The sequence below is a fragment of the Geotrypetes seraphini genome, chromosome 1 (assembly GCF_902459505.1).
Source record: "Geotrypetes seraphini chromosome 1, aGeoSer1.1, whole genome shotgun sequence".
Taxonomy (NCBI): domain Eukaryota; kingdom Metazoa; phylum Chordata; class Amphibia; order Gymnophiona; family Dermophiidae; genus Geotrypetes; species Geotrypetes seraphini.
Window position 1 is genome coordinate 194,832,544 of NC_047084.1, and position 132,410 is coordinate 194,964,953.

Here is a 132,410-nt window from a genome sequence, read left to right on the forward strand (position 1 = left end):
AGTGTAAAATACATACTCTGAGACTTATAGCCCACAGATAATTTAAAGGTATACCAGATCTTTGTATTTGTGAATAATATGTTATATATTGTTCACAGTTTATCATCTAATAGCAGAATATTACTAAAAACTGACATGTGGTATGTATAGATATTCATACTTGTCTATAGCAAACCATTTTTGTTTGTATTTCTTACCACAGCCCTCATTTCTAAAATAATTTTTTTTAAACTGTGCTTTACTTTGGTGTGTTTACTGGCTCATAGATCAGGTGCACTATTAGAATACTCATTTCAAGGACAGCTCCCCCACCCCCACCCTCACCCAGAAGTCTATTCATACAGGGGGGACATCCATTATTATAAAGCTCACTCCTGGTGGGGCTACACTGATAGAAAATCTCAGTCAATCAATAACACACATCAAAACCTCACAGTTTATAGAACTAGAGGACAAGAAATGAAGCTGCAAGGAGGGAAACTTAAAAGCAACATCAAGAAATATGTTTTTTTTCATGGAGAAGGGTGGTGGATGCCTGCCTGCAATGCTTTTCCACCAGAAGCAATGGTGAAAACAGTGAAAGAATTAAAAAGGCAGAGAATAAACATAGATATGCCCTATCTAGCAGGAAGAATGAATAAAAATATAGAACATTTCTATTCACAGTAAAACTTAAAATAACTTTCAGAACAATTAAATATAAGAACATAAGAATAGCCTTACTGGGTCAGACCAATGCTCTATCAAGCCCAGTAGCCCATTCTCATGGTGGCCAATCCAGGTCACTAGTACCTGACCAAAACCGAAGGAGTAGCAATATTCCATGCTACCGATCCAGGACAAGCAGTGGCTTTCCCTATGTCTTTCTCAATAACAGACTATGGACTTTTCCTCCAGGAACCTTTCTTAAAACCAGCTGTGCTATCTACTCTTACCATAACCTCTGGCAATGCATTTCAGAGCTTAACTATTCTCTGAGTGAAAAATAAATTTCCTCCTATTGGTTTTAAAAGTATTTCCCTGTAACTTCATCGAGTGTCCCCTAGTCTTTGTAATTTTTGCCGGAGTGAAAAATCGATCCAGTTGTACCCGTTCTACTCCGCTCAGGATTTTGTAGAATTCAATCATATCTCCCCTCAGCTGTCTCTTTTCCAAGCTGAAGAGCCCTAACCGTTTTAGTCTTTCCATCCCCTTTATCATCTTGATCGCTCTTCTTTGAACCTTTTCTAGCGCATGAAGGAAAGAGAGTAAATGGCAGGGGTATCAGAACCCTAAAGACAAAGGATGGGAGGGGAAATAATATGCACAGACTCCAGGTACAACCCTGGCCACTTTTCAGGGGAGATTGGATGGACCATGCTGGTCTTTATCTACCATCACTTACTTCATAATAATGTTACTATAAAATGTCCTCAGCAATTCATAAAAGTCCACAAAGCACACCACGTGGAGTTCAAATCTTTATTTCAAATTCCAAACTACATCAACGAACACTGGAGTCTAGCCTAGAGAGCTGCACGGGAACGGGGACGACGGGAATCCCGCGGGTTCCCCCTTTGGGTCACGGGGATCCTGTGGGGACGTCCCCTAGGGTCACGGAGATCCCATGGGGACGCCTCCGAGGGTCGCAGGGTTCCTGCGGGGTTGGATGGCACTCGAGCCACGAGGCTAGTCTCCTTCTCCTTACCTGCCCTGCCGCAGCACACAGCCGAACAGAATTCTTCCCGATGTCAGCACTGTTCTCTGTGCATGCTGGGAAGCAGCGATTGTGAAAGCTGGGAAACAGTGATTTTCAGGATGAAAGCTGGGAAGTGCCAAACTTTTTATCAGTACAGTACTTTACTCATGATATAATTTTTTTGGGGGAGGAGTCAGCCTGCGAAAAATCGTGAATAAGCGAAACCGTGAGTGCTGAAACCGCGAATACGGAGAGAGAAGTGTAGAAGCTAGATGCATGCAAATGTGTCCTATATATGTATATTAATTGTGGAAATCCTGATAACCAAATTGGCTATGTGTGTCAAGAACTACTGGTCTAAAGAGATCACGGAAACTGTCTCACAATCCAAATTACAATATACAGGACAGTGAGTTGCTTTCTTAACACTCATTCTTATGAGAACAGTAAAAGGCAAGACAGGATCTGTAGCCACATTAATTGTTTTTTATTACCGGTATATGTTTTATTTTTATTGTTAATTTGCTTTATTGTACTTATGAAAAGCCAGATTTAATTTCATTGGTTCCTTTGATGTCTACAAACTCAGGCTCCCATAAAGAATAAAAAAGTAAAGAAAAATAGTCCTTACCACCACAGAAACAATAGAATGTGTTCATCAGCTTACCCCCTCACTCCCCAGCGTCTTGTTACAAAGCTATCATTCAAATAAAAGAAAAAAAATGAACAAAAAAAAAATCAATTGATAGATCACACTGGCAACAAGATCTGTCATGCTAAGAATAAATATTGAACTAAAGCCAACATGCAGCTGCCCAGCTGGAGAGACATTGCCAGACTAGCCCTGCTTTTTAACATGCTCTCCACTCTGGACCAGGATCCGTTATTTGGCAGTGGCTCCACTCCTAAAACATGGCACATGATGTTGTAAACATCCACCGATCTGATTGGCGCTGATCTGTAGTTTGTTTTGAAGTCTGAAAGAGAAATTGAAGCATCAATTATTTTGGCTGGAGTTCTTATGTCCAAGAAAAAGATGACATATTTCAGATCAATGGCGGGGGGGAGGGGAGGAGAGGGGTGACCCCTAATCTTTTATGCAAATCCTGCATAAGACAAGATGGCAGGAAAGATTAATAAAGCGTATTTAAAGTCTAGGAGTCACATACATCTTTGTAGCACCTTTTAATTTTCCAATCATTCAATTCAGACATGTTGGTTAGTGTTTTTCTATCATAGTTGGTACTGACAATTAATTGGTTTTTAATCTCCGAGATCCTTCAGTGCATGTTGTAGCTAACAGGGTCAACAGTCAATGGCAGCTACGCGTAGCTTAATTTAAAAACCCCGGTGCGGGTGTTTAAACTAATATATATGTTCAACAGCAGTGAATATAGGTCTTGTGCAGTGAGTGGGCAGCTACTTTTTAGGTATCTGCTGAAATTCACCTCTGTCTGAACAATTTAGCATAACATAATATAAAATTTATTTATATACCCCTATACCTTGCAGATCAGTGTGGTTAACAAAATACCCCCCTTTTTTAAAAAAAACAAAAAAACGTGAATGCTCTGCGCCACTCCAACGCTCATAGGAACTTTATGACCGTTGGAGCAGCAGAGCGCATTCAGTGTACCAGCTAAAAACCTCTTATGCGGTTTTGTTAAAGGGAGGGGGGGGGGGGTAAAAGAGAACTGAGTAAATCACAGTGAAATATAAATCATCAATTTTTCAAAAATTGAACAAATAAGTTTTCAATAATTTCCTAAAATGCAAATAAGAATTTGAATTATAATTGGCGAAAGTCAGCATCCCAACTAGCTGCTTGAAATGAAAGCAAATGATGGAAATATTGTTTAAATAAGCAGCCTTTTTACAGAAAGAAATGCAAATAAAGTTGCAATGTGCAATGAAAGTCTAGATCTTGAAAAAGTAAAATGCTCCTTAGTTTTTGATCTGGTCACATGAGGTTCCGATAACTTTATTAACTTGGCTTGAGTCTTTCCCTATGTCTACTTTGAACATTTTTAGTCTAGTCAGTCACATTTACAATCTCCCCTTTTTTCTCTCTCTTGGGGGGTGTCATTTCTGCTGAGATCATTAGTTCTGCATTCCCAGTTTTCAAAAGCTTGCTCCTTCATCCAGAACCAGTCCCAATGGCACACAAATCCTGACGCACAAATTTTCACTTGCTGTGAAGATGTAAAATGTGTGTGGATTCTCTGGATCAGATCCAGTACATAGACTTAGGCGCTGTTACCATCTTTGCTAAGACACAGTCCTGTTCAGAATACTAATGCAAGGTTTTGCTTTCATAAAACTTTTCTTTGAACTGGGTGGCTCTTAAATTGATTGTTAACCATGTGCTTTCACCCGTGGTAATTTTCTGCCTTAGCCTTCAAGGGTGCTCGGCTTATTTATAAGTTGCCTATGAGGAACAGTGTTAAAGAAATTAATCAGATTCATCTGATAAGACTTATCTCTAGTAAGACTTGCTGCCTGAGATCCTGCAATCTACTGGATACCAGAAACTGCACTATCCTCGGTTTTGGCAGTGAGTCAATTAATTTACTCAACACAGAGATCGGACTAGATCAGTGGTCTCAAACTCGTGGCCCGACTGGTAATATTATGAGGTCCTTGGTATGTTTGTCATAATCACAAAAGTAAAATAAAACAGTTTCTTGACCATATGTCTCTTTTAACTATAAATTACAATATTATTATTAAGACTTAGCCAAAAGGAAAGATTTATAAACTATAAAGAGTTTCACCTCATGCAAAATTGTCATGTCTTTAATAAGACATTAACTATTTTTTCTGAGGCCCTCTAAGTACCTACAAATCCAAAATGTGGCCCTGCAAAGAGTTTGAGTTTGAGACCACTGGACTAGATGGACTATAGTTCCTAGGAACTTCCTACCCCACCACACACACTTCCTCTTTTGTGGAGTGGGACTACACTCTCCTTTTCCTGGTCCACTGGGACCACTCCCTACTCTAAAGAAGCATTGTAAAGGTCAGAGAGTAGAGCCACCAGAACTTCCCTAAGTTCCTTAAATACCCTTGAATTTATGCCTGAGCTGTTCTTGTACATATGGTTACCATATGACTACAGAAAAAAGAGGATGGATTAAGACATCCGGGTTTTACTTCTGCTGAAAGCAATGGAAGTAAGGAGGACACAGAGGCAGCAGGGCTTTACTTTCATTGAAAGCAATGGAAGTAAAACCCAGATATCTCAATCCGTCCTCCTTTTTCTGGAGCCATATGATAACCCTATTTGTACATAGCCCCGGAAATGCATGCCAGTTAAGTAAACGAAGCTTAGTTATCTTACTGGGTCCATATGCCATGAAGAATGCCCTCATGTCCATGAGCTCATTGTCATATCCATGCCATCCATGCTGCCAGGCCTCATTTACTTCGGTACCATTGTTCCAGAAAGGAAGTTTGTCTTTACGCTGTGTAGAAAAAGAAATATATTTCCATTGTAAGCTTTCAAGAGGGTCATTGGGAGTCTCTTCATGCTTACTTTTTCAGAAAGGGAAGAACAAGTTTCAAAGGGCTCTTCTCCGTGTGTAAACATCTGTTTAACTATAGAGAACACATCTATAAAATACCCTCTAAACTAGTGTTCTTCAACTGGCGAGATGGATTGGGGCCATCAGCATCTGGGCTGCAAAGGCGATGGGCGGCATCGGCATCGCCCCCTCCCCCCCTGCGACACATTTCAAGATCGGCAGCGGGCTTCCCCGGCACTCAAGATCAGCAACGGGCCTTCCCCCCCTCCCGCGACGGCACTCAAGTTCGGCAACGGGCCTCCTTCTCCCCCCCCGACATCAACAGAACTTCAGATTGATAATGTGGTGCTCAGCCCACAGCTTCCCCTCTGACGCGGCTTCCTATTCCCGCCCAGGCAGTTCGAGTCAGAAGGAAGCTGTGGACTGAGCACCGCGTTGCCGATCTGAAGTGCTGTTGATGCCGGGGGGAGAAGGAGGCCTGTTGCTGAACTTGAGTGTCATCGCGGGGGGGGGGGGGCCGTGTTGCCGATCTTGTTGCCAAAATTGGAAAGAAAGGTGAGAGGAAGGGAGAGAGATGGGCCTGTGGTGGATGGAGAGATTGAGAGAAGGGGACAGATGATGGAAGTGGGGAGAAGGGGGAGAGAGAAGAGGGCAGATGATGGAAGGGGGAGAAGGGGAGAGAGAAGAGGGCAGATGATGGAAGGGGCAGATGACAGAAGTGGGGAGAAGGGGGAGAGAGAAGAGGGCAGATGATAGAAGGGGGGAGAAGGGGCAGATGATGGAAGGGGCAGATGACAGAAGTGGGGAGAAGGGGCAGATGATGGAAGTGGGGAGAAGGGGGAGAGAGAAGAGGGCAGATGATGGAAGTGGGGAGAAGGGAAAGCAAATGCTGAATGGAAGTGGAGAAAGAGAACATATACTGGATGGAAGGAGGGATAAATAAAAAGGACATTTGCTGGATGGGGGAAGAAGATAGAGTTAGTAAGATAGTGGAGGGGTGAAGGAAAGGTGTGGCATGCTATGGGTAGACAAAGTGAAAAGAGGGAAACTGAGGACTGCATAGTAAGAAAGAATTTAATTTAGACGGAGACAGAAAATAAAGAAAAGACCAGAGAAGAAAAAGAAACGGAAGAGAGAGATGCCAGAGAACAGGGAAGGAGACAGAGATATCAGATCTGAGCGGAGGAAATGAGAAGAGAGAGATGCTAAAAACCACAGGGGGGAGGGAAAGAGAGATGAAAGGAGAAAGATGCCAGACCATGAGGGAATAGAGGGAAGATGATGGATGCCAGACCAAAGGGGGGGTGTCTAGAGGAGAGATGGCAGGGGGAGACAGACAGTTTCTGGAAGGGGCAGACAGTGGATGGAACTGGCAGATGCTGGATTGAAGAGACAGGGCAGACGCTGGATGGAAAAGAGTGAAAAGAAGATGAAAGCAGAAACCAGAGACAACAAAAGGTAGAATAAAATCATTTTATTTCTATTTTGTTATTAGAATATATCGGTTTGAAATATATATCCTGCTAGAGACATAACTGGGGACTGCAAAGCCCAGGCAGTGGTTCTTTAGCTTCCAGCTGGCTTAGAGCTCTCTCTGACCAGGGGGCACTCCCCTAACACTATTCCTGTCATATGTGACTGCAGTATTCTGTTAGCATGGTATTTCTGTGTAGCATCTACTATAATAAAACGCTAAGCGCGCATGCGCACTCCTACCTGCGTGTTCCGTGATCCGTAGGTCCGTGGCAGGCAGGAGAGCGCAAGCGCGCTTACAATGAGCCCACACTTGAGCGCTGTGGCTGACTCTTTTACACTGCACGCCCGAACTCAGGAGCCGCACCTGTTGAATTTATTAAGAGCGGCGGCAGCTCCTCTCAAGAGCCTCAACAGCACTCGAGCGCTGTAGCCGACTCACAGTGCATGCCCGAACTCACAGCCACACCTGTTGAATGAGCCCCATGCAGACGGGGATCGTGGGAGGAGGCGCCGTGCCAAGTGTTGCACAGGGACTGGAGGGGGAGGGACATACCGCTTCTCCTGCACATACAGGCACAAACCTCATTTTATAAATACAAATATACAGAGCAAGGGCCAACAAAACCTGTCTCCCTCCCCTTCACATATATCTCCTCTACTATCAAGAAAACTGAACAAGCCAAATTATTACAGAACTAATATTTTAGCCCGTTACATTAATGGGTGCTAGAATATATGTCTGTCTGTCTTTATTTCTGTCTCTCGCTCCCTCCCGCTGTCTTTCTTTCTGTCTGTCTGTCTCTCTCCCTGGCCCCCTTTGTTTGTCTGTCTTTCTGTGTCTCTCCCTGCCCCTGTGTGTCTTCTTTTCTTTCTGTCTCCCTTCCTCCTGCTGTCTGTCTTTCTATCTATCTGTTTCTCTCCCTACCTCCTATGCAGCAGCATTTCTCTCCCCCCACTTCCCTGTGCAGCAGCCACAGCAGCATTCCCTTCCCCTCCAATTCCCTGTGCTGCAGCATTTCCCTCCCACCCCACTTCCCTGTGCAGCATTTTCCTCTCCCCCCCAATACCTTCCTCCTTACCTCCATGCCCTACCATTCTCTCCCCCTCTGCTCCCTTTCCTCCTTCAACTTCATCGGGCAGCAGCAGCAGCATTCATAATTAATTGCTGTTGCCAGATTCAGGTCTTCCTCTCTGGCGGGTCCTGTCTTCATGAAAACATGAAGTAGGCAGGACCCGCCAGAGAGGAAGGCCTGAAGCCGGCAACAGCAGCAAATTTTAAACGCTGCTGCTGCCCGAAGAAGCCAGGCCTTAACCACAAAGCTGGGGGGGGGGTGGAGAGTTTTAAAAGGTACAGCGGCGGCAGTGCAGGGGGAGGTTGAAAAGCCATCGGCCATGAAGTATGCTGCCTACATACTTCATGGCTAAGGCTTTTCGGGACTTTAAAAACTTGCCTGTTTTATTTTTAAATGTCGTCCGGGCTCAGCCGCCGACAGCCACCGTGGCCTGCAACCACCGACAGCCGCCGCGGCCGACATCTGACACAACCAACACCCGCCTCGGGCTGCCGACAGCCGTGGCGGCCGACATCCGCCTCGGGGGGGGGGGAGAGAGAGAGAGCTTCGCATGCATGCACACTCCTACCTGCGGTGCCCTACAGCGCACGGAAAACGGAACACGCAGATGGGAGTGCGCATGTGTGGCTAGCGTTTTATTATATTAGATATATAGATATATATATTAGTACTTTTACTTTGTGGTCCTGTATTTGCATAGGGATTATCTGTGTTTTGTTAGGAATGAATGTTGAGAAGCATATGTACAGTGTGCTTTGTGTATTTTAATTTTGTGGTTAACCATTATGTATTGTTAATAAGATTATATTGTGCATATATATGAAAAATGAATGGAAAAAATGGTATTACAATTAGTACTATTATGGGAGCAGGGTCTGGGGTGGAACTTGTGGCCCCCCCCCCAAACAAAAAAGTGTTCCGCTGCCTATGAGTGGAGAGATATATGTTGCTGTTAATCAGATGATATGAGATGGGGGTGGGGGAGATAAGGGTTTTGTGGATGCAGATCATGTTTACATTTAACTCATAATAACTGCTATATTGTGTCAGACCAAATGTTAATGAAGGTCATATATGCGGTGTGTTACATATGCAAACATCTTCTGCCAAGTGTGTCCTGACTGAAAAAAGGTTAAGAACCACTGTTCCAGAAACTGTTGAAGATGCTGCTCCTTATCGATTCCCATTTAGCTTGTGATAGATTAGGAAGCATTAATCTTTTATCATTCAATAAGTGAAGGCAATGTGCTTGTGTGTAAGGAATAACAAGCTGGTCTTCCTCATGCCTTGTGGGTCATTGTCATTATTTTAAATTTTATTCTACATTCATTTGGAAGCTAGTGGAGCTGTTAGAATGTTACATGGTTTTTGCATTTCGCATGTATTCTGCAAGGTTTGGAAGCACTTCGAATTAGTTTCGGCGAAAGCTAGAAGAATGCTAAGGATAGGTATGGTCAGTAGGAAAAAGGAGGTATTGATGCCCCTGTATAAGACTTTGGTGAGAACTCATTTAGAATATTGTGTACAATTCTGGAAATTGCACCTGCAAAAAGATATAAAAAGGATGGAGTCGGTCCAGAGGAAGGCTACTAAAATGGTGCATGGTCTTTGTCATAAGGCGTATGGGGACAGATCTTCTGTATATGGGGGGGGATGGGGAGGGGTGGGTGGGGGGGGGGTAGGGTTGTCTTTGTTGGGGGGTGGGGGTATGGTGGGTCCGGGGAGGACATAAGAGTCCAGTCCTCCGCGGGTGTTTGATGAAAATGCATTCCATGGTTATTATTGCTGTTGTACTTACTGTTGCTTAATAAAATAGATTTAAACATAAAGATCTCAATCTGTATACTTTGGAGGAAAGGCAGGATAGGGGAAATATTTAATCACACAATTGCATGGAAACTTCAAAAAGAACAAACCCCCTAAGGCCAAAACCCAGGGCATAATTAAAAGAAACTGACTAGGCCACCTTTGTGTGGCCTTTGCAACATCCAAAAACACCTGTACTTTTAGTGAGCAAAATGTAACAGTATGATATCTACTAAACCTATTTTGGTGTCTACTCTTTCTTCAAGTTCAGTTTGAAATGGTCTTATAAATAAGAGAAACTGGATTTGATAAAAGAAAATTTTGGATTATCTGGGTTTCTCCTTAAATATCTGGTTTAAAGTCTCCTGCTAACTAGAATTTTCTTTCTCTTTTCCCTCCCCATTTCCATATTTTATTTACTTTCTTTATTTACTTATATTTTCGTGATGTATGGATTTCTCCCCCCCCCCTTCATTTAGGCCCTCTTTTACTAAGCCACGGTAGAGGTTTCTACCATGGCTTCGGGCGCTAAATTCTCTGACACTCATAGGAATTCTATAAGCGTCAGAGCATTTAGCGCTCCGGGCTGCAGTAGAAACCTCTACCGTGGCTTAGTAAAAGAGGGGTTAAATTGTTAAATAAGGAATGATTTCTGTATTAAGAGTTGTATTGATTATAATTGAAGAGTTATAATAAAAATAAAATTTAAAAAATGAATAGGAGGTGATGGGCCTTAGGCATCTGAGCCAATCAGGGCCTTAGGTCCCTCCCCCAGGGCCGCCATCAGGGCAGTACTACCAGTCCTGCATTCAGGGGCACGGAGATGACAGGGGGCCCGGGCTCCCCCAGGGTCCTAGGCCACAGTTCTTCAACCGCCGGTTCGCGGACCAGTGCCGGTCCCAGTGGCGTACCTAGGGGGGGGGGCGGTCCGCCCCAGGTGCACAGGAGAGAGCTGGACGGGGGACCCGCGGAGTTCAATACATCTCGAGCTGCGAGGCTCGTCTTCTGTTCCTACCTGCCCTGCCGCTCACAAACGGAACTCGAGCCGAGAGGCTTGTCTCCTGTTTCCTGCCTGCCCTGCCGCGCACAAATAGCTGATCGGAAGTGTTCCCCGATGTCAGCGCTGACGTCGGAGGGAGGGCTTAAGCAAAGCCTGCCCTCCGACGTCAGCGCTGACGTCGGAGAATACTTCCAATCAGCTATTTGTGCGTGGCAGGGCAGGCAGGAAACAGGAGACAAGCCTCTCGGCTCGAGTTCTGTTTTGCTGAGAAAGTTGCAAAGATGGGCTGGGAGGCAAACGCAGAACACAAAACGGGGGAGGGAGTGCGTTTTGGACACAAGGCATGAACTTGGGAGAGAGGAAGGAAGGGAAAGAGATGCCGAGGTGGGGGATGGAATAGGTTTTTGGACACAGAAGGCATGGACTTGGGAGAGAGGAAGGGAGGGAAAGAGATGCTGAGGTGGGGGAGGGAATGTGTTTTTGGACACAGAAGGCATGGACTTCGGAGAGAGGAAGGGAGAGAAAGATGCTGAGGTGGGGGAGGGAATGGATTTTTGGACACAGAAGGCATGGACTTGGGAGAGAGGAAGGGAGGGAAAGAGATGCTGAGGTGGGGGAGGGAAAGGGTTTTTGGACACAGAAGGCATGGACTTGGGAGAGAGGAAGGGAGGGAAAGAGATGCTGAGGTGGGAGAGGGAATGTGTTTTTGGACACAGAAGGCAAGGACTTGGGAGAGAGGAAGGGAGGGAAAGAGATGGTTATGTACACGGGGAATAGAAGAAAGGAGAATTTTTGGTCATAGGGAGGGAGTGAGGTACAGATAGTGGCATACCAAGGTGGGGGAGGGGGGGCAGTCCACCCCGCCCTGGGCTTATGTCCCAAGGGGGTGCACAGCTGGCCACCCTCCAGTGTTCTCCCTAGGCCGGCAAACTGCGGCTCTTTAGCCACTTGAGTGCCACCGCCGCCATCGGGAACAGGCCGGCGCCAAGTTCTCCCTGCTTTTCCCTGTGGGGCCGACCAACTCTCGCCACTCGCGTCAATTCTGACGTCAGAGAGGACGTTCTGGGCCAGCCAATCGCTGCCTAGCTGGCCTAGAACATCCTCTCCGACGCTAGAATTGACGGGTGGCGAGAGTTGGTCGGCCCCGCGGGGAAGAGAAGCAGGGCGAACTCGGCGCCGGCCTGTTCCCGATGGCGGTAGTGGCAGCCTATTCCCCAGTGGCAGTGGCAGCATTTTCCCAATGGTGGTGGCATAGGGGAGGGCAGGGAGAAAGAAAGAAAGGGGGGGACAGGAAGCCAGAAAGAAAGAAAGGAGGCAGGGTGAAACAAAGAAAAAGTTTGGGGAGGGAATGAGGTCTGGAGGAGAGGAAGCATACAGGAGGCTTAAAGAAGGGAAGAAATATTGGATGCACAGTCAGAAGAATAAAGTGCAACCAGAGACTGATGAAATTACCAAAGGTAGGAAAAATGATTTTATTTTCAATTTAGTGATCAAAATGTGTCTGCTTTGAGAATTTATATATGCTGTCTATATTTTGCACTATGGCCCCCTTTTACTAAACCGCAATAGCGTTTTTTAGCGCAGGGAGCCTATGAGCGTTGAGAGCAGCGTGGGGCATTCAGCGCAGCTCCCTGCGCTAAAAACCGCTATCGCGTTATAGTAAAAAGGGAGGGGGAATATTTGTCTATTTTTGTATAGTTGTTACTGAGATGACATTGCATAAAGTCATCTGCCTTGACCTCTTTGAAAACCCGCGGAATATAAATGATAATTAACATTTTCTCTGCGTACAGCATGCTTTGTGTTTTTAAAATTTTATTGTTGGTAGATCATTTTGACTTGGCCACCAAGGTAAGGGGGAGGGAGGGAGGGAGGGGAGCTGCTGAAAGACATCTAGTAATCTTTGCAGGCTTGACTGTGCAGGGAATTATTTTTGTAAAATCATGTTTTGTTATGTGACTGGCATTATTTAGACTTTAATTTCTATGAATGAATAGAATGAAAATGATATAAATTACTTGCTTGTTTTTATGTGCATGCGCTGAAGGAAAGTGGAGAGAGAATTGGCTGAGGATGCTGAAGGGAAATGGGGAAGAGAGAGTGGGGAGAAGACGCTGATTTATAAATTGACAATTGTACAGAATATTGTTTCTTTTTTATATTCATCCATAGTTGCATGTTAATGATGTGCTCATATGCACTTATTTATCATCATAACATATACATCATCATTAACATGCAGCTGTGGATGTGTAAGGACAGGCTGAGGAGGATGGATGGGAAGGAAGGAAGGTGCACATATCAACATATCGTACATTTTTAACATGCATGATGCAGCTATAGGCAAGCTGAGGAGGATGGGATCATACAGATGTGTATGTTCAGATATGCACTCAGATGTGTAGTTTTTTCAGATATATTTATTAAGCTTACAGTATTTATAAAAACACATTTAATACTTGTTACAAAAAATATTGTGCAATTGTGATCTACTTCTGGCCTACAAAGGTCAAAAGAAATCCTTAACTGAGATTTTACATTCAAAAGTGAATTATAGCTACTAGCACTATTATTTATTAGTTATTTATTATGCAGATGTTTGTTAGTTTGTTATTAGTTCAGTATTAGACATATGTTAGTTTAGAATAGATAGGTATAGATTAGTTTAGTTTAGGTTAGGTTAGGGCCCTGCTGAAAGAGTCTACCTTGAAGTGGTTGCAGGCTTACAAATCTTTTGGTCAAAGAGTGCGGCGACAGAGAAAAGTATGTGTGTATTCGGCCCATGGAAGAAGGGGGGTGGGGGGGGGAATGAGGTCTGGAGGAGAGGAAGCATACAGGAGGCTGAAAGAAGGGAAGAAATATTGGATGCACAGTCAGAAGAATAAAGTGCAACCAGAGACTGATGAAATTACCAAAGGTAGGAAAAATGATTTTATTTTCAATTTAGTGGTCATCTGATCAGTTTGGGTACCTTTGTGGCATTTGGATGCTTCAAAACCAGATCTAGCCCCGGACATCTAAAACGTGCCCTGGATGTCTTGGGAAATGTTTGATTATTACCGTAAGACGTCCAAGTCTAAGCCTGCCCAAAGCCCACCCATTACATGCCTCCAACACGTCCCCCTTGAACTTTGAACGCTCAGTGGGGAGAAAAGTCTAGCAAGACATCTAGAAAGCCAGTTTCAAAAATCGGCACTTGGATGTCCTGGCAAGAAAAACATCAAAATGATGATTTAGGCTGATTTTTTTTTTTTTTTTTACATCTTTGTGTTTTGAAAATGAGCAAATAATGTATTGTATCAGTAAATTAATATTCTTTTTTATATTACTTTACCTGTATTATGAACCATCCTTGATCAGCAACAAGAGTTAGGGGAGCCACATATTTTCCCTTTTTATAATGGAATCTATCTGGAATTTCTTCTTTTTTGAAAACATTCATATGCTCTACAGCTTTCAATTTGTCATATACCTGTGAAGAAAGGTAATAGAATCAGATGTGTAATATTGGCTAGGTTGTCCTATACAAAAAGCACCTATATTTAAGAGAAATTGTAACAGTGCTATCGACATGGTATGCCTTTCATAAGTGCTTTCTAAAAACACAAGGGGATATGTATGTGGAATATGGATACTTTCATGGGGATAGCTGTGCTCTAAGGCCTAAAAGGATCTTTCATTTGATGTCTCAGAAAAAATCTCCACATGCTGAATGTCATAAGAACATATGAACATAAGAATAGCCTTACTGGGTCAGACCAATGATCCATTAAACACAGTAGCCCGTTCTCACGGTGGCCAATCCAGGTCACTAATTCCTGGCCAAAACCCAAGGTGTAGCAATATTCCATGCTACCAATACAGGGCAAGCAGTGGCTTCCTTCCCCCATGTCTTTCTCAATAAGAGACTATGGACTTTTCCTTCAGGAACTTGTCCAAACATTTCTTAAAACCAGCTATGGTATCCGCACTTACTACATCCTCTGGCAACGCATTCCAGAGCTTAACTATTCTCTAAGAGCACTTCATGGTAACTTCATCGGGTGTCCCCCTAGTCTTTGTAATTTTTGACGGAGTGAAAAATCGATCCACTTGTACCTGTTCTACTCCACTCAGGATTTTGTAGACTTCAATCATATCTCTCCTCAGCTGTCTCTTTTCCAAGCTGAAGAGCCATAACCATTTTAGACTTTCCTCATACGAGAGGCATTCCACCCCCTTTATCATCTTAGAAGCTCTTCTTTGAACTTTTTCTAGGATCACTATATCTTTCTTGAGATAAGGAGACCAGAATTGAACGCTGTACTCTAAATGAGGTTGCACCATGGAGCAATACAGGGGCATTATGACATTCTTAATCTTGTCAACCATTCCTTTTTTAATAATTCCCAGCATCCTGTTTGCTTTTTTGACCGCCGCCACACATTGGGTGGAAGGTTTCATCGTATTGTCTACAATGATACCTAGACCCTTTTCTTGGGCGCTAACCCCCAAGCTGGACCCTAGCATCCGGTATCTGTGATTCAGGTTATTCTTCCCAATATGCATCACTTTGCATTTGACCACATTAAATTTCATCTGCCACTTGGATGCCCAATCTTCCAATTTCCTAAGCTCCACCTGCAATTTTTCACAATCCACATTCATTTTAACAACTTTGAACAGTTTAGTGTCATCTGCAAATTTAATCACCTCACTCATCATTCCAATTTCCAGATCATTTATAAATAAGTGAAATAGCACCGGTCCCAGTACAAACCCCTGCGACACTCCACTGTTTACTCTCCTCCATTGAGAAAAATGACCATTTAATCCTACCCTCTGTTTTCTATCTGATAACCAATTCCTAATCCACAACTGAACTTTGCTACCTATCCCATGACTCTTTAATTTTCTCAGGAGCCTCTCATAAGGAACTTTATCAAAAGCTGTCTGAAAATCTAGATACACTATATCAATCGGCTCACCTTTATCCACATGTTTATTCACACCTTCAAAGAAGTCAAGCAAATTTGTGAGGCAAGATCTCCCTCAGCTGAACCCATGCTGACTCCGTCTCATTAAATCATGTTTGTCTACATGTTCCACAATTTTATTTTTTATAATCGTTTCTACCATTTTGCCCGGCACCAAATTGAGGCTTATCAGTCTGTAATTTCCCGGATCTCCCATGGATCCCTTTTTAAAAATTGGCGTAGCATTGACCACCCTCCAATCTTCAGGTACTACAGATGATTTTAGTGATAAGTTACAGATCACTAACAGCAGGTCAGCAAATTCATGTTTGAGTTCTTTTAGTACCCTGAGATGTATACCATCTGGTCCTGGTGATTTATCACTTTTTAACTTGTCGATTTGGCTCAGTACATCTTCCAGATTCACTGAGATTTCTTTCAGTTCTTCTGCATCATCACCCTTGAAAACCATTTCTGGTTCAGGTGAATCTCTTACATCTTCCGTAAAGACCGAAGCAAAGAATTCATTCAGTCATTCCGCTATGGTCTTATCCTCCCTGAGCACTCTTTTCGCTGCTAGGTCATCCAACGGTCCCACAGATTCCCTCACAGGTTTTCTGCTTTTGATGTACCTAAAAAAATTGCTACAAGTTTTTGCTTCTTTTGCAGTTTCTTTTCATATTCTTTCTTAGCTGTCCAAATTAGAAAGTAACCTCCCCCCTCTTAATATTCAATCTGTGGTGGTCAGTGATTTTAAAGCCGCTGATTTCTGGGGGCTAAATTTAACCCAAATATTTAATGGCAGGCCATGTCTGGACATTAGCATTAAATATCTAGGTCAACCCTGTACTCGGAAGTTACTCATACAATTTACATGGTCGCTCACAAAAAATGTTGACCTGACATGACTTTCAAACAAACCAAACTATAAAACTAATTAAACTAAATCAATCACCATATGTGTATATAAAGAAATGCATTGCTAATACTGGGATCATAAATTGTGAGTTTTTAGAATTTGTGGCTCACATGAAAAAAAAAAAAATGTGCACAGATCCATCCCCTCCTTAGAGGGAGCATTGGTTCTGACTAATCACTAAGGGGTCATTGTACTACAGCACTCTAACCGATTTAATGTACGCTAGATTGTAAGGCGCCCATAGAATATAATTGGCACCTTAGCATTTAACGCATGCTAATCTTTAGTGAGTGCTAAATTGATTAATAAAAGGACCCGAGAGGGTCCAGAGAAGAGCAACAAAAATGATAAAGGGCATGGAAAACCTTTCATATACTGAGAGGCTGGAGAAGCTGGGGCTCTTTTCCCTGGAAAAGCGGAGACTTAGAGGGGATATGATAGAAACTTACAAGATCATGAAGGGTATAGAGAAGGTAGAGAGAGACAGATTCTTCAGACTGGTGGGGGCAAAAAAAACTAGAGGGCACTCAAACAAATTGAAGTGAGATAGGGTCAGAACTAATGCTAGGAAGTTCTTCTTCACTCAGAGGGTGGTGGACACCTGGAATGCGCTTCCAGAGGAGGTGGTAGAGCAGAGTACGATTTTGGGTTTCAAAATGGGATTGGACGAGTTCCTGAAGGAAAAGGGGATTGAGGGTTACTATATAGTAGAAAACGCTTTAGAGTAATAGATCAATTACAGGTCATTGACCTGCAGGGCCGCCGCGGGAGCGGACTGCTGGGCATGATGGACCTATGATCTGACTCGGCAGAGGCGATGCTTATGTTCTTATGACCCCTATGTAACAAAATTTTATTTATTGTTTTGTTCCTTGGTAATAAGTGTTCTTTCATAATTGCTTATACACAACAGTGTAGAAAATGGCCATTATTCCCCTCAAACTTTGCTTTTGTGACCAGGACATTTAAATGTTTTTGCAGACGGTAGGCTGCTGTGCTAATTTTGGCCATAGACCTTAGTAAAAGGGCCCCTTAGAGTAACTTCAAGAACTTTCTAGAACTTTCCATCAATATAAATAGTAGTGCAGTATGACTAATAGAGATCTTAAGCCCACCAGCTCAGTTCAGTTCCAGCAGCCTAAGTGGTAACAGATAGTATTTGCATTGTTTTAGATGGCATCCAGAGGCTGCAAACAACTGGCAGATGCATTTTGTTATGTATGTAGCCAATTTATTATGACAATTTATCTGCTAAGATATGTGATGCCTACTGAAATTGAAAGTGCCATTAAAAACCAGTTAAAAATGTTATTAGCAGGTAGGCGCCTAACTCGGTAGATGCCTACCACTTTGAGGTAGGTGTCTAAATTGAGGCACCTACCAGCAACTAGGCATAGTTGGAGGCAGATTCAGGGTAGAGTTTGGGCATGGTTTGGTTTATCTCTGAGAGCAGTTGAATCAGGATGTCATGATGGACAACTTCAAAGGCCGCAAATAAGTCAAATTGTAATAAGATGGCAAATTTATTATCCAAATGTAATTGCTGAACCTTTGAGAACAGAGAACTCAGGAGAGTTTCATTACTGAAATTTGGCCTAAACCTATGTTGGAATGGCAAAAGAACAGAGAATCTCTCTAAATAAGTAGAAAGTTGACTGGAAATTATGGACGCCATCATTTTAGCTAACAACGGAATATTTGCAATTAGCCGATGATTTAACAGCATAGTTGGATCTAAATCATCTTTTTTTAGCAGAGGAATAAGGACTATATGGCCCATGTCAGTAGAAAAACCCCCATCTTCTAAAGCAGAATTTATAAGTTCAGCTAGCCATACAATAGCTTGAGCTGGAATTCTCTCATATAAATATAAGGGAATGGGATCTAAAATACACTTGCATTTCCTCAGTTTATGACATACACTTCTCCCCCCCCGCCCTCCGTATTTGCGGTTTCAGCTATCGCGGTTTCAATTATTCACAGTTTTTAGTTTGCTGACTCCTCCCCCAAATTACATCAGCTTGCACAGAGGAATCGCTCATTCCAAGCATTTACAGAGAAAATCGCTGATTCCCAGCACTTTTTTCACCGTGTTTTGCCTCTCCTTCGGGAACAGGCCAGATCTCCCACCATGTGATTCACGATTTCACCATAGTCATGATGGTTTTTAATAGAAAACAGCGAATAACATATGAAAAAGTTATTTGCGGGTCTGTTAATCCCCTATCACAGTGAATACGGAGGGAAAAGTGTAGTTGTAATATCTGTGTCTCAGTTACAGACTCAAAAGTGACCTAAGTTCTATCAGCGGGAACTCCAGATGTATTAGTTTCAGAGACCAAAGGAAGGTTGTGAGAATTTAGTGCAGGAAACAGATAAGGGATATTTTTCATTGAAAAATTTCGCTAAGGCTTCCGCTTTGCCTGCCGAAACTTGGTTATGACCACTTATGCCAGGTTAATGGTTGGCATAAGTGCCACACCTAAGTGGGTCAATCAGCACATGTAACTAGCAATATTCTAGGGGGCTGATTCTATAAACGGCACCTAAACTGGCTAGCGCCTAGAAAAATGGCGTTAGCTGCATGTCAATTACACTTAGGTGCCATTTACAGAATCACGGCTAGTGGCGCCTATGTAAAACAGGCACTTAATATGTAGGCCACCTTAATATTTTAGGCACCTAAGTCACACTCCACCCATAGAAACGTTCACTTAGGTGTTAGATGCCACTAACTGCCATGCGATAGATGCCTATTGCCCAATTAATTATTATTATTATATTTATCAATTATTGAAGCTATTAAGGATATTTTGCCAATTAAATTAGGCACCCTTTATAGAATCAGCCCCCAAGTGTGCTCATTGCAGACTAAACTATTATGGTTATGCCCATTATATCCAGTGGGCATTACTGAGAATGATGGGACAGGAGTTGGAGGAGAGCAGAACTAATGAATGGCGCTTGGGTGGGACTGTGGGGTGAAAGGGAAGGGTAGGTGACAGGGAGGCATGCGAGTTTGAGGGGGGTGAGAAAAAATTGGCTGAGTGATACTGTGGGCACATGATTTTAGGGATCATTATAATAATTTAAAACTGTGGAATTCTTAGCCAGTTTAGTTCTTTCCAGATCAGAGTCTTCTGGAGGGACCATAATATTATTCAATATATTATTCAAATTCATTTCAAGGTGCGTGCTTGATATTTACTATTATAATGGTAGCTATTTCTGCTATTGAATAAATATATACTAAAAAAAACCCAAAAACTGCACACTTCACATGACATTATGCCCATGGCACACCTATGCTCCGCCCACAGGTACAACCCACTTTTGGTTATAAGATATGCAAGTTACATATCATTTTACAGAACAGCACCAAGCACTTATGTATGTATGAGCCAAGCAATGGTGCCAATCCCACATGTAAGTGTTGCAATTCTGTAAACTTTGGTGTGCACATGGCACTTAAAATTTAGGCATGCCTTATAGAATTGCCTATTTATCTTCTAAGTGAGTTTTTTAAAAAAGTGAAAGCGAAACACTAGCAAACAGGAACTGGAAAATAAGAGCATTCAGGTGCTTCGTACTTCGGAAAGCTTGCTTTCAGTAGGCCACAGGTTCATCACAGGACCCCTGTCCTTTATTTGGAGAACATCACTCATATTGATGTACTTCACAAGCTCAATAACTTTGTCCATCCAGTAAATATCTGTCATCCCGTGATCCGAGAAAAGGATAACATTGAGGTCATCATGCAGGCCAAGATCCTGTCACAAGTTAAGAGAAAAAAAAAATCACAGTTTAGCTCAGATAGCAAATTGCAGCAAAAATATAATCATATACCACACCTAAAAGAACATAAGCATATGAGGAATAATTTCTTTAATGGACACCAGAAAAAATGTCAACATAAACGCACAAACTTATAGAATGCCCTATTAGTCCCTATCATTCACTGATCTTTCTAGGCTGGCACACACATCCACACTGTCATTGTAGATATCAATCAATTGTAGCATTATTCCCTTGCCCAGAATTTATTGGCAGAAAAAATGTTTCTTCAAGTTTTGCTACTTCCCTTCTCATTTTATCTGCACCTTTCAGTGTGTCTACCCTATTAAAGAGACGAGCCTTACCTGACAACCCTTCCACAATATCGATCACAAAAATGTTAAAAAAGAATCAGACCAAGGATTAATCCATGCAGCATGTCAGTGATAAAACACTTGTTCTCAGAGTGATCCCCATTTATCACATTCCCATTTTTTTTTACCTCCCACTCACCCAATTTGTAACACAGTCCATCACTTTAGGACTAAAACTAGGGTGTTCAATTAATTTATAAGTCAAAGGTGTTGCTGAAATCTAGAGTTTTCCCTTTCTATAGTCGTGCAATTAAAGAAATTAATCAGATTTTTTGAGAAGACCTATTTCTACTAAAACCATGTTGCCTGGGATCCTATAATCCACTGGATTCCAGAAACTGTACTAGTCTCTCTTTTAGCAGCATTTCTATTGATTTACTCACCTCAGAGGTAAGAATGACCAGCAGTTCCTAACCTCTTCCTTGCTTCCACTTTTATGGAGGTGAAACATATTTGTCCCTTTCTGGTCCTCCAGGACCACTTTAGGCTTTAAAGAAGCATTGAAAAGGTTGAACAGTAGAGCTACTAGAACTTTCTTAAGGGGTCCTTTTATAAAACTGCCCTGGTCTTAACATGCATTTTGCGCATGTTGAGGGCCATTTTTACAGTGCCCATAAAACCCTGATTTTCTATTTATTTCATTAATGGCTGTGTGTTAAAGTCGCCATTAACGTGCAAACATTTTTACCGCCACCTATTTTGTAAATGATAAGAGCACCCACATTAGTCATGCAGTTAGTACATGGAAATGTAGATGTATTAACCAGTTAGTGCAGGTGCACCCACTCTCTGCCCCTAACATACTCCCTCAAAGAAAAAACTCCAAATAATTATTTACCATATAGTAAGTTAAAGAAAATGTAAAAATGAGTGTGTGACAGTTTAACATGTCCTTCATTAGGCCATTTGTTGCTGTATTAAGTGCAGTTTAGTACCTACCCCTGCTTTGTAAAAGTTCCTTCGGTACTTTTAGATGTATCCCATTCAGCCTCTAGAACACAGTCTTCTGAAAATTGCTCAAGGTGTATCTCACTTCTAGTCCTAATTGCATTTGTCTTCTGTAGCCCTATGCCTGTTCTTCCATTTGTGAACACAGAACAATGTATTAAGAAATTCTGCTTTATCCTCATCAGCTTCTACGTATTGCTCCCCTTCACCCCTGAGTCTCACAAAGCCACTTCTGCGCTTCATCCTAACACTAAAATATCTATAAAAAGCCTTGACTTCCCTTCCTCCTCCATTTTACCATACTGGCTTTTTTTTTTTTTCTTTCATGTGCAGTTTTGCTTTCCTGACTATTTTACCAGCTTCTCTTGGCTTTTCCAGATATTATTACCTATCTTCCTCTTTTTGTGAACTTTTGTATTTTACGAAGGCAAACTTCTTTTTTCTTATCTTTTCAATTACTTCTTTTGAGTACCATAATGGTCTCCCTTTTCCTCTTATTTATATTGACTTTCCTAATATTTTTAAAATATTTTTGCCTACTGATTTTCCGCTTCCCCCAGATGTTCATATCCAACCCTTGAGGTATTCTTCCATCTTGACAAAGTTAATTTTCTTGATGTACAGGATCTTCACTTTTGAATGTGATGAGGAACTCATATAGAAATAGGGCATTTAAAAAAAATTTTCACTGTATTTTTTTTATTTCAACAATTTACACTGAAATCAATAAAAGCTATCTTCCCCTTTACCCAACATAGCCCTAAGGTTCAGAGAAGTGGAATACTGATCACATAAACAACCTTGCTCACATGGAACCCATGGTTAAATGGGTAACTCCCTATCTCCTCAAGTAACTAGCTATCAAAAGGGTCCTCTTAAATTATATATGTATATACCTACCCAATAATAGACTGACCATTGGAACAATAGGGCAGTGCCTGAGGGCTCACAGCAGTAGGGGGCCCTCTCTTCCCTAGCTTCCATCTAATTTAACCACTTGATAGGTGATAGGTAATTAGTGGCCCATGACCCTTATTGCCTGAGGGCCCAGAGCACTGTTAATCTGCTCCTATATATTCCTCAAAACAAAAGCACACAACAGAATGGAGTTTTGTCAAACCTCAGCTCTCAAGTGCATAAATTTTCTCCCAACAAACTTCAAGATAAAATGAAACAGCAGGCTAGTCAACTAGCTTGAAATTCTCCCTGTAGGTGCTCTGCTGTGAAAAACAACATTATGCACCCTTAGGAGAATGCAGTTCTAATAGAAGGTTTTTGTTGAAATCTGAGCCTTCGTGCAGAACTGAAAACTATTAATTCACTCCCTGCTGCTAATGTATTTGTTTATGGAGTTCAGTGCTTTGGGTGTGCTGGTTAGAAAAGTCTTTACAAATTACAATTAATATTTCTCAAATGAAAAATATTCCCTTGCACTTAATTGTTATGCAGAAAGAACTTTTAATTGTTCTTTTACGTGAATATGAGGCTCTAAAACATTCACCCACCACCCCCACCCCTACCCCTCTTTCATGAAGCCGCATTAGGCTTCTTTATTAATGGCTGTGGTGGTATTAGCTCCGACGCTCATAGAAATTCTATGAGTACTAGCGCTAATACCACCGCGGCCAGGGATAAAAAAGCCTACTGTGGCTTCGTTAAAGGGGGTTCTAGCATATTTCTTCTGCTGAGTGTCTTCCTCCTGCTGCCCACAGATTCATCCCGAAACGACTACAGCTCTTCCTTTCTAAGACATGGCCCTGATACACCCAGCTAAGAGCTCGAGGGCAGTCACGAAAATGGCATACATTAGAATAGTTGTCAATAGGAAAAAAAAGATGTTTTATTAAAATATATTTACTTGTCCTCACAGTGCAATGTACAGTACTTATTACTTTCAAATAATTACCGGTAATGGCCTACAGACGTATGAACTTAAGTCTCATATCCAGTGGTATCTTGGAAACTAAGCAGGGAAGACTGAATGATATGAGAAGTAGTACTGGTGGGGCCACATTATCCTGCAAGGGAAAGGGGGAGGGAGAGAAGCCAACTTGAGGGCAGGGGTGTTGGGCTCCATAGATTCTTTACAGCCCCCCCTTGCCCCTGAGCTATTTTCTTCATAATTAATATTTTCTGTCAGAGAGTACCGGTAAAACTATTTCTAAGCTTGATTTTCTGGCTCAACATGGTTGTATAAAATAATTACAATTTATAAGTCAAGTGCAAATCTTCTGATTTAGAAAGCCCGGAAGAAGTTTTGCCTCCGACTCATAAATTTTAATTATTTTATACAACCTCATTGTTCTCCACATGGCTCTCCAATTGTGAGACATAGGATATCTTGGACCCTGAAGGAGTGTTTCTCTGAAACACGGATCGTGTTAGGTCCGCATTTCATGTATATGGGAGCCACACCTTTGGATTACAATTTTGTATAGACTTTTAATAAACATTACTGCACCTTGTACATTCCATTCTGCAGTCTTTTATGGGCTTTTGGTGTTCGCCTTTCACTGCAGACCTGTTGGGTTTCTTTTTGTTTTAACAGCATATAAATAAAATGTCCAAATATAAGCATGAATACAATCACCGAGGTAAACTTATTGAATCCTGATAATAGGAATAACATAATGTAATGTTAGAAATATATACATTAAAACAGCAAGGTAGATCAATCATATGTCAGCAGGGTATAAATGATACATCATAGCAGGCAGCATGAAGGAACACAGATATACTTACATGAAACACCTTAACAGGCAACATATTCAAATAACAGGTTAATGTAGCTGGTTTTAAAAAAAGGTTTGGACAGGTTTCTGGAGAAAAAGCCCATAAACTACTGTTGAGACAGACATGGGAGAAGCCACTGCTTTTCCTGGATCAGTGTCATGGAATGCTGCTACTATTGGGTTTTTGCCAGGTACTTGTGACTTATTTATTTAAAAAATTTATATTCCGCATATCCTACAATTCTATGCGGATTACAAGAGACATCCGAAATACAAAAGGACATACAAATAACAATTTACAACCTGACAAAATTCCAGACACAAATAAAATAAATAAAATCATAAAAACTATCCCTGCAACAATACAACTTTCTTGCCTTCTCTTAATTTAATGAGAGCGGACAGTTGGCATATCATCCACTACTTCAGATTTAGAAAGTGCGCGAAACTAATACATTTTTAAGCCCTTTCCTGAACTGTAGTACAGTAGAGGTTTGTCTAAGGTCAAATGGTAGCTTATTCTAGCAAACAGGGCCCTATACAGAAAACATTGTCTTATGATAGCACAGCCATCTCACTACACACAAAGAGGGCCTCTATGAAGATGGGATACTGGGCTAGATGTACCACTAGTCTGACCCAATAAGGCTATTCTTATCTGAATATTTTGGAGGAAAGGAGAGGAGAGTTATGAGAGAAATGTTTAAATACCTGCGTAATATAAATGTGCATGAGTCGAGTCTCTTTCATTTGAAAGGAAACTCTGCAATGAGAGAGCATAGGATGAAGTTAAGAGGTGATAGGCTCTAGAGTAGAAACATAGAAAGATGACGGCAGAAAAGGGCTATAGCCCATCAAGTCTGCCCACTCTACTGACCCACCCAATTTAGTCTGTGTGCTAATGACCCAACTCTTTAACTCGACCTTCGTAGTGATCCTACGTAGGTGTCCCATTTATTCTTAAAGTCAGCACGCTGGTGGCCTCGACCACCTGCACTGGTAGCTTGTTCCAACGATCTATCACTCTTTCCGTGAAGAAGTACTTCCTGGTGTCTCCATTAAATTTCCCTCCTCTGAGTTTGAGCGGATGTCCTCTTGTGGCCGAGGGTCCTTTGGGAAAGAAAATGTCATCTTCCACCTCGACACGTCCTGTGATGTATTTAAATGTTTCAATCATGTCTCCCCTTTCCCTACGTTCCTCAAGAGTGTAGAGCTGCAGTTTGGGTGGTAGATGCGGGGAACAGTCTCCCAGAAGAGGTAGTGGAAACAGAGACTGTGTCTGAATTCAAAAGGGCCTGAGATAGGCATGTGGAATCTCTCAGAGAGAGAAAGAGATAATGGTTACTGCGGATGGGCAGACTAGATGGGCCATTTGGCCTTTATCTTTCTATAATATCTGTATGATACAATGAACTTGTTCTTAATAGGCAGCCAAGGGGGCAAGTGCAGTTGAAATACATAGACAAAAAGGGTTGAAAAAACATAACTTGGGATGTAAATATTTACAGTTCCATCATTTTAAATAAAGCTTTTCTGACTACTTTGATTGCTTTTGCAACGGATTTATGATTTGTCTTGCTCTGCAGGCTCTGTTCAGTACAGACTGTCAAAGTACAAAGCCTGGGTGATTTCAGAAATGTTCAACCAGACAAGCATGAGAGATCTCAAAGTATCTTAAATCTAAGAAATAAATGGAAAGATATAAAATCTGGCTGAGAAAGAGTCAGGAAAAAAAGCTATATTAAGAAATTGTTATGAAAATGGAAAAAAAACATCTTCATAGAAACATAGAAACATAGAAATTGACGGCAGAAAAGGGCTACAGCCCATCGAGTCTGCCCATACCAATGACCCACCCCCTGACTCCTACTCTCCCAGAGATCCCACATGAATATCCCATTTTCTCTTGAAATCTAACACGCTGCTGGCCTCAATCACCCTCTGAGGCAGCTCGTTCCAATGATCTACCACCCTTTCAGTGAAGAAGTACTTCCTCGCATCACCCTGAAATTTCCCTCCCCTGATTTTCAGCGAGTGACCTCTGGTTACTGAGGGCCCTATAAGACTGAAGATATCATCTTTCACCTTTATACGCCCAGTAATATACTTAAAGGTCTCAATCATGTCCCCTCTCTCTCTTCGCTCCTCCAGTGAGTACATCCGCAGTTTTTTTAACCTTTCTTCATACGTGAGTTCCCTGAGCCCCAAAACCATCCTGGTAGCCATTCGCTGAACCGACTCAATTCTCAACACATCTTTTCGGTAGTGTGGTCTCCAGAATTGAACACAATACTCGAGATGAGGTCTCACCATGGATCTGTACAGCGGCATTATGACTTCAGGTTTTCTGCTGACAAAACCCCTACGGATACAGCCCATCATTTGTCTTGCCTTGGACGATGCCTTCTCTACTTGATTGGCAGCCTTCATATCGTCGCTAATGATCACTCCTAAATCACGTTCCACCGTGGTCCTGGACAAGGTTTCACCATTTAGTGTGTAAGTTCTGTGTGGATTTTTTTTGCCTAGGTGCATTACCTTACATTTTTTAGCATTGAAGCCCAGCTGCCAAGTTGATGACCACTGTTCAAGCTGTCTTAGGTCCTGCGTCATAAAGTCAGGCACACTGCTTTTGCCAACTATGTTGCATAGTTTGGCATCGTCGGCAAACAGTGATACTTTTCCTCTAAGTCCTTGGGTCAAATCTCCTATGAATAAATTGAATAGAATCGGCCCTAAGACGGAGCCCTGAGGTACTCCACTCATCACTGCTGACGTTTTGGAGGGGGTACCGTTTACCATCACCCTTTGAAGCCTACCATCTAGCCAATCCCTTACCCATGTTGTGAATGTATCCCCTAATCCCATCGATTTTAGTTTGTTCAACAGCCTGCGGTGTGGAACGCTATCAAAAGCTTTGCTGAAGTCCAAGTATATCACGTCAAGGGACTCACCGGCATCCAGATGACTGGTCACCCAATCAAAGAAGTCAATCAGATTAGATTGGCAGGACCTTCCCCTGGTGAATCCGTGTTGCTGTGGATCACGTAGATTTTCTTCATCTAGAATTTTGTCAAGTTCCTGTTTGATTAGTGTTTCCATGAGTTTGCACACTATGGATGTAAGACTCACCGGTCTGTAATTTCCTGTCTCCGTTCTGCAGCCCTTTTTGTGGAGTGGAATTACGTTAGCTGTTTTCCAGTCTAGGGGTACTATTCCCGTGCGCATGGAAAGATTGAAGAGTACGGATAGTGGTTCAGCCAGAACTTCACTCAGCTCTCTGAGTACCCTGGGGTGTAGATTGTCTGGCCCCATAGCTTTGTCTACTTTGAGTCTTGAAAGTTCGTGGTAGACATTACTAGGTGTAAACTCGTAATCACGAAACAGGTCATTTTGGCTGTTTCTTATTTGTAGTTGCGGACCATCTCCCGGTGCTTCACAGGTGAATACTGAGCAGAAGTATTCGTTTAGCAGTTCTGCTTTGGTAGTATCAGATTCTGCGTAGTTTCCATCTGATTTCCTAAGGCGTTCTATTCCATTTTTGTTTCTCTTCCTGTCGCTAATGTACCTGAAGAAGGATTTGTCCCCTTTTTTAATGTTCCGTGCTAGATCTTCCTCTGTTTGAAGTTTGGCTTCCCTGACTGCCTTTTTGACAGCCTTAGATCTGGCCTGACAGTCTTCTTTTGCCTCCCTTTTCCCAAGATGTTTGTAGGTAATAAATGTTTCTTTTTTCCTTTTAATGAGGTCAGAAATTTCCTTGTTGAACCATTGTGGTTTTTTGTTTCTCCGGCGTTTGCTTACTGTTTTTACGTAGCGGCTAGATGCTTCGTTCAGGATGGATTTTAGGTTTGACCACATATTTTCCGGGTTGTCAGTTTCTGCATGGTTTTGCAGCTTTTGATGGACAAATTCTCTCATGTGGTCGAAATCTGCCTCCCTAAAGTTGAGGACCCTCGTTGCTGTGTTTGATTTAGAGAAGCCTTTCCTGAGGTTGAGCCATACCATGTTGTGGTCGCTGGAGCCCAGCGTGTCTCCCACTGATACTTCCGAGACACTGTCTCCATTTGTGAGTACCAGGTCCAGTATTGCTTTTTCCCTGGTGGGCTCTAATACCATTTGTTTTAGTTGTGCACCCTTAATGGAGGTTATTATTCTCTTACTACCGCTCGTAGTTGCTGAGAGGGTGTTCCAGTCTGCATCTGGCATGTTGAAGTCGCCTAACAGTACTGTGTCACCACGCAAAGTGATGTTCTCTATGTCCTCAATCAATTCTTTGTCTTCGTCTTCCTTTTGTCTCGGAGGCCTGTATACCACACCGAGGTAAAGGCATTTTTCGTTCCCTCTGGTCAGGTTTACCCAAAGTGATTCCCCTGTGTATCTAACCTCTGTGATCCTGGTAGTTTTGATATTATCTTTAGTGTATAGTGCTACCCCCCCTCCTAATTTGCCCTCTCTGTCCCGACGAAGTAGATTGTAGCCTGGTATAACCATATCCCACCCATGCGAGTCTGTGAACCAGGTCTCGGATATCGCTACTATATCAAGGTCTGCATTCCTTATTTCTGTTTCTAGTTCCAGGATTTTGTTGCCCAAGCTGTGTGCATTAACATACATTGCTCTCCAAATTTGTGATGATATGCCTATCCCCGTTAGTGTACTTGCCTTAGGCTCAGAAGTGTGTATACTATGGGTACTTACCTTAGGCTCGGAAGTGTGGGTTTTACTTGCTTCATCAGGATGGATCCTTACTGCTCTGGTATGTATGTGTGAACCCTCCCCCAACTTACCTAGTTTAAAGCCTTCCGAAGTAGATGTGCTAGTCGATGTCCAAAAACTTTCTTGCCTCTCTTTGTTAGGTGAATTCCTTCAGGTCCCTGTAGTCCTTGTAGCGCTGCTCCGTGGTCTAGGAATCCAAAGTTCATCTCTAAACACCATTCGCGAAGCCACTCGTTGGTCCTATGGATGCGCTCTTCCCTGTCTCTGCCTTTGTCTCTTACCGGGAGGATTGATGAGAAGACCACCTGTGCTCCTGTCTGCTTTAGCTTCCTTCCCAGGGCCTCGAAGTCTTTAGGGATGCTGTCTGATGTGCTTCTGGCAGTATCGTTGGTACCTACATGAATGAGAAACATAGGGAAATGGTCAGTAGGTTTTAGAAGTTTGTCTATACTGGTGGTGATGTCGCGGATCCTGGCTCCAGGGAGACAGCAGACCTCCCTTGACTGCAAATCTGGTCTGCAAATTGGTCCTTCGGTGCCTCTTAGCATGGAGTCTCCGATGACCACCACTCTACGCTCCTTCCGAGGGGGGGTAGATCGAGCATCGAGAACCGCAGCCGGTGTTCTGTGTTCGGAATCCTCCTCTGCTTCATCCTCGTCAGTTCCTTCTTGAAGGACGTGAAATCTGTTTTTCAGGGAAAGTCGTGGCGTTGGTGTTGAACTGCCCTGTTTGAGAGAAAAAGAAGAAGAAGGTGAGAATGGGGGGGGATTTCTTTGCTTGCCAGTAGAAGAGGTTACCAGCTGCCAGGGACCGGAATCTCCAATCATTTCCTGTATACCAAACGTTGTGTTTAGTGCTGTAGGTTTGGGTATGTCGAGAATGGACCTGTCGTGGGTTCTCTCTGTGATGTGTGACAGTTCCAGAATAGCGTCGTCGATGAAGGCCTCGTCATCTCTTATGCTCCTCAGGCGCTTTACCTCCTCCCTGAGGCTCAGTAGTTCCTGCAGGGTATCTTCGCCTAAGTTTCCTAGCTCCTCTGTCTGCGTTGAGACTGCAGTGCACTTAGAGAGGGGGGGGGGAGGTCTCGGTCTGCACTGAGACCTCTGCCCTCTGAACCATGTTGCCCTCTGCCTTCTGTGTACAGACCTCGAGCGTCCTCTGTGTCCCTCCGGATGCTGGAGTGTCGATCTTGATCGTAGCTTTGGTATAGCTTAAGGTTTGTGAGTGCTATATTCATGACGCCGAGAATTAATGACACTGAGAGAGAGACATTCAGGGCCAAGTGCAGTGGTAAAGGGAGCTCACTCTGAGGAAAGGGATATTACCAGTGTTATGCCACAAGATTCGGTTCTTGAGCCTATTCTTTTTAACATTTTTGTAAGTGATATTGCTGAAGGGTTGACTGGTACGGTTGCCTCTGCAGATGATACCAAAATGTGTAATAGGGTAGATGCCCCTGATGGTGTGGATAATATGAGGAAGGACCTGGCGAAGCTTGAAGAATGGTCCAGAATTTGGCAGCTAAAAGGATAACGTATTGGGGCTGTAAAAACCCAAGGGAACAATACAGTTTAGGGGATGAAGAACTTTTTAGGCACGAAAGAGGAGCAGGTGGGCATCACCCCCATCTCCATTAACTTGGAACAAGAGGATGTTACTGGCCAGACTTTACGGTAGATATCCTGCAAACAACGGGATGGCTGGATAGGCTGGAGTGAGCTTGGACAGCAACTTCAGCTTTTGGAACCTAGGACAATACCAGGTGGACTTTACAGTTTATGGCCTAGAAATATCAAAGACGAGACAAGTTAATTTAATCATGTATTTTTAATGGGTATAACTAATGGGCAGACTGGATGGACCGTTCAGGTCTTTATCTGCCGTCATTTACTTTGTTACTTTGGGACTTGCATGTGATCGTATGTGATGATCTTAGAAAGTGAAAGTTAGACAGTGAAAGTTAGAAGGACACTTGGGTACATAGGGAGAGGAATAGCCAGTAGGAAAAATGAGATAATGAGGCCTCTGTATAAGACTCTGGTGAGATCTCATTTAGAATACTGGAAACCGCACCTTCATAAAGACACAGGATGGAGTTGGTCCAGAGGACAGCTACTAAAATGGTGGATGGTCTTCATAGAGTGTACAAGGACAGACATAAAGATCTCAATATGTACAGTATACTTTGGTGGAAAGGTGGGATAGGGGAGATATAATAGAGACATTTAAATACCTATGTGACATAATAGGCATGAGGCAAGGCTTTTTCACTTGAAAGGAGACTCTGGAATGAGGGGGCATACGATGAAGGTGAAAGGGGATTAACTCAGAAGTAGCATTACTACTACCACTACTGTTACTTATTTCTATAGCACTACCAAACGTACACAGCACTGTACAGAGTCACAAAGACAGTCCCTGCTCCAAAGAGCTAACAATATAAACAGACAAGACAGGGCAAACAGGATGTCATGGATAATGCTGCTGAATAGCCAACACGCAATCAGCAAGGTTAGGGAGGGGGAGGGGCAGACACAGGGTGAAATATGGACCTAGCCAGTTAGCGGAAACAGCTATGAAAGCAACCAGCTAGGTAAGCACAGAAAACAAGGCAGCCCTAACTTTATGCACCAAGTTTAACCAGGCACCTGTCTGATTATTGGTGAGTGCCTTGTTAAACTCACCTAAGATCTGGCAGACCCCCACCCCTTGCAATTCACCCTCCCACTCCCTGAAAAAAATAAAAGGCTCTCCCAGTCCCTGCTCCCCAGGCCTACCTGGAGAAGGCCCTTGTGGACCAGGGGGGAAATCAGGCAAGAGAAATGCCAAGTTTCTCCTACTAGGCTTCAGCCTGCATTGCAAAATGACTGTTGCAACCTCTAGCAGCAGCCTCGTGGTACTGTATACTTCATGCCTTCCTAGTTTCCCTCTAGACCAGGGGTAGGGAACTCCAGTCCTCGAGAGCCGTATTCCAGTTGGGTTTTCAGGATTTCCCCAATGAATATGCATTGAAAGCAGTGCATGCAAATAGATCTCATGCATATTCATTGGGGAAATCCTGAAAACCTGACTGGAATACGGCTCTTGAGGACCGAAGTTCCCTACCCCTGCTCTAGACCCTCAGGGACACCTCCAGGTAGGCCCTAGGAAGGGGGATTATGGGGGTGGAGGCAGCCTTCTATTTCCTTCACAGGTGGGTGCACTGTGAAAGGGGGGGTGTTTTGAGTACTGATGGAAGTGGAGGTGAAAATTAGGGCAGGGATCCGCTTTACCTGGCATTTTTTTCAATGTGGGTCCCAGCCGAGATTCAGCCAGCATCCACATAAGCTCTGGAGGCTAACACCATTGAATTAGTCATGAATATTCAGTGTGTGGTTGTTGGACATAGCTCATTAGAATATACTTTTACTACTACTACTACTACTTATCATTTCTATAGTGCTGCTAGACATTAACATGTAAGAGACAATCCCTGCTCAATAGGGCTTACAATCTAATTAAAACAAAGAGGACAAATATGGGTTAGGGAATTTCCCACAGAAAGAGTGGTGAATGTGTGGAATGGCCTCCTGATGGAAGTGGTGGAGATTAAAAAAAAGTATCTGAATTCAAGAAACCTTGGCTCTCTAAGGGTGAGGGAGAGATAGTTAATCATACATGTTAATCAGTCTTGTTGCCTTTGTCTAGTCATGCGATTTTATGTTAAGTACTTTTATGTTATTTTAATCTGTTTAATCTTAAGTTATTTTAGTTTGTATGTATACCCTAACTTTGTAAACTTATAGATGTACATCGCTTAGAATATGGAATAGGCGATTTATCAAATCTTATAATAAACTTGGAAACTTGGAAACTTAGTAGATGGCATGGATAGGCAGACTAGATAGGCCATATGGTCTTTATCTGCCTTCATTTTTCCACATCACACTGTCTCATTTCTTTCTCCTACATTGTCATCCTTCCTTCCTCCCCTCTTCCATCCAGTATCCTCAAATGCCTGCCATCCCCAGTCCTCTCTTTCCCCTCACTCCTTTCTCTTTCTCCTCTCCCATCCCTTCACCCCCATCTCCCACTTTTGCTCTATAAGAACATAAGAAGTTGCCTCTGCTGAGTCAGACCAGAGGTCCTTCCTGCCCAGCGGTCCGCTCCCGTGACAGCCCATCAGGCCTAATTGCCTGAACAGTGTCCCTGACTAATTTTGTAACTGCCTCTAATCCTATCCCTATTACCTACCTCTATTCCTATCTGTACCCCTCAATCCCTTTGTCCTCCAGCTATCTTATTCTTGTCTCCATTCCCCACTTTTGCACATCCCTTTTTTTCTCATTCTTACTGTCTTTTCTCCCCACACTCTAGCTTTCCTCTTTCCCCATACCAAACACACTCTTGCTGTCATTTGTCTCCCTCAGTTCTTGCTTTCTCCTGTGTCCCTACTCTTTCCTCATTCCTACTTCCCCTTTCTTTCAGTCCTTACTCATCCCTTCACCCCCCTTTCTCTCTCTCAAACACACACTCTCGTGTACACTTTCATGCTTTCTCCTCCCTGTACTCCTCCCACTTTTGGTCTACTTTAATCTATACACACTCTCACCTCCTTTCCACAGACCCTTGTCTTCCAGCCCTTGATCCCTCCTTCACATAAAAATTTTCTTCTTACACTATTCCCACACAACACTTCCCCTCTCTTCCCCTTTTCAACCAGAAATGCACAAGGCGTTCCCTCAGATTTCTTAATCTCCCCTTGATAAAAACACAATCTCTTGTTCTCTCACTGGACCCCCACATAACACTCTCTTGCACTCTCCTCGTTGTCCCCAGTACATTCTTGATCTTGTCCTCAAATACAGACCCACATGTATGATCTATTGATTTCTTGATGCCCCCTCCCATCCCCTTTGTCACTGCAGAAGATGGAGAAAGTGTTTCCCCATTTCTTTCTGTCAATTGATCCTAGATAGCAGAATGAGGCAGACTAACAGAAGATGTGAAATTCAAACTGCAGCATACAAAGAGCTTCCTCTGGCTCCTGTCATCCTCTAACCCAGTGTATCACAAACTGTGTGCTGCAGAACACTAGCGTGCTGCGGCAGATTCCAGGTGTGCCGTGAGACGCTGGCGAGGAGGCAAGGCGCCGATGCCGGCTGACTGCTTACAGGATGTGCCTCTCGCCGCGAGAGGCACATCCTGTAGACCAGGGGTATCCAACCTTTTGGCTTCCATGGGCCGCATTGGCCGGAAAAAAATGTTTCTGGGGCTGCACAAACGCGCAAATGCTGCAGCAAGACAGAGGAGGGAGCCAGCAAGACGGTAAACACCCGGAGGCAGCAGAGTAAAACACTGCATTGCCCTCAACCAGGGCCACACAAAATACTTCACTGGGCCGCAAGCGGCCTGAGGACCGCAGGTTGGACACCCCTGCTGTAGACTATCAACCAGCACCGACATCTCTCCTCCTCTCCCTGCACTTCTCCTCCATTAGCAAACCCTACCGGTGTAGAAATAGACTCAGGGTCACAGCTGGAGGGCCTCGACACATGCACAGATGTCGACATGCTGATGTCACGCATGTGTATGACATCATCGCGTCGACATCCACATACTTCCAGATGCCCTCCAGCCACAGCACTGAGTTTAATGTACTGTGGTGTCAAAAGGTTTGCAGGACATTGCTCTAACCTATTGCCTGCCCAGTTCAGAGCCACTACTGCTTGTGCTGCATGTTCCAGCTCCTGTGCCCGTCTTTTTGGCCCATCCTAGATTTGAATCTACAGCTGAAAGCAGTGTAGTAACGTAGCCCCCAGTTCTACCTGCTGAAATCAGTGCATCAGAATAGGGTTGCCTGAAATCCAGGATGGGCCGCGACCTGAGTAATTCGGCAGCTCTGTAATAGGTGCCTATGCCTCCATTTACTATAGGTTATGGCTCAGATTGGGGTTGAGAGTTAGAATCAGCATGTCCTTGGAGTAAGTACAGAACTAGTGCCTCGGTGTGCTGTTACTGAGGGACATTTTACTGTAGAGAAGGACGTCTTTGGATTGACATTATTTAAATACAGATTCCCATCTACTGTGTATATGCCATCTCCATGCAGATTCAAACGGTACGAGTCTGACCTGTGTAGATGTCCCCTGCAGAAAGAATCTCATTAGGCTCAGAAATAAAGGTTGCCTTCTTGCTGTTGAATGCTTTCCCTAAGTAATAAGCCACTCGGTGCTTTGAGCAGCTCCATGCTCTCTTAATAAATGCTAGTTGCAAACCTTAAGGCCAGCAAGAAGGAAATGCTGCTTTAATTTCCTTTGATAAATTTTATACTTTCAAAACTGTATAGAAATGTACTATATTACTAGAGTAAAACAAATGAGTCTAAAATTATTCTTTGCTCTTAAAAAAAATACCCCAACAACATAGCAATTATTAACTATGGGGTTAGCGTGCGCTAACCGATTTAGCACGCGCTAAATGCTAAGGCGCCCATTATATTCTATGGGTGCTTTCACGCGTTAAATCAGTTAGTGCGCCTTAGTTAAAGGACCCCCTATGTTTTTGATTTTTCAAAATGTGGATACAGTCGACTCCACCTAAGTGCACGTTGGTTACGCGCATGCTTCGGTTATCCACAGCCTACCTCCATGGTCCTGGTTTTTTTTTACATTAAAGTCAATGGATGTAAACTCCAGAAAATTGCAATTCTGATAAGCACACAATCCGCTTATGCACCCTGATGTTATAGGTCCCACCTCTGCGTTCACGTTACATTCACTCCGGTTAAAAGCAATCAAGCTCTCATGTTGATGAGCCACATGTTTCGGATCAGCATTCTAGGCCTGGCCAGGTGTTCAAACTTTCGAAACTGCACCATGGGTCTCATGGAGAAAACCTTTGTCTGTGGCTGGTCAAAAGTCATTGTCTTTGGCTGAACGGGTTGATGTCTTAAAGAGACTTGACCAACGGGAGAGTCAGGTCTCTATCGCAAAACATTACAGCGTTCATCCTAGCTAGATTTCTCAGATTTATTTTTAAAAAAAAGCAGGCCATATTCAAAGACTGGCAAAACAATAGCAATCCTACCAGGAAACATGTAGAATTGTTTTACGTGTGTTTTTTGTTACTGAATAAAAGTTTTATTGCATTTGACTACAGCGTACTGTGATTTTTCATGACTAAAAAGTGGTACTCCAATTAAGCGCACACTTCTTTTAAGCGCACGTCACGGTCTGGTCCAAAGGCCTTGCACTTAAGCGGAGTCAACTGTACATATATTTTTTTCCACTTCTAAGATGATAAAATATAACCAAACTTGTAATCACATAGAAGATATCTGTGAGTTTATATGTTTCACCCTTAACCGCGACTACTTCCATAATGAGCTAAAGATAGACTAAATGAATCAAACGTAAGATGAGGTTTCTCAGCCTGTGAGGTTATTTAAAGCATTACAGAGCCTGTATGCAACTCAAGGGTCACAATCCAGAGAACATTAATCACGGAGAGCTGACAAGGGCTTGATCTTGATACATATGGATATCCTTAACTATGATTCCGATCTGCACTCTATCTTGAAATTACGAAATGCAATATTTTATTTACCCTAACCATTTTCTGTTTAATAGAACTTCATTCCGCCCGAGATTGCAATGAACTGGACCTTATTTAATTTGATTGCTTTGTGAGCAGGTTGGGTTTGGTGGCTGTGTAGGGTTATTGCAGTCAGCGTAAACTTCAGGGAGGTTTATTATATAGCACTATCTGTGGATAGGCAGAATGTTGTTATTTCATTTATCCAACTGCACAATAATTGGCAATAATCTTTGCGGAGGATTTGACCCTCCTGCACCCAGCTCACGAGGGGAGCACCTGTGTTTATCAAGAAAAATGCAGGAGACCTCAGTACTGGGGGACTGAGCATAGCGGCTGAACAGTGTTGCCCTGGGCTGACAACTCATGAAATGGCAATCATTAGGCTAATGCCTGAATGAGTCTGCCCCATACATCATAATATCTCTGCAATTTTCAATTTAAATTGTGAAAATACTTAAAATCTCAATACAAAAAAACATAAACATACAAGTGCTCTTCTCTGTGAAGTGGGGAATTGCCTTCTGATTTACAGACTATCCTTGTGACTTATAAATATAAAAAGTCACAACAGTGATTCTAGTGATTCCAAACAAGGGAATATGCACAAAATCAAATAGTTGAAACTGAGTCCCGCGAGAGCTGACTGCAGCCATTCGGAGATTGGCGTGGGCCCAGGCAGGAGCGTGGAGGACTTGCTCCTGGCCGGGAAATTTGCTAGACCATCAGGTGCGATGGCGAACAAGCGGGCGAGCGGATGGGAGTGATGGGAAGTTTTTTTAATATGTGGCTGTGGCAGCGACGGGAGGATTTAAAATATGCGGCGGCGGCAGCAGAGGGGGTTAAAGTATGCGGCGGCAAAGGCAGAGGGGGTTAAAGTATGCAGCGGCGGCGGCAGAGGGGGTTTAAAATATTCAGCGGTGGTGGGGGTGTTAGTTTAAAAATATGCGACAACAGCAGGGGATTAAAATATGCAGTGGCGGCAGCAGCGGGCTTAAATTTATATCTTCACTTCATAAGATGCACTTACTTTCCACCCCCTTTTGGAGGGAAAAATACAGTATATACATTTTTATAAATAAACAAACTGACTAATCACATCTATTGTAATGACTAGTTAAAGTGTCCCTTGATATCATACTGTTTTGTTTTATTGGATGCAGGGGTTCCTTGCTAATTATGCTACAAGACAACATGGTTTCATATTAGATAATGACACGGTAACAGAATTCATCACCGTTCCCATTCAACCATCCCATGTCATTCTTTATTTATTTTATTTATTTATTTAATTCGATTTTTATCCCGTCCTCCCGGGAGCTCAGAACTGGTTACAAGCCAACATTCACAGTATGTTACATTGGACAGTACGTTTGGCAATACAATACAATACAATTTACTACAATACAGTAACATACAATACAGTAGCATAATGACAAGGCTGAACAGTGCAGTAACATAAGGACAGCTTAGGTGGAGACATTCTTTCACTCAAGAACTCCTCAACTCCCTCACAAGCATAATTAGTCAGATAGAACTCTGGATGCTATCCTTTAGACTAAAACTAAACCCAGACAAAACAAAATTCTTCCTAGCAACCCCCCAATGACAAAATCAAAGACACCACTATTCAAGTGAAAGGATCCACATTCCCCCTTGAACAAACCTTAAAAGTTCTGGGAGTAACACTGGACAAACATCTATCCCTCGAGAAACACACTGATATCACAGTCAGGAAAAGTATCTCGATACTATGGAAACTCCGCACCATAAAAAAATACTTGGCGACTCTTCATTCCGCCTCTTAGTACAATCCTCCATCCTCAGCATACTGGACTACTGCAACATCATCTACTTAGGCTCCACAAAGAAAACCATCAGGAGACTAAGGATGATCCAGAACACCGCTGTCCGCCTCATATTTGGCCTGAAAAAATGGGACCACATCACCCCTTTCTACCATAATCTCCACTGGCTCCCACTAGAATCCAGAATCATATTCAAATTCGCCTGTTTTTGCTACAAAACTATATCTGGTTTATCCCCAAGCTACATCACCCCTCACTTCACCCTTAACCACAACTACAAGAACTCCCGCAAAATTCAACTCTTCGCCTTCCCCTCCCTAAAACTATGCCACTCAAAAAAATTCCTAGACAAAACCTATGCCTTCCAAGCTGCCAAACTAAACCCTTGGCTAGCCCAAATGGTCCTCAAGGCCCACAACTACCTCGACTTAAGAAAATTACTCAAAACTTACCTATTCCGAGACCAAGACCCTTAATGCCCCTTTCCAATCCTCTTCCCCCCTCCTTCTGACCCTCGCCCCTCCCCCGTTCTCCCTCCTCTTCCCATTACTTCTCTCCTTGCTGTTCGCAACTCTACGATCAATTTGATATGTAATCACTTGTAAATACTCTCTCCTTGCTGTCTGCTACTCTATGATCAATTTGATATGTAACCACTTGTAATCTCTGTTTAACTAATGTGAACCGCCTAGAACTCTTCGGGGTATGGCGGTATACAAAAATAAAGTTATTATTATTATTATTATTATTCTTAGGAAATTCCTGTGGAGATAATACAGTAGATTGGACTAGAGGGTCACCAACTACTGGTTGTTGGTGGGAGAGAGTTCAGGGGATTGTTTGAGGCTGGACCTTTAGTTGAAGAGAAAGGTCTCCACAGCTCTTCGGAAGGTCATTATTGAGTTCTGTGATCTGATTTGTGTGGGGAGTTGGTTCCAGAGCTGTGGGATGAAGTGGCTGTAGGAGCGTTTGCGGGCAGTTTCCATCAGGAGAGATCTTCTGGGAGGATGCACAGTCATCTCTCTGCTCTAGAGCAGAAGGGGCGGGTAGGGGCGTACAGATGTAGCTTGGAACTTATGTAGGCTGGGGTGATGGCATAGAATCTTTTATTTGCTATTACAAGAGCCTTGAATGTGCAGGGTTTGTTGATTAGTAGCCAGTGCTCTGTGCGGAGGGCTGGGGAGAAGGGGTCGTGATAATTGAGGTTGTATAGGAGGCGGATTGCTGTGTTTTGGACTTTAGTGTTTATCTCAACATCAGTCCTTCTACACCAGCATTCTTTAATGTAAGGCTTGAGGGTCAGTGGTTCTGCCCATGCATACTCTGATTCTACCCTCTCTCCTTAAAGAATGACATGGTGATGGTTTCCCATGGGGATGGGAACGGGAATGGTGATGAATTTTGTCACCATGTCATTCCATGTCACCATGTCATTTGATGTTTTCTAGTTTAAATAAACAAGAATCTCAAGGGGATCCTATTTGCAGTAAAATTAGAAAGCAATCAGAATATCTGAATCAATTTTCTTTTAGTCAATTTAGATTAGCATAGGGTATGGCTTTAGGGGTATGGTTTTATCTGATGTCCTCTTAACACAGTGGGCTGAGAACCTGGGACAGAGCATTAATTTTCCACTATGGCTCCTTCAGACCCTGGGCAAGTCACTTTACCCTCAAGTACAAAAACTGAGATTGTGAGCCCACTAGGGGCAGAAAAAGACCTGCATATAATAAATGTAAACTACTTTGGTTCTACCACAGAAAGGCAGTATATCAAATCTACGACCCTTGATCTTTGATTCTATCCTAAATCATTTTACTGCCCAGAAAGGACAACTGGAATAAAAAGATCACTAGCCTGTTGGATGGTTGTTTAGATAGTCATAATTAGAGGGTACATGAGCAATAGTAGACTGACATGTCAATTAATTATAATGTGGTATATTCTTATGATGTAATTGAGGTAGAAAGTGGTGCAGGCCATTTTACCAACCTTAATTTGCTGGTTCATGTCCTTCAGTACTCGGTCTACTGCTCTAACGGCATTCTGTGTCTGACTTGACCAGGGACCATTGTGATGACCTTCAGCGTCAATGCGTTCGTAATATACTGCTGCCATATCTGTGCTTCCATTTCTGGGACCACAAAGAAAAAGAAAATGATTTCTGTCATGTGTCAATTGAACGTTTTAGCTATAGTTCTACAAAACATATCTAACAGTTAAATTAAAAAAAATGACAAAATGATATTTTCTGAAGGTCCTGCTATTGCTTAGAAGTCCTAAGAGGTACAGTAGTTGCTTGGTTTTCATCTTCCCAGCTTGGCATATGAATACCTATGGATAAACGCCAAAAGTGGAGCAGTAGAAATCTTAATCTTCAATATAAACTCTTGGTTAAGCCCCTTATTTTTTTTTTACATTTTTATTATTTTATTAAATTACAACAGTGTAATACATTTGATTGAAAATAGTAAATTATTACAGAGAATACACTATTTCAAACAAATAATATACAGAATCATAACTATGCCCACCCCCCTTCTATCAATAATTAATAATAATAATACTAAACATCTTTATTACTATAATATGAAGATTTAATATTCATTTTTCCATTACCTTTCCCTACCTTACTCCCCTCCCCTCCCAGATGTGTAATGAAAAAACTCAGAAGGTAATACATTATCTTTTAATGTGAAACAGCAAATAAAGCCAATGGACTCCATATTTTGTTAAATAAAACACTAAACCCCAAACATCCTGCGTTCACTGTCTCATATTTATATGTATTACATACATTTGTCCACCAAACTGTGCAATTTAATCTATCATGGCTTTTCCAGTTTTTTGTGATTAATTGAACCACAATTCCAGTTAAAATCACGAAAAGACGGCTTTTAAATTTATCAAGAGGAGGTTTAATATGTAACATAGTACCACAAATTATTGCTTCGTATGTTAATGGAATATCCGATTCTAAAACTATATTTATTTGTCCCCAAATTGACTTCCAGAAACTAAATATCAGCGGACAATAAAATAATTCTTATGTTTTTAGAAAGTTTTTAAAAACACACTTGTTTGTTCTTAACTGTATATTTTTATTATGTTTTTTCTGAACTTATGTATATTTCACTGGTTGTGCAGATCTTCTTCTTTGTGAACCGCCCGGAACTTTTATGGATGGGCGGTATACTGTAAATTCCAGTCCAAAAAGGGGGAAAAGACCTCAGACTCCCTTCAACTCATGTCAGACAGCCAATGCTGATCAATTGAATGGGATATCTCTTTAATCAACGGCCTTGGAAAAACCCCTTGTAACTTCAATTTTTATATTATTTTTACTATCAACATGCTTTATAAAATCAAAACAAAAAAAAGACATAGTTTTATTACAGAGATCCGTATCCCAGCGGGACCCGTTTCATCCTTGGCTTCTTCAGGAGATCAGTGGAAGTAGCTGAACACTAATAAGCATGTTTAAAGTTTTTTGATGTTGATTATTTTTTATACATTGACAATTTAGCCATTCAAAGGTGATTAATGCGAGTTGTTTTGTATATCACCTCAGCTAATTGAAGCTTCTCTTGTATAGTGTGTATCATAAACATATTCAAGCTTCGTCTTTTATGAAAACAAACACGCAGTTCTAATCCCACCATGATTGCCTGACTGTTGTGGCTTAATCAACACTGCCGGAACTCGCTGGTATAACACCATTGTGGAGTTCTGTTCGTCATTCCTTTTTCTAAATATGAATACCCATGTCCATCTTATCATTCTTTCTGCAAGAAACTCCCCAGCCCCTATCTGTCCCATTTCTTTTCTCTGTCTGTCCTAACTAGCCCCCTCTGTTACTAAGGTGCGCTGGCTGATTAAGCACACGTTAAATGCTAACGCGTCCATAGAATCTAATGTACGCGTTAACGTTTAGCTGCGCTAATTTTTAGCGCACGCTAAATAGGCTAGCACGCCTTAGTAAAAGGACCCCTAGATTGTAAGCTCTTCTAAGCAGGGACCATCTGTTGAATGTACAGCTCTGTGTATGCCTTTCAGTGCTATAGAAATGATAAACAGTAGTAGAATGGACATGCTTACTCGGGAGCTGAGGGGAGAAACTATAATGAATATTGAGCAACTCCTCAGGAAACAAAATGGTAAAATAATTTGCTAACAGAGAAAGACATTGCGTTACATTAGTGATTTCTATTCCGCCATTACCTTGCGGTTCAGGACAGATTACATAAGGGTATATCTGGCCATTTCCAGAGGAATTTGAGAATAGTGAGGTTGGTTCAAAGAGATGAGGTGGTTCTTGTGGCGTTAGATTGTTTTTGAGAATAGTGATGGTGTTAGATTGATTTCAAGAAATTGTTGGGTAGAAGGTTTTTTTTTTTTAATAGTATGATTTTTATTTCTTTTCTGAATGTTCTGTAGCCTGGGGTCATTATCAGCAAATTGGAGAGTTGGTGGTCCAATCTCGCTGCTTGTGTGGCCAGGAGGCCATCGTACAGTTTTTCCCGTTTGACTTCTCTGATTGGGGGGTATGTGAATGGAGAGTGGGATCTCCTTTCTCTGGTTGATGTGGTTTGGATTAGGTGGTTGTTCAGGTATGTTGGGCTGTCGCCGTTCATGGTTTTAAATAGTAGACAGTAGAACTTGAATTGTATTCTTGCTTGTATCGGTAGGCAGTGTGAGTGGAGGTATGCCTCGGTGAGGTGGTCGTGTTTCCTCAGTGAGTAGATGAGTCTCAGAACTGTGTTTTGGACTATTTGAAGTTGTTTAATTATGGTTGCGGGGCAGGGGAGATAGAGAATGTTGCAATAATCTAGAAGACCCAGCACTAGGGCCTGGACTACAATCCGGAATTGTGTTTTGTCAAACATCCTGTGGGTTTCAATCCCTAAAATGCTGAATATTACCCCCTGTATATTTTTTTTAGTCTTTTTCTTTTCAGATCATAAAATAAAATAATAATAATAATAATAATTTTATTCTTATATACCGCCATGCCCATCGAGTTCTAGGCGGTTCACAATAATTACATTAGGATCCGCATTGACATGCCGATTTACAAACAATGTATTGGATTTACAACACCTTCAGCCGAACATGGCTGAAGAAGCGGGAGTGGGAAGTAGAGAAGGAGGAAAGCGGTCAATAAAGGGGGGGGGAAGGGCCGAACGGGCCGATTTACCACGATTTATTGGATTTACAACAACTTTAGCCGAACTTGGCTGATGAAGAAGGAGGAGGGTAAGTGAGCTGGAAGACAGCGATCAATGAAGGGGGAAAGGGGCGGGCGTGTGGCCAGGTAATTCCAGAGAGGGAGCGTTAGGGGGCTTGTTTGTTGAATAGGTAAGTTTTGAGTGTTTTTCTGAAGTCGAGGTAAGTGGGAGCCTCGAGAATCATTTGGGCGATCCATGGGTTCATCTTGGCTGCTTGGAAGGCGAAGGTTTTGTCTAGGAATCTTTTAAGATGACAGAGCTAACAGTCTTTCTCTTCAAGCTTGAACGATTATTGGACTGTATATCTTACCTCAAGGACTGAAGTGCATCCTTAACAGCTATGCCAAATTCAGCATCTGATGTGTTAGAGGAGTATGCTCGACAGTATTTCGGCCTGGTACCAAGGATTTCCACTTCACACCCTGTGGTAAGAAAATGATTTGTAAATGAAGAAAATGATGGCTTAAAATTCAAACCCAGAAACTTTGCATTGGCTTAACGGTATGATTTATACCAGTGATCTTCGGGTTTCAGGTTTATTTAAAAATTTGATATACCTCCTTATTAAAAATTCAAAGCGGTTTTATATAATATAAAAACAGAGTATAATAAAAATGTACATTAAAAACAAATTACAAACAATGCTACAAACAATCAAACGCACTGACGAACATAAACTTACCGATACAAGATGGAGAAGGGCAGAAATACAATTAGTATGAAGAGAAAGAGAGGGGAAGAGGGATCAAGCCAAAAGGAAGGGGAGCAAAGTATAAAATGTCTAGAATTATGTAAAACAAGCTAAGATGATTAAAAAATGGCAAGGAGCAGATTTCCATTACCGTCCTTAAAAGAACTATTACACACCATATGCGTTTTTAAAAAGAAAAGCCTTCAAGTTATTTTTAAATTTATCAAGGGATGTCATTTCTCTAGTATAGTATAGTTGAAGAGGAGTCCACATTGGCAAAAAGACTTCAGCATGAGAGCCAGGACCAGGACTAGATAAAGCAGATGGTACCCAGAGACCTGGGTAACAAAGGGAGGAAAAGAGGCACACTCAGAGCAATAAGTTTGATTCTCCAGACCCTTTCTCCCTCAACCCATCATGTCTCCTCCAACCCACCACCTTTCTCTTAAAAATCTATTCTCCCAATATTATCTCCCCCAGCTATATCCTAAGAAGTCCCAACTCCCACTAGCTTCTTTTCCCAGTCAGCTACCATCAGACTGTTCCTGATTCCTCCAAGCTATGTCTCCCCCTGGTTTATTAATAATGCCTCTTGACATTTCCCAGAGTCTGTCCTACTGTCTCTGCAGTAGGACAGAATTTGTGGTTATAATTGTTCAATAAATGGAAGCCTTCTTCAGAGCTCATACTAGTCTCCTTTCTACAGGGGTCCATGTCTAATCCACACGTCTGTTGTGATTTTCTGCTCATATGCTGGAGTAGGTTTTAATGGAACCCAAGCACAGTACCGAGTAGAGCTTTGGATTCTTGCCCAGAAATAGCTAAGAAAAAAATTTTTTTTAATTTAAATTGAATCAGGTTGGGCAGACTGGATGGACCATTCGGGTCTTTATATGCTGTCATCTACTATGTTAACTATGTTAGTTGGATGGATGGACAGATTCAATAGGCCATATGGTCTTTATCTGCCAGCATGTTTCTATATTTTTGGAAAGTGAATAGTCAGACCAAAGACCATATTTAATACATTCATTTTTATATTTTATTGCTTGCTGCTGTGAGACACGCTTGTAAAAATGTCCAGTTTATAAATTGCTGCAAGTTTCAGCACATCTCATGAAATAGCAACCCTATAGACCTTCACTGCCATAGGAATTTTGAGAAAATTTTGAAGTTTTATATTTGTTTGAATTGTATTAATTGTTATGTTTGAATTTTCATCTTTTATTATTTATTGTGTTATTAATTTGTATTTTGTAAACTGTTTTAAGTTAAGCTATGCCTATGAATAATAGTATTAAACATAAACACATGACAGATAACATAATAGATGCTGAAATACTATGGGGCTCATAATCGAAAAAAAATGTCTAAAAAGTGGCCTAAATGGGTACTTGGACAATCAAAAAGCCTGATCGTCCAAGTACCCAGAATCAAAGCTGGTTTTAGACGTATCTAAAACCAGTTTAGGCCTTTCCCCTGCCTCTAAACGCATAGAGCGAAAAGAGGTGTGTTTAGAGGAGGGGAAAGGGCGGGAGGTGGGCCGACCTAGACATAGGCATACAGCAGGTATAACCAAAATTTTAGGAAGGTTGCCTAGTCGGCACTTCTATGTTTTGACTTAGACCAAGTCAAAACTGATATAAGTGCCGAAAAAGGGGCCGCTGAGCTGATGGCAGTTGCCACAATCAGCTCAGCGGCCCGGCAACCTACCCACCCGCCACTGCAACCATCGGGGCAGGAGAGATGCCTCATCTCCCCTGCCGCAATAGCAATACCACCAAGTGCCGCCAATCTCTCCTGCTGCGATCCACCCCTCCCCCCGATCCGATCGGGCCAGGAGAGAGCCCAAGCCCTCCTGGCCCCACCTACAACGATCATGGCAAGAGGGAGCCCAAGCCCTCTTGCCCCGGTGATCCATGTGCCTAAGGCCTCGCCCACAGGAGGGGCCTAAGGCTACTGGGCCAATTCCAGTTGGCCCAGGAGCCTCAAGCCCCATCTGTGAGTGGGGTTTGAGCCACCTGGGCCAATCAGGCCTGCTGGATGGACAGGCTTGGGACCCGTCCATCCGGCCAACGTTTTTCAGGTACAGGGGGGGTCGAGGGGGGTCGGGGGGGTCGCAGGGTCAGCGGGTGGGGGTGTCTCGTGGGTTGGCAGGTGAGGGGAAGTTTTTGGCAGGCTGATCAGGGGTTTGGGGGTGCAGTCGTGGGGGGCTTGCATCGGGGCAGGAGGGCCTGGGATCCCTCCTGCCCGGATCTTAGTGGGGGTGGGGGATAAGGTGGACATCAAAAGAATAATAAAATCTTACAGGGCAAGGTAGTACCACAACCTTCAGATGTACGGTGAATAACAAGTTGCCGTAGGCATGAAATTGGGGTGGGAGAGTCCATTTAGATTAGAATAAGGCTCATTGTGTTGCATACAGCAAAAGAGAAAAGAATAATAATAATAATAATTTTATTTTTGTATACCGCCATACCCAGGGAGTTCTAGGCAGTTCCCAACAAATAGATGAGTTACATACAATGCAGTTGAAAGAAGAAGAGCATAACAAGTCAATCGAAGGGTCAAACTAGTTTACATTGACAATTTAAGTGAAGGAAGGGCTAATACAGAGCACATACGGTATGTACTGTAAGAGTACAATTGAATTTATGAGAGGGTGGAACAAAGCATATTGTATGAGAGGGAGGGGGCAGGGATCTTGGGATGGGGGGAGGAGGGGGAAAAAGTAAAGAAAGGTGGGCCGTGTTGAGGGGGGGAGGGGACAGATAAGGATTTGGTCTGATGCAAAGAAGAGTGTTCGGTCTGTTTTCTAATGTGGAGAGGGGGAGCGTTAAGGCGGAAGAGGGGAGCATTAAGGATTTGGTCCATTGAAAAGTAGAGTTTTGAGCTTTTTTGAGTTATCAGTAAGAGTAAGAAGAATCCAGGCAACAGATAATAACAAACAAGAGTGGTGGGGTTGGAGCAATCAGGAAACAAAGGTCATACATGCAAATATTTCAAAATGATTGAGGGAACCAAACACAATTCAAATTACCCCTCCTTGGATACAATATCAGAGTGCTCTCTACCCACTGCAGGAGATTGCTTAATGTAGGGGTTACTCAGCAGCACTGACAACAAATTGAGATGATATCAGATCAATACAACAACTTCCACACAAACCAGATCTGATCTAAACAAAACTAACCCAATTCTTTTTTTTTTTTGGACCAATTATTGAGGCTATAAAGGGTATTTTGCCAATTAAGGGGTCCTTTTATCAAGCCGCGGTAGGGGTTTAACGCGCGTAATACCGCCTGCCGCGCTAGCCGCTAACGCCTGCATTGAGCAGGCATTAGTTTTTTAGCCGGCTGCGGGGCTTAGTGCGTGATGAAATGTCCGACGCGCTAACCCCGCTAGTGCGGCTTGATAGAAGGACCCCTAAGTTATATACCTAAGTTATATACCTAGGAGGCACCTAACTTTAGGCGCCTTTTAAAAAATCAGCCCTTAAACCACCACCCCCCCCTCTTTTAAAAAAACATAGTTCGGTTTTTAGTGCCGGCCGTGACAGTAACAGCTCTGATGCTCGTAGAATTCCTATAACTCCATGAAGACTTCTCTTTGAATTTAATATGTTTTAAATGTGACTTTTTCCGTGATGTGTCTTTCAGTATGGCATTACATTATAGGTTAACAAATTATACGAGGACGCACAATATATAATATGTTCATATAATGATTCAAAATGTTGTGTGATCGTGGCACCGAGGTACCCCCTCTTCAAACCCAGCATGCACCCAAAAAGAGGAAGAAAAAGCTTCAGACTAATGTAGCAGTATAATACCAAAAGGTACAAATCAAAACTGCTTTTGATACTTTCACTGGCAAAAAAACTCCCTCATAGGACAGCTCAGGTTTAAAAAAGGGCAAAGTTACCCGGAGGCATATTCAAGGACTTAGCTGACAATAGATGACTTGAGCTCCAATGCTGTCACGCCTTCTCCAATCTTCCCAACAAGCGACCTTGTTTCACCAATGTTTGGCTCATCAGGGAAACAAACAATACAGCCTTGAAAAGAACAGCCACAGAACAGCTCAGGTTCAGAACAGGGCAAAGTCACCCGGAGGAACATTCAAGTACTTAGCTGACAAAAGACGGCTTGAGCTCCAATGCTGTCACACCTTCTCCAATCTTCCCAACAGGCTGGTCTCAGCGTAGCTGCACTTTTCAAGGACAGCGTCTTCTCCCCACTCTCTGTTCCCCATTTCCCTTCAGCATCTTCTCCCCACTCTCTCTTCCCCATTTCCTTTCAGCATCTGTTCCTCTCTATCCCTCTTCAGCATCTGTTCCTTTCTACTGCCCTTCAGCACCCCTCGCGCAATACGAGCATCTCCTTCCCTCTTACGTTCGTGGCACGTTTTACTTTACAGTTTAATTTGTTCAAGCCACCGGAGCCTGCCTTAAGTTGTGTGCATCTGCAGGTGAAAGCTTCTCCTCTGACGCAACTTCTCTATTTGTAACACCTTTACAGAAGCGTAAGCAAACCACTCTGAAATGATTTCCCAGTCATTACTAGTGGTATAGAAGCTCACAATAAAACAATAAATACTACATGACTATTAAGACTTGGTGAAATGCAAATTTACTAGTAACCCACAAAATTATTAAAGGAAACAAGTGGCTTATCTTTTAAAGCAAAGTGCTTCTAAAATTCTTTTGGCTATAGACCCCCACCGTCTGTGGCCAAAGTTTTGGCTGTGGCTGTTTAAAGGTGTAAGGATCAAACTAGCACTGCTTCCCTTACTTATAAGTCCCTCAACTGCATTTATCAACAGTAATGTTTTGTCCACAAAATTACTGTAACAATGCAATTTAAAGAATGAGAGTCTGAAGCTATATTTTTTTCCTTAATGTCATATTTGACATTTTGTGCTAAATCTTTATCTGCAATTTGTTTAATTAAAGACTTGAACTGCTGATGGTTTTAAATGGTATTTCTGAGTATTTAAGAACTTGACCTTAAAAATGTCATAACAACCCAATTTTTTTTTTAATTTTCCAGATTCTCTTTAGAGGCCTGTAAAATGTCTCTTCAGAGATTAGACAGAGAGGAAATCTTGGGAGAAAGGGGGTATTTATCTGCTTAAGGTTTAGCAGAGCTAGCACGGCTTTTTACTTAACATAATTCTGTCTAGACTTTGCAAATGAGCAGCCACAGTATTATCTATGTGCCATAAATCACCAGGCCATTAAATAGGAAGGGGTTAAGACATTCTTTTCTATCTCCAGAATTGATGCTATAGGGCACAAAACTCCAGAAAAAACTTTTAGTCCACAGATGAACACTTCCATATACCAGAGAAGTCAATGATGTGTCCAATAAGCTCAAAAATTTGCAACACTAGTGCTAAGATAGCAAACTGGTAAAAACACACAGGGAAATACTTTTAAAACCAATAGGAGGAAATATTTTTTCACTCAGAGAATAGTTAACCTCTGGAACGCATTGCCACAGGTTGTGGTAAGAGCGGATATCTTAGCTGGTTTTAAGAAAGGTTTGGACAATTTCATAGTAACATAGTCGATGATGGCAGATAAAGAACCAAATGGTCTATCCAGTCTGCCCAACCTTACCCACTCTTTAAATGACTGATTTAATTAAAATTTTTCTTCTTCTTAGCTGTTTCTGGGCAAGAACCCACAGCTCTGCCCGGTACTGTGCTTAGGTTCCATCTACTGAAGTCTTCGTCAAAGTTCACCCCAGCTCATCTAAACCATCCCAGCCATCGAAGCCCTCCCCAGCCCATCTTCCACCAAATGGCCATATACGGACACAGACTGTGCAAGTCTGCCCAGTACTGACCTTCAATATTTACTATTATTTTCTGATTCTAGATCCTCTCTGTTCATCCCATGCTTTTTTGAACTCTGTCACTGCTTTCCTCTCCACCTTCTCACAGGAGTGCATTCCAGGCATCCACCACCCTCTCTGTAAAGAAGAATTTCCTTACATTGCTCTTGAGTCTCCCACCCCTCAGCCTCAAATTATGCCCTCTGGTTTTACCATTTTCCTTTTTCTTGAAAAGATTTTGGTCTACATTAATACCTTTCAAGTACTTAAACGTCTGTATCATATCTCCCCTGTCTCTCCTTTCTTCTAGGGTACATATATTCAGGGCTTCCAGTCTCTCCTTATACGTCTTTTAACACAAACCTCCTATCATTTTTGTTGCCCTCCTCTGGACCACTTCAAGTCTTCTTACATCCTTCACCAGATACGGTCTCCAAAACTGAACACAATACTTCAAGTGGGGCCTTACCAACGACCTGTACAGGGGCATCAACACCTTCTTTCTTCTACTGGTTACGCCTCTCTTTATACAGCCCAGCATCCTTCTGACAGCAGTCACCGTCTTGACGCACTGTTTTTTCACCTTTAGATCTTTGGACACTATCACCACAAGATCCCTTACCCCTCTGTGCATATCAGCTTCTCATCTCTCAACATATATGGTTCCTGATTATTAATCCCTACATGCATTACTCTGCATTTCTTTGCATTGAATTTTAGTTGTCAGATATTAGACCATTCCTCTAACTTTTGCAGATCCTTTTTCATGTTTTCCACTCCCTCCACGGTGTCTACTCTGTTACAAATCTTGGTATCATCTGCAAAAAGGCAAACCTTACCTTCCATCCCTTCAGCAATGTCACTCACAAATATATTGAACAGGATCGGCCCCAGCCCGAACCCTGAGGGACTCCACTACTCACCTTCCTTCCTCCGAGCGACTTCCATTAACCACCACCCTCTGGCATCTGTCCGACAACCAGTTTCTAATCCAGTTCCAGTTCCAGTTTTGGGTCCTAACTTCAGCCCTTCAAGTTTATTCAAGAGCCTCTAATGAGGAACTGTGTCAAAGGCTTTGCTGAAATCCAAGTAAATTACATCTAGCATATGTTCTTGATCCAGTCACCCAATCAAAAAATTCAATCAGGTTCATTTGGTACGATTTACCTTTAGTAAAGCCATGTTGCCTCAGATCCTGTAACCCATCAGATTCTAGGAAGTTCACTATCCTTTCTTTCAGCAACACTTCAATTATTTTTCCAACAACCAAAGTGAGACTTCATCCTGCTTCATCTCTACAACCACTTTTGTGAATAGGGACCACATCCACTCTTCTCCATTCCCCAGGAATCATTCGCATCTCCAATGATTTGTTGTACGACCCGCCAGAACCTCTCTGAGCTCCCTCAGTATCCTGAGATGGATCCCGTCCAGTCCCATTGCTTTGTCCACCTTCAGTTTTTAAATTGTTCATAAACACTTTCCTCCATGAACGGCGCAGAATCTACTCCATTTTCTTGTGTAACTTTGTCAGACAATCTCGGTCCTTTTCCAGGATTTTCTTCCTTGAACACAGAACAGAAGTATTTGTTTAGCACGTTTGCTTTTTCCTCATCACTCTCCATATATTGGTTCATAGTATCTTTTAGTTTTGAAATTCCATTTTTCATCTTCCTCCTTTCACTAATATTTCTGAAAAAAAATTTGTCTCCCTTTTTTACATTTTTAGCCATTTGCTCTTCTGCTTGTGTATCTCTCTCTTGGCTTCTTTCAGTTTCACCCGGTAGTCCTTTCTGTACTCCTCTTCTTGTTTTTTTTTATATTTCAGGAATGCCAACTCTTTTGCCTTTATTTTCTCCGCCAATAGTTTGTAGAACCTAACAGCTCTTTCTTCAGGTACTCTCCCATTTTATTAAAGTCTGTACATTTGAAATCTAGGACTTTAAGTATTGTGCAGCTGTTCTCCACTTTAGCTGTTATATCAAACCAAACCGTTTGATGATCGCTACTTCCCAAGTGAGCATCCACTCGTACATTAGATATACTCTTTCCATTTGTGAGGACCAGATCCAATATTGCTTTTTCTCTCGTGGGTTCCTTCACCATTTGTCTGAGCAGAGCCTCTTGAAAGGCATCCACAATCTCCCTACTTCTTTCTGATTCCGCAGATGAAACTTTCCAGTCCGCATCCAGCAGGTTGAAATCTCCCAACAGCAGCACCTCCTCTTTCTTTCCAAACTTTTGGATATCCGCAGTCAGATCTTTATCAATTTGCTGTGATTGAGTTGGAGGTCTGTAGACTACACCCACGTAGATAGAAGTTCTATCTTCTCTTTTCAGAGCGATCCATATCGCTTCTTCCTCTCCCCAGGTCCCTTTCATTTCAGTCACTTGGATATTGATCTTTACATAGTGAGTTACTTCTCCACCTTTTTGATCATCTCTGTCCTTCCTAAAAAGATTATATCCCGGTATGTTTGCATCCCATCCATGGGATTCACTGAACCATGTCTCTGTGATAGCAACAATATCCAGGTCTGCCTCTAACATCAGGGCTTGCAGATCATGAACTTTGTTGCTTAGACTGTGAGCGTTTGTGGTCATTGCTTTCCAGCTATTTTTCAGTGGTAATCTCCTTTTTTGTATAGTTTTTTGTTTCGTTTCGCTTCCCATTGCAATACTAAGAAGTGAGTTGCTAATATTGTTTTTGTTGCAATCTTTACTACCATCACATCTTGTCTTTTGCTGGGGGTGGCCTCTATAATTGTTCTTCCTACATACGCCACCCCCACCTTCTAGTTTAAATGCCTAGAAACATATTGTAGTTTACCTGCAATTACATCATTTTGTTTTCCAGAGAGAAATTTAAAAAAAAAAAAAGATTTGACATCGATATGTGAACATTTCTTAAGAAAGAACTGAATATTTCATGGGGTGCCTAATTTTTTCAGATGACTGTAGGTAGGGCTATTGGAGTTGTAGACAGGTGGCTTTAGAAGGTTTTAGGGGGCTCACCATGATTTGCAAGGGAGTAGTGGTGAGATGTTTATGTGGCACCCTTTTTGTGAAGTTCAGAGCAGTGCCCTGTAAATTGCCCCTCTACTCTGTTGCCATGTCTGGGTGGCCAGTCCATCACTTTGCTGACCCCTACCATATCCAAAAAAGTATTTTTCTAGGCGTTTGGGACTTGAACGATTTTTTGGTTAAGAATGTGGTATAAAGATACAACTTGGTGGACATATAAGCAGACGATTCTTGAAAAAATATATATTATGGATGTATTTTTTGAGAATGGACTTTGGATGCTGCTGACTTTGGGCGACTACCATCCTAGGCCCAAAACGGATTTAAGACTTTTTAAAAATTTATTATGCCCCTCCATGTGTCAGTTCAAGTGTGTGATGCTGAAAAGGGGGTGTGGTTGGGGTGCATTGTGGGTGTGGCTTTAAGTTATGCAAGTTTATAGAAATATGCTAATGTACGCACAACTAGGTACTTGTGACCTGTGTTGGCCACTGTTGGAAACAGGATACTAGGCTTAATGGACCTTCAGTCTGTCCCAGTATGGCTATTCATATAGTTCTTATGTTCTTAACTTAGGTGCAAGCATTTAAGCCTGGTTTTTGCAGGCCTAAATTGGTGCGACTTAAAGTTATCACACATAAGTGGCAGATAACTTTTATAGAATTGCGCTGATTTTTTAAATGCGATCTATAGAATCTGCCCATAAGTGTATATCTGCATGTTGTATCTAAACTCTGCCCATGTACACATCCATAATAAATACAGATCAAAGACAAGGAAACAAACTCCATGAGCAACTAACTATGCAAGAAGAAAAGGAGTGGGGATACATCAACCACGGATAAAACCAATTTAAAATTTATTCTCACAAATAGAACAAAATTTAATCTGGTTGGCTCTATTACATAGACTGGTTTTGAGACTTTTAATCCCCAAACATCTCACACCCATAATAAAAGCATACACCATTTAAGCAAGGTGTGTACTTTTACACTGGTTGGTATTTTAAGAGTCTTAATATCAATCACTTAAGATAGCAGAAAAACTGGAAATATTACAAAAAACAAACACTACTGCTTATTGAAACTTCAAACAACAATCATGTATTATATAAACTCTATTCAGAACACTTGAAAGGTCACTTTGGGCAGCCACAAAACTTAGAGACTTGAAGAAGGCACAGGTGTTTTATTCAGCATATGCGGACCCCTGAGCCCCAAGCTGGCTTCAGAAGCCTCGAAACCAGGAAGTTACAGAGATATTTATACATTCTTCTGGCTATACAATTGAATTCTAGAAAAAACTTTTCACTTAACAATCTTTTCTTAACAATCATTGGTCCTAAGCTCACACTAGCAGGTCACTAGCAGGTCACTTATCTAAACCCTGCAGTCTTTCTGTTTCATGTCCAGGAGGGCGGAATACAATATGGTGTATGCTGAGATAGCCATAAGAAGCTAGAATGCCCAAGCTAAAACACCCCGTGCAGGCAGGCTAAAACATGAGATAAGTTAGGTCTGTAAAGAAACATAATTCAGCATTTTATTAAAGAGAAAACTTAGTTCAACACTTAGGAAAACCAGTCTCAGACTCCTTCACACTGAGTCACAAACATTTCATTATAGCTACTTCAGAATGACAAATGGAGGAGGAAAAAGCCTCAAAACCCCACCTATCTTTTTGTATAAGTTCAATGATAGGTTTTTTAGGGTAAAGGGAACATCACTGGCATTAAAAAAAATCCTCCTCACTATCTACTATGTAGCCATGTGCAATGCAAATGATTCAATTATGAATGTGACGATAATGAATATTCAGATTCTTAAAGTACATTTAGGACAGACGACAAGATTTTAAAAAACACGCATAACAGAACATAAAAGCTGGTTGAATATCAATAAATTGCAGGGACCTATGGTGGCATATTGCCTGGAATACAATCATGTATTTGCAGATTTAAAGTGCTGTGCAATTGATCATATACCAGAAACTGTATATAACAGAAAACGGTTTCTTTCACAACGGGAGTTCTTTTGGATTCAAGCACTGGGATAGTGAGGAACCTCAAGGTTTAAATTCTAGACTAGAATGGAGTCATTTTATTTAACTGACACTTACAATTAAAGAGACTCTCATTCTATAAGAGATATCTGGAATATGACCTCACAACAGACAGGCATCGGAGTGATAAGAACATAAGAATAACCTTATTGGGTCAGACCAATGGTCTATCAAGCCCAATAGCCCGTGCTTATGGTGGCTGATCCAGGTTCCTAGTACCTGGCAAAAACCCAAAGAGTAGCAACATTCCATGCTACCGATCCAGGGCAAGCAGTGGCTTCCCCTATGTCTTAATAACAGACTATGGACTTTTCCTCTAGGAATTTGTCCAAACCTTTCTTAAAACCAGCTACGCTATCCACTTGTACCACAACCTCTGGCAACACATTCCACAGCTTAACTATTCTCTGAGTGAAAAAATATTTCCTCCTATTGGTTTCAAAAGTATTTCCCTGAAGTTTCCCTGCAGTTCATCGAGCGTCCCCTAGTCTTTTTAATTTTTGACGGAGTGAAAAATCGATCCACTTGTACCCGTTCTACTCCACTCAGGATTTTGAGTAGAATGGGCACAAGTGGATTTATAACTCTGTCAAAAATTACAAATACTAGGAGACACTCGAAACGGCAGGGACATACCGGTCCTTTGGAATAGGCATCAAAGAAATACACTTACATAGGGTTGTCATATTTTACTATAGTAAAATCTGGACCCCTAGACCTGCCCCCAGGCCCGCCCAATTCCATCCATCCCCGCCCCATTACACCCCAGTCCTGCCCTAGCCCCGCCCCCACTGCCTGCTCTCGTTGGACAGGAGGAAATCCACGCATGCACGGATGCCACGCGATGATGTCATGTGCATGCCATATGTGGATTTCCTCCTGCCCGACACGATTTAGAGGAGGCCTTTCAAAACCCGGAATAAGTGCCGGTTTGGAAAAGCCATCCAGACCCCTGGACATGTCCTCAAAAAGGAGGACATGTCCAAGGAAATCCAGATGTCTGGTAACCCTACTCTTGTAGCATAGTTAAACACTCTGCTAGAAACTAGTCAGAGATACGGACAAAGCAAGGGAATAAACTTTCATTTAGTAGTATAGATAGGGGACATCTGTAACCATCAATATTAGCAATGTGACACTGAAAAGACATAACATATTTTGAAGTTGTAACTGTAAGGTGGAGAAACTAATAATGCTGAACTAAAATGATGCCTGCAGTAATCAATGATGCAGGACAAAAATGAGGCTTGAAGTAAGAATATGACTTGACATCAGGGCCGGATTAACCAATAGGCCCAGTAGGCACGTGCCTAGGGCCCAAAATGGTCAGGGGGCACAATGAAGGAGGGCATCAACATTGTTTTTTTCCAAATGGCGACCGGCCTCCCCCCTTCCCGATCGGCATCGCGGGCCCCCCATGATCGGCAACGTGGGCCCCCTGATTGGCAACGCGGGCCCCCCCCCCATTGACGGAAAGTAAGACAATCAAACAACGCGGGTAAGAAAGGCAATGGGAACTGTAATTTTGCAAGCGGTGCTGCTTGCCCAAAGCTTCCCTCTGACGCAGCTTCCTGTTTCCGCCTGGGCGCATCAGAGGGAAACTTTGGGCAAGCAGCACTACTTGCAAAATTACAGTTCCCGTTGCCTTTCTTAGCCGGTTTGCTTGCTTGTCATACTTTCTGTCGAAGGGGGGAGCATGTTGCTGATCGGGGGGGGGGGGGGCCCGCGTTGCCTACTTCGATCAACACTCTTCATGCTTCGTCAGGAGTCTTAACCTACTAGTTAGTTCACAGTCTCTTCCCACCCCCTTCATTTATTTTCTGTGTTGTAGCATTAGGAACTGGACAACATTGATGGGCCCCCAACTAGCGATATTTGTTCAACACCGTCTCATTAATGGTTGAAGTTTTAATGGAACTTTATGAGCTAACAGGAGTATAAATGTAGCATTACTAGCATTTAAAATGGCTAACAGAGATGAAACGTGTTGAACGTATGTCAAATAGCAGAGAATAACGCTAGAGATTTTGGCTAACTAGCCCACGTTGCCGATCGATGCTTGGGTGGGGGGGGGGGCGTCGTTCTGTAAAAAAAAAAAAAAATCAGAGTGATAGGTGAGGTTCTGAGGCTTTTTCCTCCTTCATTTGTCATTCTGAAGTAGCTATAATGAAATGTTTGTGACTCAGTATTCTGAATAGAGTTGATAAAATACATGATTGTTGTTTAAAGTTTCAATAAGCAGTAGTGTTTGTTATTTGTAGTATTTTTAAGAAGCCAATTGCATGTGTAAAAGATTATATACTGGTATTTATCTGTGTTATCACCTAAAACTAGGCCCACCTTATAAAATTACCCCTTAACTTACATAAGGGGGGAATTTATCAAGGGGTGCAATGGGTGTCTTAGCTTTTAGCACCTGCTAACCATTAGCATGCGCTAATGCATTTAAAGCACACTAAGGGCTAGATGCACAAAACAAGTTTGGTAAGACCGTGCGGGTCCACTGCAATCCAATTTTTGATCGATTTATAAAAGAGCTATTGATGCACAAAAATTTTGCCTGTAAATGATTTGCATGGAAGTTTGTCATAATCCCCTCCTCTCCCGTGCGATTGATCACTGTGAAAGTGACTCTCACACATGCGCAGAGCCGGCAGGGGAAGCCTGAACAGCTGAGAGGCAGGGGATGGGAACTGGGCAGACCGAGCCTCCCTCCTGCTCTCTTCAGACATAGGTATTGGGGGTGGGGAGAGGTTTGGAGGAGCATCCGGTGGTAGGAGGGAGTAGGCATGCCATCTGCCTTTTTGGGGGGGGAAAGGTAGGGAATGGTTCAGGGGTGGCTCCTGGCATGGGGGGGCCTCAGTTGGCAGGAAGGAGTGGGAATCCCTCCTGTCTATTTTCCCTGGTGCGGTGGGGGTCAATCCCCAGTGCCAGTTCATTAGGATGATGTCGGGGAGGGCCATCATTGGCTGGAGGGGTTTTTTTTTCTTTTTAATGGGGCAGATATTGTGCATGTGTAACACACACACAGCATCTGTGCCCATTAAAAAAAAGGTTTGGCATGTTATAAATATTTTTGTATCGGTGGGACAGGTAAGCAACTGATCTTGACCAGTCACTAAAAGCGATCACTTTTTTTTGTGCATCGGGAAGCCATGTTAGAGTATCAGTCGCTCTGCTAGTTTACATGGCATTTCAGTATTAATGACCTTATTTGCATGGCCGGATCGGAGATTGAGCGATTCTGCAGAAAACCACACATTGAGCCATTTTCTGCATCAGGTCAGCAAATCCGGTCGTCCCTAAATCAGTCAAAACCAGTTTAGCAATGATCATTTAAGGATCGCTGACCTTAGTTCATCTAGGCCTAAATTGGTTCGTGCCCTTGATAAATTTTCCCATAAATGTTACTCTTCTTTTTATTAGGTTTTAAATTCTTTAAGATTCATTCTCCTCTGCCCTTGTAGGCATTCATGGTTGCAAGATTTTCACAAATGACTTCATGCTCACTAGATCCAGTTGGATCAAGTTAGATACGATATCACACAGTACAGCACACATGCTACATGAGGTTTTAGATTTCAATTCATTTGAGACAATTTTAGGGGCATTTTCAAAACACAAAAGAATTCAAAAAACATCTAAATCAGCACTTGGATGTTTTTCTTGGCAAAACATCCAAGTGCCGATTTTTTAAACATATATTTTAGATGTCTTGCAGGATGTTTGCCCTCCAGGATGTCTAACTCATAAAGTCACGTGATAGAGGTGTGTTTTGGATGGGATTTGGGCCAGTTTTGATTTGGATGTCTTTCTGCGATAATCGAACCATTGCAAAACGTCCTGGACGGAACTTAAATATTCTGATCTAGACCTGTTATAGAAGCGTCAAAAAGATACCAAACTGACCAGATGACCACTGGATGCATAAATGTATGACCCCCTCACACTCCCCCAGTGACCAGTGACCCCCCCCCCACACACACACACACAAATATCTAAATGAAACAGTGCATACTTGTGTCTAGAACAGCAGCACCTGGTATTGGAATGCCTAGTAGAACTCCACACAGGTGTCTTAAGTAGCCAGGTGGGTAGGCTAATGAACCATATTTTATGCATGTAACTTTTTGTAAACCGTCTTGGAAAAAAACGGTATAGAAATTAAAAAAATAAATAAGGAGCCTGGCCCATAAGCCACTCTAACCAATACATTTATGGTGGAAAGTATGAGCCCACAAAAACCCTATTATACTACCATTTAGGTGCCACCTGCAGCCATAGGGGCTATTGGGATGGTAAACAGGTAGATATACCCTGTTTCCCCAAAAATAAGACCTATGCTGAAAATAAGCGCTAGCATGATTTTTAAAGGTGCTCCTAATATAAGCCCTACCCTCAAAATAAGCCCTAGTTAAGATGAACCACCCAAAGCACCCCCCCCCTGAATGGCCCCGACATTCCCTGACTCTATCCCTAACACTAGTGCTGCCTGATTTGCTGAAAAAAATCAGACTCGTCAATTCAGCAACCCCCCCCCCCCCCCCCCCCCGCTGCTTTAGGAGACCTCGGAGTAGAGGTATGTCAGTCTCACAGTGGGAGGGTTGGTGGGGTTCTGCTGCATAAGTGGATGGGTGAGAGGGGAGGAATGATGCTGCACATGGGGGGGGGGGAGAAAGGAAAGAGGAAGAATTGGGATAGAGGAGAGGAAGGGAGAGATGATTGTTTACATGAAAAAAATAAGACATCCCCCAAAATAATCCCTAGTGTGTTTTTTGGACCCCAAATTAATATGACACTGTCTTATTTTGGGGGAAACATGGTAGTAGGTTTTGGGGGAGTTTTGGAGAGCTCACCATACATTTTAAGGGGGTTCTGGTGAGATGTACTTCTGATACCCTTTATGTGGTTCATAGCTTTGTTGATATGTCTATGTGGTCAGCCCGTTACAATGGTGCCCCCTCCTACTTCTAAATGGTGCTGACTTGGATGTTTTTGTGGTGGAAAATGGCGAATAAAGTTAGATGCCCTGGTGGTCTAGACATTCTGGTGGCCAAAATATCCAAGTAGGCAATTTTTCCCCAAAAAACTTATTTGGATATCCTGTTTGAAAATGGACATTTCTCTGCCTCTGACTTTGGACGTCTTGTGGAAAACATTCAAAGTTGGACTTAGACATCCTATCAAAAATGGCCATCTGCCTAACATCATTTAGAGGTATAATTGTACCCTGAAGTCAGCATTAAAAACATTTCAAAATGAATTAATTAGTAGAGCAACTTTTAAATTGATAAAAACTTGGAGATTAATTGAGTAGTTCTTAACAATGGAGGGCACAGCTTGCTATCAAGACATGCCTTTGGTTGTCATACTGAACAGTTTGAATTTAAATGTATATTACCTAATATTCAGCACTATTTAACTAGCCAGGATGGTTCCTGGCCAGTTAAATAGCATTTGTCCAGCTAAGTGCTAATATTCAACAGGAGATAACTGGCTATCTTCACAAAATGTTCACATTTAGTGGCTAAAACCTAGCCAGCTATATCATGCAATAGATGCTAATTTTAAATGCTGATTAACCAAGTTTAGCGGCCAAATTGGGCCACCCAAATGGCTGATCTATCTTTGGCCACTATAACTTAACCAGCCAGTGCTTAAAATCGACTTAGCCAACTAAGTTGGAGCTAGCCCAAAATAGACCAGGTATTCAATGCTGGTCACCAGAAATGGCCCAGCACTGATTATCTGGACTCAGCGATGATTGCGAGAATTCTCCATCCTCCCTCCCACAGTGTTGATATTGGCAAATAGTATTCACTCGCAGTCTGACATGACATAGCTCAGTATTACCAAATGATGCCGTGATGTTCTTACACTGCATTTCCAGATACTAACCAGGCCAGTAGTACATAAAAACCTTCCTTTTTAGTTTTTCCATTGTGACCCAGACAGGCTCTGACCCATCCCACCAAAGAGGCAGCAAGCTATCTTCATTTGCACCAATTTCAAACGATTTATTTGTCTTCGGGTCCCACATAAAGTTTCCAATCATTTGATGTACTTCACAATGGCGACCTGCAACGAAAAAACAAACAAAACAATTTTTTTTCAGTTTCTCATCACAAAGGCCCTCTTTTATTAAGCCGCGATAGAGGTTCTTACTTCGGTGCGGAGCACTAAATGCTCCGAGGCTGCTCCAATGCTCATAGGAATTCTTTGAGCTTTGGAGCATTTAGCGCTCCGGGCCGTGGCAGAAACCTCTAGTAAAAGGCTTAGTAAAAGGTGAGGGAAGTCTCTACTAATGTAATAGAAAGAAATAGCAAATCACAGGATTAAAGAATAAATTGTTTTCAAATAATTGTGTCAAATGTAAAGATATCAGCATTCCAGCAGTGCCTTCAGCTACGGGGAAAACCCCGGTGCCTCAGTAAAAGAACCCTCACTTTAACGAAAACCCATAACATTTTTGTATTTCTTAAAAAAATTTATAACCCACCTAAAACCTAGGCGAGTATCATCTTAAAACATCCATCATAAAATGTAACGTACAAAGTATTAGCTGAAACAGTGCTGCACAAATCAATACTTAGGGATCCTTTTAAGAAAGAGCGCTAGCGTTTTTAGCGCACGCACAAGATCAGCATGTGCTATAGCTGCGCTAGCCGAAAAACTACCGCCTGCTTAAAAGCAGGCGGTAGCGGCTACTGCGCGCGGCATTTTAGCGCGCGCTAAAACCGCCAGCGCACCTTTGTAAAAGCAGCCCTTAGTTGCCGCTATACATCCTTATCCTGCAAGAAGGCACGCGTGAACAAATGCATCGGATCCAAACAGAGGAACAAACACTCCACAAACGGCAGCAACATAAGAGAAAGCGTGGAGATGACTTAAAAAAAATGCTTTACTGATTCTTATTGACCCAACGTCTCACCTCACGATGCATGCAACTTGTAGAATACTAGCAGTTTTGCACGTTACAAGGCGCTCTTTAGGTGTGCCCACTTGCACCTGGCATAGGGTAAGTGATTGCACCTACCATGAGATCCAAGTTTATTAAAAGTTTACTATCCCACACCTAGGGGGTTGCCTTCAGGGCGGCTTACAATCTAAAAACATATATAATAAAACAAAATTCAAACACACTTATTTATTTATTTATTCAATTTTCTATACCGTTCTCCCAGGAGCTCAGAATGGTTTACATGAGTTTATTCAGGTACTCAAGCAGTTTTCCCTGTTTGACCCAGTGGGCTCACAATCTATCTAATATACCTGAGGCAATGGGGAGATTAAGTGACTTGCCCAGGGTCACAAAGAACAGTGTGGGTTTGATCCCACAACTTCAGGGTGCTGAGGCTGTAGCTTTAGCCACTGTACCACTCTGGAAATCAAGATGTTGTAACAGTAAGCAAAGTACAGGGCAATCAAGCCATTGTGACATCACTGATGAGGTTGGTTCTTAGGCATTGGTGGAATGAGGCATTATGATGTCACAATACCAGCTCTGCTTATCAGAGGCTGAAACTTTTCACACTTTTTATTTATTCAATTTTCTATATTGCTCTCCCAGGGGAGCTCAGAACAGTTTACATGAATTTAGTCAGATACTCAAGCATTTTTCCCTGTCTGTCCCAGTGGCCTCACAATCTATCTAATGTACCTGAGGCAATGGGGAGATTAAGTGACTTGCCCAGGGTCACAAAGAGCAGTGTGGGTTTGAACCCACAACTTCAGGGTGCTGAGGCTGTAGCTTTAACCACTGCGCCACACTTGAAATAAAGAAGAAAAGAGAAAGAACTACAAACTGTAATAGAAAAGGTAGAAGGAAAACACATTAGGGTTTTTTTTCTGTTATATGTAGTACTAGCAGCATCGCCTGGTAATACCATAATTAATAAGCATCAGAAAAAAGAAACACTTTCAAGTCTGTTTTAAACCTATCAATAGAGGTTATTAATCAAAGTTATAATGGTAAAGAATTCCAATACTTCAGGCCATTAACAGAAAAAATAGCGTCTCTGACGTGCTCCTGATAAGATGGAACTTGGAAGAGATGTGCCAAAGTAGATTTATGCTAGCATTCTATAACGGTTTAAGCGCACTCCAAAGACATTATAGAATTGCCTGCAATGACATTACAGGTTGCAAACGCCATTTTAAATCCAGAGCTGATATGGGCAACAGTGATTGGGGATCGCTGCTGCCTATCCGAACCTAAACTCTTAGGAAATCAATCAGCTAGGCTCAAGGACCTACAGGAAGATAGGTAGTAGGTGCACTAGAAGGGATGCATAGGGAAAGAAGTGGGAGATGCTGGTTCTAAATGTTTGATATGAAAATGAATTCAGAAGTAAATCACTTAAGGTTTTGTTCGAAACACCTGCCTGAAAAGATAATGTTTTATCGAGATATCTTTTAAACTGGCATCCTTTAAAAGTCGGAGATAAAAACAAAGACGTTCTATGTATAACGAGTTTTGTCAAGAAGAACAAAATGTTTCATAAGGTAAATAGGTGCACTAGTATCAAAAAGAGTTTTATAACCCAGACAACCAAATTTGAATATTATTCTGGCTTCAACCGGTAATCAATGTAATTTCTTAAAATACGGTGTAATATGTTCAAATTTCACACCGTATTATAAGAAATTACATTGGTAAACGGTTGAAGCCAGAATAATATTCAAATTTGGTTATCTGTGTTCTAAAATCACAGTCAATGGCATAGATTGAATAATTGCTCCATTTATCTCGGAATTTTTGTGATGCTGCATGTATTTGTTTACTTTGAACCGCTAAAAATATTTAAGCATAAATAAAATGACCCCAGTGGATTTGAGCTGTTCTAATTCAAGCTATGTTTGTCTGATTGAAATCCTAATACTGTACAATACCTGGAGAATGGAATTGTAGAGATACATAACTGGACTTTGTTTAGATATATCTACTCCCATTTTGTCTAGATATATCTACTCCCATTTTTGGTACTGCACCTATTTACCTTATGAAACATTTTGGGGGTCTTTTACTAAGGCACGCTAGCCGATATAGCGCGCACTAAATGCTAACGCGTTCATAGAACATAATAGACATGTTAGCATTTAGTGCGCGCTATATCGGCTAGCGTGCCTTAGTAAAAGACCCCCTTTGTTCTTCTAGACAAAACTCGTTATACGTAGAACGTCTTTGTTTTCATCTCCGACTTTTAAAGGATACCAGTTTAAAAGATATCTCAATAAAACATTATCTTTTCAGGCAGGTGTTTCAAACAAAACCTTAAGTGATTTACTTCTCCTCTAGGAGCCTGGAGAGCCAGAGCCTTGTCTCCTATGCTCCTTGTAGGATGACCTGGTGGGAATGGATAATATGTGTCAATCACAATAACTCTACACCAGGGCTTTCCAAACCTGCCCTGTGGACCTGAATTTTCAGGATTTCCAGAATGAATATGCTTGAAATAAATTTATATGCAGATTTATCCTATGCATATTCATTGTAGATATCCTGAAACTGGACTGCTTGAGGGTTTCCCTGGATGGGTCTGGATAGCCCTGCAACCAACTCCCCCCTCAACTCAGACTACAGAACTCATTATTGACGTTCCGTAAAATGGTAAAGACCCTCCTCTTCAACTAAAGGTCACCCTCAGTCTACACCCCCCCTTAAGCCCCCACCTCTCTCTTCTCTCTCCTGTCTATCTTCTCCCTAAATTTCAGTATAGTCCTCTCTTAGTCTGTACTCTAATAAATTGTATCTAAACTCAAATAACTTAAACTAAACTACTTATACTTAAACTCTACTCTTAATTTGCTGTATACTCCCTATATTTAAACTACTGCACAGTCTTGTATGTCCAAACATTTAAACCTATTGTATATCTTATATGTCCAATTACACTCCATTGTGTATGTTCACTTGTAGACCGTTCTGAGCTACTGGGAGGACGGGATAAAAATCTAAATAAATAAATAAATAAAAGAAAAAGTTCCTTGTTAGACGTATCCTCACTTTATTCCAAGGTGAATCCAAATGGTCTTGTCAGTTACAGTACATAAAGATATCATTAATCTTACTCTAGTGATTCCTCTGAACATGCAAACTGATATGAAACAATTCATAGATGAATTCCAAGAAAACTTGTCATTCTAATTTGTTATAAATAACCACTTGTGAAACTATAGAGGTCTGCAGGCTTCTGGCTGCATTGCATTATATCTGAAAACTTTAATTTAGCAAGCATTTCTTTAATTCCATATATATGCAAAAAAAAAAAACCCCAAACAACCCAACCCACAGTTCTTCAAGAAATGATCACAAATTCTTAATTAAAAGAGGAATATAGAAATTTAGGATGCACAGAAAGCAGATGCATGTAGGTGCTAGACAGCTGAAGCAGAAAACTGTGAGTCACAGATCTAGCAGGAACCAAGATAACAAGCCATTTGACTTCAGTGAGAAATGTGCACTGCTTCAAATATAAGGATCACGCAATGATGAAAGTAATACTTTTAATTACATAGTTTAACAAAATGGGAGTAGATATATCTAAAGTCCAGTTATGTATCTCTACAATTCCATTCTCCAGGTATTATACAGTATTAGGATTTCAATCAGACAAACACAGCTTGAATTAGAACAGCTCAAATCCACTGGGGTCATTTTATTTATGCTTAAATATTTTTAGCGGTTCAAAGTAAACAAATACATGCAGCATCACAAAAATTCCGAGATAAATGGAGCAATTATTCAATCTATGCCATTGACTGTGATTTATACGATTAAGCCACATTGACTTACAGTTGCATAACTTTTTATGAAACTCCTACTCCCTCTACCCTGCCCCTGCCCCTGCCCCTTAATTGGGTGCTAGCAATAGCTTGGCTGGTCATTATTTTCATTATCACATTAGTCCTTTCAAAAGCTTAGTATGTGCCATCATAGTCATTGTATTGCAAAAAAGGTTCCCATTGTGTGTGGTTTGTTGATCTTTGACATTAGTGATGGCCTTTATCATGAATCTCTCCATTGCCAGAAGGTTTACCTTATGTAAGCACCACTGAGATATAGTAAGAGGATCTGGTATTATCCAGTTGGTTAATATTTTCTGGGACATCAAGATGGCTCACTTCAAATAACCTTTCATACCCTTTAGGTTCTGGAAACAAAATAGTACAATTGTCAAATAAGATATCTGATTGAGCTTTTACCTGAAAGATACTGTCTGAATTCAAGAAAGTATGGGATAAGCATGTGGGATCTCTTCAGGGGAGGAGGAGATGGTGGATGGGCAGATTAGATGGGTCATTTAGCCTTTGTATGCGGTCATGTTTCTGTTTTCTCTGTTTCTAATAATCACCTTTATACTACATTCTTGCAATCAGGTATCTCAAATTTTACCCCATGCCCCTTTTTCCTTCCCAAATTCCCACAAATAATTCAGAAATTCTGTTTCCTCTACCACCATCATGACCTGGTGAGACAGTGGAGACATGTTTATATGCTGTAGGAGACCTCCCCTCCTACATCAACCCTCATTACAATGTCTGCAATGTGAATATGATGAAGCATAATCTATAATTTAATAACCTGTTAGTCTAAGCCATAAGCAAATTTTGCAACTTGACTGAAGAGACCTCCAAGGAGTGTTGATCAGTGTTGTAGAGAGCTTGACATCAGTTGAAGATCATCCAGGAGGATTATTGCCCTTCAGGTAGCTTGTTCTTTCTGAGTTTCCAAGTTGTTTATGATATTGTGAGTTGTATATCTGCCATAGGCTCCCAAAAGAACATAAGAACATATGAATTGCTGGGTCAAATCAGTGGTCCATCATGCCCAGCAGTCCATTCATGCGGTAGCCCTTAGGTCAAAGACCAGTGCCCTATTTGAGTCTAGCCTTACCTGCGTACATTCTGGTTCAACAGGAATCAACAGCCAACTTGTCTTGAATCCCTGAAGGGTGCTTCCCCCTATAACAGCCTGTGGAAGAGCATTCCAGATTTCTACCACTCTCTGAGTGAAGAACTTCCTTACATTTGTACGGAATCTATCCCCTTTTAACTTTAGCGAGTGCTCTCTCGTTCTCTCCATCTTGGAGAGAGTGAACAATCTCTCTTTCTCTACTAAATCTATTCCCTTCATTATCTTGAATGTTTCGATCATGTCCCCTCTCAGTCTCCTCTTTTCAAAAGAGAACAGGCCCAGTTTCTCTAGTCTCTCGCTGTACGGCAACTCCTCCAGCCCCTTAACCATTTTTGTCATTCTTCTCTGGATCCTTTCGAGTAGTACTATGTTCTTTTCCATGTACGGTGACCAGTGTTGGACACAGTATTCCAGGTTGGGGCGCACTATGCCCAGTACAGCAGCATGATAACCTTCTTCTATCTGTTTGTGATCCCCTTCTTAATCATTCCTAGCATTCTGTTCGCCCTTTATGCTGCCACCGCACATTGCGCGGACGGCATCATTGACTTGTCTACAAGTACTCCCAAGTCTCTTTCCTGGGACTCGGGAGTCTCTCCAAGTACCGCACCAGACATCCTGTATTCGTGTATAAGATTTTTGTTACCGACATGCATCATCTTGCATTTATCCACGTTAAATCTCATTTGTCATTGCCCATTCCTCAAGCATGTTTATGTCTCATTGTAGATCTTCCCAATCCTTCTGTGTCCTCACTACTCTGAATAACTTTGTATCATCTGCAAATTTAATCACCTCGCTCATTGTACCAATTTCCAGGTCGTTTATAAATATGTTGCAGAACACGGGCCCGAGCACCGAACCCTGCGGCACTCCACTCGTGACGCTTTTCCTTGTCCACTTACCCCCACTCTCTATTTCCTATCCACAAAACAGTTTTTAATCCACGTGAGTATATCACCCTCGATTCCATGGCTTGCAATTTTTCAAAGTAGTCGTTCATGCGGGACCTTGTTGAACGCCTTCTGAAAATCCAGATATACAATTTCGACTGGGTCACCCTTGTCTATTTGCCTGTTTACTCCCTCGAAGAAGTGCAATAAGTTTATCAGGCAAGATTTTCCTTTGCTGAAGCCATGCTGGCTGGTCCTCATCAGCTTGTGTCCGTCAAGGTGATCAATGATGCGGTCCTTTATCAGCACCTCTACCATCTTTCCCAGTACCGAAGTCAGATTCACTGGTCTGTAATTTCCTGGATCTCCCCTGGATCCTTTCTTGAAGATCAGCGTAACATTTGCCACTTTCCAGGCTTCCGGAATCCTTCCTGATTTGATCGACAGATTAGCTATTAGTTGAAGCAGTTCAGCTATAACCCCTTTGCCATCTGCCATCTGGTCCCGGGGATTTATCATTTTTGAGCCTATCATTCTGCCTGCATACCTTTTCTAGACTGACCATCGACCCTGTCAGTTTCCCGTCAGCTTCTGGTATATTGGATATATCATCTTCGGTAAATACAGACGCAAAAAATGTGTTCAGTTTGTCGGTGATGGCTTTGTCCTCCTTCAGTACTCCCTTTATTCCCTGGTCATCTAACGGCCCCACTGCTTTCTTCGCGTGTCGTTTCCCCTTAATATATCAAAACAATGGCTTAAAATTTTTTGCCTCCTGGGCTATTTTTTCCTCATAGTCTCTTTTGGCCCCCTCACCGCCTTATGGCACTTGCTTTGATGTTGACTGTGCTTTTTCCAGTTTTCATTCTTTTGTCCTTTTCTACTCCTTAAACGGAGTCTTCTTGTCTCTGATCGCTTCCTTCACCGTTACAGTGAGCCACGCTGGTTCCTTGTTCTTTTTCCTCTTGGAATCCTTGTTGATACGCGGTATATTTAGATTTTGCGCCTCGGTGACTTTGTCCTTAAAATGGACCATGCTTGCTCTAGTGTTTTTACAGTGCTTATCCTCTTCCTAATCTTCTTCCCCATCATGACTCTCATCCCTTTGTAGTTCCCTTTTCGGAAGTTCAGTGCCATGGCCATCGTTCTGTATCAATTTTTTTGTTCCTCTGTCCAGGTTAAAGTGGATCAAATTGTTATCACTGTTTCCCAGCATCCCTTCTACTTCTTTACTTTGTGCCGGTCCTTGTAGTCCATTGTAAATCTTCAGAACTGATGGATATAGAAAAATGAAGTGAAGTTTTCTTGCCATCAATTTGTTGTATAACAGGTAGAATTTCATTCATTTTTCCATTAATGCAAAATAGTCCTAAAAGAGCCAGACTTGCTGCCTTTCATATGTAAGTGCTTCTCTTTTGCTTTTTTATTGCTTTAGCACCTCCATCTTAGGTATATAGTTATATAACTTCATAATTACTGTCCTTCCTATACATTGTGTGCACTCCAAGCTTTCCTGCATTGGCAGTTATTAATCAAAGCACTGCTCTAATATAATCACAAGATAGAAGTTCGACACTGGCTCTAGGATACAAAGAATACAGAGGTTCCCTTCCTATTCTTAGAACAATTTTCCAGATCCTTCAGTTTTTCTGCCTGTGCATGCACTTGGTTTTGTAGGGCCTCAATGTCTGTATGCATCACCTGCAATTGTCTTCCACAGTAGATACTCGTTCTAATTTGCCAGTAGAAGCATTCATTTCAGAGATCAGTCATTCTAAATTTGTATATTGGCCAGAAAGTTTATCCAGTCTAGGCTCAGTCACCAACGTCACTAGCAGTACCTGAAGATGTTCCATTAGGCCCACCTGCCATCTTGTCCTTGCTGATCTTGCCACTCTCCTCCTTGCCACACTCCTCCTGTTTATAAAACAAATAAGGGCCAAAATGGTACCCAATGTGACTAGATGACCACTGGAGGGATGAAAATATGGCCCTCTACACTCTCCCAGTGATCTCCGATATAGTCCAACCCCCTAAATATCTGCATGAAATAGTACATATCTGTCTCTATGACAGCTGCAGATACTATGGCCAGTCCTAGTAGAGGTGGGTCATGAGTGGAGAATGAGCATGAAAGCAATAACCAGCTAGCACGTTAACCCCCCTCTTTTACGAAATCCAATAGCACTGGCCAATGTAGTAAATACTCTGATGTTCAAAGGGATTGAATTTGCGTCAGAGTATTAGACACACAGCACTCGCTTGCGCAGCTTTGTAAAAGAAGCCCTAAGCTTGCTCCTGCATTAATTTTTTGCAGGTCTCCTGAGCTAATGACTGAGGACCTTAATCAAAACTTTAAAACGTCCAAAAACCTGCTTGAGTCGGCACTTGGATGTCCTAATAGCAAGGATGTCCAAGTGCCAATAATCAAAACAAAACTTTCTGGACATGCAGCGGCACATCTAAGCTGCTGTGCATCCAGAGCTCAAAGGAGCATGTTGGGAGGTGTATTATAGGTGAGAATCAGGTGGGCTTAAACATGGACACACTGCAGCGATAATCAAAGCTTTCCTAGAGGGAACTTAGATGCCAGCAGTTAGACTTGTTTTAGTTGCATCTAAATGCCCCAAAGCTGCCCAAACTGACCAAATGACCACTGGAAGGATTAAAGCATGATCCCCTCCTTACTCCCCCAGTGGTCACCGACCCCCTCCTACAACCCAGAGTTGGGGGGAAAAAATAGCATATTGAGGTCTTGCCATTAGCTGATAAGGGCAGAGGAATCCCCATCAGCTAAGCCGGTTTCAGGAATTCTCCTGCCAGCTCAGCTGATGGGGATTCCCTCTACTAGGATCAGCTGAACTGGCAAGGAGATTCCTCTCTCCTTCCCTCCCTCTCAGGCACCAATCCCCAGCCCCCTCCATAGAGAGCCTCTACATTATACTCCTCCCCCATCATCCCTTGACACCCCCGGCAGTACCCCCCACATCACCTGACACCCACATATTTTGCACTGCACAATCAGCAGGAGGGAAGCCCATTCCTTCCTGCCTACAGGGCTGCGTGCTATGAATAATGGGCCTTCCCTCTCCCAATGCATCTTGGGATTCAGTGGGAGGATTCTAAGACCCTGATTGGCTCAACATTGGACGGCCCTATAGGCAGGAGGGAGTGGGCTTCCCTCCTGCTGATTTTGCAGCACAAAGTATGGAGTGTTGGGTGATTGGTGGGATTTGTTGCCAGTGCTGTTGGGGGATGTTGGGGGGGAGAGGTGTAGTGCAGGAGCTCTCTGCGGAGGGGGCTGGGGGATTGGTGCCTGTGAGGGAGGGAAGGAGAGAGGAATCTCTCTGCCAGTTCAGCTGATCTTGGCAGGGGGAATCCCCATCAGCTGAGCCAACAGGAATCCCTGAAACTGGCTCAGTTGATGGGGATTCCCCTGCTGCGATCAGACAAGGTAGTTGGGTATGTCTACAAAACTTGTTTTTGTGCGTTTTTCATGTGGACGTTTTTATTTTTGAAAATGACCAAAAAAGATAGATGTCCTAAGGACCAGAACTTATGCATAGGTCATTTTCGAAAATAAAAGATAGACATTTGGCAGTTTTTGAAAAAAATTTTCTGCTCAGTTTGTGGGCGTCTTGTCCAAAATGTCCAACCTCAGACTTAGATGTCTTTTTGAAAATGCCCCTCCACATTAGTGTGGGACCTGCAAAAATGAAAAGTGAAAAAGCTCTATTGTGCTACCATGTTAAAAATGGTCTTAGTACACAGGAAAATCCCATGTTAAAATGGCCCCTATATATTAAATACAAGACTAAAATCCATTGTATACAAGATAGGGGTGTATGTGCACAAGATAGGAGTGTATGTTTAGCCAATTCTATCAGCACATACACATACAAAATTACTACTGCCTCAGAGCAAATATAACTTTGGGCTCCTTTTACAACACTGCAGTAGTGATTCCTCCATGGGAAATATACCAAGCTTGTTCAATTTCTATGGGCTTTGGTGCATTTGTCATGGGAGAATCACTACCGTGGCTTTGTAAAAGTGGCCCTTTATGCAGGAGCTTTTAGATAAATAAATAAATTTATTTAAGCACATACTGTAGGTATATATGTTGTCTTCATGAAATAAAAATTATAAACTAGCCACACATTTCCTTCAAAAATTTTTCAATCTGTTAAAGAGTATGGATACTGCCGGTGTGTACTCATGAATTCTCACTAGTAGGCCACTGTATTTTCCACAGACTTGAGTAGAGACAAGTCAGAGTTCATCAAACTTTTAGGGCTCCTTTTACTAAGGTGCGCTAGCATTTTTAGCACGCGCTGAAGATTAGCATGCGCAACCCCCCGCGCTACATGGAAAATACTAACGTAAGCTCTATGGAGGCATTAGCGTCTAGCGTGTGTGGCATTATAGCGCGCACTAAGCGTGTGCTAAAACCACTAGCACACCTTAGTAAAAGGATCCCTTATTGTCTTTATTATTATTGTCAGAATGCAAGGTTAGTCAATTAACATTGCACACCAGGATTTCTCCCATTTTTACGCTGGGTTTTCTCAGTTTAAGCAAAAACATACTTCATTTAAACTCCAAAAGAAAATACACTTCAGCAATTAGTCAGAACCACAATTCCCACAATGCCCTTCATTCACTTTCCTGATTTAGGCACTTGTGCAGTTTTAGTGATTAGCTCAGACTACAATCCTCACAATGCCATCGTGAATATCCTGAAAACCTTGCCTACCTGTGGACCTTGAGGACCAGAATTGAGTAGCCCTTCTCTAACCCCTGAGCATGTCTACACTTGAGTTACATAAAAGTACATGCCTTCTTGTCAATGTGTACTTTAACCCCTGGGTAATTTTATAAAAGTTCTTCTGTGTTCATGAAAACACTTATATGCATGAAAAACCTTTCTAAATTTACCTTATGAATTTTGGCAGCTGTTGTAGGAGCTGTCCAGATCATGGTGCTGAACATGGAAAATGTTCTTTAAACGTCTGGGTTTATTGGCAGTCTAATGGTTAGTTCAATGGGCTAAGAATTAAGGAAGCTAGTTTCCTGAGAGGAGGAGAGAGGGGAGAGGAGAGGAGAAGAGATATCTTTGGGTAAGTAAACATTATTTTGCTCTGATAGGTTTGGGGAGAAAAACTCAATTGTAGGTTCCCTTCTATAGACAGTTTAGATCTTAACATAGCAAATGTTACTTAGTCTCTAGAATAATAGCCTTTTATAATTCTACAGTAATTTTTAACCTTCTGCTAGAGAGAATTTCTGGCAGGCAGAGCAGAGTGACTTTAAACACCATAAAAAAAATAAAAGCACATTTTAGAACTAGTTAATAATAGAGTATACAACCCTTTCCAATAGTTTCAAAAGTGTTTTACCAGAGGTAGAACATAAATTGAAACAGTTAGAAGATTTAAAGTTAGGAGCAGAGCTCAAACTCTCTGTTTAAAACAAACAGAAAGTCAGTTTCTGTCTTGCCATAAAGAACAGAGACTAGTGCTGTTGACCTGAATTAGGTATTAATTAGTTTCTGTGAGCTTCAAAGGGTCTGTTTGGAGCAGTCCCCTATAAATCATATCTATATAAAGAGAAGAAAAGTCCACGTTTGCATTCTTTCTGAGAGGAGGAGAGAAAGAAGAAAGAGGACATTCTCTTTCTGAGAGGAGAAGAGGAGAAGACATACTGTATCTGTGGGTAAGTATACATTATTTTGCTCTGAGCTTTGATAGGTTTGGGGAGAAAAGCTCAATTGTAGGTTCCCTTCTATAGATAGTTTAGATCTTAAAAGAGCAAACTTTACTTAGCTTGTCTCCATAGAATAATAGCCTTTTATAGTTCTACAGTTTTGTAAGCTTGAACCTTCTGCTAGAGATAGTTTCTGACTGGCAGAGCAGGGGCTGGCTTAGCCTCCATTCCCTTCTGCCCACCCCCTAGCTCATTTCTTTTCTTATAGTCTTCATTTATTGTCAATTATTCTAATTAGGACAAAAGAAGAACTCCTTATATTTCATTACCTGCAAAGAATCAAACACTAAATAAGCATATAATATAACCCTAGACAAATTCAACATCCTTGGGGCTCTCGGGAAGAGTTTTGAACTGGTTTCAGGGTTTTTTGACCAAAAAATCATATCAAGTAGTCTGAGATGGGAAATACTCCAACTCTTGGAAAAATCCTTCGGGAGTGCCCCAAGGCTCTCCACTATCTCCCACCTTATTTAATATCTACATTTCATCTTTAGGTCATCTATTACAAAAGTTAAACCTAAAATACTACATATATGCTGATGATATCTCTATTTTAATTCCACTGAATAATATGACCAACGAAACTTTAGAACACATTACCCATATCATGACCGAAATCGAACAGTAGACAATCAATTTTAAAATGAAATTAAACACAGAAAAGACAAAAATTTTCCTGGCAAGCCCAAAGGATAAAATTACCAGAACATCTTTACACCTAAATGGTCACAATTACCCAATAACAAAAACCATAAAAATACTAGGAGTCACATTAGACACCCACCTGACCATGATTGAACACACAAACCTAGTGGCAAAAAAGTGCTTTTATGCACTATGGAAATTGAAGTCCATTAAAAAATATTTCGACCCTCTATCTTTTAGAGTTCTGGTTCAGTCATTGGTCCTTTCCACATTGGACTACTGCAACATCATTTATGTGGGTTTACCTTAAAAAAACTGTAAAAAAAATTAAGAATAATGCAGAACACGGCCGTCCGCTTAATATTCAGACTAAAGAAAAGCGAGCATGTTAGCCCCTACTACAAACTGCTACACTGGTTACCAATGGAGGCGCGAATAATGTTCAAGTTCTCTTGCCTATGCTTTAAACTGGTGTGGGGAATGGCCCCTACCTATCTCTTACCACATTTCGAGCTACACATTCCCAGTAGCACAACCAGAAACTCCAATCTTTTTGCTTACCCAAAGATCACTGATTGCAAATACAGGTCCTTTATGGACAGAACTTTGAAGTCTCAAGCTAGCAAACAGCAGTCCTGGCTAGACAAATACATCAACAGAGCTAGGCTGACCTACGTCGCATTTCGGAAAGAAATTAAGACAGCACTATTCAATGGATTTATCTCCTAATCAGTTACCAGTTCTAAACGATTAACTCCATGCTGATAACTTGAGAAATACGTGTACTGTACTAACTGTATTGTATCGTATTGTATTTTACTAATTGTAATCTGTAATTCACTGACTGTACTGTATCATCCTTGCCATTTGTATTCTGTAATTTGCTGACTGTCCAGCTTTCTTCACTGTGAACCGCCTAGAAGTCGTAAGATTATGGCGGTATAGAAGAAATAAAGTTATTATTATTATTATTATTATTATCTAAGAAAGAAACACCAAATAAAGCATATAATAAAATCCTAAGACTTTCTATACTAGTCTAATATATTCCTAGTAGCTTAATAAGGTTTAATTAATTAGTCAGCTCAATAACAAGATGAAGGCAGTAGTCAATCAACAAGAGTGGTGCTATCCCATATTTTGCACTGTCACGTGTATGATTTTCTCCTGGTTGGCGAGAAGTTATGTGTGTGTGCTCAATGCAAAGAGCTCCTAGCTCTCAGAAAACGAGTATGTTCCCTTGAGGCTACAGTAGTAGACTTGGAGAGCTGAGGGAGACAGAGACGTACATAGAGGAGACCTACAGGGATGGGGTAGAGAAGTCTCACCTCCAGTCTGGTAGCCTCTGTGCTGCCTAGGAGAAGAGAGGTCTCCTAGAAGGAGAGCATCACCCTGATGAAGTAGGAAATAATCCTGTAACTAGGACCTGCCCACCAAGGGATGCAATATCCTCTCACACTGAGGATGATCAAGGAGCAAAAGAAGCTCTCAGAAAGGATAAGGCCATAGCTGAGAGACTGAATGAATTCTTTGTTTCGGTCTTTATGGAAGAAAATGTAAGATATCTACCTGAATTGGAAATGGTTTTCAGTTGTGGATTAGGAATTGGTTATTAAATAAAAAACAGAGGGTAGGGTTTAATGGTCATTTTTCTCAATGGAGGAGAGTAAACAGTGAAGTGCAACAAGGATCTGTACTGGGACTGGTGCTATTTAACTTATTTATAAATGATCTGGAAATTGGAACGACGAGTTAGGTGATTAAATTTGCAGATGACACTAAACTGTTTCAAAGTTGTTAAAACGCATGCAGATTGTGAAAAATTGCAAGCAGACCTTAGGAAATTGGAAGACTGGGCTTCCAAGTGGCAGATGAAATTTAATTTGGACAAATGCAAAGTGATGCACATTGGGAAGAATAAGCCGAATCACAGTTACCAGATGCTAGGGTTCACCTTGGGGATTAGCGCCCAAGAAAAGGATCTGGGTGTCATTGTAGACAATACAATGAAACCTTCCACCCAATATGTGGCAGCGACCAAAAAAGCAAACAAGATGCTAGGAATTATTTAAAAAGGGATGGTTAACAAGACTAAGGGCTCCTTTTACTAAGCTGCGATAGCGTTTTTAGCATGCACAGAATATTAGCGCACGCTAAACCCACACTACGTGGCTAGAACTAACGCCAGCTCGATGCTGGTGTTAGCATCTAGCACACGTGGCAATTTAGCATACACTAGTAATAGGAGCCCTAAGAATGTTATAATGCCCCTGTATCGTTCCATGGTGCGGCCTCACCTAAGGTATTGTATTCAATTCTGGTCTACTTATCTCAAGAAAGATATAGCGACACTAGAAAAGGTTCAAAGAAGAGCGACCAAGATAATAAAGGGCATGGAACTCCTCTCGTATGAAGAAAGACTAAAAAGGTTAGGGCTCTTCAGCTTGGAAAAGAGACGGATGAGAGAAGATATGATTGAAGTCTACAAAATCCTGAGTGGAGTAGAACAGGTACAAGTGGATCAATGTTTCACTCCGTCAAAAATTACAAAGACTAGGGGACACTCAATGAAGTTACAGGGAAATACTTTTAAAAACAATAAGAGGAAATATTTTTTCACTCAGAGAATAGTTAAGTTCTGGAACGCATTGTCAGAGGTTGTGGTAAGAGCGGATAGCATAGCTTAGTGGTCCCCAACCCTGTCCTGGAGGACCACCAGCCAGTTGAGTTTTTGGGATAGCCCTAATGAATATGCATGGGTGAGATTTGCATATTATGGAGGTGGCAGGCATGTAAATCTACCCCATGCATATTCATTAGGGCTATTTTGAAAACCTAACTGGTTGGTGGTCCTCCAGAGTAAGAAAACACAAAAATCGTCCACCGAGATAGTTCCACAAAAACAACCGCAAAGCAGAAGGCAAAAAAAAAAAAAAAAGTGGAACTGATGACCTTGTTATACAATTTATTTGAAAATGGGGCAGAGATATACAAAATAAAATGAATAGCACAAAAGACACAGGGCTCCTTTTACTAAGCTGCGTTAGCGTTTTTAGTGCACACTAAAGATTAGTGCGAGCTAACCCCGCACTACACAAAAAATACTAATGCCAACTCTTTGGAGGCATTAGCGTGTAGTGCATGCTAAGCATGCGCTAAAACCACTAGTGCAGCTTAGTAAAAGGAGCCCACAGTATAAATGTGGCCTAGACCCGACATGGACCGTGTTTCGGTCATAACAATAACCTTTTTCCGGGGGTCTGGACTTGCTATGAAGCCACAAACTTAAAAATGCAAAATAACACAATAAAAAAACTGCACACAACAAGCATAGTCTATAAATCAACTGCCCATGTCGGTTCTATGCCACATTTATACCATGTCTTTTGTGCTAGTTTACATTTTATTTTGTATACCTCTGCACCATTTTCCAATAAATTGTATAACAAGATCATCAGTTCCACATTTTTTTGCCTTCTGCTTGGTGGTCCTCCAGGACAAGGTTGGGGAACACAGGCATAGCTGGTTTTAAGAAAGGTTTGGACAATTTCCTGGAGGAAAAGTCCATAGTCTGTTATTGAGAGAGACATGGGGGAAACCACTGCTTGCCCTGGATCGGTAGCATGGAATGCTGCTACTCTGGGTTTTGGCCAGGTACTAGTGACCTGAATTGGCCACAGAGAGAACACGCTACTGAGCTTGAAGGACCATTGGTCTGACCCAGTAAGGCTATTTTTATGTTCTTATGTCATTTAACCCTTCATTCCCTAAGTCCTCTGGATACAGGGAAATACCTACTATTTAATGTAACTCACCTTGAGCTATTATTGAAAAAGGCATGAGTTAAATCTAAAATTCCTCCCTTTCCTTCACTCTGAGTTTCATTCCAAAAGAAATATCTATTTTTAACGTATTTGAAAGCACCTCCTACTTGGTCACTTCAATCATCCTAGAATTCAGTACGTCCCAGTGCTACACCACATCAGAACCTCATGCAAGCATCATACTGAGCCATAGAACTCATGAATACGGCACACATTAATGAACAAAAATTTAAAAAAGGAGAAATAGTTGTGCAGCAATTTTTAAAATAGCTAATCTACTAAGTAAAAGTTAGTAAAAACTCATCTTGCCATAATCAAACCCAAATTTCAGAGGATGTCAATGCAGTATAATATTTTTGTATTCTCAACATAAATGATTCAGAGTAGATAACAAAGAACTTTATGGAGTAATTAAGACAGAAATTTTCTGAATAAATAAGTTTTTAGATTTTTCCAAAAAGAGTAAGCGAGAGACTAGAGAAACTGGGCCTCTTCTCCCTTGAAAAGAGGAGACAGAGGGGACATGATAGAAACATTTAAGATAATGAAGGGAATAGACTTAATAGATAAAGATAGGTTGTTCACCCTCTCCAAGGTAGGGAGCATGAGAGGGCACTCTCTAAAGTTAAAAGGGATAGATTCCGTACAAACGCAAGGAAGTTCTTCTTCACCCAGAGAGTGGTGGAAAACTGGAACGCACTTCTGTAGGCTGTTATAGGGGAAAACACCCTCCAGGGATTCAAGACAAAGTTAGACAAGTTCCTGCTGAACCGGAGCGTATGCAGGTAGGGCTGGTCTCAGTTAGGGCACTGGTCTTTGACCTAAGGGCCGCCACGGGAGCGGACTGCTGAGCACGATGGACCACTGATCTGACCCAGCAGCGGCAATTCTTATGGAAGCTTGTAGATCTTGATGTAAAGATAGCCACAATTGAACAACTAGTTCAAAATGCAGCAGTAAGACTCATATACAGACTATGGAAATCAGAACACCTACAGCCCTACTATATGAAACTACATTGGCTGCCGATAACCGCAAGGATCAAGTTTAAATTAGGCATTACTGCCTTTAAGATCCTGAGAGGGAATGCTCCCGACTACCTAACAGAGTTGGCTATCCTATTCCAGGGTGCCTCTAACAGATATTCCACTAGAAATATTTTACAATTAAAATTCCCAGCATGCAACAATGTAAATTCTACCAGGCAAATTAACCATACAATATCAATTAGCAAAATGCTGGCACCAACTACCATTTACACTACAATCTGGTGACCACTACCTCTAAAAGTATTTCTATACCAAGACAGGCAGCCAGCCCTGAAGTAACTGAAACGGTAATTGTAAAAGCCCATTTCTAAAATGTCTAATGCAACCCCTGGGACAAAATGAAGAACCAACAAAGACCTATTTGTATTTGCAACTATATATTTGAAACTATGAACTAACTGTATTAATAACTGTACTGATCTTCCTGTACTAGCAACTCTATTGAATGTCTGTGTCAAACTGTCCATAGTAACTTCCTAGGTAAATGACCCAACCTCTTATAATGTAATCCAACCTTGAACTGAATAGGTAAAGGTGGAATAGAAAACCTGACTAACATAAAATAGCATAACATCCTGATAACAAATTGAGCTTTCCGAAATGATTTTATAGACGTTTCAGAAAATGATGGAGAATCAAAAGAGTCAAGCTATGGATCTTGAAAGTCTGGGATTAGCAGGAAAAGAAAACAAACCAAGAAAATATTCAGGAGTAGAGTCAAATAACTTAAATACTATGCGGGCCGATGTACAAAGGATATGGGTCTGTAAAGGAACCCAGTGAAGACTTATCAGAGCAAGTAAGTGGGCTCATCTGGAGAAGATTGCAAGACTATTTCTAAACATTTGTGGTTCCATCCTTCCACCGTCAAGAGAACTCGTTAATAAATGGAAAACACTGAAAACTACAATAGGCTTGATATTCAGTGCAAGCTGAAAACACTGCTTCATGTAAACATATGCATTGGGCATGCTCTGAAAAAAATTAATGTGATTTTTGTTGTTGCATGTATGCTGATAACTTGTCAATCCTTGGCTCATAGTGCGTTAATTTCAGAGCAACACATGCAGCACTCATGTCATCCGTTAATCTGTTTCTAGCATCAGATTTTATATGATTCAAAGCCGAAAACAGCTGCTCACAAGCATAGGATGACCCAAACAAAGTAAGAAGAGCAATCCCAAGTGCTTTCATGGACTTAAAATTGTCTGGCAGAGAATTCCATGTTTTTAGGATTTCATTTTCAGAACTGCTAGCAGTGATTTCATTTGTCACCCTTTCACACTCAATATGTTCAAGAGCCGCACGCAGGTCATTGAATTTACTTTTCCAGATAGAGCTTTCTTGAAATTCCAGTAGCTCCATTTCCAAATTTTGAATATCCAACCACTGTAAGCAGGAAAGATCAAGATCTTCAAATGTGGACTTTTCTGGGGAAGTTATAAATGAAAGGGTTGTCTCTATCTTACGGAACTGAGAAAATCTTTTACTAAAATTCTCCTTTGCTTCGGCTACAATGGTGGAATATGCTTTGTGGATTTCCTGGTGTTTTTTTATGACTGTCCACAAATGTTGTAGAATTATCCAAAAGTATTTTTAGGTTGGGAAAATATTTTAGCTGTCCACTCTCAAGGTCTTTTTCAAAAACATGCAATTTTCTCTCAAAAGCTTTGATGTCACTAAACATGCTTTCTGCTGTTTTTCCCATGCCTTGTAATTTTTTGTTTAGTACATTAAAGTGGTTAGTAAAATCTGTAAAAAACATGAGGTTGGTAAGCCAGGCCATGTTGGTGAGTTGAGGATAGTCTTCCACCTTTTCGTTCATAAATAGCCTAACTTCTTCCAAGCAGGCCACAAATCTCTCTAACACTCGTCCTCTGCTCAGCCACCGGACATTATTGTACATCAGTAAAGTGTTATATTGTGCCTGAACCTCATCAAGAAGGGCTTGAAATTGTCAAAAATTAAGAGCACGCGCCATGATGAAGTTCACCATTTTTGTTACATCTTTGAGGACATCGTCAAGTTTTTTGCTGCTTTCTTTGGTGCAGAGAGCCTCTTGATGTATTATGCAGTGAAATTGAATCAGTGGATGTTTTGCTTCCTTAGCAATGAAATGAATGAATCCTGATGTTGTCCCCACCATGCTAGGTGCTCCATCGCTAGTAACTGAAACCACTTTTTCTGGACTTATGTCTAGTGATGAAAAAGCCTCCATCACAGCATTGTGGATATCTATCCCTTGTGTTCTTCCAGGCAAAGACAGCAGTTTTACCAGCTCTTCTCTCATGATGTCACCAGTAGCATAACACAAAATGAGCGCTAGTCTTGCATGGTTAGTAATATCTGTACTTTCATCCAAGCACATGGAGTAGAAGGGTGCTTTTTGTAAGTCGCAAGTAAGCTGTTGACTAACATCAGCAGCCATTCGCAGAACCCTATCTTTTGCAGTATTTCTGCTTAGCGGCATCTCAGAGATGCGCTGCACAATTTTATCCTTGTTTTGGAAATCATAGAAGAGTGAATTACTCCCAGCCAAAATTGCCTTTTTGATAAAATCTCCATCAGAGAGGGGCTTACCATGTTTTTCCATGCACAGTGAAATTTGAAAGCTGGCAACTGTAAGATGATTAGTTTTTGAAAGATAGTTGCTAAAACTAAGAGACTGGGAGTGATATTTCTTTAATTTTCCTACAAGAAACTCTTTTCTTTGAGCTAAACCAAGTTCAGCAACACTGTTATGGTTGGTCTCAAAGTGACGTTTGACACTTGATGTGCGAGACACAACACTTTCATTACACATAATACACAATGCTTTCCCACTGCGTTCAATCACTCCATATGTCTCTGTCCAGGCCTCTTGGAATGGTCTTCCACTATCTGTTTTTGCTTTTTTTGCTGTACTCATTTTCTTTGTTCAAGACTTCAAGTCTACAAAAAGATAAAATTTGTATAATAAAAAAAATCTAATGAAGTGCTGTATACAAATCCGTCCCCATAAAAAAATATGTGATTGGGGAATTTTACTAATTGTAGGCATCTGTTTTGGTCAAAAAATATACTGTCTCACAGCCCCGCGGCGGTTCAGGCAGCCGCGAGGAACACATTGCCAGGCAGGGCCGGACTGGGACAAAAAATAGGCCCGGGCATTTTAGGTTGAGCAGCCCAATCACATGACCAAACGCAGGCCCCGCCCATTGAAGTCCAGGGGCAGGGCTAAAATGCAGAAGTACACTTGAGAGGCACAGCCAGCCACTAATAAGAAGTGACTGCGATTCCCCAAATAAAATGACCTGCAAAACTGGATTAATCTCATTAATGACTATACAACATTGGATTCATCACAATAACAACTAATTAAGAGGTGACCTGAGTGTATGGGAAAAGGACTTTTATTTTTCATTATTGGAGCCTTTGTTATTTTATTATGATGTTTACAAAAGCACTGTGAAGGACCACATATACACTTTACTGTTTTTTGCTATATTGAGTTTTCCATAAGGTACAGCGCACAGGATTAGTGTGTTGGTTGTTCACAGAGAGCCCAGCCCTCCTCTCAGCTTACTGAACTTCTCTATGCAATCATCATAAGCAGCTTTTTTATTTCCTCGAATTTAGCATGTCCCCCATGGAAGATACAGAGGTTTTTACAGAGGAGCACATTATTAGACACATTAACATCCCCCCATATCCTCACCTCTCTAGCATGGGAGCACTAGGAACTGTTCCTGATTACAGATGTCACATGTGGAGTCACACTACAGCCTCACTGAGTTCCTGTGACAGACTCAGTGTGAAGCTTCTCTTCCTCCCCCCATTTCCCCCTCACACACTGCCTGGCTCATAGGGGAAGACAGGCAGGCTAAACATCCACTCACAGGACTGCAGCCAGCACAGGAGGATGGGCCGCGGCCCACCGGGACAATGCCCGGTCCTCCCAATGGCCAGTCCGGCCCTGTTGCCAGGTGAGCTGCAAAGCAGACACCGGCACACTTGCCTCCCGCCGCGCCGCATATCTTAATTGCGGACCTTCCTGCGTGCCAGCTGCAAGGCCTTCGCGTGCCACAGCTGGCACGCGTACCATAGGTTCGCCATCGCTGACCTAGATGAAGCCCAACCTGGACAGCAGAATGATCACAAAACCAGCCATGCATTTTACATCCCTATTGGCTAGTGGACTATACCAAGCATCTACTGCTCTCCCGATATTCCCTCTAAGCTTTCCTCCTTCCAACTTCATTTTGAGAGGCGAAAAAGCAAATTCAGGTATATATAATCATGAATGCTTATGAAAGATGTGTGAATGCCCAATAGCTACATCTCAGTTGGCACTATTGCTGACAAATTCTAAATTTGTGATAATTCAATCTTTCTAACATATGTTTTTCTAGGGCATGTTCAAGCATCTTGCACTTCATTTAAATGATTTAGCTTATCCTCTCTTTACATTCTCTCTTCCAGGGAATGCATCTAGAATTCCTTCCGCCTCTCCATTCAAGGTTTGTTGCAGGCCCTGTATTGTTTTGAGGAGTCTTCTTCTGAAAGGCTTTCAAGTGGTCTCTGACCTTTGGAACCAAACACAGTACACTGTTTGCATTCTTACTGATAACTTATAATAGAACAATATTATTTGACTTGTCCTTGATAATGTCTTTTTATGTTTGCAAACAACATCCAGTTATCTTTCCCCACTGCTTTACCAGATAGTAATAACACTATCCTGAAAGTTGCCTATCATTATTAGTTTATCATTTATTTTGGTGCAGCAATGAAAAAAAAAACCAACCCAACAGCATAGGGCTCATTTTAAAAAAAAGAAAGACTTCCAAAACATGGCATAAAGTGGCACTTGGATGACTTACTGGCCAAGATATCCAAGAAGTCATTTTCAAAACTGACTTTCTAGATGTCTTCCAAGACTTCTTGTTTGCAGTGCATCGAAAGTTCAAGGGGGCATGTTGGAGGCATGGTATGGGTGGGATTAGGGTGTGCTTAGAGCTTGAACATCTTGTGGTGGTAAACATTTACCAAGATGTCCAGGACATCGTTTATATATTCAGAGCTAGACCTGTTTTAAAAGCGAATAGGGGCCAAAAAGGTACCCAAACTGATCAGCTGACCACTGGAGAGATTAAGGCATGATCCTCCACACTCCCCCAGTGGTCACTGACCCACCAACCCCCTCCCCCCAAAAAAAAAAAAAAAAAGATCTGAATGAAACAGTACATACCTGTCTCTATGACAGCAGAACATGGTATGGGAAATCCTAGTACAGCAGCAAGCAGGTATCTGGAGTAGCCTGGTGGGTGGTGTAGTGAACCATAGACAGGGGGCTCCAGGTCCATATCCCACTATAATCACTACATTTATGGTGGAAAGTGTGAATCCACCAAAATTCTACTGTACTGCCATAGAGGTGACACCTGCAGCCATCAGGGCTACTGGGGTAGTAGACAGGTAGGTAGAGTAGGTTTTAGGGGAGTTTTAGAGAGCTCACCATACATTATAAGGGGGTTATGGTGAGATGTATACCTGGCATCCTTTATGTGAAGTTCACAGCAATGCCTTCTAAGGTGCCCCACTGCTCTGCTGACATGTCTGTGTGGCCAGTCCATTAAAAATGTTGGTCCCCCTATATAAGAACATAAGAATTGCCATACTGGGACAGACCGAAAATCCATCAAGCCCAGTATCCTGTTTCCAACAGTGGCCAACCCCAGTGGGTGGGGGGGAGGTAATGGGGGGAGGTCCTGTATCGTATCTCTCGAGGTCCATCATAGTCCAGGGCCCTAATTTCCTTGATTTTGTTTGAGTAATGTTGGGGCCTCTCCCATTAAGTAGGCTTGGGCTATTTGCTCTTTATTTGCATTCCATATCGTTTGATGATCTTTCTTTGTTATGATAGCATATTTATACTGTCACTGCATCCATGTTTTTGGCATTTATTGTTAGTGGCTGCTTTTCATCCATATGTATAACCTTGTGGGGAGAGGGATGGGGGGGACAGAGTATTCTTTTTATGTATTTGGTAGGGTTCATTTGACCACTTTTGGAAGCCGTGTATTCTTGAATTCCTTGGTGTGACTTTCTCGGCCTTCCCTTCTCTTTGTCTTAGTTTATCACTGTTTATTACTCTTACGTTCTTTTTTTTTGGGGGGGGGAGTGTTGTACTAGGGAATGTTGATGTATAATTCTTGAACGGATACTGTATCTCATGCTGTTTGCATTGTCATTTCATCTATTTGTTCAATAAAAAATTGTCTTCAAGTAAATATTATTTTCTGATCAAGCAAAATCTAATTCTTGGGAAAAACTTCAATTCGCACAGTTTTTTCAACTTTAGGGCTTTCTGGACAAATTAGAGAGACACACTGTACATGTTATTCTTGCCCTTGTACTATTCTTGCCCTTGTACTAGTTAAGGATTTCAAGTCTAGGCTGCAGCAATTGCTGACTTGTTTTCATATTGCCGTTCCATTTCTTTTCTCTTTTTTTTTTCATTTGTAGTAAAAGTACAGACAATACAACCTCTAATTTTCCCAATCTGCATTCAGTGGAAGTTTTTTTCGTGGATTTTCCATGTAAAGTTTCAGGCTGGAAATATGAGTTTGATTTTCTCTTCTGTGTGTCCCAGAATTCCGTCCTCTCTCCCTTTAAGATGGAGGAGAGAGGACAGAACAGTTTTAAAAGAATGCTAAGATAGCTTATCTTAGCCTTTTGGTTAATGTGTCTTTTGCTTCTCAGCCTGCACTATTTGGTACTGACCAAGGCTTTGCATTTTATTCTATTACAGTTAATCACATATGCAAAAGAGACAAAAAAATGTTCCTCAAATGAAATGCAGGTTTCAGGTTTATTTAAAATTTGATAATATCGCTTATACAATTTCTAAGCGATGTACATGGTAAAAACAGAGATATGGTATTACAAATTAACCCCCTCTTTTACTAAGGTGCTCTAGCCGTTTTAGCGTACGCTAAATGCTAACGCATCCATAGAATATAATATAGCATTTAGCGTTCGATAAAACGGCTAGTGCGCCTTAGTAAAAAGACCCCCTACAAAAGACAAAATCAGACGAGAACTAAACTGATACAAAAGGGACAGGGGTAGCACTACAATAATTATAGGAAAGAAACAATTAGGTTAACAAAGGAAATGTCTGGAGCCTCCTGTATCTTTAGCACAGTAAAGATCAGCCAAGAGTTCTCTAGACAGCACTAGAGTATCTTTTCCTCGTTAGACTGTAGGATATTGTTTACCTTCCAAAAAGATATGAAACTGCTTCCAAATGTATATACTGTATTCCAAACCGGAATAACAGGATAGAAAATGAACTAACTAGTTTTCTGGTGCCCATTAAAAGGGACTTCTCACCATGTGGGTTGTTTTTTGGTTGTTGTTTTTTTATGTTGAGAACATTCCTGTAAGTGAACTCTGTAATCAGCTACAGGAGGCTGTAAATTTGGAAATTTTGTCTCTGTTCAATATCATTCCTCCCTTTGCTTTATGTCTGATCGTGGTGACTGTGCTTGACTCCAGTAGCCGCATAGCAGCTGGGAGCTGAGCCAATGATATTACTTGAGGAATTCTACTCCATATATGGCACTGATATCGCTACAGGGATTTAGCTTCGTATATGTAAATGAAGTGATGTCACTGGAGGAATTTGGGACCATATTTTATTATTTATTTATTTAAAAATATTTTCTATACCGCCAAAAATCTCAGCCCCTTACAAATTCACATACATAAAGGCGTGAAGCACATATACACTAAAACAGAACAATGCAAAAGCATCACACATATAGCTATCGACACAAGAAAATGTCCGTAGCAATACTGTCATCAAATACTCATCCGCTGTAGTTAAGGAGAAACAAAACAAGTTTTTCAAGAAGTAATTATCAATCCGGATTTAGTTGGCATGGTAATTGAGTGCACCATTTAAAACCGATTAAAAACACATTTTTAAAAAGTAGGTGCCAGAATTGCTCCTATAGAATAGCTCCTAGCGGTGCCTAGGGTCAAAGTAGGCGTGTTTAGGGGGCAGAAACGATTTTAGGCATCACTAGGTGCCGCTATGCATGATTCTCCCAAAAACTCAGGTGCTGGAAATGTCAGCCTTTAAAACCATGGACTACATTATCAGTGCCTAAGTTTTTTCTTAGGTGCCGATAGCCACGATTCTGTTAACGGCGCCTAAATGTAACTGACACGTGGCCGGCATCGTTTTTTTTTAGGCACCGGCCCATTAGGCACCATTTACAGAATCATGGCCTTCATGCCTACGGTAACATAAATAGTTTCTGCCCTCCTCCCAGTTTTATTCATACCTATGTAACTTTTTAAATATTATTCAAAATATTTCATAACATCTAAACTCATAATTATGTATGGGTTCTATCAAACAATTTTGTACTGCTGTGCTGTATTAAAGAAATTAAAATGGGCATCAAATCCTTCGGTTGTGGAATCAGGACGCTCATTCTAGTGTATTTCTACCGTTGGCGGGGAATTTAGCTTTCCCTCCGGGGGTTGGACCCTCCGTGTTCGGTCATTGGAGGGCGCGGGGGGTGGAACAGTTGCGGCATATTCTGCGGGATGATGGGTCTCTCTTACCTTCTGCTGAGTTGGCGGGGAGGGGGGTCCCTGAGATAGGCCTTCCATTTGCCTATTGTCAACTTAGTCACTATGTGGCTTCCCTTCAGGGGACTTCCTTGCGGGGGGATTTTGGGACCCAGCTCTGTACTTTTTTGGCTGCAGATCCTGATACTAGGGTCTCTATATCTGCTTTGCATGGCCGGATTCTGGCCCTTTGCCCGCCTAGGGTTTTCCCTGGTATTTTGGAGGCATGGCAGCGGGATTTGGGTAGGGAATTGGGGGACAATTTCTTGTTAAAAACCCTGAACCGAACTGCGGGTTTGGTACATAGTGCTGAGTTACGTGAATGTCACTTTCGAACTGTCCTGAGGGCCTATGCTTCCCAGAGTCAGGCTTACCATATGGGTTGCGTTGATACTCAGTTATGCATCCGCTGTACGGTGGAGGTAAATTCTTATTTTCATGGTATTTGGAGTTGTGAGGGGATTCAGACCTTCTGGACGGAAATGGCCTCCTTTTTACAGGGCTTGTTGCAGACCCCTGTGCCAGTATCCGTGCAGTCTATGCTGTTTGCCCATTTCTCATTCTTGTATATGTACAATTCTTATGAAAAATTATTTCTTAGTAAATGTTTTATTTTGGGGAAGAAATGTATCTTGTGTTGCTGGCTGTCATCTGAACCGCCTTCATTCTGGTACTGGAGGAATCGCCTTCATGAACTTATGGGATGGGAGGCCCGTTTGGCTCGTCCTTCTCGACGCCGGAGCAGAGATTTTGTTCACACTTGGACTCCATATTTGAACATTTTGACTCCTGAGAGTCGTAGTCGGGTCTTGAATAGACTCCACCTCTGAACCTGTGTTTCGCGGTGTCTATGCTGTTCCCTGCTTACGAGTTTATCTGTATCTGGGGGGGGATGGGGAGGGGTGGGTGGGGGGTAGGGGCTTCTTTGTTGGGGGGTGGGGGTATGGTGGGTCGGGGAGGACATAAGAGTCCAGTCCTCCACGGGTGTTTAATGAAAATGTATCCCATGGTTGTTATTGCCGTTGTATTTACTGTTGCTTAATAAAATAGATTTGAACTAAAGAACTATATATTTTCCTATATATTGCTTTGTAAAATTTAGGGAAAAAAAGATTCTAAACAAGCCTCAAAATATATTTTGCAGGAATACAGTATATTAAATTGTTTCAGAGGAACTTGGGAACACTGTAATTGATACGATTCCTACCTTTTAGGCTTTTCTCACCCTGACACAAACTTCCAGTTCAGGACTGAGCTCTGGTTGTAAAGGAACAGGAATGAGCTAAAGAACTGTTCCTGTCAAATGTCCCCTTTCATACAGAGACTTTTAAAGTTAACCCACTGCAACCATCTGATGCTCATTTCCCCTTTCAGATTAAGGGAAGTTGCAATTCACATACACAGTTCATATGATATATGTGTATATTCTGCTAGTTTACCCCTAGTTTTGTTCTTTTTTTAAAAAATAAAGAAATAGAGTCACCTATATGCCTTTATAAAATAGCCTGGAAATAGGAGCCCTTCTTGCCCTTTCAATCTAGGTGATCTATTTTAAAACTGCCCTTGTATTGGGCAATTCCATAACAACTGGGTGCCTCCAGTTCGATGAAAGACAGAGGGAGTGAAGTAGATGCCTATAATAGAAAGGAAAGCAATAGGCATCTATTTTCCTTTATAGAATAATGTCTAACATTTAGGCATTCGCACTTACACCAGTCATACAGCTCATAAGTGCGAGCACTTAAGTACAGCAGGAACCAACGTAACTTACAGTATTCTACATATGTGAAAGCCCCGCCTATATCTTACCCATGCTCCACCCCTATTCACACCCCCTTTGCAATTTATGTAAATTAAGCAGATATTTAGAGAATAGTGCTTAGATACCTGTTGGTATTTAAACACACAGGTGCGCAAGTACACATGTAAACGTTAGTATTTTTATAATTTACACACATAATGCATGCATAATATGAGCACTTAGGTGTTAGAATTGCCTCAGTAATGTGTAAAAGTAGGTGTATTTTTGTGCCTCCATGTATTACATACATATACCCTCAGATGATTTTCCATGAGCCTGGAAAATTCTGTTCTACATGCTTAAGCCACATATAATATTACCCCCACCCCCAAGAAAACCTCATACAGTTGCACCTCAAGCAGGGCCAGCTCAAGGGATTATGGTATACTGAGTCAACGTTTGCACCTGCGCCCCCTCCCCTCCCACCCATGATCTAGTAGTTCCCCCTCCATCTCAAGTCTCCCCTCCCCCATGCTGGTGATAAAATCCTGAACCTCGATCGGGCATCTCTCCCACCCCTCCCACAGAGGGGAGGGAAGAGACAGGGAAGGATACCAGACCGGGATTTTGGCGCCCTTTATCACCAGCACCCTGGGCCAGGGCCTAACCTAGACCATAGGTTGAGCCAACCCTGATCTCAAATGCATGTCACAAAAAAAAATCAAGTTATTCCTCAGAAAAACCTGAACAGAAAACCACCTTTCAGAGATTGAAGACAAGGTTGGATAAGTTCCTACAGAACATACACAGGTAAGGCTAGACTCAAATAGGGCACTGGTCTTTGACCTAAGGGCCGCCATGTGAGCGGACTGCTGGGCATGATGGACCACTGGTCTAACCCAGCAGCTGCAAATCTTATGTTCTTGTGAAAAAAACTTTGCTATAAGAAACAATGTAACTACATAATATACGTATAATACAAGTATGATAGTACTCAATAATATCACATTGATATAAGTATCTCAAGAGGAAAGTGCTTTTACCACTTAACCTTGGGATGAGCACTATGAAGCCCTCAGAGGTATAGTACATTTGTAAGTCTCTTACCTATCCCAAACAAATCATTCTTCCTTCTGTGGCAGGTGAGGATACACTTGATGGGGTCAATACTCGACTGGCCAGAAACAGCACCTGGCTGGTTAAATCACCTGGTTGGGCCTAACCAGTTACTTTCAGAAGCACTTAACCAGTAAGCGCCTTTGAAAATATCTGGTTGACACTGAACTCACAACCAGCTATTGGGGGGTCTTTCGACACTTGTTTGGTTAAGTGCTGATAGTCAGAACTTTACCAGCCAGGGTAACCACATACTGTACATGAGACTGTATAAAAGCCAGTCCTGTCTTTTTATAATAACCTATAGCTGGTTAAGTGCTGAATATTGCACTTAACTGGCTATGTGTTAGCTGGGTCCGCAAATGTGGCCGGGCATTGAATTTCTAGTTCTAGCGCCAGCGATGGTTACCAAAATGCTGATCGCCAGCTAATTATCAACCTAAGCATGAACAGATCAGTAGTACTAAGAAATGCTGTCTGGCTTGTTTCTTTCTTCTTTTTTTCTGCAACATAAATAAAAGCAAAGCAAATGGTTACTCACCAGTCATAAGTGTGTAATAATTGGGATAGGACAAGCTAGGGAAATCTGGGGTCATGTAATCTACTTTCACACCCCGTTCCACAATCTCTTGAAATCCAGGGAGGGTGTCCATTTCCTTCTCATTAACATAGTCACCACGTAATCCGTCCAGCAAAAAAACTAAAAGCTTTTGCCGGGCAAAAGATGAGCTTGCCAAGCAGAGAATGCTGAGGATGAAAAGCAGCATTGTGGGCTTTGCCATGTTGGCAGAAACCTCACTAGTTCCCTGTCTGCTGCCTGTCACTTGGCAGTTACTGGGAGTGTGGAATCTGCAGCTCTTTACTGTATCAGAGGCTGGACTTTACTCTGGAGACCTCATTTAGCAGTTTTCACTCTCAGAATTTAAAGGTGCAGGACCTAGTTATTAAGTAGGTTTTCTTAGGTTTCTATCCAGCTAGGACGTTTACAGACATTGAAGTTTGATGTATGTGGTAGAAGGTGGAATTCTAGTAGCCAAGGTAAAGTCTTATAATTGTGAGACTTTTTAAAGGCTCTGATTGACCCAGATTGTTTAGGGCCTCTCCTATGGAGAGTCATAGGTGACTGAGCTAATCAGAGCCTTAGGCCCCTTCTTGGCCAGTGCCTCTCCTACTCCCTTCCCGCTGATGCCTCTCCTCCTATCCCCCCACCCCCAGATACCTCTTGCAAAGTTAGCCGGCACATCTTCCACCCCTTGCTCGACCAGCCTTGGCTCCCTTTTGACAACACTTCCTAGTTGTGGGACCAGGATGTGCTGTCAGAGATGAGACAAGGCCGGCACGAGCAGGGGGTGAAGGATGCAGCTTGCACCAGTGAACTTTTCAAGAGGTATACGGGTTGGGAGGGCACTCCTACCTTGTTGGAAGATATGGGGGAGGTATGCAAGCTGGGGGGGTGCTCCTACCTAGGAGGGAAATGCAGGGGAAGGTATGCAGGCTGAGGGCACTCCTACCTTGAAGTGAGATGAGGGAGGGGGAAGTATGCAGACTGGGGGTGCTACTGCTTTGAAAAGCTAGTCCCCCCCCCCACACACACACACACAAGAGGTCAAGCACTAGCCGATTCAGTGATGAAACAGCGATGAAATGAACCACAGGGACTTGGAGATAGCTGAGAAAAAATAAACAGAGATTAGGTGCAAGAGCAGTGACCCATAGATTGGATAAGAGAAATGAGGAAGGGAGAGAGCATAAACTCAGGACTTCCTAAGAACAAACAGCCCGATTTTCAGCAGGCAGCAGGTTTTAACTGCAGTACTTGCCACCGGCACTGAACCTAAATATTTGATACTGGGTCATTTTTGGCGATTGTTATTATCTAGTTTCATTTTTGACCACCTGCCAAAAAAACAGTTCAATATTCAGCACCTACCTGCTATCAGCTAGCACATAAAGATAGAACAGCTATTTATGCAGTACTATTTATGTGCTAATCTTGCCTGGTTAACTCAGAATATCAGATCTTAAATGTGACCTGCTCTCGGAACACCCCCAGGACAACTGGCTATGAGCTAACTATGAATATTCAGCGGTGATAACCAATTATCTCCTTCTGAATAATTGCAGATAGCTAGTTATGTGTGATTTAACCAGTCAGAAGCCTTTGCCAACCAGTTAAATCACTTTGAATAGGTCGGACCTAAAGATTTCAAGACTGAGCAGGGATTGAGTGAGAGACTCAGTGAATCAAAAAGTGTGTATTAGTGGATTTAGTTTACATAAACTGGGAGTCAGTATGGGAGAAAGTATAAGATACAGATAAAATCAGGATCAGCCTTACTAGGTGCACTAAGCATCTGCCTGGGGGCAACAGAATTTGGAGAGGGGGTGGCAGCATGACTCTGGCATGGTATGTATGAAACCTTCCCTCTGCCAGGTCTGCTATTGCCTCCTCCCGCACTACATCCTACTTACATGTATTCAGTGTCTTTACGTTATACCTATTATTGCTGTTTGTCAAGCTCTTCTTATTGTACGCCGCCTCGAACTATTATGGCTTTGGCGGTATATAAGAATAAAATTATTATTATTATTAAAGAGTGAGCGCTTCATGTTCACTGTAAGCACAGATCCTTGCTGAAGTGCTGTCTTGTCCTGCCTCTCCCCCCAGGTGGGAGAGGGGGGCACCAAAAGAGGGGAGGGAAAGGGGAGATGCTGGACACACGGATGGGTAGGAAAGAGGAGACGAAATGCTGGCTGACTGATGGGAATAGAGAGGGGAAATAGAAATGCTGGATATAATTGCGGTAGAGATAGGAAAGGGAGATGCTAGCTATGGGGAGGAGGGGGGGAATAGAATGAATAAAGGGAAATGCTGGCCATGGGGGGAGAGGGAAAGAAGGGAAGGGGAGATGCTAGCAATCTAGGAGTGCAGGAAAGGAAAGGGAAGAGAGATAGGGCCTTGAGATGCTTCAGAGGGAGGCACACAGCTGAAGGTTTGACTAGGGCATTTTCTCAATCTATGCAGTTAATTTCCACCACAATCGTAGAAATATGGATGATCGAAATTATTCTATGCTACTCATTGCAAGAAGAAAGAAATAGAGACAAGTATAAATTTGAGTGGAATTTTGTAAATCCTACTATAAGAATTCTAGGGGTTATTTTAGGTCAAAATCTCACAATGAATTCAAATATAGATGCTTTAGTAAGGAAAAGTTGTATATGTTATGGAAATTATGGACTATTAGACCATATTTTGATATTTCTTCTTTTAGACTGTTGGTGCAGTCATTAATTCTAAGTATTTTGGATTACTGTAAAATAGCTTACTTAGGGGGTTATCAGAAAAATCTTCATGGACTCTACATCATACAGTACACAGCAGCCCAACTAATTTTCAATCTGAAAAAATAAGATCATGTCACACCTTATTACCAGAGACTACATTGATTACCAGTCAAGGCCAGAGTCAGATTTGTTTGGTTGTATATGCTATAAAGCAGGGGTGCCCACACTTTTTGGGCTTGCGAGCTACTTTTTAAATGACCAAGTCAAAATGATCTACCAACAATAAAATTTTTTTAAAAACCACAAAGCACACTGTATGCATAGAAAATGTTAATTATCATTCCTATTTCAGGGTTTTTCAAAGAGGTCAAAGCAGATGACTCTAAGCACTATCACCTCAGTAACAACCATACAAAAATAGACAAATATACCCCCCTCCCTTTTTACTAAACCACGATAGCAGTTTTTAGCGCAGGGAGCTGCGCTGAATGCTCGACATTCATAGGCTCCCTGCGCTAAAAATCTCTATTGCGGTTTAGTAAAAGGGGACCATAGTGTAAAATATAGACAGCAGATATAAATTCAGACACATTTTGATCACTAAATTTAAAATAAAATCATTTTTCCTACCTTGTCTGGTTATTTCATGAGTCTCTGGTTGCACTTTCTTCTTCTGACTATGCATCTAATCTTTCTTCCCTTCTTTTAGCCTGTATGCTTCCTCTCCTCCAGACCTCATTCCCTCCCCCAACTTTTCCTTCCTCTCTCCCTGTCCTTTCTTTCTCTCTGCCTCCCTTTCTTTTTTTTCTGTTTCTCTTCTTTCCTTCTGTCTCCCTGCCTGCCCTTTTTCTTCCTTTCTCCCTGCCCTCCCCCAAGCCACTGCCACTGCCATTGCCATCGGGGACCAGGACCCAAACGCCACCAATAACAGGCCCCAAGCTCTCCCTGCTTCGGCCAACCAGCATTCCTCTCCCCGACGTCAATTCTGCCGTCGGGAAGAGGAAGGCTGATCAGCCCAAGATCGTGATCAACCTATTGGGGGAAATGCTGCCGGGTCCTGCCTTCGCGGAAACAGAAAGTAGGCAGGACCCGGCAGGAAGAAGAACAAATGCTTCACTAACCTGTCTCCCGCATTAGCCCATAGCGAACGCTTGCTTCAGGGCTCTCAACATGTGCATGCCGGCTTCCCTTCTCTCCCCCCTCCCCCCCCCCGGACATAACTTCCAGTTTCGGAGGGAAGAGAAGAGAAGCCGGCACGCACACGTTAGAGCCCAGAGCATAAGTTCGCTACGGGCTGAAATCTCCAAGCCGGTTTTTTTAATGTTCAGCAGCGGCAGATGACAGCTGGGTGGACCGCCCAGCTAAAAGGCCCTAGGGAGAACACTGGAGAGGAAGGCTGATCGGCCCGTAGATCAGGACGGCAACACGAGTCTATCACGGAGCCCGGGATGGGCTTTGCGATCGACTCACGTTGCCTTCCTGAGCTACTGGTCGATCGCGATCGACGTATTGGGCACCCCTGCTATAAAGTCTTTCGTGGTTTAGCACCTATTTATCTGGTGGATCATTTTTTATTCATTAATTCACAACGCTCAAGATATAATTGCAATTTGTTTGCTTTTCCATCGGTAAAGGGTCGTTTATACCAGAGCTATTTTCATTGACTCCTACCTTTTTAGGCAGCTTCTTCTGATAAAGAGCTTGTTAATCTGTTAGTTAGCTCTGTCTCTTACCAGCAGTTCAGGAAATTATTGAAAACTTTGTTCATTTGTTTTTATTGTTACTATTTCAATTTTCTTTTGTAAACCGCATAGAACTCCTAGGGTACTGCGGTATATACATACATTTTTATGTTATGTATATCTTTTCAATGTTTAATGTATAGCGCTGCATACATCTAATAGCACTATAGAAATGATAAGTAGTAGTAGCAGCACCATATCTTTGGAATTCTGTGCCAAAATAATTCCATTTAAAAATGTCATTATGAGAATTCAAAGTAGGCCTTAAGACCCATCTGTTTTCAACTGCCTTTAGCACATGATACATTAGCCATCCTCTCCTCAGCTGTCACCTATCTAGTTATAGAGTGTTCTTTACTTCTTTATTTCTTTACTATCTCTGTCTGCTTTCCTGGTTTTTTTAATATACAGTATACCCCCACGAAGTCGCAGCCCCTGTCATTTGCGGTTTTGTCCGTCCACCTCTTCTGTGACCCGAGACCCCACCGTACTCATCCTCCACCCCCTGATCCACTCTGCCTGATTAGTGATCCACCACGGAATGACAATAGAGCAGAGCAGAGCTTTAGCCCGCCCTATGCAGATTGGATTCTCCAACAGCTTTCTCCCAGGTCTGTTATCTGCCTCAACTCTCCGGTTAAGCTACTGCCGCATGAAAGATTTAAAATATTTTAAAAGGGTGTTCACCGCAGTAAGACTAATACTCTTCAAGAGCTCCATATCACCAAGTCTCCCCGGTCATAATTATTTCCGCTTGGAGCCTGTTTTTATTCACAGTAGCATTAGTTTTGGGCAAAGAGAAAAATATTTTTAAAACAATCGAAAGACTACAATCAGGGCCGGATTATCCAATAGGCCAACTAGGCATGTGCCTAGGGCCCGAAATAGTCAGGGGGGCCCGCTGAAGGACAACATACCAGACAGCAACGGGCCCCCCTCTTCCCTCTCTGCACAGCAACGGACCCCCACCCGACAACAACGCCGCCCCCCCCCAGCAATGAGCCCCCACCCGACGACAACAATGCCGGCCCTCCCCCCAGCATCGACCGTCGGCAATGTGCAGGCAATGAAGCTCGAAGAAGATCCCACGATGACTTCGTCTGCCGGTCCATCCCCCTCCGACGTCACTTACTTCTTCTAGCTCTGACAGACCTCTATGACAATTTAGCTCTGACGGATCCTAATGCTTTTCCCTTCCTATGCTGAGACTAAAAGTGGGACAGACCTCAGGGCAAAAGTTTTGCCGCTTTTAGTCTCAGCGTAGGGAGAGAAAAGCATTAGGATTCCTTAGGGCTAAATTGTCACAGAGGTCTGTCAGAACCAGAAACTGCAAGTGGCACGGCCCTCAGATTTTTAAGGATGTGAGGTTTTAGATCAGCGAGGTCCATAAGATCCGTGAGGTCTGCATTTTACCCATTCCCGGTGGTGCATTAAGAATAAACCAGCACCCCTCAATTCCCAGCAACTGGGGTGGGGCGCCCCCACCTCCCCACCCTTGGTATGCTAGAGCTTGGAAGCTTTACCTGCTTTCTCTAGCAATGATCGTGGCTCTCACACTGAATACTTTTTTGCCAGTACAGCCTCTGCTAAAAATAATAATATAAAATAATGAAGATCACTGTCCTACACCATGAAGATTTAATGAGGAATGCAAAGTACTTTTGTCCAAAAGGGAAAAAGTAACATGACATCACCCCAATCAGCTTCTAAGACCAAACCAGACATAAACCAAACCAAACAGTACTTACCAGTCATCAGTGTGTAATAATTAGGATAGGACAAGCTAGGGAAATCTGGAGTCATGTAATCTACTTTCACACCCCATTCCACAAACTCTCGAAATCCAGGCAGGGACTCCAGTGCCCTGTCATTAACGTAGTCATAGCGTAAGCCGTCCAGCAAAAAAACTAAAAGTTTTTGTTCTGCAAAGGATGAGCTGGCCAAGCAGAGAATAAACAGGATGAAAGGCAGCACTCTGGGATTTGCCATGCTGCCAGTTCCCTACAGCCTGTTTGCAAGTGAGAGTTCTTTATGCGAGGCTGGATCTTTTTCTCTGTCGCCCTCTTCACGTGATTTATACTTTCAGGATGTGCAGGTGCAGCCATGCTTGCACAATCTGTTGGATGAAAACACTTGAATGGAATATTTCTGGTATGACTGCTTCAATTTAATCCTGCCACTGCCTCTCCCGTGTCCCAACCCAAACCTTCCAACTAGCAGACGGAGCATGCATAAAGCAGCAATGATGACTTAAAGATACTGTCGCTAATGACCACCTGGCATTAATTCATAAGCTTTGATTCTTCTACTTCTTTGTCAATAGTTGCTTTTATACTGGGAACTAGTCAGCATATAGAATAAGAAAAACCAAGACGGGAATGACCAGGAGTGACTCACATCTGTTTATGTATTTCTCTAAAATATGTATTACTTGTCATGTCACACTGTAGCTGCTCAGGGTGTGGTAAATCAAATGAGTTATATAAAAAAAACAAAACCTCAAGTCTCCACACAAACCCAAATAACCAGAGAAAGTAATTGTCAAAGCCATTTGTGTGAGCAAAACTGCTTTATTTCATTTAATTTAGCAAACATACCCTTAAAACCCAAAGCAATATACAATTGAAAAAGCTGCCACGATCAGCTGATAGCAAGCCTTCAATATGCTGTTTTTCCCCTATCTCTGGATGGTAGGAGGGGGGTCGTGACCACTGGGGGAGTAAGGGGTGGGGGGGTGATGCCTTAAACCATCAAGTGGTCACCTTGTCAGTTGGGTCACCTTTGGGGCACTAAGACCTTTTTTACCTGGACACTTACAAAAAAAAAAACACTCAAAAAAACTTAGACTGATCCAGAACACTGCTGTTCGGCTTATTTTTGGACTAAAAAACTAGAGCATATTACCCCCCTTCTATCAAAAACTTCACTGGTTGCCAGTAGAATCCAGAGTTCTGTTTAAGTTTTCCTGTATTTGTTACAAAGCAGTTTTTGGGATGTTACCAGACTATCTTGCTTCCCACTTCTTGAATTATCTTAACAAGAATACACATAGAATAAATCTATTCAACTATCCCCCTTTAAAATCCTGCCAAATATAAAAAGTTTTTTGATAGAATTTTTTCCTTCCAGGCCGCTAAACTGAATATGTGCAGCGATTGGCTGGCCCGGAACGTCCTCTCCGACGTCAGAATTGACATCGGGAAGGCTTCCGGGCACGATTAGTGGCAGGGAGGTAAGCAGAGGAGAAGCGGCGGTGGACCGGGGGAAGTTTAAATCGGGCCTGAAGGGAGGCTTTTTTTTTTGGTGTGGCAGGGGAGGGACAGGAAGCGATTGCCTGTCCCGTTGTCCCTGCGCACAGCTTCGGGACGCTGTCTCTGAAAACGGGACATTTTGGCATCCCAAAGCTGTGTGTGGGGACAACAGGACAGGGGATCCAAAAACGGGACTGTCCCGTTCAAAACGGGACGTATGGTTACCTTAGTGTGATAGTATGTGATAATCTTAAGGAGGCCAAACAGGTTTAAAAGGTGATGGCAAAAAATGGAAGGAGATTTAGGAAATTACCGACCAGTAAGCCTGACTTCAGTGCTGGGCAAAATAGTGGAAACAATTGTAAAATTAAAATTATGGAACAGATAGACAAACATGATTTAATAGGACAGAGTCAGCATGGGTTCGGCCGAGGGAGATCTTGCCTTGACTTCTTTGAAGGTGTGAATAAACATGGGAATAAAGGTGGCTGGGAAAGCTTATATTAGAGGCCACTTCCTATTTTGATTTTAGGAAAACATTAAAGTCACGTTGGTTTGACATGTCTACATCCTAGAATTATAACTTTTTAATTCATTTTATTCCTTATATGACGTACTTTAATTTTACTGTTTCTTAATTGATGTATTCCAATTTTAACTGATTGTTTTTTATGTTACCTCTATTTTGATTGTATGCATTTTACCATGTTGTGAACCGCTTTGAACCTTTTTGGTATAGCGGTATATAAAAATAAATTATTATTATTACTTTGGTCTAAGTCCCAGCATGTAAGTTCCGCCTAGGATGTCCTGGAAAAGCTTTGATTATTGCTTCAGGACATCTAAACTAAACTAAACTAAACCTTAAGTTTATATTCCGCATCATCTCCACGGATGTGGAGCTCGGCACAGTTTACAAGAACTTAAAATATAGGAAGAGAAGGAAGCCTAGATGGAAGCCTGTCTGAATACCGCCAATAATACACCTCTCAACACGCCCCGTTGAGCTCTGAATGCACAGCAGGTTAGAAGTGCTGCTGAATATCCAGAAAGTTTATTTTGACTATTGGCACTTGGACGTCCCTGCTATTAGGAAGTCCAAGTGCCGACTTAAACAGGTTTTTGGACATTTTAAAGTTTTGATTATGCCCCCTTAAATGTACAGCACTGCATACGCCTTTCAGCGCTATAGAAATGATAAATAGTAGTAGTAGTATCACAGCTTGATAAAAGGGAGCCTTAAAATCTAAGATCTTATTAGAATGTTCCTTTCCATTTTTCAGAGCTAAAATCTGGAATAATCTCCCAACTAGTATTACGTTAATTCAAGATTATTTGAAATTCAGGAAATTATTACAAACATACTTGCTTTCTACCACTTATGCTACCTTTATTCAGGATTAGATCACGTCAACATTTGTATTATTGGCCTTAGTTAAAACTTTGATATCTATGTGTTACTATATAAGCATAATATAAAGTTAGGAATTTTTAAAATAATAATAATATCTTTATTTATATACTGTCAAACCTTTTCAGTTCAAAAAGGTGTACAACAAGAGGAACTGTAAGGACAGCGAGGTGACATCACAACAGTTAGAATTGGGAGGGTGTAGAAGACAGTTGAGAGAAGGGGCGGTATAGGGTAGGAGGAAGGAACGTGTAAGACAAGGAAGATGATGAGCAGAGTTGAAGGATCAGATAAATGTGTCGAACAAGTGGATTTTTAATGATTTTCACTCTGAATTTCTAAAGAAGATAAAGGACAATAAATACTGGAATAGAATATGACGCAGGACAGCAAGCAGTCAAAAGTTTAGTTAAATAAAGAGAAACCCTGGTATAAAAGGCATGTGTTTTAGTATTAGAATCTTGACATTAATTAATTAATTCAATTTTCTATACCAGGAGAGTTCAGGACAGTTTACATGAATTTATTCAGGTAGTCAAGCATTTTCCCCTGTCTGTCCCGGTGAGCTCACTACCTGGGATAATGAAGAGATTAAGTGACTGGCTCAGGGTCACCAGGAAAAGTGTGGGTTTGAACCTATAACCTTAGGGCGCTGAGACTGTAGTTTTAACCACTATGCCACTCTAGAAATTAAAATGTAGCAGAAGTGAGCTAAGTATAGAACAATAAAGCCATTGTGACATCACTGATGAAGTTGGCTCTTATTGGTGGAATGAGGCATTATGACATCACAATACCAGCTCTGGTTATCAGAGGCTAAAACAGTTCACACTATTTATTTATTCAACTTTCTATACTATTCTCCCAGGGGAGCTCAGAATAGTTTACATGAATTTATTCAGGTACTCAAGCATTTTCCCTATCTGTCCCAGTGGGCTCACAATCTATCTAATGTATCTCAGGCAATGGGGGGGGGGATTAAGTGACTTGCCCAGGGTCTCAAGGAAATCAAGATGTTGTAACAGTAAGCCAAGTACAGGGCAATCAAGCCATTGTGACATCACTGATGAGGTTGGTTCTTAGGCATTGGTGGAATGAGGCATTATGATGTCACAATACCAAATCTGCTTATCAGAGGCTGAAACTTTTCACACTATTTATTTATTCAATTTTCTATATTGCTTTCCCAGGGGAGCTCAGAACAGTTTACATGAATTTAGTCAGATACTCAAGCATTTTTCCCTGTCTGTCCCAGTGGGCTCACAATCTATCTAATGTACCTGAGGCAATGGGGAGATTAAGTGACTTGCCCAGGGTCACAAAGAGCAGTGTGGGTTTGAACCCACAACTTCAGGGTGCTGAGGCTGTAGCTTTTAACCACTGCACCACACTTAGGAAAAGTGAGAGACAATGCTGATCAGCCAAGCAAAGTATCATGTGATCAAATTTCTGTGCCTAGTATAAAAGTTTAACTTTTGTGTGTTGTGTCAGCTGCAAATGTTTCAAAGAGTTATCTCTAATGCCAGAATAGAAAGAACTGCAGTCATCGATATGGTTCAAATCAGGGCATGGGTCAAAGGTTGAAGCTATGTGATAATAAGAAGAGATTACAAAGCACAAATTTCTATAGATCAAAAAATGAGACTTTCGTGAAAGAGGTGATCTGATGATGACAATGAATCTACACAAAATCCTAATGCAATAACCACATCACAGTGTGAAAAACAATAGACACAAATGGTGAAACCAAGCTAAGGGAGAGGCAGCTTCTTAGCTATCCATAAAGCTTCTGAGTTAGCTAGATTAAGGATGAATTTTTTCTTAGCGAGCCATGTGACAATGGTATCTAGACCAGTGTCTCTCAAACTTTCTCGAGCCAGGGCACACTAATGGTAGTGCCCACGGCTTGAGGCACCCAGAAGTGCACGGATTTCGCCGTGATGACATCATGCAGATGTGTGACATCATCACATTGACATCTGCGCATGTGCAGAGGCCCTGAGATGCCAGTAGGGGGTGCCAGTAGAGAAGAGAGGCACTGGTGCCAGCTGATTGCCTACAGCAGTGTTTCTCAACTACTTCAAGCTATGTACCCCCTAAGTCTAACAAATATCAACTAAATGCACCAACAACAGACCTCCCTAGGCCCACCCAAGCTCTGCCCCGGGGACAGGTCAAAAGCGCGCGACGACAAAGGCGCAATGACAACCCAGCGCAGACAACTGAGCGCAAGGCGGAAGCACGCCGAAGAAAAACAGTATTTTAAAGGGGGTGGGGGTGGGGGGAACCCCCCCCAGATCCCATTCCCTTTACTAACTGTAATGCAATTATTTCCATTCATTTTTTCATATACACACAATATACACAGCAGATATAAATTCTCAAAACTGACACATTTCAATTACTATATTAAAAATAAAATCATTTTACCTACCAGCGATCTTCTGCAGGCTGCTGTAATTAGCTTTAAAGGTGAGGCCAGGGGGGAAGCCGGAGGATGCTAGAGAGAAGGAGGAAACATACAGGCCTTTGGCAAATCAAGCAGTGCTGGCCCTGTACAGGTAGGGAAGTCAGCTGGCAGGCACTTCTCTTCCTCCTCAGTGTGCTGTGGCAGACTTGGAATCTCAGGAGGCACACTAGTGTGCCTTGGCACACAGTTTGAGATACAGTGGTGCCTCACACAACGAACTTAATTCGTTCCAGGAGCAAGTTTGTTATGCGAAAAGTTCGTTATGTGAAACGCGTTTTCCCATAACAATACATGTTAAAAAAAATTATTCGTTCTGCAGCATAAAATATGCTAAGATGACATAAAAAAAGATAAATTTGTCAAAATGGTGGTCTTGCTGAGGCCAAACTCTTTGACGAGGTCACACTGTTTTACCCCACATTCACTCCTTCTAATTATTTCCCGTTTCATTTCAACAGAAATCACCTTCCTGCTTTTTTTAGAAGCCATGATATATAAAAAATATTGAGTTTATCTTAAAAGGACGACTGCCGTGATACGTGCGTGCGTGATTTAATTCGTAATGAAGAACGATTGCCGCGATACGTGCTTAAGTTAAGCGCAGTGACTAACGACTGCCTGCAGTGCCTGCGCGGAAGGATGCAATACATCGGCAGTGATCGTGGAAGCTCGGGCGACTTCGTTGTGTGAAACGAAGTTCGTTGTATGAATCATGACATGAAGTTCGTTGTGTGCAGCGTTCGCTGTGCGAGGCGTTCTTTATGCGAGGCACCTCTGTACATTGATCTAGATCAAACATGAGCAAACTTTGGCCCGTGGGCCAAATCCAGCCTGTTTAGCTTTTTAATCCGGCCCGTGGCGTCGTAGTTTGCTCTTGTCTGCAGCGTAAGGCAGTGTTTTTAAACACGCGGTACACGGGCTGCCCATCCATCCACTCGCTGCCGCTCGCCTGCTATATTTACTTACAACCCCGCTGGTGCCACAATGAAGGGAAGGGAAGGGCCAGGCGCATACCCACAAGCTTTCTCCTGATGTCAGTTCTGATGGAGAGAAGGTCCGGAATTGGCTGGCCCGGACCTTCTCTCCTACGTCAGAATTGACATCGGGAGAAGGCTTGTGGGTACGCACCTGGCCTTTCCCTTCGTTGCGGCACCAGCGGGGCTGTAAGTAAATATAGCGAGTGAGCGGACGGATGGGCGGGGACAGTAAGGTGGGGGAGGAGGAATCGACGGCAGGTCAGCTTGGGAGCAGGCAGGCTTCGGCGCGGCTTCGGGGGATGGTGGGAAGTAATTAAATGCAGCTGGTGCAGGTCGGCTTGTGGTGGGGGGAGGAAGGAAGGGGGTACTAAGGACATAGGAAGGAGGCACTGGGGGCATAGGAAGGGGCACTAAGGACATAGGAAGGAGGCAGTCGTGCCCCCACCCCCACCCACATCACCCGGCCCCTCTGTCAAATGTAAGAACCCATTGTGGCCCACGGGTCAAAAAGTTTGCCCACCCCTGATCTAGACAGTCATTAAGAAAGATGAGATCAGGACACACAAGCCAGTGTGCAAATTTATTGATATCACTGCTTTGTATAAGGGTGGTCAATGGAGTCAGAAATAGTTAAACAATACCAAAGTGAGAAGAGAGCCTGAGGAACACTTTATTGTAGAGGAGTGGGAAATACAGAAATCATGTTCCACACAGGCGTCTAATAAACAAAGTTCACTGGGTATGGGCCCCAAATTGATGGACTGGGTAAGGAAGGCAAATGAAGGTAGTGGTCAATGAAGTTCGCACAGAGGAAAGGGATGTTACCAATGGTGTGCCTCAAGGTTCAGTTCTTGGGCCTGGTGGGGGGGTTTTAAGCGATATTGCTAAAGGGCATGATTTTGTGCATGATACAAAAATCTGGAAACTTGGATAGCATGAAGGATCTAGCAAAGCTTGAAGAATAGTCTGAAATTTAGCAGCTAAAATGAATATTAAGAAATGCAAGGTCATGCATTTGGGCTGCAAAAACCCAAGAGAACTGTACAGTTTACGGGGTGAAGAACTTTTGTGCACAAAAGAGGAGTGAGACTTGGGTGTGATATAACGTGACCATTTATTTTTTTCATCAAAACGGGACATCTATTAATATTCAGTCCCGCCCTAGCCCTGCCCCCAATTTCTTCCATTCATTTTTCATGTACACACAATATCTTATTATTTCATAATGGTAACCGTAAAATTTAAAAAAAAACACAAAGCACCCTATACGCAGAGAAAATGTTAATTATCATTTATATTTGGGGGGTTTTCAACGATGTCACCTCATTAACTATAGAAAAATAGACAAATATAGTGCAAAATATAGACAGCAGATATAAATTCTCAAAACTGACACATTTTGATCACTAAATTGAAAATAAAATCATTTATCCTACCTTTGCTGTCTGGTGATTTCATGAGTCTCTGGTTGCGTTTCCTTCTTACTGTGCATCCTATCTTTCATTTCTTTCTGCACTTAGGCCCAACAATTGTCCCTTTCTATTCCCTCCCTCCTTCCTTCCTATGTCCTTAGTGCCCCCAATGCCTTCCTATGTCCTTAGTGTCCCCAGCGCCTCCTTCCTATGTTCTTAGTGCCCCCAGTGCCTCCTTCCTATGTCCTTAGTGTCCCCAGCGCCTCCTTCCTATGTCCTTAGTGCCCCTTTCTATGTCTTAGTGTCCCCAGCACCTCCTTCCTATGTCCTTAGTGCCCCCAGTGCCTCCTTTCTATGTCCTTAGTGATGTGTCCCCAGTGCCTCCTTCCTATGTCCTTAGTGATGTGTCCCCAGTGCCTCCTTCCTATGTTCTTAGTGCCCCCAGATCCAGTGTCAGTTCTCGTTTGTACCTTTGTTCCAGGTCTCCCTTTCTCTCTCTCTCTCTCTCCTTCCTCTGTTATGATCTTGCCTCTCTCTGCTCTTCCTCAGGGGCTTTCCCCCTCTGTCTGCACCTCCCAAAGTCCTGCTTCTGCCTCCTGTCTTTCCCCTTTGGTCCAGGCCTTTATCTCTCTAGTCTTTCTTCTACTTACAACCCCCCCCCTTCTCTGCCTTTTTCTCTCCTTCCTTCATCCCTCCTTCCTATGTCCCCTTACTGCCTTCCAGCCTTTGTCCCACCCCTTCCCAAAAAGCCTGCCTGCCTACCTCCCCCAGAGCCAGCCTGCCTGCCTACCTCCCCCAAAGTCAGCCTGCTTGTCTCCCCCAAAGTCAGTCAGTCTGCCTGCCTACCTCCCCCAAAGCCTGCCTACATACCTCCTTCCCCCAGAACCAGCCTGCCTGCCTGCCTATCTCCTTCCCCCCCTACCGCAGAAAACAAAAGCCTCCCTCCAGGCCCAATTTAAACTTCCCCCCAGTCCACCGCCGCTGCTCCTCTGCTTACCTCCCTGACGCTAATCGTGCCCAAAGCCTTCTTCTGATGCCGGAGAGGACATTCCGGGCCAGCCATGCAGCGATTGGCTGGCCCGGAACGTCCTCTCCGACGTCAGAATTGACATCGGGAAGGCTTCCGGGCACGATTAGTGGCAGGGAGGTAAGCAGAGGAGAAGCGGCGGTGGACCGGGGGAAGTTTAAATCGGGCCTGAAGGGAGGCTTTTTTTTTTGGTGTGGCAGGGGAGGGACAGGAAGCGATTGCCTGTCCCGTTGTCCCTGCGCACAGCTTCGGGACGCTGTCTCTGAAAACGGGACATTTTGGCATCCCAAAGCTGTGTGTGGGGACAACAGGACAGGGGATCCAAAAACGGGACTGTCCCGTTCAAAACGGGACGTATGGTTACCTTAGTGTGATAGTATGTGATAATCTTAAGGAGGCCAAACAGGTTTAAAAGGTGATGGCAAAAAATGGAAGGAGATTTAGGAAATTACCGACCAGTAAGCCTGACTTCAGTGCTGGGCAAAATAGTGGAAACAATTGTAAAATTAAAATTATGGAACAGATAGACAAACATGATTTAATAGGACAGAGTCAGCATGGGTTCGGCCGAGGGAGATCTTGCCTTGACTTCTTTGAAGGTGTGAATAAACATGGGAATAAAGGTGAGCTGGTTGATGTAGTGCAGTGTTTCTCTAGGGGTACACGAGCCGCTTGTGGAGGGTATGCGGCACTGCGTGGGTTTCCTGCCCCCTTCCTCAATTGCAGCTGCCACCAGGGATCCCATACCCTCCTTCCTGCCCTCCATCTGCATCACCAAAGCCAACCCTTTAGGCTTTCCTCCGATGTCAGAGCTGATGTCAGAGGAAAGCCTTCCGTATCAGCTGGGGATCCCAGTTACCTCAACAGTTCTTCATGCCTTCAGCCGCACTTATTTACAGGGACGCGGGCAGAGGCTCTTGCATACTGCATGTGGCTGACCCGGAAGTCTTCCGTCCAATGTCAGAACTGACATCAGAGGGAAGGCTTGCAGATCAGCTACGTGCAATGTGCAAAAGCCACTGCCTGGCATCCCTGCAAACATATGCGGCTGAATACAGGAAGGAGCAGCCCAGCTGGATGGCCTTGAAGGGAGCGAGTGCAGCCCTGGAGAGAGCAGATATCAACATGGGACAAAGGGAGAATGGAGAGGGGAAGGAGCACGTTTGGACATGGGAGGGGCACAAATTTGGGACAAAGGCTGGAAGACAGATAGGGGGTATGAACTCAGGACACAGAAGGAAGGGAGGGGCATGAAAGTGGGACACAAGGGAGGGAAGAAGGGGACACTAACTTGAGACATAGGAGGAAGGGAGGGAGAGAATAGAAAGGGAAAATTGTTGGGCATGGGTGTGTGAGTGAGAGGGAAAGAGATGGTGCACAAAGGGAAAGGAAGAAAGAGGAAAATTGGGCACAGAGAGAGAGGAGTGAGGTAGAGATACATGGGGAAGAGAAGGAGAAATGTTGGATTTGGTAGCAGAGAGAGAACAGAGGGACAGATTGAAGCGGATGCAAGGAGGAGGAATGTTGGACATAGTGATGGAAGGAGTGATGTGGCATGGTGCTGGAGAGGGTTGATAGAAGGAGAAATGTTGGGCATCGGGCTGTTGGGCAGTGGTGAAAAATGCTGCACTTGATCTGGGGGATGAGAGAAGGAGAAATGTTGGATGCGGCAGTAGAGGGCGTGGGACAGATGCACCCTGGATATTTCTCTCTCTCTCTTTCCCCATTCCTTTTGCAGCAAGGGAGGGAATGAGAGAAGGACAGTGAGAGAAAGAGGGAGACATGTTGCCAATGGGGGTGGAGGAGAGAGGTTGAAAAATTGGACTCATAGAGGGACAGCGATGTTGGTTGGGGAAAACAATGACATCCAGAGGAAAGGAAGCGTGTAGGAGGCAGAAGAAAAAATTTATTAGATGCAGAGTCAAAAGGAAGGGCAACCAGAGACTAATGAAATCACCAGACAACAAATGATTTTATTTCCAATTTAGTGATCAAAATGTCAGTTTTGAGAATTTATTTCTGCGGTCTATATTTTGCACTATATTTGTCTATTTTTCTATAGTTGTTACTGAGGTGACATTGCATATTTTAAAGTCATCTGCCTTGACCTCTTTGAAAAAACCCAAATATAAATGATAATTAACATCTTCTCTATGTACGTGTTTTTTAATTTTATGGTTTCCATTATGTATTGTTAATAAGATTATATTGTGTATATATGAAAAATGAATGGAAGAAATTGCATTACAATTAGTACTAGTATTATGGAGGTGGGGTCAGGGGCAGAGCTTGGGCAGGGGTACTCGGTTGATATTTGTTAAACATAGGGGGTGCTTGGCTTGAAGAAGTTGAGAAACATTGATGTAGTGTATCTAGATTTTCCAGAAAGCTTTTGACAAAATTCCTCATGAGAGGCTCCTGAGAAAATTAAAGCGACATGGGATAGGTGGTAAAGTTCACTTGTGGATTAGAAATTAGATATTGGATAGAAAAAAGCAGATAGGGTTAAATGGCCATTTTTCTCAATGCAGGAGAGTAAATAGTGGCGTGTCGTAGGGATCTGAACTGGGACCAGTGCTATTTAACTTATTTATAAATGATCTCAAAATTGGAATGACGAGTGAGGTTATTACATCAGCGGCATACCTAGGGTATGTGACACCCAGGGCCCATCATTTTTTGACACCCCCCCATGTAAAAAAATATTTTTGGTAATAACCATGAAACGGAATAAATGGTCAGAATAGAAACAGGCAGTGAAATTTTTCTTTTATTGAACCTCATATATGTAACCATTATTCCAAATGCATATATGTAACCATTATTCCATAGGCAGGCAGGCAGGCTGGCTATGGGGGTGGACAAAATCTGGAAGGCAGTGGGGGCACATAAGAAGGAGACACTGGGGGTACCATGGACACAGGAAGGAGGCACTGGGGGCATCATGGACACAGGACAGAGGCACTGGGGGCACTAAGGACATGAGAAGAAGGCACTAGAGGCACTAAGGACACAGGACGGGGGCATTGGGGGCACTAAGGACACGGAAAGGAAGGAGGGAGGGAATAGAAAGGGACAATTGTTGGGCCTGAGTGCAGAAAGAAAGAAATTAAAGAAAGGATACACAGTCAATTAATAGTTGTCCCCTTTTGATGAAAAAAATAAATGGTCACGTTACCTCTGACTTACTTTCTCTGCAGCATGGTCGGCAGCCGCGCTGAGGTGCAGGAAGGTCCCGTGATGACTCGTCTGCCGGCTCTGCTCCAGAAGAAGTAAGTTACGTCGGAGGGGGTGGACCCAGCAGATGCAGTCATTGCGGGACTCTGCCACAACTCCCTACATCTGCTGGGTCCACCCCCTCCAACGTAACTTACTTCTTCCGGAGCAGAGCCAGCAGACGAGTCATCGCTGGACCTTCCAGCATGCGGCTGCCGAGTCCTCTCCAGAGCAAGTATGTCAGAGTGGGGTGGACTGGCAGCCGGCAGCTACAGTCATCGTGGGACCTTGCTGCATGAAGGGAGAGAAAGGAGCAGGACTGCTGGAATGGAAGAGTGGTGGAGGGAAAGAAAGGGGGCAGGGTGGTATGGAAGGGTGGTGCTGATGGAATTGATGTACAGAGAAAGGGGAGAGACATAAGGGGGAAGGATATTGGAGGGAAAGAAAGGGGGCAGATGCTAATTGAAGAGGGGTGGATGGAGAGAGAAAGGGCAGCCTATGCTGGATGGAAGTGCAGATGGGAGAGATAGGGGAGCAAATGCAGGAAGGAAATGGGAGGAGAGAAAGAGGGGAGCAGACGCTTGATGGAAGTGCATGATGGAAGGAGATGATAAATAAAAGGAGGGCACATGATGGGGGGGCACACGATGGGAAGAAAAGGATTGAATTAGGGAAACACTGGAGGGATAAGGGAAAGAGGTGGCAAGCTTTAGGTAGACAGTAAAAAAGGACATTGATGAGAGGGTAGTAAGAACGTAATCTAGACAGATGCAGAAAATAAATTGAAAAGGAAAATGAGGGGAAAAAAGGGAAAGGGATTGCAGAAGAGAGGTGTGGGAGAGGGAAGGAGAGGAGAGAGATGCCAGACCAATGGGGGTAAAAGGAGAGATGGAAGGAGGAGGCATACAGTTTCTGGAAGGGGCATAGAAGGAGAGAAGATGCCATATAGGGGAAGAGAGACAGCAGACAGTAGATGGAAGGAAGAGAGTTACAAGAAAATGAGGAAAGCAGAAACCACAAAAGACAAAAGGCAGAAAAAAAAATTTCTATTTATTTATTGCTTTAGGAGACATGTGTCACTGTTTCTGTGGTATTGCATTGGATGCAGAGTCCAGCTTCTTGCTGGTTCAATTTAACCAATTGTCTATATATTTCTATTTTATCCCCCCTTTTACAAAACTGTGGAGCATTTTTTAGCACTAGCCATGGTGGTAGCAGCTCTGATGCTCAGAATTCTATGAACGTCAGAGCTGTTACCACCGTGGCTAAAATCCACACTACAGTTTTGTAAAAGAGGGAGGGGTTAGTTTGTGATTACATATTCCATACTAGGTGAAGGTGTTTTCTGTGTGTTCGAAAGATATGGTTTTCTGTTAGGATTGACGGTGTAGGATTGATCTGTACTAGTCTGGCTTGTTTAGTTTTACAATGGGTGTATTGATGTTGTACTGCTCACTTCAGTATGTAAGATGCTGCCTTTTCCTAGGTACTCATGTATGATGTGTGGCTTGTTACTAAAAATCATGTTTTTTGTACAGATGGGGGGGTTTCAAAAGCTGATGGGCCCCGGGTGTCACACATGCTAGGTACAGTATGATAAACACTTTCAAAAAGAGTGTGGTAAAGTCCAATAAAGTAAATCAAACAGACACAGCATAGATCAGATCACTACAACATGAAGGAAAAAGCCTCAGAAAAGGCCCTCCCACCTCACCAAAACGGCTTAAAGAGGCAGTCGAGCGGTCACCTCACTGTCAAAAAACCTTCAATTTATGTTCGTGTCTTATGCTGTGCTGTATAATGCCAATAAACATTAAAGATAGAGGAATGAAATCCACTTATCCTGCTGATTGGTACACCAATGGTGGCCAGCGTTTCACATTTTCATGCTGCCTCAGAGTGTATCCCGACCGATCAGACTCTAAAACACAAAAGAAAATAGTGTATAAAAACCTTCAAATTCTATCTATCTAATATGCCAGGCAAAAATATTTTAGAATGTATAAAGAACATACCAATTCAAAGCGGACGTCTCCACGTTTCAATGTGAAATGACTGTTATAGGGGAAAACCGGATATGAACGCTTCCACTGATTAGAAATAAGCACCAGAGCAACGTCATCAAAGACGCTATTGGATAGAGCAGCATAATAAAGCTGTCAATCTTACAGTTTAAAAGGAACAAACAGGCGGGAAGAATACATAAGGCTTTTAGACCAAGATCAGTCCAGCGGGTCTGGACAAACTCGAGGAAGGGGAAGACAAAGAGGGTGAAACACCGGACGCCCCACGACACGGACACAACACAATGTCAACAAGAACAAGAACAAATAGTATTCAATTTATCATCATACCCCCTCAGTCAGACTGAGTTATCTGTTCTGTCACGGGGATTGACATTTGTACCTGTTCAACCTTTACAAACTTTTAAGCTCAGAATAGATGTTTTTTCAGAAAACTCCATCTTAAGGAATATTTTGCCCAATTCCCTCTCGAGTCATCTGACGAATCGATCATACGTAGAAGATCCACGTGGGTCCCCCCGACTCTCCCAAGTCCACATTTGACCTTATACAAGGACCTTGTAATTAGAGATGTCAGATGTTTCGTCAACAACAAGAAAAAGTTTTATCAACCATATAATCTATCCAAAGAGGAGTTTTTGGCTTTGAAACGCCTAAGATCTAAAAGAAAGATACGCATCTGTAAGGCAGACAAGGGAGGGGCCGTGGTGGTCTTGGATATGGACAAATATTTAGCTGAGACATTGAGATTGCTTAATGAACCAACAGATTATTGTAAATTAAATGAAGACCCCACTTTAGAAATTAGAAATCTTACCATACCAGCTTATGAAAGTGGTATTCTGACTAAAAAGGAATATGAATATCTTAACATTCCTGATCCTGGAGTTCCCACTTTTTATACATTGCCAAAAGTACATAAAGATCTGGTCAACCCCCCTGGTCGTCCAATCGTATCGAGCAGGGGGTCTATACTTGAACCTCTGTCTACTTTTGTGGATGTTTTTCTGCGCCCTTTGGTTTCAAGGGGCTTTTCTTACTTACGTGATTCTTTACATTTTTTAGAAAAACTTTCTGACATTACATCGGTTGACAATATAACTTTTTTTGTTACATTTGACGTTAAGTCTCTATATACTATCATCCCACAGGCGGAAGTTACCATTATTATTAGAGAGTTTCTCCAAAATTATATGGAAAAACCCTAGGGTTCCTATCGAGTTTGTAATTGAACTTATGTCCCTTGCCATGCGTAAGAATTATTTTAGATTTCTGCATCAATTTTTTCAACAAATCTCGGGAGTAGCTATGGGGGCCACTATGGCCCCTTCCATAGCAAATTTATTTATGCAGAAATTTGAAAATGAATGGATTATTCATAATTCTTTTTCTGACCGGGTTTTAACTTGGCTACGTTTCATTGATGACATTTTTGTCATCTGGACAGGCACGAGAGAAGATTTAGACTCATTCTACATTTGGCTGAATTCTAGACATCCAAATGTGGAATTTAGCATGGCCTGTCATCCCTGTCAGATTTCCTTTTTGGACATATTGGTCACCAAGGTGGATGGGAAAATTAAAACCACAGTATTTAGAAAAAGCACTGATAGAAACACCTTTTTAGATTTTTCTAGTAACCATCCTATGCCTTTGAAACGTAGCCTTCCAACCTCTCAGTTTTTTAGATATCGTTGTCTTTGTTCAGACTTTACGGATTTTAAATGTAAAAGTAAATCTCTGTACACAAGATTAAAAACAAGGGGTTATCCCGGTCCGATATTGAAAAAGGCGTATAAAAGGGCCAAGTTCTTAAATAGAGATCTTTTATTCAGCAGGAAGGACAAAATGAGGATGTGGTCACATGCATATTACAATACTCTCCTCGAATGAATGCTATAACTAAAATTTTACGCAGACACTGGGAAATCATGGAATTAAGCCCCTTATTTACTGACACACACTTCAGGATTGCTTTTACAAGACAAAGGAATTTCAAGGAGTTGCTAAGTCCATCAGATGTTGATTTTACACAAGTTAGCTCCCTAGAAACCAGTAATGTGGATTCTGGTCATTTCAAATGTGGAGCATGTATGACCTGTGAAGTGACCCTGGAGCTGACGAACACCTTTATGCATCCGGCTACGGGCCATTTTTCCATTTAAAACATCGGACTTCTTGCACTACCACTTTTGTCGTGTATGTCATTCTCTGCCCGTGTTCCAAAATTTATGTGGGACAGACTTCACGATCTCTTAGGAAACGCATTACAGAACACAAGAGCTGTTTACACCATAATAAAATTCAGGCTCCCTTGGTGGCTCATTGTTTGGAATGCAATCATTCGTTCAGTGACCTACGGTGTTTTGTTATTGATCACATCACAGAAAATATTCAAAATAGATCTCTCCGACTCCTTCAGGCTGAACAATTCTGGATTCATCTCCTCAATAGTGAAGAGCCGGTGGGTTTAAACCAAAGACTGGACTGGAGTGCTTTTTATTGACTTCAAAGATGTTATACGTTTTCGTAATCTGTATCTACTGTTGCATCTGGATTTACTGCTGCACCTTTGTAAAACAATTGGACTGAACTTCATGTTATCTACACTGGGGTGGCTTTAAATGTTTTAACATACACAAAAAATTATTTTTAATCTTATCTTTTGCAGTACTGTAGCATGCCTCACTTTATCTATCTATTTATTTATTTATTTTTATATGCTATTTATTTTTTAAGTTATTTGTTGAGGGATATAGCACGATCTTACTAACAATTTTCTAATAATGAATATTTATTTATCATTATTATTATTTTTTGTATATGTAATTTTTGTATTTGCAGTTTTTGCACATTAGAATGCAGTTTTTTGCACTTTGGAATTCAGTTCACTCCGGTTTTTAAGTCCCAGATGAGAGCTTTTGGCTTTCTTTAAGCCTTATGTATTCTTCCCGCCTGTTTGTTCCTTTTAAACTGTAAGATTGACAGCTTTATTATGCTGCTCTATACAATAGCATCTTTGATGACGTTGCTCTGGTGCTTATTTCTAATCAGTGGAAGAGTTCATATCCGGTTTTCCCCTGTAACAGTCATTTCACATTGAAACGTGGAGACGTCCGCTTTGAATTGGTATGTTCTTTATACATTCTAAAATATTTTTGCCTGGCACATTAGATAGATAGAATTTGAAGGTTTTTATACACTATTTTCTTTTGTGTTTTAGAGTCTGATCGGTCGGGATACACCCTGAGGCAGCATGAAAATGTGAAACGCTGGCCCCGTTGGTGTATCGATCAGCAGGATAAGTGGCTTTCATTCCTCTATCTTTAATGTTTATTGGCATTATACAGCACAGCATAAGACACGAACATAAATTGAAGGTTTTTTGTCAGTGAGTGACCGCTCGACTGCCTCTTTAAGCCGTTTTGGTGAGGTGGGAGGGCCTTTTCTGAGGCTTTTTCCTTCATGTTGTAGTGATCTGGTCTATGCTGTGTCTGTTTGATTTACTTTATTGGACTTTATCACACTCTTTTTGAAAGTGTTTATCAGACTATACATTGCGTTTTCGGGATATCTGGGTTTTTCCCAGCTATAATACATATGCTAGTTACGCCACTGACACCCCCCCCTCATTCCATTTCACACACATTAATTCTCTTCCATTTTTGTTCCCATTCTAAAAAACACTGATAAGTTCCCAGAAAAAAGAAATACATTAAAATAAGTGAAAACAAAGGCCCCTACAGATGAGAACATAACATAAGAATAGCCTAACTGGGTCAGACCAATGGTCCATCATGCCCAATAGCCCATTCTCATGGTAGCCAATCCAGGCCACTAGTACCTAGTCAAAACCCAAAGACTAGCAACATTCCATGCTACCGATTCAGGGCAAGCAGATGCTTCCCCCATGTCTTAATAACAGACTATGGACTTTTCCTCCAGGAATTTGTCCAAACCTTTCTTAAAACCAGCAACGCTATCTGCTTTTACCATAACTTCTGGCCATTTCATTTTTAAGCTTAAATCTTTCCTTCCAAACAGAGACTTTGCTAGATGTCAAATACAGAACAAGGTAACTTCACACAAACTTAGCTGTGCAGGAAAAGTGAATCTCCTCATACACCCACCATATAGTGCGAAAAGGTCTGTTTTTTCTTTTGATCATTACATAGCCTAATGCCACACAAGCAGCACTGTTACAAACATATTTTGAAGGTCAATGCTAAGGTTAACAAAGTTTCATTCCTTGGACCACAAGGAGATACTGACAAACCACTGGAAGAGATTCCAAAACAACTACCTAGGCACAACACCTAAAGACCCACTCAGTGTGTGAACCAGTTGAGTGGAGTGGACTAACTGGGAGGTGGAAATAGGCCTGGAGTTTGCTCAGCAGAATTTCCCAGACCACCTCTTCCTCTCAACACATTGACACGCTGCCGCCACCACCACCCTCACTAGGAACACCTCACCGAGTAGGCCAGCAATGCTTATAAACTTTATAAAACACATTATTATATTTTCTTATAAAGCACATATTTTAACTGAACTCTGACATCCTCAGCCTTGCCATTCACAAAAACAGAAGGAAGAAAAGTTCCCATTTCCTGCTTTTTCATGTCCCTGGCCTATACAATATTTTTCTTCTGCAGACCCTTCAAAAGTCTGACCAAATTCTCATTTCGCTTGCATTATAAAGTACTGAGGATGCCATCTCTCCCCATTCCCAGATCCTAAAGTCTAAGACAGTAGCGCAAACTAGTGCTGCCCAATTCAAGGGAAAAAAATTCGATTCGATTCGATTCGATTCAGCCTATTGAATTGGTTTTTCGATTCGATTTTCTTCCCAATTGGGTGTTTTTTTCAAACATCTTGGTGGGTTTATTTTATAGCTTTTTCACCCCCTTTGGCTTCTCCTAACCACACTGGTGCTGTGGTGTAAACAAAATAAAAAAACAAAAAGGACTTTTCCTCTCTCTGTTAAATCCTAGCTCACGTTTGCTCTGGCAGGATACACTTTTCAAATCTGACAAATTGTAATCACAAAACAGAAAATAAAATTATTTTTTCTACCTTTTGTTGTCTGGTCAATATTCAAATCCTTTTGGTCCCGGGCTCTTGTTGGTCCCAAGCTCTGGTTGTCTTGCTTGCCAGGTCTTCTTCTTTCTTCGTGCTAACCATCCATCTGCCATCTCTGTCCTCCATTTCCGTTTCCCTTCACTCCCCCGGAGGTCTGGCATCTTTCCTTTTTTTGTCTCCATCCACAGATTCACCTTTTTTCAACTACCCTTTCACCCAGCATCTCTCCCTCCTTCCCCACCACCCCAGGGTCCACCATCTCTCCCTTTCTCTTCCCAACTATTCTCCTATCCAGTATCTCTATCCCCCCTCCACACCATCCCTTGTGTCCAACTTCTCTCCCTTTCTGTTCCTTCCCTCCCTAAATCCCATTATCCACCATCTTTCTCCCACTTCTCTGTTTTTAGACCCATTATTTCTTCCCCCCAAAGTCCGGCATATGCACATATCTTTGAACTTCTCTCTTCCCTCCCTCCGTGTACTTCTACACCAGGACCTCCTCCCCTGGAGGTTTGTCCCCCCCCCCCCGAAGGTCTGTCCCCCCTGAAGGCTTGCACCCCACCCCTGAAGGCCTGCACCACCCCTCGAAGGTCTGCACCCACCCTGAAGGCCTACAACCTACCCCTGAAGGCCTGCACCCCTCCCCCGAAGTACTGCACCTCCCCCCCAAAGGTCTGTCCCCCCTGAAGACCTGCACCTGCCCTGAAGACCTACCCCCCACCCCTGAAGGCCTGCACCCCACCGAAGGCCTGTACCTCCCCCCCAAAGGTCTACCCCTCTGAGGGCCTGCACCCCCCCGAAGGCCTACACCCCACCCCTGAAGGACTGCATCCCCCCAGAAGGACTGCATCCCCCCAGAAGGACTGCACCTCCCCCCCTGAAGGCCTGCAACTCCCCCCAAAGATCTGTGCCCCCTGAAGGCCTACACCCCATCCCTGAAGGCCTGCACCCCCACCTGAAGGCCTGCACACGAAGGACTGTCGTCCCCTCCCCCCAAAGGTCTGTCCCTCCTGAACCCCTGAAGGCCTGCACACAAAGGATTGTCCCCCCCAAAGGACTGTCGTCCCCTCCCAAAGGACTGTTCACCCTCCCCCCCCCCCCCCGGGAAGGCCTGTGTGTTCCCCTCTGGCCTCCCGTGCTTCCCTTTACCCAACTGCAGCAGAAAGCAACCTGCAGAAAGGATCGCGAGTACTTTAGCGATCCTTGCAGGTTGCCATAGGCCTCCGGGGTTGTCGTCCCTCTGCCGCGGTCCCGCCCCTTCTCTGACATCAGAGGCAGGATCGCGGCAGAGAGATGACAACTCCAGAGGCCTATAGCAACCTGCAAGGATCGCTAAAGTACTCGCGATCCTTTCTGCAGATTGCTTTTTGCTGCAGTCGGGTAAGCGAGAGTTGGGCCATGAGAAGGGAAGTTCCCGGACCATTACTCCAAGGCCGGGAGCACCCCCCCTCATGGCTTGCACCCGGGGTGGACCGCCCCCTTCCGCCCCCCCTTGGTACGCCACTGGATTACATTTGCAGATGACAATAAACTGTTCAAAGTTGTTAAAATGCATGCAGATTGTAAAAAATTGCAGGCAGACCTTAGGAAATTGGAAGACTGGGCGTCCAAGTGGCAGATGAAATTTAATGTGGACAAATTTAAATTGATGCACATTGGGAAGAATAACCCAAATCATAGTTACCAGATGCTAGGGTCTACCTTGGGGATTAGCGCCCAAGAATAAGATCTGGGCCTCCACCCAATGTGTGGCGGTGGACAAAAAAAGCAAGCAAGATGTTAGCAATTATTTTTAAAAAAAGGATGGTTAACAAGACTAAGAATGTTATAGTGCATCTGTATCACTCCATGGTGTGACCTCACCTGGAGTATTGCATTCAATTCTGGTTGCCTTATCTCAAGAAAGATATAGCTTAACTAGAAAAGATTCGAAGAAGAGCAACCAAGATGATAAAGGGGATGGAACTCATCTCGTATGAAGAAAGAATAAAAAGGTTAGGGCTCTTCATCTTGGAAAAGAGACTGCTGAGGGGAGATATGATTGAAGTCTACAAAATCCTGAGTGGATCGATTTTTTTTGCTCCGTCAAAAATTGCAAAGACTAGGGGACATTCAATGAAGTTACAGGGAAATACTTTTGAACCCATTGGGAGGATATATTTCTTCACTCAGAGAATAGTTAAGCTCTGGAATGCATTGTCAGCGGATGTAGTAAGAGTAGATAGCGGAGCTGGTTTTAAGAAAGGTTTGGACAATTTCTTGGAGAAAAACTCCATAAATATGGGGGAAGCCACTGCTTGCCCTGGATCGGTAGCATGAAATGTGATTCTTTGGGTTTTTGCCAGGTACTAGTGACCTGGATTGGCCACCTTGAGAATGGGCTACTGGGCTAGATGGCCCATTGGTCTGACCCAGTAAGACTATTCTAATGTTCTTATGCAGTATTGATGTCCCTCTATAAGACTCTGGTGAGACCTCATTTAGAATATTGTGTATAATTCTGGAGTACAAAAGGAAGTGGGAACGGACAATGAGCAGTCCACTGAAGAACACTGATGTAAAACCAACTTGTTTATTTCATAAAAGTACACAAGCAGAAGCTGTGGACCCAGTTTCTGCTTGTGTCCTTTTCTCTGTCCTGAATATCTAGGTACTCAGCAGCCTGCTGGGAATTACCAGAGTATTTCTGCTATTCAAAGATAATACCCGGAGTTGCGGCTTCTAAATCATTATGAACTACTAGCTTTATAGCCCGTTACATTAACGGGTGCTAGAATGTATGTGTGTGTCTGTCTTTATTTTTTTTCTCTCTCTGTCTCCTTAGCCGCTTTCTGTATTTCTGTCTTTCTTTGTTTTGGCTGTCCATCACCACCCCTTGCGTGCTCCCCCTGTCCATTCTCCCTTCCTTTTACCTCCCCTTATCCAGCAGCAGCCCTTCTCCCTTGTTTACCTCCCCCCTGTCCATCATCACCTCTTCCTGCTCCCCCTGCTGCCCCTGTCCAGCAGTACGCCTCCCTTCCTTTCCCCCCCATCCATCAGCACCTCTTCCTGCTCCCCCTGTCCAGCAGTAGGCCTCCTTTTTTCCCCCCTATCCATCAGCACCTCTTCCTGCTCCTTCTACTCCCCCTGTCCAGCAGTAGGCCTCCCTTCCTTTTTCCCCCCTGTCCATCAGCACCTGTTCCTGATTCCCCTGTCCAGCAGTAAGCGCTTTCCTTCCTTTTCCCCCCCTGTCCATTAGCACCTCTTCCTGCTCCCCTTGTGCAGCAGTAGGCCTCCCTTCCTTATTTTCCCCCCCACCCCCTGTCCATCAGCACCTCTTCCTGATCCCCCTGTGCAGCAGTAGGCGTTCCTTCCTTTTTTCCCCCTGTCCATTAGCACCTCTTCCTGCTCCCCTTGTGCAGCAGTAGGCCTTCCTTCCTTTCCCAAACCCCCACCAAAACAGAATCTCCCCTCTTTCTATCCCCCCAACAGTCCAGCATCTCCCATCAATTCATCCTCACCTCTGTCTGCCATTCGCCATGTGGTCGATCCGCTGCCGACAGGCGGGGTCCAGCTCCGGCGCGTCGCTCTCGCACAGCAGCGGGAGCAGCGCCACCAGCAGCAGTGCTGCCATCGGGAGCCCTTCTCGAGGGAGCGGGACAGCCTGCTGAGGAGCTTCGGGGGCTGCTGAGACGGCAGAGACGGAGCAGCCGAGGTGAACTTGCGTCCCCCATCCCTCTCCGGTGCCAGCAACGCTCTGCCTCTCAGCGAGCCAGGCTGTGACGTATAAGCACGCATGCGCACTCGTTCCGTTGCGACGGATCAGGGAACACGATTTTCGAGTGTGCATGCGCGCTTACCATTTTGTTATATATGATATGGTCAGGACTATGACACATAAGCCCTTTTTCCCAGTCTCCCGCATGACAGGCGGAGATACTCGCCACTCCAGTTAATACAGAACAGTCATTTTTGCTGTGCTAAGTTAACTAGATAGTTATCTGGGTACAGTCATGGTAACTCCCACCTTTGCTCCAACTTCACCCCTGGACTGTTCAGGTGCTGCAGAAGTCTGCCCAAATGTATTTATTCATTCAATTTTCTACACCAAAATGGTTTACATGAATTTATTCAGGTATTCAAGTATTTTTTCCTGTCCCAGCAGGCTCACAATCTATCTAATGTACCTGGGGCAATGTGTGTGTGGGGGGGAGAAATTGGGTGACTTGCCTAGGGTCAAACAGAACAGTGTGGGTTTGAACCCACAACCTCAGGATGCTGAAGCTTTAACCACTGTGCCACACTCTCCCCCTAGCTAGGTAAGTGCCACTGAATACCTGGGTTTGGCCTAGTCAGAACTAGGAGCCCAGACCAAAATTGAATTTAATTTGGGCATTTACAGTATATTCTACTTTATCAATTTAGAATAAATGATCTGCACAATCATCCAGCACATTCATCATTCCAAAATTATTACATCACAGTCCAGTAACTATTCCAGATGCAAAGAATTAAGTTATCATTAAATAGATATATAACAGAATCAACCTAATATAGATATTGATGAAAAGCCAGGTTCTGAAAGCAATCTGGAATTCCCTATAGCAATGTACATGATAAAGAATTCCAAACCATTGGTCCACTACCTAGAATGGTCCTGTTTCTTGTATTCTGCAACTTAATACAGCTTGCACTAGGCAGACAGCTGATTTTCATTTGCTGAATGTATCCAATGAGAAGAAGAATAGCCTGTTCATTCCCTTGATTCTTTATGATTAATGGCAACTATAGACCAGCTGGGGGTTCAGAGGTTGAAGTCATTCTTGAATAACTATGTTTTCCATACAGGGTCCGGTTTGCTGGAATGCTCTTCCTTTGGAGTTAAGGCAGGCACCTACTTTGGCTCAGTTCAGGAAAGGGGTGAAAACAGATTTATTTGCACATTGATTTATGAGGTTATCCATTTGCTTGCGGTGGCTTTTTATTGAATACTTTTTTTAGTTGTATGATCTGCTTTCCCCCTTCCCCCTCTTCTTTTTGTCCAGTTTTTATGCTGTTTTAAATGTGTGGGTTTTTTTAGCTCTTGTTGCATAGATTTTGTATTTTTTCTGTGTTTTTGTCTTATTTTTTTGTGTGATTATGCATGTAATTTTGGAACCCGTTTAGCATTGTTGGATTTGCGAGATATAAATATTTGAAATAAATAAATAGAATAAAACTTATGATTTAACTGTGGTCTAAAAGCCTTGAATGATTAGCTCAATAAATTCAGGGTAGAGGGCCTTTTCAAGTTTCAAGTTTATTTATTCATTTGATGAATCGCCTATTAAAATTGCTAGGCGATGTACAAAAATCCATGTAGAAAGTAATACAGAGAAACTATCAATTAACAGTATAATTACATAAAATACAGACATGAGGGGGTAGGGAAGGATTAAAGTTTACAATCTTAAATTTGGTAGAAAAAGGTAAAAACAAAAGGTAAGGGGCTAAAATCCAAAGTACAGTTCAAAGCATCTTAGAAGCTTGTAAAAGTTTTAGTTATTAAAAGCATCGATAAATAAATAAGATTTTAAAAGTTTTTTAAAAGTTACGATGTCTTTTTCAGATCGAATGTATTGAGGGAGGGCGTTCCACCATTGTGGTCCCATAACTGTGAACATGTCTGATCTCCTTGTACCTATGATTTTCAAAGAGGGTACTGAAAGCAGGTTTTGGCCGGATGATCGAAGAGAACGTTGAGAGTTGTGTGGGATTAGAGATCGGGAAATAAAACGTGGTTCATTGGATGCTAGTGTTTTAAAGATAAGTAATAGAATTTTAAAGGTAATCCTATGGCTGATTGGCAGCCAGTGGGCGTCTTTTAATAGTGGAGAAACGTGGTCGTACTTTTTAGCGTTATATATTAGTTTAATGGCCGTGTTTTGTATTAACTGCAGTCTTTTTTTTTCCCCATGTCACTTGTCATCTGCTTTATTTTGGTAGGAATGTAGTATAAATACTCTGCAAAAATGGTCCCACTAAAGTTTTTTTTTTTTTTAATTCTGTTTGCATGGATGAGTTCCTTTGTATCACAGCAGCTCATTAACCCTTTATTTGGCATCGTTGCTTAGAAGCAGCATGTGTCTTCTATAGCTCTTACGGGAGATCTGCATCTCCAAATGCCTGTTTAATTGGCACTGTTGCTCTCGTTCAACATCAAGTTACATAAAGCGGTCGTTTCACCATCTGCCAATTAAAGGGTTAATATAAACTTTCACACACAGTTGGCTTCGTGCAAAAATTTACTGCTGCAAAATGACTTCACAAAAATGCACATTGCACCAAAACAACACAAAACGCCTGAACTTTGGCATTTTTCCTCATTTCCAGGCATTCTGTGCTTTTTTTATTTTTCCATACTTCACATTTAATATATGGGTTCCAAAGGAATTGGAAGAAGTTATAGGTACTGGGAGAGGAAATTTTCAGTAAAAATGTGAAATGTTGACAGATAAGCCCTTAAAAGAAGCGGAATTGTATAACTGGATTTGAAGCTAATAATTCAGTGCAAACACCTGTTTTATGAAACAATTGATTAATTGTCAGTCCAGCTGAGGGAGATTTTCAGACATAGTAAGCTGACACATGCTAAAGCTTTCCCAGGGGATGCATTTTCTTCTTTGACAAAAACGAAGAGTCAACATTTTGACTCTGTAAGAATTAAAAATGAGCTGAAAGTGATATATATTTCTTCAGTTTCATGGCAACTATCCATGTGAAATCCATAAAATATTCACAAGCACTGGTCTGAGTGAAGCTTGCAGATATGTCAGACTGATTCTCACAATTCCGAACACTATGGTTAACAGAAAGATCTTTCTCTGCTCTAAAAAAAGAGTTTACACTTCAGATGTTTAACCGTACAGGGGAGGCTTATCACCACCAAAGCTAGCTAAGCTAGCTAAGGAAAAGAGATACTTCAGGCTTTGAAGTCAAACGCAAAACTCTCTCCTGGGGAATTTTGCACAAAAAAATTTAAAATTCTGGACAAAATGTTTGAAAATTCTGCCACAGATTTTTAATTATGCAAAATTCCACATTCTTTTTTTTAAAAAAAATTTTGTTTTGCAAAGACTTCTGCTATTATTACCCCAGGCCTGACATTCCCAGCTTTCTCCCTGTTCAAATTTGACCCCACCCCCCTTCGCCCAACACTCTTACAACCCAACTAGCTTAAACTTCTTCCTAGGAGTGATCTCTTCCCCAGAAATTGACCATCAGTTATTGTTGGTTCATCTTTCAAAGCTAGAACTGGCAAGGACAGTCTTGCCCCCCCTCCACCCAGCAGCTTGAATCCCCTGTTTTCTCTGCCTCATTTCCTGTGAGATCATCTCCCAGCCTTCTTTCTCTTTCCCTGTCACCCAGCCAGAACCCCTGTTCCATCTCTATCTTCTTTCTCAGAGCCCTCCCCAGGCACATGCCAATCTTTTAACCCTCTCCCTGGTAGAGACAGCTGTAGCTGCCTGTCTCATACCTCTGCCAGCATATACACCCCCCTTCTTCTTTCTAAAATCCTTCTTCCTATTAGCACCCAAAGGGGTTTTTCCTCAAACTGTTTTCCCCACACACAGAGCCTCATTGCTCTTTCAAACCCCTTCTCTTTCACTCCTCTACACCTATAGTTCTCTCAGTCCCCCTCAGGCACACAATCCACATATTTTACTTCTCTCTTAATCCCCACTCCTTCAGGCATACACTCTACCATAGCTCTCTCTCATACCACCATAGCTGTCTCTCATACCTCCCCAATATACACCACCATAACTAGGGTTACCAGATGTCCTTTTCAAAACCTGACACTTTGTCCGGGTTTTGAAATGCTTCCTCAAAATCACGACAAAAGATGTACTAGAAGAAACTGGAAGACCTCAACATGTATACTCTAGAGTAGAGGAGGGGGTGGAGTGATATGATACAGACATTTAAATACTTGAAAGGTATTAATATAGAACTCCAGAGAATGGATTGGCCCAGGAGGAACAGAAAAGGGGGGTATCTGGATTGGGACCTGAGTGATAAGCTGAAATGGGCGACTGGGTCAGTGCAGGGAGCTGTGGGCCTGAAAAGGTTTTGTGCGTGTGTGTGTGTTCGTGATCAGTGCAGCAATGTACAGAAGACTGGCAGCATGTTCAGTGCCAGAGGTACAAATCTCTGGGAGTGGCTCATGAATAAACAGAAAAATGCATGATTGAGTATATGTGTGGTGGGTAATGGTACCCTCTGGAGGCCACATTACAGTAAAGATGTGTGCAGAATTGAATCGGTTCAGCGGACGGCCACCAGGGTGATCTCGGGGCTCAAGGGTCTCTCGTACGAAGAGAGACTGAACAAATTGCAGCTCTACACTCTCGAGGAACGTAGGGAGAGGGGAGACTTGATTGAAACATTTAAGCACCTCACGGGACGTGTCAAAGTGAAAGATAATATTTTCTTTCTCAAGGGACCCTCAGCCACAAGAGGGCACCCGCTCAAACTCAGGGGCGGAAAATTTCATGGTGACACCAGAAAGTATTTCTTCACAAAGAGAGTGGTTGATCATTGGAACAAGCTTCCAGTGCAGGTGATCGAGGTAGACAGTGTGCCAGACTTTAAGAATAAATGGGATACCCATGTGGGATCCCTACGAGGGTCAAGCTAAGGAAATTTGGTCATTAGGGCATAGACAGGGGGTGGGTAAGCAGAGTGGGCAGACTTGATGGGCTGTAGCCCTTTTCTGCCGTCATCTTCTATGTTTCTATGAATGAACAGTAGAAAATGTGTAATGCAATGTTAGATGCCACTGACTTGAGAATATCATCAAGTTTTCATGGCAGAATACAGAAGTAGATTGCCAGGCCTTTCTTCTGTGCAGTATAAATTCAATGTTGTCACATCACACGAGATCCTCCACCTCCAATATTGCCCATCTGCTCCATAGAAACCTGTCTGCCTTGAGAGGCCCCTAGGTCTGGCCCCAGTTCTACCCATCCCCACCCTGTTATGCCCCAGTCCCGCCCCTAATCCTCTCTAGCCCTGCTCCAGCCCTCCTCCTCCCCCCCCCACCTCGCTACCTCCTGCCCGATACGATTTTGAGGAAGCTTGTCAAAACCCGGACAAAGTCCTCGAAAAGGAGGACATATATTGGGAAATCTGGAGGTCTGGTAACCCCTAAGCTTCTCAGATGCGCACAAGCCCCAGTGGCACGACAAGCCCGTGTACCATGACTGGAGGTAGTGCTTACAAATGCTGACTGAAATGAGCACAAGACCCTGTAGGGAACTTGGGATGCTTCATGCTCCTGCTAAGAGTAGAAACAACTGCAGCAAAGTGAGGTAGAAAACCCCCCCAAAAAAACTGTTGAGTTAGTAGGAGGAACCCCATCAGGAAGAAAGCAACAGTTGTTGCTGGCTGGCTGGCAGGCAGGAGAGAGGTGTGCTGTGGAAAAATTGTATATCGGCAGGCTGCCAGGAGACAGGTGAGCTGCAGGTAGTACCTTTTTTTTTTTTTTTTTTAATCTTTATTAAATTTCCAAACTACAATTATGCATACAAATAATTCATGATCTATTTACTATATCCTCATTATATATTATCAAGGAGTTTCTTTAACATCAACGATCTTCCAAAGTCTTTTGATATATTATGATTTACTTGAAAATTATATTGTTAATCCTTTCGAATGTCACTTTTCATTTCTCTTCATACAGTCTTATATTCTGGTTATGGGATATGACCTCAGTGGCTACTTTTGTACAGAATAAATCTGTTGAAAGTACAGAATTTCAGTGGAGCTAGCCTCCTCATTGGTCTTATCCCCCTGCCTACCACTCAAATCTATTTCTTTATCATATAAAGTGCTTTTAGTAGTCATAAATAACTTAATATATAACTTAGCTTTAAAGTGCTTGCAGTATTAAAACGGGACTCCGACATGGACCCACGTTTCGCTATGCTGCTTCAAGGAGATACCCATCAAATAGACTCACAGCCAGTCTCTGTTTCATTCAATACAAAAAAGAACCAAGATCAAACAAAAACCGAATGGAAAAAAATCAACAAACAATACAAAAATCAACTAAGGGATAAGAGGAAAAGCTACTATACTAATCTCATAGGCACGGAAACCCAAGACTCCAAAAAAATATTCCAAATCCTGAAAGAATTAACAGACACCAAACCATACACAACCACCACGAACACCCCTCCACCATCACCCACCCTCTTAGCAGAACACTTCAAGAACAAAATTACCAACACCAGAGCCACTCTCATCCTTAACCCATCCCATCAAAACCCAATCACAATCCACCCTTCAGGAAAAGAGGCAACTGCAGCAGACAGAATTTGGACTCAATTCCCCAACATACAATGGTCAGAATTCAACAAATTCTACAAAAAATACAGCCATGCCTCCTGTGACCTCAACCATTGCCCCTCATATCTCCTTACCACCTCTAGTGTAAAATTCCGCACCATAATTCTACAATGGATTCAATTCACGCTCACAGAAGGCACATTCCCTGCTGACCTCAGCGAAATCGTCATCACCCCAATCCAAAAAGACCCAAAAGCACCACAAAACCACCCATCTAACTTTAGACCTATAGCCTCAATTCCGCTATATGTCAAAATTATAGAAGGCCTAGTAGCCAAACTCCTCACCAATTACATAGATGACCACAACCTACTCCACCCCATGCAATCAGGCTTCAGAACAAACTTCAGTACAGAGACACTACTAGGCTCCCTTATGGATACCGTCAGACAACACCTTAGTACAGGGAAAAAAATGCTTCTCATACAACTGGACCTAACTGCGGCATTCGACTTAGTGGATCACAACATCCTTCTACAGATCTTAGACGCAATAGGCATCTCAGATAAAGTATACTCTTGGTTTGAAGGATTCCTAAAACTCAGAACCTACAGTGTAAAATCAAACAAAGAAAAGTCAGAATCCTGGTCAAACCCCTGCGGCGTACCACAAGGATCTCCACTATCCCCCACCCTCTTCAATCTCTACACTGCTTCTCTAGGAACGCATCTGGACAATCTGGGCATAACCACCTATAGTTATGCTGATGACATCACCATCCTCATCCCATACGATCATTCTAAACCTACCATGACAGACAAACTTCACCAAACACTTGAAACAGTCACAACCTGGATGAAAAATCACAAACTTAAACTCAACCAAGACAAAACAAAATTCATCCTTCTCGAAAATGACAAGATCCAAACCACAACCAACTTAGACATAAACGCAATCAAATATCCCATCCAAACCACCATAAAACTACTTGGCATGACCATAGACAGATGCTGCACTATGCAACCGCAAATAAATAAAACAATTCAGAAATCATTCGCAATCATGAGAAATCTGAGACAAGTCCGAAAATTCTTTGAAAGAACACAATTCCAACTCATAGTACAATCCCTAATACTAGGTATATTGGACTACTGCAACATCCTCTTCCTTCCTTGCCCTGCAACTACGATCAGACAACTCCAAACAATCCAAAATACAGCTTTGAGACTCATCTACTCATTGAAAAAACATGACCACATCACTGAAGCCTTCATCAACTCACATTGGCTTCCAATCCAAGAAAGAATCCAATTCAAATTCTACTGCATATTATTTAAAACCCTACACGGAGACAGCCCATCATACTTGAACAATCGCCTCATCCAAGCACCCACTACAAGACACAGAAAAACGCACTCCCCATTCATACCCCCCCCAATCAAGGAAGTAAAAAGAACAAAACTACACGACGGCCTCCTAGCCACCCAAGCCGCAAGGCTGGACAACCAGATCTCCAACCTCTTGATGACCACCCCAGACTATAGGACGTTCAGAAAAGAATTAAAAACCACACTTTTCAAGAAATTCCTGAAGCAGCAATAACATCACGACCGTTTAGTAACTCTAAAACTGACATTTGATCTACCCATTACTGCACTAACAATAACAAAAGAACTTCCACTATGACCACCTATTAACTCTTTTACAAACCACCTCACCCTCAACAACCCGCTAAATGTTTATAAGATCTACAACTTACCTCTCTTGCTAATCATTGTAACTCTGTTTTTTTTTTAAATTAACCTTTTGTAATCCGCCTTGAACCGCAAGGTAATGGTGGAATAGAAATCCCTAATGTAATGTAATGTAATGTAATATAATATTATTTTTTTTTATTTTTTTTATTTATCAATTTTCAAATAAACAATCAAGAATACACTTGTACAGAAAGGAGAGGCATTAAAGAAAAACACACATTCCAAGTAAAACAATAATTATAATCAAAGCAAAAATAATCATAATCTCCTCAAGTCCTCAGTTAATGGATCCAAGATGTAAAACAGTGAGCCTAACAAAAAAATCTTAGTAATATATTGAAAAAAGAAAACAGGGACACTGTTAACTGAAGGAAGTGACCAAATTAAACAATAAACACTTATGTTATTATTGTCCCAGCTTTCAGGTGTGCAGCTGACAGAAAGGTTGTCAGTTGTATAGGATCAAAGAAAACATATTTTTGCTTTTGGTATATTATCACGCATTTGCATGGGTGTCTTAAGAAGAAAGAGGCCCCAAGAGCGATAACTCCCGGCTTCAAAATCAAAAATTCACGACGACGCCTCTGGGTATCTCGAGCCAGATCTGGAAATATTTGTATTTTAAATCCCAAAAATTCTTTTAGCTTATTTTTCAAGTAAAGTCTTAGCAACCAGTTTTTATCCGGTGCTAAGGCAACAGTGAGAAGTGAAGTTGCAGGTGTCGCAATTTCCTTATCCGACTGTTCCAATAGCAATGAAACATTTAAATTCTGTTGGACCTCTATAGGTAATTGTGGTTCTTGATGTTGTTGTTGTTGTCCTTCAATCTTTCGTGTAGGCAGGTAATAAACCTGGGTTAAAGGTGGAAGCAATTCTTCTGATATATCCAATATTTCTATCATATATCTTTTTATCATCTCTTTCGGAGATATTGTTGCCACTCTAGGAAAATTGATCAGCCTGAGATTGTTATTGCGAGAAAGATTATCCAAAGCTTCCAATTTTCTTCTCATATTCATATTGTCTCTCATTAATGCTTCATTAAATTGTTTGGTGGCAGCATTTGAATCTTTAAGGTCCTGCATATCAGTTTGTAAACCTTTAATATTTGTTTCATGGGTATTTAACTTCAGTTCAATTTGGGAAATTTGAGGTTTGATCCTAGATTTGAATATTTGTTCGTTTTTCCTCTTTGTGCGGCATTTGCCTTTACCTGCAATGCCGAAGAGAAGGGGCCGAAGTGCTGCTGTAGCCTCACGATGCCCTGACCCTGCAAGGCTCGGCAACATCGAAGATTTAATCCGCCGGATGCAGGAAGTGTTGGCGGCGGCGGCGGTTTCCCCGATGGGGGCTCTAGATGGTGAGCAGGATGTGGTCTCCCCGGGCTTAGAGATCTCGTTAAGCCCCGACGCCAGAACTCCACCCCCTCTTCCTCAGAACACCAGTTCCCCTCGGGCAGTAGAGCCATCGGAGGTCGGTGAGCTCCTGCCCTGTGAGGCTTCAGTCATCAGACAGTGGAGACTGGATTTGGACTCATATGCTGTGAGTCCAGTGGGGGCTGAGGCTCAGAACAGCAAGAGGGAAAACAGCTTCCAGGAGAACAGCATTCAAGAAGAAAGGTCAGTTATAGTTAACTTTCCTACTCAGAATGAACAATTTGTTGAAATAGAGAAACCTAGAGAAATAACTCTTGAGGCGATATGGGATCTGGTACATGGTAAAATTATGTCTTACCTGTTAATTTTCTTTCCCTTAGACGCAGCAGATGAATCCAGAGACCAATGGGATAGCTCACATTTACCAGCAGGTGGAGATAGAGAAACTGATTAACAGGTGTTCTTATTGGCTGGCACTCCTCCTGTCTCATCAGTATAGCTCCTTGCCCAAGCACATTTAACCATCAATAGGCATAGCATGTAAAAAACTTCTTTCCCAGAACACATCGGAAACAGCAACGCTACAGAATACAACCATTAACAACAACCAATCACTAAAAGTCGCACACGAAAAAACCGACAACCAAATATTAGAAAGGGTGGGGCTCTGGATTCATCTGCTGCGTCTAAGGGAAAGAAAATTAACAGGTAAAACATAATTTTACCTTCCCTAGCAACAGCAGCAGATGAATCCAGAGACCAATGGGATGTAGCAAAGCAATCCTCAATCTGGGTGGGAAGCAAATACCGCCTCCGCAACAACCGAAGCACCACAAAGCCCCTATCGCATGTGCCCGCACATCCATGCAGAAACGCGGAGAGAAGGTACTCTCGGAAGACTAGTTAGCCGCGAGACAAATATCCTCCAAGGAAACAACCTCTGGGCCGAGCCCAAGAAGTAGCCATCGCTCCAGCGGAATGGTCATGAAGTTCAATCGCCACCCGCTCCCCTGCCAGCAGGCAAGTATAAAGAATGTCCTCCTGGACCCATTGAGCGAGGTAGGCATCGGACGCCGCCATACGCCTGAGGCGTCCCTTGGAGAATCCAAAAAGAAGATATAAACAACTAACAGTTGTTAGAAACCGAGCTCGCGGAAAACGCTACATACGTTTCAAAAAATGCAGTGAATAAAAGTACTGCTCCCACTATCTCCTCCCAGGAAGAAGGAAGGAAAAGCGAGCATGACGTAAAAGAAAGGATGACACCCCCCTAGAAAGAAATAGTGGTACATCCGAACTGACACCCCATATGACGGAAATAAGGAATAGGAATCCCCGTTGAACAAGGCCTGCAACATCGCAACTGCAACGCTGAAGCCATGGCCACAAGGAATCCCATGGTCAACCGCACAACTCTTTAGAGTCCCAAAGGACAAGGGTAAAATGAAGCCATCGGTAACTTAGAAGAAGTACGTGAATGTTTTACTCCAAACCGAGCTTTCTAAGAGGCGCATGAATATACCGCACTTCTGTTTAGGAACTGAACTACAGGAAGCTGAGAAGTCAGCGAAGGGCCATATACCTAGTTCCTGTAACAAGCCAAGAATGGCACTTGAAGCTGAAGGGAATTGAACGCTACGCCATCGGCAATACACCTGTGCCAAAAAGGAACTCAGGAAGGGTGCAACTGTTGAGAAGTATCCAAGAAAGGAAAAACCTCCAAAAGGAAGCAGAAGCCACAGGAGAAGACGTCTGTAGCGCCTGGATAAGAGAAGAAACAACCTGCTTCGCATAACCCTCATACGCCAGTCAAGGCTGCTCAAAAGTTAGGTCGTAATACCAAAGTAGTATGAATATCCATGTTGATCTCACCCAAAGAGAGCAAAGTCGGAGATACTAGGAAACTTCTTAGTCCGGCTGTCGAAAGGCTCATCAGATCCACATAGCAAGGATGGCGCAGCCAAGCCAGAGATTCTACAAATACTGTGCCCGGAAAGCGAGCTTGAGATGGCAAATCCAAGCCATCATCAGCCAGGGGAAAACACTGAAAAAGAGAAACCAGAGGTGGGAAAGAAGCCACACTGTTACCCCCTCTAACTCCCACTTCCTGTGCCCGCCGAAGAAGCTAGGAAGCATGGAATTGTGAGACGAGGCCATGAGGTCAAGTTCCAGGAGATCTTACTTCCACAAAAAAGTGGAACGCCTGAGCCAAAATTCCCAACATCCAGGATGTAGAAGATATCACTATAACTAACGTCTACACTTCTAGAGCGTACACA

At 42.4% G+C, this 132,410-nt stretch overlaps 1 protein-coding gene across 2 annotated transcripts; it reads right to left on the reverse strand.

Annotated features, from left to right (window-relative positions):
* Positions 1-2,144: 2,144 nt before the first annotated feature.
* ENPP6 (ectonucleotide pyrophosphatase/phosphodiesterase 6) lies at positions 2,145-97,860 on the reverse strand. 2 transcript variants are annotated; one of them, XM_033943240.1, is made up of 8 exons: positions 97,563-97,860; positions 61,101-61,280; positions 43,897-44,008; positions 40,351-40,492; positions 20,022-20,201; positions 13,892-14,029; positions 5,019-5,142; positions 2,145-2,655 (listed from the first exon to the last, which is right to left on the reverse strand). In XM_033943240.1, the coding sequence occupies exons 1-8, from the start codon at positions 97,801-97,803 to the stop codon at positions 2,450-2,452; spliced, it is 1,323 nt and encodes a 440-aa protein (XP_033799131.1). In that variant the 5' UTR covers positions 97,804-97,860; the 3' UTR covers positions 2,145-2,449. The 2 variants fall into 2 exon arrangements, with proteins under 2 accessions (XP_033799131.1, XP_033799141.1); XM_033943250.1 differs by lacking the exon at positions 97,563-97,860 and adding an exon at positions 91,326-91,627.
* Positions 97,861-132,410: the final 34,550 nt, after the last annotated feature.

What these genes read in the sequence shown, in the direction of transcription:
- ENPP6 (XM_033943240.1), bottom strand. Translation starts at nt 97,803, where the DNA reads ATGGCAAATCCCAGAGTGCTGCCTTTCATCCTGTTTATTCTCTGCTTG. An exon ending in TTTTATGTACTACTGGCCTG is followed by an intron (nt 44,009 to 61,100) that starts GTTAGTATCTGG and finishes TTCTTACCACAG; the next exon opens with GGTGTGAAGTGGAAATCCTT. An exon ending in CTGAAAGCAAGCTTTCCGAA is followed by an intron (nt 14,030 to 20,021) that starts GTACGAAGCACC and finishes CTTTCTTCACAG; the next exon opens with GTATATGACAAATTGAAAGC.